Source organism: Rhinopithecus roxellana, chromosome 6 (assembly GCF_007565055.1).
Source record: "Rhinopithecus roxellana isolate Shanxi Qingling chromosome 6, ASM756505v1, whole genome shotgun sequence".
NCBI classification, from domain to species: domain Eukaryota; kingdom Metazoa; phylum Chordata; class Mammalia; order Primates; family Cercopithecidae; genus Rhinopithecus; species Rhinopithecus roxellana.
In genome coordinates this window covers 1842210-1966879 of record NC_044554.1, presented here as the reverse complement: position 1 = coordinate 1966879, position 124670 = coordinate 1842210, and the positions used below count along the sequence as shown (strand labels likewise).

At 42.6% G+C, this 124670-nt stretch overlaps 1 protein-coding gene, 1 non-coding gene and 2 pseudogenes across 3 annotated transcripts; 2 read left to right on the top strand and 2 right to left on the bottom strand.

The window, feature by feature from the left end:
• Positions 1 to 21790: 21790 nt before the first annotated feature.
• On the top strand, positions 21791 to 21894 carry LOC115898437. The gene has a single exon (XR_004058171.1). It is a non-coding gene; the product is annotated as a U6 spliceosomal RNA (small nuclear RNA).
• Positions 21895 to 27939: 6045 nt separating this feature from the next.
• On the bottom strand, positions 27940 to 102412 carry SEPTIN14 (septin 14). The gene is made up of 10 exons (XM_010380543.2): positions 102348 to 102412; positions 101607 to 101675; positions 87095 to 87215; positions 85431 to 85626; positions 83848 to 84034; positions 75923 to 76084; positions 58487 to 58583; positions 46108 to 46276; positions 40670 to 40802; positions 27940 to 28583 (listed from the first exon to the last, which is right to left on the bottom strand). The coding sequence occupies exons 2-10, from the start codon at positions 101658 to 101660 to the stop codon at positions 28404 to 28406; spliced, it is 1299 nt and encodes a 432-aa protein (XP_010378845.1). The 5' UTR covers positions 101661 to 101675; positions 102348 to 102412; the 3' UTR covers positions 27940 to 28403.
• On the bottom strand, positions 42382 to 45971 carry LOC104675889 (annotated as a pseudogene). Its single transcript, XR_004058030.1, has 2 exons — positions 45938 to 45971; positions 42382 to 44650 (listed from the first exon to the last, which is right to left on the bottom strand). The product of XR_004058030.1 is annotated as an ETS translocation variant 5 pseudogene (transcript).
• An 8280-nt stretch (positions 102413 to 110692) lies between the features above and the next one.
• Positions 110693 to 111345, top strand: LOC104675879 (annotated as a pseudogene).
• Positions 111346 to 124670: the final 13325 nt, after the last annotated feature.

Here is a 124670-nt window from a genome sequence, read left to right as displayed (position 1 = left end):
CCTGTAATCCCAGTGCTTTGAGAGGCCATTGTGGGAGGATCAGTTGAGGCCAGGAGTTACAAACGAGCCTGGGCAACGTAGCAAGAACCCATCTCTACAAAAAATGAAAATACAAAATTAGCCAGCCGTGGTGGCACACACTGTAGCCGTAGCTATTCAGGAGACTGAGGCATAAGGATCTAGCCCAGGAGTTCAAGGCTACATACAGTGAGCTATGATCACGCCACTACACTCCAGCCTAGGAGACAGAGAATGACCGTTTCTAAAAAAAAAAATAATGAAATTGTGTTTTGCGCTCTGTTCTCTGAAATCCTTCTGCTTTCCTGAGCATGTCAGCGTTCCACATGGATGAGCATGCAATTCATCTGAAATCACCATCCCACGTCTTCCTCAGCTCTGATGACCTTTGCTTCCACTCCCCTTAAGCTGCCACAGGAACGGCTCTTGTGATCCTTTTGGACAGCTAGATTTCTGAAATCTTAAGCTCCAGCATTCTTTCTACTTGCCCTCTGTGGCAGATTATATTTTCCAAGGTAGCTGCAACAAGTTCCCCCATCCCGTGTACTCTTCTTTGTTTCATTTTTAAATTTTATTTTATTTTTTATTTATTTATTTTTTGAGACTGGTATCTCACTGTGTCACCCAGGCTGGAGTGCAATGGTGTGATCTTGCCTCACTACAACCTCCGTCTCCCAGGTTCAAGTGATTCTCCTGCCTCAGCCTCCCAAGTAGGTGGGATTACAGGTACATGCCGTGCCACCACGCCCGGCTAATTTTTGTATTTTTAGTAGAGACAGGGTTTCGCTGTGTTGACCAGGCTGGTCTTGAACTCCTGACCTCGCGATCTGCCTGCCTTGTGGGATTACAGGCGTCAGCCACCGCATCTGGCCCCATTAGTATGATTTTTCAAATATTTATCCATGTTGTAGCATGTATCAGTAATTCATTTCTTTTTATTACTGAGTAGTGTTCCATTGTAGTGATATACTACAATTTGTTTAGCTATTTATCTGTTAATGAACATTTGGGTTTTTTCTAGTGTTGGGTAGTCACAAAGCTGCTATGAATATATTTTCGTTTCTCTTGGATAAAACTCCAAGATTGGGATTGCTGGGTCTTTTTTTGTGTGTGAGACAGAGTTTCGCTCTTGTTACCCAGGCTGGAGTGCAATGGCGTGATCTCGGCTCACTGCAACCTCTGCCTTCCTGATTCAAGCAATTCTCCTGCCTCAGCCTCTCTAGTAGCTGAGATTACAGGCATGCGCCACCATACGTGGCTAATTTCGTATTTTTAGTAGAGACGGGGTTTTACCATGTTGGTCAGGCTGGTTTCAAACTCCTGACCTCAGGTGATCTGCCTGCCTCAGCCTCCCAAAGTGCTGGGATTATAGGCATGAGCCACCGCGCCTGGCCTTGCTGGGTCTTATGGTGAGTATATATTTATAAGAAACTGCAGGCCCAGTGTGGTGGCTCACAGTTGTCATCTCAGCACTTCAGGAGGCCGATGTGAGAGGATCCCTTGAGGCCATGAGTTCAAGGTCAGCCTGGGCAACATAGCAAGACCCTGTTTCTACAAAAAATAAAAAATTAGCTGGGCATGATGGTGTTCATCTGTAGTCCCTAATACTCAGGAGGCTGAGGCAGGAGGATTGCTTAAGCCCAGGGGTTCTAGGCTGCAGTGAGCTGTGATTGCACTGCTGCACTCCAGCCTGGGTGACAGAGCAAGACCCTGTCTCAGACACACACACACACACACACACACACACACACAGAGCAGTTGTCTTTGCTCCCTTGTAGTTGGGCAGCAGATTCTTCCTCTGATTCATCTTGGGATGCTGTTGTCTCTGTCCCCTCATTTTATTTATTTATTTATTTATTTTATTTTATTTTTTGAGATGGAGTCTTGCTCTATCACCCAGGCTAGAGTGCAGAGGCATGATCTTGGCTCACTGCAAACTCCACTTCCGAGGTTCAAGCAATTCTCCTGCCTCAGCCTCTCGAGTAGCTGGGACCACAGCCATGTGCCACCTCACTTGGTGAATTTTTGTTTTTGTTTTTGTTTTTTTGACAGAGTCTCACTCTGTCACCCAGGCTGGAGTGCAATGGTGCGATCTCAGCTCACTGCAACCTCTGCCCCCTGGGTTCAAGCAATTCTCCTACCTCAGCCTCCCAAAGTGCTGGGATTACAGGCATCAGCCACCGCACCCGCCCTAGTCTGCTTCTTTGTCTATGCATTTAGTTCTCCCAAGAGATTCTCTTTCCCTCTCCCTCTCCCTTGCCTTTGTACCCTGCTAATCAGGTATATGTGATTTCCTGTCAGACCTGAACCTTGCAGAATTAAAGCCATAGAAAAGAATATGTTGACTCTACAGTGATTGAAGGGGGTAGGAGTAAAGCGTTTCTCAGAGGAAGCAGTCTTAGGAAATTTTGCCTCTGACCCGTTTTTGTGCCAGTCCCACCAGGAGAGAGAGTGAAGTCAGACAGTCTCCTTCTTTCCTGTTTTGTGTTTGAACATCAATGTTCATTTCCTCATTCTCTCTTTCTAGGCTCTTGCTCTTGCAGAATCCAACGGTCTTTCTTGAAGAAATGTGTAGTCAGAACTTTGTGCTGCATTTTTATCTTGGGAAGGAACAGAAGAGTGTGGTCTAGAAATCTAGCGCTGGAGACACGTGAGTCTGATTTGTCTTTTTTCGGTTTTGTTTTGTTTGTTTGCTGTCATTGTAATGTTTTTATGCATTGGACTGTTAAATGTTTGTCTATCTGCCAGCAGCTTACTCTTTTTTTTTTTGAGACAGAGTTGTGCTCTGTCACCCAGGCTGTAGTGCAGTGGCGCAATCTTGGCTTACTGCAACCTCTGCCTCCTGAGTTCAAGTGATTCTCCTGTCTCAGCCTCCTGAGTAGCTGGGATTACAGGTGCGGACCACCACACCTGATTAATTTTTGTATGTTTAGTAGAGAGAGGATTTCACCATGTTGGCCAGGCCGGTCTTGAACTCCCGACCTCAGGTCATCCATCCGCCTCGGCCTCCCAAAGTGCTGGGATTACAGGCGTGAGCCACCACACCCGGCCTGCAGTTTACTCCTCACCTGAATTTTAAAAATTGATGTCAACTATGTGGCACGCAGAAGATCTCAGCTTCCCAGAATAGCTGGTTATATTACATATCATTTCAACTTTTATTGTAGCTTTAAGGAGTACATGTGCAGGTTTGTTACATGGGTATACCACATGATGCTGAGGTTTGGGTTACGATTGATCCCCTCACCCAGGGTTTGAGCACAGTACCCAGTGGGTCGTTTCTTAGTCCTTGCCCTCCTTCCGCTGCCTTCTTGTAGTCCTCAGTATCTGGTTTTGTTGTTGTTGTTTCACAAAGTCTCACTCTGTCGCCCAGGCTGGAGCACAATGGTGTGATCTCAGCTCACTACAACCTCCGCCTCCCGGGTTCAAGCGATTCTCCTGCCTCAGCCTCCTGAGTAGCTGGGATTACAGGTGCCTGCCACCATGCTTCGCTAATTTTTGTATTTTTAGTAGAGATAGAGTTTCACCATGTTAAATGGTGAAACTCAACCTCCGCCTCCTGGGTTCAAGTGATTCTCCTGCCTCAGCCTCCTGAGTCGCTGGGATTACAAGCACCTGGCTAGTTTTTGTACTTCTAGTACAGATGGGGTTTCACCGTGTTGGCCTGGCTGGTCTCAAACTCCTGACCTCAGGTAATCCGCCCACCTCGGCCTCCCAAAGTGCTGGGATTACAGGCATGATCACCGCTCGTGGCCAAAGTACCTGGTTTTTCAAACATGGCCAGTAATTATTTGTCTGATCATCTCAACAAGACTGGAAGCCTCTTGAAGATGGCACCCATGCATTCCTCTCTCAGGTCTTGTGTCAGGGTCCCTGGGGACTGGCTTTGAGGTTCTGGTGCCCATCAGTCGTTCTCAGGAGCATTGCCCATTCTTAGTTCTGTTGTGTTGCCTCATGTACCTTCTTTTTTCTTTGAGATGGAGTTTCGTTCTTGTTGCCCAGGCTGGAGTGCAATGGTGCCATCTCGGCTCACTGCAAACTCCAATTCCCGGGTTCAACTGATTCTCCTGCTTCAGCCTCCTGAATAGCTGTGATTACAGGCATGCGCCACCATGCCCAGCTAATTTTGTATTTTTACTAGAGATGGGGTTTCTCCATGTTGGTCAGGCTGGTCTCAAACTCCCAACCTCAGGTGATCTGCCCTCCTCAGCCTCCCAAAGTTCTGGGATTACAGGCGTGAGCCACCACACTCGGCCTTCTCTTGCATCTTCTTAAAAAGTTCTTTAGCTTGTCCCACTTATCTCATTTTAGCTCCTTTTACACCATTTGTCTGTTTCTGGCTTCCTATTCACTCACTTATGTTTCATTCTCCATACTTAATGGAATTGCATTACAGTAAGTGCTGCTTCTCTGCTGATAGACCTGCTGACTTCAACGCCTTTACAGTGAGACTGCCTGGGCATGTAGTATGAATTAACTTGATTCCTGCTGGACCAAAGCCAAATGACTGGTTTCTTTTTACTTTTTCTTTTTATTTTTTATCTTTTCTTATAGAGACAGGGTTTCACCATGTTGGCTAGGCTGGTCTGTAATCACAGCATTTTGGGAGGCTGAGGCAGGCGGATCACTTGAGGACAGGCGTTTGAGACCAGCCTGGCCACCATGGTGAAACCCCATCTCTACTAAAATACGAAAATTAGCTGGGCGTGGTGGCATGTGCCTGTAATCCCAGCTACTCGGGAGGCTGAGGCAGGAGAATTGCTTAAACCTGGGAGGCAGAGATTGCAGTGAGTCAAGATTGCGCCACTACACTCCAGCCTGGGTGACAGAGTGAGACTCCTTAAAAAAAAAAAAAAAAAAAAAAAAAAAAAAGAATTATTAATAGACACTGAAATTTGCGTTTCATTTTTATTTATTATTATTACTTTTGAGACAGGCTCTCATTCTGTCACCCAGGCTGCAGTGCAATGTCATGGTTGTAGCTCACTGCAGCCTCAAACTCCTGTGCTCAAGCAATCCTTCTGCCTCAGCCTCCTGAGTAGCTAGGTCCATAGGTGTGTGTCATCACACCTGGCTAATTTTAAAAATACATTTGTAAGGCCGGGCGCGGTGGCTCAAGCCTGTAATCCCAGCACTTTGGGAGGCCGAGACGGGCGGATCACGAGGTCAGGAGATCGAGACCATCCTGGCTAACCCGGTGAAACCCTGTCTCTACTAAAAAATACAAAAAAAAATTAGCCAGGCGAGGTGGCGGGTGCCTGTAGTCCCAGCTACTCGGGAGGCTGAGGCAGGAGAATGGCGTAAACCCGGGAGGCGGAGCTTGCAGTGAGCTGAGATCCAGCCACTGCACTCCAGCCTGGGCGACAGAGCGAGACTCCGTCTCAAAAAAAAAAAAAAAAAAAGTTTGTAGAGATGGGGTCTTGCTATGTTGCCCAGATTGATGTTGAACTCCTGGCTTCAAGTAATCCTCCTGCCTCAGCCTCCCAAAGTGCTAGGATTAGCAGGCGTGAGCCACTGTAGCCAGCCTGAAATTTGAATTTCATTAATTTTTACATGTCAAAAAATACTATTCTTCTATTTGGTTTTTTTTCAACTGTTTAAAATGTAAAAATCAGCCAGCCATGGTAGCTCACACCTGTAGTCCCAGCCACTCAAGAGCCCAAGATGGAAGAATCACTTGAGCCCAGGAGTTTGAAGCTGCAGCGAGCTATGATGGCAACACTGCACTCCAGTCTGGGTGACAGAATGAGATCCTGTCCCAAAAAAAAAAAGTAAAATAAAATGTAAAAATTGTTCTTATTTGTGAGCCATACAAAACCAGGTGGCAGGGTGGATTTGGCCTACAAGCCATAGTTTGCTGACCCCTGACTTAAAAGACTTTTTTTTTCCAGGTCAACTTTAAATGGCATTATTCTGCCAACTGCATTAGTTAAAAATCAGTTGAACAGTGGGCTGGTCAGCTGCTTTGAGTCTGTTTTTAACCACAGTCTATTCTAAATATAGATTATTTACATCATCTGTGTAGCCTTGTATTTGACATATTAGTCTCTGATGGGAGGCTGGTCCAGGCAACGTTGAGGATCCCTTTCACCCTAATTCTAGTCCAAAGATTTTGTAACAAATAAATGCCAGGTATGGGGGCCTCATGCCTGTAATCCCACCGCTTTAGGAGATCTAGGTGGGAAGATTGCTTGAATCCAGGAGTTCAAGACCAGTCTGGGCACCATAGCAAGACCCCCATCTCTACAAAAAAATTTTTTTTTTTTAATTAGCCAGGCATAGTGGCACGTGCCTGTAGTCCCTGCTACTTGGGAGACTGAGGCAGGAGGATCGCTTGAGCCCAGGGATTGGAGGCTGCAGTGAGCCACGATCGTACCACTGCACTCCAGCCTGGGTGACAGAGTGAGAACTTGCCTCAAAAAAAAAAATTCTTTTTGAATCTCTGTCCTCTGCAGCTTCTGTAGCAGTGTGCCTCCCAAAGTTTCTTTCTGTACCTTCACCATTTTCCTTCTTCCCAGGCTCAAGTCAGGACGTAAAGGTGGTGGTCCTGCAGGCTCTGTCCTTAGCGCTCTTCTCTTCTCCCTCTCTCTGTTCTCCATGGACTTTATTTTTGTTATTTTTTATTTTCTTGAGACAGGGTCTCACTCTGTGGCCCCATGCTGGAGTGCAGTGGTGTGCTCTTGGCTCACTGCAATCTCCACCTCCCAGGTTCAAGTGATTCTCCTGCCTCAACCTCCCAAGTAGCTGGGCCTACTAGTGCACCCCACCCTGCCCGGCTAATTTTTGTATTTTTAGTAGAGATGGGATTTTGTCATGTTGGCCAGACTGGTCTTGAACTCCTGGCCTTAAGTGATCTTCCCGCCTCAGCCTCCCAGAGTGCTGGGATTACAGGCATGAGCCACTACGCCCAGCCTTTCCCTGGCCTTTAATCAGACCACGTCTTCAACTAGCACCTCTACATTGGCGACGTGTATGTTTAGCCCTTATATTTAGCTCTGACCTTTCTTCTGAGGCTTAAAGTCTTTTCCAGTACCTGAAGCCTAATGTCTAAACTCCTTAGCCTGGCCCTAGGACTCACTTAGTCTGAACTCCTGATGCACTGCCAGGCCCCTGGACCAAGCCATGGGATAGCTTCCAGCAGGTCATCTGCTTCCTCCTTCTTGTCTTTGCTCATGCTCCTCCCTCTGCCATCACAAGCCTCTCTCCTTGTCTCTACCTCCCTTCCTCTCCTCCCAGCACACACCAAATTGATACCCTGCCCTTTGACAAGCCACTCAAAGGGCCACTTAACCTGTCAGATTCAGCTGAAATACCTGTGCCTCCTTGAAGCCTTCTTTCTTTTCTTTTCCTTTAGTTAGAGTCAGGGTCTTGCTCTGTTGCCCATACTGGAGTACAGTGGCACAATCTCAGCTCACTGCAGCCTCCACCTCCCGTGTTCAAGTGATTCTCCTGCCTCAGCCTCCCAAGTAGCTGGGATTACAGGTGTGCACCACCATGCCCAACTAATTTTTTGTATTCTTATTTTTAGTAGATACTCAGTCTCTCTGTGTTCCCCAGGCTGGTCTCGAACTCCCGGCCTTCAGCGATCTTCCTGCCTTAGCCTCCCAAAGTGCTGGGATTAGAGGCATGAGCCACCATGCCCAGTGTGAAGCCCTGTTTCATAGATAAGGCTAAACATTTTTCCTATGTGCCCACAGAGTCTTATGCACACCTCCACTTTAATACTTGCTTTCTTTCTACAATTAGGTCAAAAATAATTGAATATTGGTTCAACATCATATATATATATTTATATTTATATTTATATTTGTTTATGTATTTACTTTTTTTTTTTTTTTTTTGGAGACAGTCTTGCTTTATCTAATAGGCTGGAGTGCAGTGGTGCGATCTTGGCTAACTGCAGCCTCTGCCTCCCAGGTTCCAGTGATTCTCCTGCCTCAGCCTCCTGGGTAGCTGGGATTATGGGTGCTCACCACCATGCCCAGCTAATTTTTTTTTTTTTAGTAGATTTCACCATGTTGTCCAGGCTGGTCTAAAACTCCTGACCTCAGGTGATCCACCAGCCTTGGCCTCCCAAAACACTGGGATTACAGGAGTGACCCACCACACCCAGCCTCAACATCAAATATATTTAAAAGTTGGTACCAGCCAGGCGCAATGGCTCACACCTGTAATCCCAGCACTTTGGGAGGCCGAGGTGGGCAGATCACCTGAGGTTAGGAGTTCAAGACCAGCCTGGGCAACATGGTGAAACCCCATCTCTAATAAAAAAATATGCAATTAGCCGGGTGTGGTGGCACTTGCCTGTAATCCCAGCTACTCAGGAGGCTGAGGCACGAAAATCACTTGAACCAGGGGGGTGGAGGTTGCCGTAAGCCAAGATCATGCCACTGCCCTCCAGCCTGGGCAACAGAGTAAGACTCCATCTAAAAAAAATAGTAATAATAAAACAGAAAGAAAGAAGAAATTGGTATAGTGTGGGAAGCAAAAAAAAAAAAAAAAAAAAGGAAAAAGAAATGATTAAATTAATGAATACACTCTTATGTGGCCTGCACTGACTTTGACACAAATTAGGCTGGCTTAGTAGGCAAGGTGGGATCTTTTCATAATTTTATTTGATGTCTAAAATACATTTATCTTTTTTTCTTGTAGGAGGAAAATTCTTCCAAGGATGGTCTCCCACTCAGAGCTGAGGAAGCTTTCCTACTCAGCAAATGCTGTATGTTTTGATGTTGACAGCATGGTCATCAGAGAAGAAGGAATCGGTGAGCTAGCCAAAATGTGTGGTGTAGAGGACGTGGTGTCAGAAATGTAGGGATAGCATTTATTCACTTTATGAAATGATAAAGAATTTCTTTTTTTTTTTTTTTTGAGACAGAGTCTCACTCTCTTGCCCAGACTAGAGTGCAATGGCACAGTCTTGGCTCACTGCAACCTCCACCTCCCGGGTTCAAGCGATTATCCTGCCTGAGCCTCCTGAGTAGCTAGGATTACAGGCGTGTACAACCACGCCCGGCTAATTTTTGTATTTTTAGTAGAGACGGAGTTTCACCATGTTGGTCAGGCTGGTCTCAAACTCCTGACCTCATGATCCACCCGCCTCGGCCTCCCAAAGTGCTGGGATTACAGGCGTGAGCCACCGCATCCAACCATGAAATGATAAAGACTTTCTAAAGAGTGGCTGTTTTGGATGAAGTGCTAGACCCTGGCTATGGAACATGAGTACTAGGCTTTTTCTTTCATTCCTTAGAGCTAAATTTGATATATTCATTCATTTATATAAATATTTATGGCAAACAAATATGGATAAGATATGTTCTTAGCTTGATCAGGGAAATGACAACCATCACTAACCAAAGAAGATGGCCTGGGAGGTGGGGTCCAAGTGTCCAGCGGCTTGTGTCATAGTTGAAAGTGTGGCCTTAGTGGTTCCCTGGAAAGGTTCAGAGCCTCTTGGTGGATCCTGGGTCAGAGCCCCTCCCTCCCTCCCTCCCTCCTGCCCTCCCGCCTCCCGTCCTGCAGCTGGGCACCACCCTCTGCAGCCCCAGTCCCCCAGTAATGCACCATGTCATTTTCTTTCCTTTTTTTTTTTTTTCAAGATAGAGTCTTGGTCTGTCACCAGGCTGGAGTGCAATGGTGCAATCTCGGCTTACTGCAACCTCCACCTCCTGGGTTCAAGCAATTCTCCTGTCTTGGCCTCCCAAGTAGCTGGAATTACAGGTGCGCGCCACCATGCCCGGCTAAATTTTGTATTTTTAGTAGAGATGGTGTTTCACCATGTTAGCCAGCCTGGTCTTGAACTCCTGACCTCGTGATCTGCCCGCCTCGGCCTCCCAAAGTGCTGGAATCACAGGCATGAGCCACCACACCTAGCCACCATTTTATTTTCCACTGCCTTTCATGGAAGAACGTTTAGCCTTTGGTCTCTTTCTTGATTTATGACAGCTCACGGCTTTCAAGAAAACTACCTATGAACAGACTGTGTAACTTTTTTTTTTTTTGAGGTGGAGTCTCTGTCATCCAGGCTGGGGTGCAGTGGCACGATCTTGGCTCACTGCAACCTCCACCTCCCAGGTTCCAGCAACTCTCCTGCCTCAGCCTCCCAAGTAGCTGGGATTACAGGTGTGCACCACCACACCTGGCTGACTTTAGCATTTTTTTAGTAGAGATGGGGTTTCGTCATGTTGTCCAGGCTGGTCTTGAACTCCTGGCTTCAGGTGATCTGCCCACCTCAGCTTCCCAAAGTTTTGGCATTATAGGCATGAGTCACTGCACCCAGCTTATTAATGTTATTTTCAAGCAAAACTTCAAAACTTTATTCCAGGGTCTTGCTCTCATAGCAGCAAAGCCTGTCTGTTGCACAGTGCGGCTCTTGGTAGAATCTTCCTTTTGGTGGATGTCGTGCAGACCCAGGGCAGTAAGGCATGTTAACCTCAAGGACAGCAGACACGGCGAGCCATGGGCAGGGCAGTGCCTTTCAAAGCTGCTCTCACAGAGCGCTTAACCCCAATCCAGCCCTCCAGGGAGCAGGTGCAGAGACTCATAGCAGAGCACCTGCCACACCTGAACCCCGGCATAAGGTAAGAGGAACCCCTGCTCCAGGTGTATTTCAGCACCAGTGTGGGAGGGGAGGGCAAGTCCTCCTGAGAGCGTCTAACTATTGCTTTAGAGCGCCCTCTGGGTGGTTTATTTATTTTCATTTTTTTACATTTTATTTATGTATGTATTTATTTATTTTTTGAGGCAGAGTCTCGCTCTGTCGCCCAGACTGGAGTGCAATTGTACGATCTCGGCTCACTGCAACTTCCGCCTCCCCAGTTCAAGTGATTCTCCTGCCTCAGCCTCCCGAGTAGTTGGGGTTTCAGGCACCCACCATGCCAGGCTAGTTTTTGTATTTTTAGTAGAGACAGGATTTCACCATGTTGGTTAGGCTGGTCTCGAACTCCTGACCTCAGGTGATCCGCCCGCCTTGGACTCCCAAACTGCTGGGATTCTCCTGCCTCAGCCTCAGGAGTAGCTGGGATTACAGGCACCTGCCACCACACCTGGCTAATTTTTGTATTTTTAGTAGAGATGGGTTTCACCATGTTGGCCAGGCTGGTCTCGAACTCTTCACCTCAAGTGATCTGCCTGCCTCAGCCTCCCACTGTGCTGGGATTACAGGTGTGAGCCACCGCACCCGGCCTATTATTATTTTTTTTTAGAGTCAGAGTCTCATTCTGTTGCCCAGGTTGGAGTATAGTGGTATAATCATGTCCCACTGCAGCCTTGAACTCCTGGGGTCTTGAACTCCTGGGGTCAGGTGGCCCTCCCACCTTAGCGTCGTTAGTAGTAAGGACTACAGGTGCATGCCATCATGCCCAGCTAATTAAAAGAAATTTGTGTGTGTGTGTGGGGGGGGGGGGGGGTCTTGCTTTGTCACCCAGTCTGAAGTCCAATGGCATGAACACAGCTCACTGCAGCATCAACTTTCTGGGCTCAAGGGATCCTCCTGCCTCCATTTCCTAAGTAGCTGGGACTACAGACATAGGCCACCATGTCTGATTTTTTTTTTTTATTTTTTTTTATAGACACAGGGTCTCACTATGTTGCCCAGGCTGGTCTTGAACTTGTGGGCTCAAGTGACCAATTTTCCCACCTCAGCCTCCCAAAGTGTTGGAATTATAGGTTTGAGCCACTATACCCAGCCTTTAAAAAATTTCTTATAGGCCGGGCACGGTGGCTCAAGCCTGTAATCCCAGCACTTTGGGAGGCCGAGACGGGCGGATCACGAGGTCAGGAGATCGAGACCATCCTGGCTAACACGGTGAAACCCCGTCTGTACTAAAAAAAAATACAAAAAACTAGCCGGGTGACGTGGCAGGCACCTGTAGTCCCAGCTACTCGGGAGGCTGAGGCAGGAGAATGGCATAAACCCAGGAGGCGGAGCTTGCAGTGAGCTGAGATCCGGCCACTGCACTCCAGCCTGGGCGGCAGAGCGAGACTCCGTCTCAAAAAAAAAAAAAAAAAAAAATTTCTTGTAGAGATGGGGTCTTGCTATGTTGCCCAGGCTGTTCTCAACCTACTGGCCTCAAGTGATTTTCTACCTTGGCTTCCCAAAGTGCTGAAATTAAAGGTGTGGCCTGTGTGGTTCTTTTGGCACTTATAGGTGGTCTTTCTGGCCAGTTGTGTGGTCCTGTCTGTTTCTGCCTTTCCTCTTTCTCCAGGGAAAACCTAAGCTTTCCTTGTTTGTCCTCATCTTGTGTTTTTCTGGGTCCATGGGCACAGTAGAATTCTGGAACGGTTTCCTAAAGCTGCCAAGCCCTACCCATTGATTTCTAAGTGCCTTTAGAAAAACACATGTAAGGCTGGGCATGGTGGCTCACGCCTGTAATCCCAGCACTTTTGGAGGCCGAGGCGGATGAATCACTAGGTCAGGAGTTTGAGACCAGCGTAACCAATACGATGAAACCCCGTCTCTACTAAAAATACAAAAACTAGGCTGGGCACGGTGGCTCACGCCTGTAATCCCAGCACTTTGGGAGGCCGAGACGAGTGGATCACCTGAGGTCAGGAGTTCGAGACCAGCCTGGCCAACATGGTGAAACCCAGTCTCTACTAAAAATACAAAAAAGTAGCTGGGCATGGTGGTGGGCGCCTGTAATCCCAGCTACCTGGGAGGCTGAGGGAGGAAAATCACTGGAACCTGGGAGGCAGAGGTTGCTGTGAGCTGAGATCACGCCAGTGTGCTCCAGCCTGGGTGACAGAGCGAGGCTGTCTTTTTTTTTTTTTTTTTTAGAACGGAGTCTCGCTCTATCGCCCAGACTGGAGTGCAGTGGCGCAATCTCGGCTCACTGCAAGCTCTGCCTCCTGGGTTCACACCGTTCTCCTGCCTCAGCCTCATGAGTAGCTGGGACTACAGGTGCCGCCACCACGCCTGGCTAATTTTTTTGTATTTTCAGTAGAGACGGGGTTTCACCATGTTAGCCAAGATGGTCTCAATCTCCTGACCTCATGATCCACCCACCTCAGCCTCCCAAAGTGCTGGGATTACAAGAGTGAGCCACGGCACCCAGCCAGGCCATTCATAAAGTGGTGCGTTAATTTGCCCACAGTCCACAGTTCCCATTGCAACCAACAGCAAAGCCAAACGCCAGCCGTGCCTGGATCTCCCTGCTTACCACATTCATCCTTATCTTACATACATTTCCTTCACTATGTTAGGACAAGAACACTTTTGACCTAATCAACGCACATGTTCTCGGTTCAAAGTAAAACACATAATAAATAAACCCCGCCAAGATGCTCACTTCCTTATGAGTCTGTGTGTTAAAAGCAATTTTCTTCCAATCTAACCCCTGTGAATGTTATACTTCTGTTTATTCTAAAACTCCCTAATTAGAGACTTCCCAGTATCTTGCAATTCCTCAACAAGTCACAGGGAGCCCAGGAATAAATTATTCAAAAATAATTAGCAAAAGGCTTTACCTTGTTTTATCATTTAGTTGGTGATCTTTTCCAATTTAATTAGTCTCACTGATATAGAAAACATTTTTAGAAGAGGCTTCTTTGGGTTAAGAACAAGACTTTTTCTAGCTGTTCTACAGAAGAAGGAGGAGGATGAGGAGGAGGAGGAAGAAGGAGGAGAAGGAGAAGAAAGAAAAAGAAAAACAAGGCCCATTTGAGGAGACTTTTAGCCATGAGTAGAATACAGCCAAGGAAAACTTTCTCTTTTATATAAGAAATATATTTTGGCCAGGCGCAGTGGCTCCTGCCTATAATCCTAGCTCTTTGGGAGGCCAAGGCGGGCAGATCACCTGAGGTCAGGAGTTCAAGACCAGCCTGGCCAACAAGGTGAAACCCTGTCTCTACGAAAAATACAAAAATTAGCTGGCGTGGTGGTGGGTGCCTGTAATCACAGCTACTTGGGAGGCTGAGGCAGAATTGCTTGAACCTGGGAGGTGGAGGTTGTGCCATTGCACTGCAGCCTGGGTGACACAGCAAGACTCCATCTCAAAAAAGAACAAAAGAAATACATTTCACGAAAGCACATTTAATGCAGACAAATTTTGAGCATCAGAGAAATTGGTCTGGATGAAGTCCAGAGACACAGCATTGCTTTGGTTACAAGAATGGTTTGGAATCCCAGCTCTACCGCTTTAATAACTGCCTGCACCTAGCAAGGTACTTAACCCCTCAGTATTTTCTCCATAAAATGGGGATGGCAGTAGTACAGTGGTCTATGCCTCAGAGGTTTTGAGGAGAATCAGTTACATAGTGGTGGGCACATAATTAGTCCTCAATAAATGCTGTAGCTATTATCTTCATTCTTGTCTCCATGGGTGAAAGAAAAATGCAACACTGGATCAAATTCTTCCAGCAGCTCGGGTGTGGTGGCTCACACCTCTAATCCCGGAACTCTGGGAGGCCGGGGGGGGGGGGGGGGGCAGATCACAAGGTCAGGAGTTCAAGACCAGCCTGGCCAGCATGGTGAAACCCTGTCTCTACTAAAAGTACAAAAATGAACTGGGCATGTTGATGGGCACCTGTAATCTCGCTACTCAGGAGGCTGAGGCCAGTGAATTGCTTGAATCTGGGAGGCACATGTTGCAGTGAGCTGAGATCACGCCACTGCATTCCAGCCTGGGCGATAGGGAGAGACCCCCATCTCAAGAAAAGCAAAACATATAAAAAAAATTTTTAATGTAGATTTTTGGGCTTTGTTTTATACATGATTCCCACCAGCAGAAAGACCTAAGAATGTGTACTTTTATCGAGCCCTCTAGTGACCTTTATGATCAGGCAAACCGAAGTAATAACATTGATTGGAGGGTTGGTGAGTGCATGTTTTCCAGGTTAAAATGATATTGGACATAGAGCAGCGGTTCTCAAATTTTAATGTGCTTAAGAATCACCAGGAAAGTTGTTAAAAATTAGATATCCAGAGATTTAGACATCCAGAGATTTAGATTCAGAGCTCTGGGAGACACTCAAAAATTTGCATTTTTAACCAGTTTCCTCTCTCCAGGGTAAATCATTCAGAGACACTTGTCTTCATCCATTCTGTGCTGCTATAACAGGTAATTTATAATGAACAGAAATTTATTTGGCTCTGGGTTCTGGAGGTTGATGAAGTCCAAGTAGAGGGGCTACATCTGGTGAGGGCCTTCTTGCTGTGTTGGACAATGGCAGAAAGTATCACATGGTGAGAGAGAGCAGAAAGGGGACTGAGCTCATCCTTCATAAAGAACCCACTCACATCATAATGAACCCACTCCCACAATAACGGCATTCATCCATTCCTGAAGGCAGAGTCTTCGTGACCCAATCACCTCTTAAAGGTCGCACCTGTCAACATTGTCACATTGGGGATTAAGTTTCCAACACATGAACTTTGGGGGATACATTCAAGCCATAGCTTTCTGCCCCTGACCACCCAAATTCATGTCCTGCTCATGTGCAAAATACATTTGTTCTATCCCAATAGCTCCAAAAGTCTTAACTTGTTTCAGGAGGACCAACTCAAAAGTTTAAAGTTAAATCTCATCTAAATCAGGTATGGGTGAGAACCAGGGCACGATTCATCCTGAGGCAAATCTTCCTCCAGCTGTGAGCATTTGAAATTAAAAAAAAAAAAGTGATGTGCTTCCAAAATACAATGGTAGGACAGATATAGGGATATAGGGTAGACGTTTTCTTTTCTTTCTTTTCTTTCTTTTTTTTTTTTTTTTTTGAGATGGAGTTTCGCTCTTGTTGCCCAGGCTGGAGTGCAATGGTGTGATCTCGGCTCACTGCAACCTCCACCTCCCAGGTTCAAGCGATTCTCCTGCCTCACCCTCCTGAGTACCTGGGTTACGGGTGTGAGCCACCATACCCAGCACACGTTTTCATTTCAAAAAGGAGAAATAGGCCAAAAGAAGTAACAGGCCCAAAGTAAGTCCAAACCCAACAAGGCGGACAAATTGAATCTTAAGACCCAGAATAATCTTTTATTTCCTGCACTGCTACCTGGACACATTGGGAGGGTTGAGTCCCCAAAGCGTAGAGCAGCCCTGCCTCTCTAGAGCTAGCACTATAGGGCTACTATACTGCTGTGGCCACTGGGCTCAGTTCACGCAGCAGCTGTCATGGGTTGAAGTATCATGCCTTCAGCTCTCCCAGGCTGGAGTTGCACATTATTCACTCTATAGTTCAGCAAGGTACAGTGGCTCATGCCTGTAATCCCAGCACTTTGGGAGGCCGAGGTGGACGGATCACCTGAGGTCAAGAGTTTGAGACCAGCCTGGCCAACATGGTGAAACCCCATCTCTACTAAAAATACAAAAATTAGCTGGGTGTGATGGCACACACCTGTAATCCCAGCTACTCAGGAGGCTGAGGCAGGAGAATCACTTGAACCCAGGAGGTGGAGGTTGCAGTGAGCCAAGATTGTGCCACTTCACTCCAGCCTGGGTGACCGAGCAAGACTCTGTCTCAAAAAACAAACAAACAAATACAAAAAACACTCTACAGTTCTTGGATCTCAGAGGTGGCCCCACTCTCACAGCTCCACTAGGCATTGCCCTGGTGGGGGGCTCTCTGCAATAGCTCCACCTCTGGGACAAACTTCTGCCTGGGACTTCCCGGCTGCTCAATACGTTTGAAATCTAGGTGGAGGCCACCATAGCCCCACAGCTTATATTCTGCACATATGCTGAGTTAGCACTGTGTGGAGGCCACTATGGTTTATAATCCTTTATCTTTTGGAGTGGTGGCTGGACCCACTTAAGCTATTGAAGTTGGTTGTATTCGTCCATTTTCATGCTGCTAATAAAGACATACCTGAGACTAGGTAATTTATAAAGGAAAGAGGTGGACACTCTGTTCAGCATGGCTGGGGAGGCCTCACAATCATGACGGAAGGCAGAGGAAAACCAAAGGCACATCTTACATGGCAGCAGGCAAGAAAGCGTGTACAGGGGAACTGACCTTTTATAAAACCATCAGATCTCATGAGACTTATTCACTACAGCATGGGAAAAACCCGCTCCCATGATTTGATTACCTCCTACTGGGTCCCTCCCACAACATGTGGGGATTATGGGAGCTGAAATTCAAGATGAGATTTGGGTGGGGACACAGCCAAACCATATTATTGATTTTTCTCCAGGATCCCCCATATAAGTCAGTGGATGCAGATGGATACTTGTCACAGAGGGCACCACTGAGGTCCAGACACTGAATACACTGAAGTCCCAGCTCCCACCCTGCCGGGATACTCTGTCCCACCTGCCAGGACCTCCCCTCAGCCACCTCCCTCTTCAGGAGGTACCCATATATTCAAGAGAGAGTTTTCATAATTTTCTTTTTTTCTTTTTCTTTTTTTTTTGACAGAGTCTTGCTCTGTCGCCCAGCCTGGAGTGCAGTGGCAAGATCTCAGCTCACTGCAACCTCCACCTCACGGGTTCAAGCGATTCTCATGCCTGAGTCTCCTTAGTAGCTGGGATTACAGGCACACACCACTATGCTCATTTTTTGTATTTTTAGTAGAGACAGGGTTTTGCCATGTTCTCCAGGCTGATCTTGAACTCCTGACCTCGAGTGATCTGCCTGCCTTGGCCTCCCAAAGTGCTGGGATTACAGGCGTGAGCCCAGCCAGTTTTCATAATTTTCTTTACTTCCACTGCGATGGAAGAACTGGTTTCAGAGAAAGCCATCCTGGAGAGGTGAGGTGGCCCCACCAGGAACAGGTTTCAATCAGGTGTTTCGGAGGCAGTGATGCGTGTGCACCCTGGTGAGAAGGAGCGTGGCATGAACATCAGGAGCCAGACTTCACCTGGGAGAAGGAGAGGCCACAGGTGGGGCTGAAGGAGCAGTTCTCACAAGCGATCCTGTGGGCACTGGGGCCACACCACGTACCTTGGTGCACGAGTGTCAATGTGGCTCGTGCAGAGTGGGGTAGAGGACTCAGGATATTAAAAGCATCAAGGAATCCAGGGGAGAGCCACCGCACCCAACTTTACTTTCACCCACAGGCTGATGCAGCCCAAGAAAATGTTACTCCACAACGACCTCAATTCTGCACAGAGAACCTGTTTGCCAGGCCCTTGCCACAGGCTGTAATCTCAAAACGGGGGCCGTCAAGGCTTGTTAGAATACCTGGGACTGAGAGGAAAATAATTTTTTTTTTGAGACAAGGTCTTGCTCTGTCACCCAGGCTGGAAAGTAGTGGTATGATCATAGCTCACTGCAGCCTCTATCTCCCAGGCTCAAGCCATCCTCCTACCTCAGCCCCAGAAATAGCCAGAACCACAGGTGCACACCACCATGCCCGGCTAAGAAAATAATTTAAACATTTTATTTATTTATTTATTTTGAGACAGAGTCCCACTCTGTCGCCCAGGCTGGAGTGCAGTGACACAATCTCGGCTCACTGCAACCCCGTCTCCTGGGTTCAAGCGATTCTCCTGCCTCAGCCTCCCAAGTAGCTAGGATTACAGGTATGCACCACCACGCCCAACTAATTTTTGTATTTTTAGTAGAGACAGGGTTTCACCATGTTGGCGAGGTTGGTCTCGAACTTCTGACCTCAGGTAATCCTGCCGCCTCAGCCTCCCAAAGTGCTAAGATTATAGGTGTGACCCAATGCACCCAGCCTAATTTAAACATTTTAAAATCTTGTTTTAATTTTGAAATAAAATCTCAATTTGGTTTTTAAAAAGCTCTGCCTGAGTGGTGATGACTCACATCTGTAACTTCAGTACTTTGGGAGGCTGAGGTGGGAGGAACCTCCCAGAGTTCAAGACCAGCCTGGCCAACATAGGGATACCCAGTATATCTAAAATAATAATAATATAATAATAATAATAATAATACAAAAATTATCCAGGTCTGGTGGCGGGCACCTGTGATCCCAGCTACTTTGGAGGCTGAGACAGAAGGATCACTTGAGCCTAGGAGGTCAGGGTTGCAGTGAGCTGAGACTGCACAACTGCACTCCAACCTGGGCAACAGAGTGAGACCCTGACTCAAAAAAAAAAAAAAAAAAATAGTGCTTGGTGCCACATGCCAGGAACCACAATGACAACAAGTCAGAAGGGTGTTGAGTCAGGGCCCACCAAGAGTTAGCAGGGAGTCTGACCCTGGGGACCCTGCCCTTTTCCAGAAGGTGGAGGTGCAGAGAAGCTCGAAAGGATCACGGCTTCTCACCCTAGCCCTCAACCCCCCTTACATCAGCAACTCTCAGCACAGCCAACTGGACAGCTCACACCAATAAATTAAACCTTCTTATTTCTTGTAAGGCACAGTGGCTCACGCCTGGAATCCCAGCACTTTGGGAGGCCGAAGTGAGAAGATCACTTGAGGCCAGAAGTTCAAGACCAGCATAGGCAACATAGTGAGACCCTGCCTCTACAGAAAATTAAGTGGAAGCTGTGGCATGTACCTGTGATCCCAGTTACTCGGGAGGCTGAAGCAGGAGGATCTCTTGAGCTCAGGAGGTTGAGGCTGCAGTGGACTACCACACAACTGTACTCCAGCCTTGAGGACAAAGCAAGACCTTGTCTCATAATAAAACAAAAGAAGCAAGCCAGCAGGTCTAATCCAGACTTAAGAGGAGGGTATCAGCCAGGCACAGTGACTCGTGCCTGTAATCCCAGCACTTTGGGAGGCCAAGGTTGGCAGATCATGTGAGATCAGGAGTTCAAGACCAGCCTGGCCAACATGGTAAAACCCTGTCTCTACTAAAAATACAAAAATTAGCTGGGTGTGGTGGCATGCACCTGTAATTCCAACTACTTGGGAGGCTGAGGCACAAGAATCACTTGAACTTGGGAGGTGGAGGTGGCAGAGAGCCAAGATCACGCCACTGCATTCCAGCCTGGACAACAGAGCAAGACTCCACCTCAAAAAAAAAGAAAAGGCCCTTCAAACTGAGCCATCTGCACAATGCCTGAATTTATGTTTGCACAGAAACATGGTTAGAAAAAGTATCCTAGTTATGCTGCAATGAAAAATGTCTACCTGTAACATTCACTATTTCTTGCAGACACCTATACCCTGTGGAAAGGGTGAAAAGCTCAGAAGATTCTATTGTCTATTTGATTTTATTTATTTATTTTTGAGGCAGGGTCTTGCTCTGTCATCCTGGTTGGAGTGCAGTGGCACAATCATAGCTCACTGCAGCCTCAAACTCTTGGGCTCAAGTAGTTCTGCATCAGCCTCCCAAGTAGCTAGGACTACAGATTTGCACCACCACACCTGACTATTTGTTTTTTTTTTTTTTTTTTTTTTTTTTTTTTTTTTTTTTTTTGGTAGAGATGGGGATCTCACTATGTTAGCCAGTCTGGTCTCAAACTCTTAGACTAGAGTGATCCTCCCACCTTTGCCTCCCAAACAGATGATGGGATTACAGGCCTGAGCCACCACGCCTGGCCATCTACCCTAAATGCTAGTTAACTGCTTTGATGGACTGGGCACAGTGGTTCATGCCTGTAATCCTAGCACTTTGGGAGGCTGAGTCGAGTGGATCACGAGGTCAGGAGTTTGAGAACAGCCTGGTTAACACAGTGACACCCCATCTCTACTAAAAATACAAAAAATTAGCTGGGTGTGGTGGGCACCTGTAATCCCAGCTACTTGGGAGGCTGAGGCAGGAGAATCGCTCGAACCTGGAAGGTTACAGTAAGCCAAGATCGCACCACTGCACTCCAACCCAGGTGACAGTGAGAGACTCCGTCTCAAAAGAAAAAAAAAACAAAAAACCAAAAAACTGCTTTGATGAAAACTAAAGAGTAAACTGTAAATAAAAATTGGCCTAATTTTTGTTTGTTTCTTTTTTGTTTTTGTTTCTGAGATCAAGTCTCACTCTGTTGCCCAGGCTGGAGTGCAGTGGCATGATCTCGGCTCACTGCAGCCTCTGCCTTTCAGGTTTAAGTGATTCTCATGCCTTAGCCTCCCAAGTAGCTGGGATTACAGATGCCTGCCACCACGCCAGGCTAATTTTTGTATTTTTAGTAGAGATAGACTTTCACCACATTGGCCAGGCTGGTCTCGAGCTCCCAACCCCAAGCAGTCCACCCGCCTCAGCCTCCTAAAGTGCTGGGATTATAGGTGTGAGCCACCATGCCCAGTCAAGATTAGGCCTAATTTTTAAAGTCACCTGAAGCATAGAAAATGTTTCTCCATTTATTAATCTACTTTTTATTTTTTTCTGAGACAGGGTCTCGCTCTGTCACCCAAGCTGGAGTGCAGTGGCATGATCATGAGTCACTGAAGCCTCGCTCTCTTGGGCTCAAGCAAGATCTTCCTGCCTCAGCCTTCCAAGGGCGGGGACTACATGCGTGCACCACCATACCCAGCTGATTTTTTAGTTCTTGTAGAGACAGGGGTCTCACTATGTTGCCCAGACTGGTTTTGAACTCTTGGGCTTGAGAGATCCTTCCACCTTGGCTTCCCCAAATGCTGGGATTACAGGCATGAGCCACCACACCTGGCCTCACATATTTTGAAGTCTAAAACACCAAAGATATTTTTAAGGAGCTGAACAAACCAGTAATTTTTAAAGAAAAAAGTAGTGGGAGTATCTAGTACAACCAAAACCAAGCATCAAAGTCAGCAGTTAAACATTCCAGGCTGGGCACAGTGGCTCATGCCTGTAATCTCAACACTTTGGGAGGCCCAGGCAGGAGGATTGCTTGAGCCCTGGAAAGCGGAGGTTGCAGTGAGCCACGAACATGCCACTGAATTTCAGCCTGGAAGACACAGTGAAGCCCTGTCTCAAAAATAAGTTAACTAATAAATAAATCCAGAACCAGTGCTCACTTCAGCAGCACATAAATTAAAATTGGCATGACATGGAGAAGATGAGCATGGTACCTGGGAAAGGACACACAAATTCATTAAGCATTTCATATTTTTAAAAAAACATTTCAGAACCAAGAAAATAAATGAATCAAAAGAAAAGGGAAGACCCTGGTGATTACTTTGATATTAGAAAAAATCAGCTGGGCGTGGTGGCTCATGCCTGTAATCCCAGCAATTTGGGACGCTGAGGTGGGTGGATCACTTTAGGTCAGGAGTTCGAGACCAGCCTGGCCAACATGGTGAAACTCCGTATCTACTAAGAGTACAAAAATTAGGCTGGGTGCGGCAGCTCATGCCTGTAATCCCAGCACTTTGGGAGGCCGAGGGGGGCGGATCATCTGAGGTGAGGAGTCCAAGACCAACCTGGCCAACATGGCACCACTGCACTCCAGCGTGGCAACAGAGTGAGACTCTGCCTCAATAATAATAATAATAATAATAAAACCAATTGCAGATAGACCATAGACCTAAATGTGAAAAGGTAAAAACAATAAATCTTTTAGAATTGCTCTGTTCATGTATGGCTATTGAGCACTTGAGATGTGCTATTAAGTGTAAAATTTGCACTGAATTTTAAGCACTTAGTAGGAAAAAAAACTAAAAATAATCTCAATTTTAACATTAAAATTTTGAAATAATAATTTGGATATACTGAGTTAAACATTACTAAAATTAGTTTTATCTGATTATTTTTGTTCTCTTAATGTGGATACTAGACAATTTTAAATTGTATATGTGGCTTCCTATTTTTATTGGACAGCACTAATCTAGAAGGTAATAGAGACATATACCTTCAGGACATCAAATTAGGAAAAGATCTGTTAAATTGTATTTCAAAAGCATGAATCAGGGCAGGCACAGTAGCTCACACCTGTAATCCCAGCACTTTGAGAGACTGAGGTGGGCAGATCACCTGAGGTCGGGAGTTCGAGATCAGCCTGATGAACATAGTGAAACCCCCTGTCTACTAAAAATACAAAATGAGCCAGGCGTGGAGGCACATGCCTGTAATCCCAGCTGCTCAGAAGGCTGAGGCAGGAGAATCGCTCAAACCCAGGAGACAGAGGTTGCAGTGAGCCGAGATCATGCCATTGCACTCCAGCCTGGGCAACAAGAGTGAAACTCCGTCTCAAAAAAAAAAAAAAAGCATGAATCATAAAGGAAAAGACTAATAGATTAATATCTGACCACACTGAAATTTTGCTGTCAAAAGACATAATTGAAAGACTAAAAAGCCACAGAGAGGAAAATACATTTGCAGCACCCACAACTCTGAAAGGACTTACATCAATAATATATAAACTCCAGCCAATTGATAAAGAAAAGACAACCCAGTAGAAACACAGGAAAACATTTGGAACAGATGCTTCACAGAAGAGAATCATTAAATGACCATTAAACACGAAAAAGTGTTCAGCCTCATTAATAAATCAGAAAATGCACATTAAAACCATAATGAGATACCACTACAAACCCACCAGAATTACTACAATTAAAAGAGTCGACAAGATTGTAGAGCAACAAGAATATATATTTATTCTTGCTTTTAGATGTCTCTCTCTCTAAATATAAATGTGCACCCAGAGACATCTAAAAACAATGGGCATGACAGCATTATTTGTAATAGCCCAGGCTGAAACAACCCAATGTCCATTCGCAGTTGAAGGACTAAATAAACTGTGGTGTATCACAGAAGGGCACAGTACACAGTAATGAAAAAAAAGAAACCACAGCTATATATAGCAGTGTAAATGAATCTCATAAGCATAATGTTGAGCAAAAGAAGCCCAACACAAAAGCATGCAAACTGCATAATTCCATTTATATAAGGTAAAAACAAAAACAAACCCAGCTAAGGGGATCTACAGTGTTAGAAGTCAGGATGGGGGTTCCCTTGAGGAGGAAAGAGAAGACAATGTTGGCCGGGTGCGGTGGCTCACGCCTGTAATCCCAGCACTTTGGGAGGCGGAGGCGGGTGGATCAAAAGATCAGGAGATTGAGACCAGCCTGAAACTCCGTCTCTACTAAAAATACAAAAAATTAGCCGGGCATGGTGGCAGGCGCCTGTAGTTCCAGCTACTCGGGAGGCTGACACAGGAGAATGGCTTGAACCAAGGAGGCGGAGCTTGCAGTGAGCCAAGATCATGCCACTGCACTCCAGCCTGGGTGACAAGTAAGACTCCGTCTCAAAAAAAAAAAAAAAAAGAAGACAATGTTTGGGAAGGGGTATGGGTATTCTGGGGTGCTGTTAATGTTCTATTTCTTGACTTGTGTGTTACAAATGTGTATTTTGGGCTGGGTGTGGTGGCTCACACCTGTAACCCCAGCATTTTGGGAGGCCAAGGCACGTGGATCACCTGAGGTTAGGAGTTCAAAACCGGCCTGGCCAACATGGTGAAACCCCATCTCTACTAAAAATACAAAAAATTAGCTGGGCATGGTGGCGGTGCCTGTAATCCCAGCTACTCAGGAGGCTGAGGCAGGAAAATCACTTGAACCCAGGGGGCAGAGGTTGCAGTGAGCTGAGATCATAGGACTGCACCCTAGCCTGGGTGCGAAACTCTGTCTTAAAAAAAAAAAAAAGTGTATTTTATGATGAATTTGTATGATCCATGCATTTTTGAGGACAGCACCTTTTTGTGATACACAATAAAAAGGTTTTTATTTTGTATTATTTCGAAATATTTTTAAAATTTAATATCTAAATATGCTATTTTAGATATTCAAAATTTCTTATGATGGCTTCACTTTTCCATCATAACATCTTTGTGATTAAATCAATTAATGTGATTAAATCAATCCATTTTTGTAGTTGGGTCGGTTCTGTGATTGAGTCTTTTTGTGCCCCAACAGTCTTTAAGAGTGCCAATAAGTATATATACGTGTAATTTTTAAAAATAATTGTATAATTTCAACTTTTATTTTAGATTTAGAGAGTCCATGTGCAGGTTTGTTACATGAGTATATCGCGTGATGCTGAGGTTGGAGGTATGAACGATCCCATCATCCAGATAGTGAGCATGGTACCCAATAGGTGGCTTTTCTGCCTTCCCCCTTTCTTCCCTCTACCCCCTCTAGTAGCACCCTATGTCTGCTGTCCCCATCTTTATGTCCATATGTACCCAAAGTATGTCCATATGTCCCACTTGTAAGTAAGAACATGTAGCATTTGGTTTTCTGTTTCTACGTTAATTTTCTTAGGATGATGGCCTCTAGCTATGTCCATGTTGCTGCAGAAGACATGATCTCATTCTTTTTTATGGCGTGTAGTATTTTGCAGTGTAAATGTACCACATTTTCTTCATCCAGTCCACCACTGATGGGCATCTAAGTTGACTCCATGTCTTTACTGGTGTGAATAGTGCTGGGATAAACATACAAGTGAATGTGCCTTTTTGGTAGAATGATTTATTTTCTTTTGGGTATATACCAAGTAATGAGATTGCTGGGTAAATGGTAGTCCTGGGCAGATTGCTTGAGGCCAGGAGTTTGTGACCAGCCTGGGCAAAATAGCAAAACCCCGTCTCTACTAAAAATACAAAGAAATTAGCTGGGCATGGTGGCACATACCTGTAGCCCCAGCTACTTGGGAGGCTGAGATAGGAGAATCACTTGAACCCAAGAGACAGAGGTTTCAGTGAGCTGAGATCACACCACTGCACTCCAGCCTGGGTGACAAAGCAGGACTCTGCCTCAAAAAACAACAACAAAAAAAGACAATGTGAGAATCTTGAATGCTCAGAGAGAAGAGCAACTCTCACAGACAAGGGATCCAGATAACATTAGCAGCTGATTTCTCAGCAGAAAACTTGGAAGGCCAGTAGGCAGTGGATTATATATTTAAAATAATGAAGAAACCTGTCAATTGAGAAATCTATAGCTGGAAAACTTGTCCTTCAAAAATAAGGGAGAAATTAAGACATTTCCAGCTTTTTTTTTTTTTTTTTGAAGCTGAAAAAATCCATTTATCTCTAAATTTGCGATACAAGAAGTGTTAAAAGTCCTTCAGGTTGAAATAAATGAACTCTAGGCATTAATGCTATAAGTAAATAAGCAAGCTATATGAATATATAAAGCTCTCTGGTAAAGGTAAATACATAAACAAACATAAAAACAGTATTATTGTAATTTTGGTTTGTAACTCCGCTTTTTATTTTCTATAGGATTTAAAAGAAAAATGCATAAAATGTAATTATAAATCTGTTAGGTGGTGTACAATGAATAAAGATATAATTTGTTACATCAATAACTAAAAGAGTAGAGCTATATAGCAGTAGAATTTTGGTATGTGATTGAAGTTAAGTTGAAATAAATTCAAATTAGAATGGTATAACTCTAGGATGTTATATGTAATTTTCATAGTAATCAAAAATGAAATATACATAGAATGTACACAAAAGGAAATGAGAATAGAAACAAAACTTGTCACTACAAAAAAAATCAACTAAAGATAAAAGAAGTAAATAATGGAGAAAACGACTGGCAAAAATCAGTAACTCTGACTTACTAAATTTTCCTTGCTACATAAATCTGGAAACTCTATTTCACATAAAACTGGAGCTGAAAGAGACAAATATTTACTTACAAAGTTAACAGTTATATAGAAAACAAACACTTTTTTAGAAAAAATTATGAAAACAGTAAAAATATGCCTTATAGTATCATATAATATCATATTTTATAGCTCTTGGAAAATAGAAAATAAAATGTCTGTTGGCAGGAATCCTTCTGTGCCCTCAAAAACCCTATGGATTATACCATTATTACCTAAAAAGTCTATTCTCAAATGCAGCAGAGTGATAATTTTTATAAGGTAGATACTATTTTTAAATAATTTAAATACTATTTTAATTTTTATAAGGTAGATACTATTTTTAAATATTTTTAAATATTGTTGATTTCAGTTTTAATAACATTGGGTTAAGATGAAAGAATGAGAAGATAAAGGTGCCTCAGCAATATAACTCACAAACATGTTCAGAAGCAGTAAGAAGTTACATTAATTATCTTTTGAAAGTCAATAATCTACATCTTTAATGTATGCATATAGCATAGCTAATGTACTATTGCTGGGTCCATTTATTCAACAAATAATTGCCGCTATGTGTCAGATATTGTTCTAGGCCTAGGAAAGGATACATAAGTGAACAAAGCAAAGATTCTGGTTCTTGTAGAGTTTCCATTAAAAGACCATTTAGTAAAAGTTTTCTTCCCCCAAATTATAAAATCTGTAAGATGATTTAACAACATGTATAAAAGTCATTGTGGGCCAGGCACGGTGGCTCATACCAGGTGTGGTGACTCATAGCGCTCTGTCATTCAGGCTGGAGTGCAGTGGCACAATCTCTGCTCACTGCAACCTCTGCCTCCCGGGTACAAGCGATTCTCCTGCCTCAGCTTTCTGAGTAGCAGGGACTACAGATGCACAACACCACGCCTGGCTAACTTTAGTAGAGATGGGGTTTCACCATGTTGGCTGGGCTGGTCTTAAACTCCTGACCTCAAGTGATCTGCCCACCTCCACCTCCCAAAGTGCTGGGATTACAGGTGTGAGCCACCTCACCTGGCCTTATTTTCTATAACTTTGATAACTTCAGCATATACTCCAAATCTGTAAGACATAATATGATCATTCAGATGCAACTCATGTCTTCTCACTGTGCTCTGACTTTCTCTAGCCTTTGAATTCTTTATTCTAATATCAGTTTTAAGTCTTGACACAAAAGCATGGGAGTTCTCATCAAAATCCAACTGTTTATCGTAAAAACTATCAAGAAATTATTGGTAGAATTTAAAAAGGAAAATAGGCCTATTAATTAGATTTGTATAACTTAATATTTTATGCCTGTGAGTCCCCAACAAAGCCTCCAGCTTCTATTTGGATATAAAATGTAAGTCACTACTGGATCCACAAGCAGGACTATGGTAAAGAAATTTCTCCACCTAACCAGCTCCTTTTACACGATGTTACATGTTTATTTTGTTTTTTCATTTTGGCAAATATTGATTGACTATCATCTTCGTGTTAGTCTGCGTCCTGAGTGCCAAGATACAGAATCTAAAAAGATGGACACAGGACCTGCCTTCTGGGAGTTCACATTTTTTTTTTTTTTTTTTTTTTTTTTTTGAGACAGAGTTTTGCTCTTGTCACCCAGGCTAGAGTCCAATGGTGAGTTCTTGGCTCACTGCAACCTCCACCTCCAAGGTTCAAGTGATTCTCCTGCCTCGGCCTCCCAAGTAGCTGGGATTACAGGTACCAGTCACCACGCCCAGATAATTTTTGTGTTTTTAGTAGAGACAGGGTTTCATCATTTTGGTCAGGCTGGTCTTGAACTCCTGACCTCGGGTGGTCCACCTGTGTCAGCCTCCTAAAGTGCTGGGATTATAGGCATGAGCCACCACGCCCTGCTAGGAGTTCACACTTTAGTTGGGGAAAATATACAATAAGCAAGCCAATTTTTAAAATGAGAATTTCAATCAGAGTTAAATGCTACAAAGACAATCTCACAGAAAGTTGAGATGTAGAATGATAAGGCTCTCAAACAGAATAGTAAGAGAAACTATTATTTCTTACGATGTTTGTCTTTCTTTGTATCCGTGCTCAGCTGAGTCTGCAGTGCTTCAGAGGCAGCTTTCATTTTATAAAAATCTATGATTTCTCCTTCCAGTTGTTTTTTCTCTTCCTCGAGCTTCCTTATCTCCTCCTGTTGAATCATTTTAAGATGCTCGAACTTGTCCTGCAGCTGTGAAACCAATGTGCAGTTGTGACACCAAAGTACAGTGTGGCTGAGCACCCAGAAGAACATGCTTTTTTCTGATCAAACAAACCCAAATCATCAGAGTAGAGCATGATCTTAAAAACAATCTCAAAAACTCAGGAGTAAACACTCAGATATGCAATTTTTCTTTTCTTTCTTTTTTCCTTTTTTGAGATGGAGTCTCACTCTGTTGCCCAGGCTGGAGTACCGTGGCACAATCTTGGCTCACTGCAACCTCCATTTCCTGGTTCCAGTGATTCTCCTGCCTCAGCCTCCCGAGAAGCTGGGACTACAGGCAGGCACCACCATGCCCGGCTAATTTTTGTACTTTTAGTAGAGACGGGGTTTCGCCATGTTGGCCAGGCTGATCTTGAGCTCCTGACCTCAGGTGATCCTCCTGCTTTGGCCTCCCAAACACTTTCTTTTTTTTTTTTTTTTTTTTTTTTTAATATGGAGACAAGGAGACGGGCAGATCACAAGATCAGGAGATCAAGACCATCCCGGCTAACACAGTGAAACCCCGTCTTTACTAAAATCTACAAAAAACTAGCCAGGCGAGGTGGCGGCGCCTGTACTCCCAGCTACTCGGGAGGCTGAGGCAGGAGAATGGCGTGAACTTGGGGGGCGGAGCTTGCAGTGAGCTGAGATCCGGCCACAGCACTCCAGCCTGGGTGACAGAGCGAGACTCCGTCTCAAAAAAAAAAAAAAAATAGAGAGAGACAAGGTCTCACTATGTCGCCCAGGCTGGTCTCAAACTCCTGAGCTCAAGTGATCCTCCCACCTCAGCTTCCCAAAGTGCTGGGACTGACTGAATGCAGTAGCTTATGCGTGTAATCTCAGCACTTTGGGAGGCCAAGGCAGAAGGATCGCTTGAGCCCAGGAGTTCAAGACCAGACTGGGCAATATAACACAATAGTAAACTTCAACAGGAAAGAACATCTGTAAAATTGAATATAGATCTTCTGAAATTATCCAGTCAGAGGACAAAAAATAAAAGAATAAAAAAGAGAAAAGAAGACTGGGCGTGGTGGCTCACACCTGTAATCCCAGCACTTTGGTAGGCCAAGGCAGGCAGATCACAAGGTCAGGAGTTCAAGACCAGCCTGGCCAACATAGTGAAACGCCATCTCTACTAAAAATACAAAAAGTAGCTGGGTGTGGTGGCACACACCTGTAGTCCCAGCTACTTGGGAGGCTGAGGCAGGAGAATCACTTGAACCCAGGAGGCAGAGGTTGCAGTGAGCCAAGACTATACCAATGCACTCCAGCCTGGGCAGCAGAGAGAGACTCCATCTCAAAAAAGAGACAGAGAGAGAGAGAGAGAAAAGAAAGCCAATGAGATACCATTAGGCAAACCACTGTCAGGTTATGGGAGTTTGAGAAGTAAAGTAGAGAAAGGAGAAGAAAGCTTATTTAAAGAAAGAATGGCTAAAAACTGCCTAAATCATGGGAAAGATTTAGACAACCAAATCCATGAAGCCTAAAGATTCCTAAAGAGGTTCAAACCAAATAGATACTCACAAAGTCACAATATTATCAAATAGTCAAAAGTCAAAGATTTTTTAAAATGTTGAAGTGGCAAGAGAAAAGTGGCGTGACATAGACAAGAGAATCTTCATGGCCGGGCGCGGTGGCTCAAGCCTGTAATCCCAGCACTTTGGGAGGCCGAGACGGGCGGATCACGAGGTTGGGAGATCGAGACCATCCTGGCTAACATGGTGAAACCCCGTCTCTACTAAAAAATACAAAAAACTAGCCAGGCGAGGTGGCGGGCGCCTGTAGTCCCAGCTACTCGGGAGGCTGAGGCAGGAGAATGGTGTGAACCCGGGAGGCAGAGCTTGCAGTGAGCTGAGATCCGGCCACTGCACTCCAGCCCGGGTGACAGAGCGAGACTCCGCCTCAAAAAAAAAAAAAAAAAAAGAGAGAGAGAATCTTCATTAGACTATCAGCAGATTTCTCAGAAGAAACTTGGCAGGTCAAGAGAGAATCAAATAATACATTCAAAGTGCTGAAAGAAAAAAACTGCCAGCAACTAATACTATGTCTGACAAAGCTATCCTTCGGAAAGAAAGAAGAAATAACATGTTTCCTCGACAAACAAAGCTGAGGGAATTCAGGACCACTAGGTCTACCTTAAAAGAAATGCTTAAGGGAGTTTTTCAAGTAAAAAAGAATGAAGTTGTACGCAGTGGTTCATGCCTGTAATCCCATTTTGGGAGGCCGAGGTGGGTGGATCGCCTGAGGTCAGGAGGTGAAGACCAGCCTGGCCAACATGGCAAAACCCCATCTCTACTAAAAATAGAAAAAATTAGCCAGGTGTGGTGGTGGCCGCTGAGATTGTGCCACTGCACTCCAGCCTGGGTGACAGGAGCCAAACTGCATCTCAAAAAAAAAAAAAAACTTGAGGCTTGGCCTCCTACTCTCCTCCCACCCCCCTTCTCTGGGCCCAAGTCACCTTGGCTGAGGAGGGGGCTGAGGAGGTGTGAGCCCCTGCCAGGAACCCCCTGCCCAGACCACGCACTCAGCCCACAGGCCCCTGATGCTTGCATCCAGAGAGGCCTCCCATGGCCTTGGCTTGTTCGTGTAGAGGAACGTGGAACCTCGCTCTGTGGCTGTGTTCCCTTGGTACTCTTTCCTCTTCCTGACCCCTCCCTGCAGCCACATGAGGCCCAGCAACCTGCCAGCCACTCAGTGGCCTCCAACCAGACAAAAGAACCTGCCGAGTTGGCAGCTGTTGCTCATGAGCATCCACCAGGTGGAACAGAGAGTGCTGACCCTGGGCGGCCAGGGAGCCACCTGCCCTGAAAGCCCAGGGCTTGGACCCCCATACACTTTGTGGGTAGTGGAACCTGATAAGGGCCCACCTCCCACCACAGACGAGGAGCCCTGGGCCCCTCAGGGGAGCCCCTGCTAGACAGTGAGACAGAGACTGACCATGATGATGCTTTCCTCTCTGTCATGTCTTCTGACATCCAGTTGCCTCTACCACCCAGAGGTGTCAGGCCCAGTCCCTCAGTGCCCTGCCCAAGGAACAGGACTCATCTGAGAAGGATGGACGCAGCCCCAACAAATGGGACAAGGATCACATCCAGTAGCCCATGAGTGGCAGTCATGATCTTCAGCAAGTGGCACCAGGCCCTGGTGGGGCCCACCAGTGTCACCCCAACCAGGACAACTGGACCATCAGCCGATCCTGGGTGAGTGGTGGAACACCCTGGGGCCCAATGAGAAGCAGAAGTACCATGACCTGGCCTCCCAGGTGAAGGTGGCCCACTTGCAACAAGAACCGAACGAAGTCCAGCTCGGAGGCCAAGCCCACAAGCCAGGGGCTAGCAGGAGGGTACAAGGGCTTGCAGGAGCAGAGCATGTCAGAGACAGGCACTGCCACTGCCCCTGGGGTGTCCTCTGGTGGTTGTATCCCAGACACTCCAGAGCTGGGATACCAAGGAGCAGCTTCTGTGGGGCAGAACGGCTGCACACAGGGAACCTGGCTCAGCCTGGCCTGAGTCTTCTCCCACAGTGGGGTACGCAGCCTGGACGGTGGGGAAGTGACCATCAGGCACTACAGGAACTGATGCAGGTGGTGTCTGGTGCTGCATCGGACTCTGGCCCAAAGCCTTATACCCAGTATGGAGCTCCAGGCCCCTTGGCAGCCCGTGGTGAGGGAGGTGCCTTGGTGGCCAGTGGGCAGCCCCGCTGCTGCCCACCTGAGCTTCTCATTCCCAGCATGTGGCCAGTGAGGACACAGCAAGTGACGAGGAGCACATGGTCATCCGTGAGGAGGAAGGGGTGATGATGTCATTGCTTACAATGGCTTCAGCATCACTGACATTGATCTCAAGTACAAGGAGCAGGTGACCGACAGTGAGAGTGCATACAGCTCTGGGGAGGACCCAGAGAGCAACAAGGGCTTTGGTGGGAAGGTGTTTGCACCTGTCATCTGTTCTTCCTTTATCCCCTGCCACCCCTTGCTGGACCCTGAGCCCCCAGGGTCCCCCGATTCACCTGCATCCTTGGCAAAGGCTATGGTCCCACCCCATCCTCCTCCTCCACGTACTCTGATGCTTCCTTCTCAACTTTGGCAGCCACCTCCTTCTCACTGGGCCCAGGAACGTTCAAGGCCCAGGAGTATGAGCAGGGCAGCAGAAAGGGCCCCCTACGGACCCCACCCCCTGGGTAGAGAAACCGTACAGGTAGAGAAACCAAGGACTGGCTCAGGGAGCCAGAGTCCGAGAAGGTGTGGTCCTCCTCACTGCGGGTGCTGGACCAGTGCGGGCCCTGGTCATGCAGCTCTCCCAGGATCACAGCTTCTTCCCGTCCCCCAGGCCACAGCCACCCTCCAGGCCCGCTATGCAGACATCTTCCCTTCCAAGGTTTGTGTGCAGAACATCCTGCCCACGCGGCAGGCTTCAGGCTACACCTGCCCCAGCACCAGCCTCTGGGACCTAGGCAGCGGCTCCTGGTGGCCCTGCACCCACCACCAGCATCCGTTTCACCTGCAGTTGAAGATCCGTGAGGTACCCAGAAGATCATGCAGCGGCCACTCCCACGGAGAAGCCCCCAGGGCTGAGGCTTCTCCCCCTGGACCGCCCCCAACTGGCACCATAGCTGCCTCTACCCAGACTCCCAGCCCCATGGGGGTCCTGACCCCACCTCACCCGGCTTGGATTTTGGCTCCGCCCAGGCCGTCCCACCACTGCTTCTGCCCCAGACAGCCTGGACAGCCTGGCTGAAAGGGGACTCCCCAGCTCTGCCCCCGACCCCCAGGTCCCTCACACAGCTACCACAGGTAGGTGGGGGACCCCGGAGAAGATCCCAGGACACACAGTACCCTCTGAGGACATGGACAGTATGTGGGGATAGCATAGGATGGTTATCTCCTCCCAGGTAAAGCCATTTCATCCTTTCTAGTTTAGGACAGAATGAGTCCTGCTCCTCTTTTATATATCCCCTACCCCTGCAGCTCCCTCCTGGTGCCGGGGGCAGCTGGGGGGCCGCAGGGGCAGTCTCCCTTCTCCAAGCCCCTGTACATAACCTGGAGTGTGTGACCTTCAAAGCTTTTCACTTAAGGCAACATAGCTCCTGCCAGGGCTGCAAGCTGGAGTGTGGTGCGGGCCTTGGGCCACAGAAAGTACCTGTGGAATAGGGGGAGTTCATGCACCCCTTTTTTCCCCAGAGGGGCTGGACTCAGGTTAGTTTGGGGGTGGGGGCTCCTGTACCTTGCCACAGACACCAGGAGGGTTTTCTCCCCACCCCTTCCTGCCCTTCCAACTTGGGTTGTACTTTCTAAGAAGGTGATTCCCCCTGCCCTTGCCCCCTTCCCCAGAACAGAACATGTTGATCGTGTGCAGTATTTATTACTGTGCCGAGAAGCCGCGATGACCAAGATTAAAGCTGTTTAACACCAAATAATAATAATAATAAAATAAAAACTTGACTTCACACTGGTTTGGCCTGATCTGTTGGGGCCTGGTGTAGAAACTCACCCCAAAACAATTACCTCCCACCATTATATAATGGTGGCCACAATTCCAAAATTGCATACTTTTGTAATTGATACACAAAATATAAAGAAAAAATTAGAGGCCAGGACCAGAGGCTCATGCCTGTAATCCCAGCACTTTGGGAGGCTGGGGCAGTGGATCACCTGAGGTCAGAAGTTGAAGACTAGCCTGGCCAACATGGTGAAATCCCATCTCTACTAAAAATACAAAAAGTAGCCAGGAATGATGTCGGGCGCCTGTAATCCCAGGTATTCAGGAGGCTGAGGCAGGAGAATACCTTGAACTGGGGAAGTGGAGGTTGCAGGGAGCTGAGACTTCGCCACTGCACTCCAGCCTGGGCAATAGAACAAGACTCGATCTCAAAAATTAAAAAAAAATTAGCCAGGCATGGCGGCACATGCCTGTAATCTCAGCTCTTTGGGAGGCTGAAGCAGGAGAACTGCTTGAACCAGGGAAGTGGAGGCTGCAGTGAGCCGAGATTGCACCATTGCACGCCAGTCTGGGCAACAAGAGCAAAACTCCATCTCAAAAAAAAAAAAAAAAAAAAAAAAAAAAATCAAAGCCTACCACTACAAAAACACCAACAAATCACAAAGGAAGACAGAAAGAGAGAAACAAAGGAACCACAAAACAGTCAGAAAACAATTACAAAATGATAATAGTAAGTCCTTACCTATAAAAATTAGTTTATGAGTAAATAGATTAAACCCACTAATCACAAGACACAAAGTAGCAGAATGAATAAAAAAACAATTCTCAATAATATGTGGCTTACAAGAGACTCACTTTTGCCTTAAGGACACACTTAGACTAAAAGTGAACGAATAGAAAAAGATGGCTGGGCGTGGTGGCTCCTGCCTGTAATCCCAGCACTTTGGGAGGCCAAGGCAAACGGATCACTTGAGGTCAGGAGTTCAAGACCAGTCTGGCCAACACAGTGAAACCTCATCTCTACTAAAAATACAAAAAAAAAAAAAAATTAGCCATGCATGATGGTGGGCACATTTAATCCCAGCTACTCAGGAGGCTGAGGCAGGAGAATCTCTTGAGTCCAGGAGGTGGAGGTTGCAGTGAGCCGAGATCGCGCCACTGTACTCCAGCCTAGGTGATAGAGCGAGACTCTGTCTCAAAAAAAAAAAAAAAAAAAAAAAAAAACCAAGGAAAAAGAAAAAGATATTCCACCCAAATTATAGGCAAAAGAGGACAGGGCAGGTATACTCATTGCAGACAATTAGACTTTTGGTCAAATTTTGTCATAAGAGACAAGATCACTATATAATAATAGATCAATTTATAAAGAGGTGTAACAATTGTCAAATACATGACAACATTGGAGCACCTAATATATAAATCAAATATTAACAGAAATGAAGGAAGAAACTTACAGCAATATAAGAACAGTAGGGGACTACTGTGTCCCACTTTCAGCACCAGATAATCCATCCAAACAGAAAGTAAGTAGGGAAACAGTAGATGTGAATAACTATAGACCCAATAGACCGAAGAGGCATAGATAGATTATTTTGCCAAACAGTAGAAGAATACATTCTTCTCAAGGGCACAGGAACATTCTCCAACACAGATCATATATTGGGCCACAAAATGACTCTTAACAAATTTTAAAAGTTTGAAATCATATTATGTATATTTTATCACAATAGTATAATATTAGAAATCAATAGCATAAAGATTTTATTACTGAAGCGCTATTCATAATAGCCAAAATTTGGAAGCAACCTGACTGTCCACCAACAGATGAGTGGATGAAACAAATGTCACATATACACAGTGGACTACCATTCAGTCATAAAAAGAATGAGATCCTGTCACTTGCAACAACATGGATGGAACTGGAGGACCTTATGTTAAGAGAAATCAGCCAGGCATAGAACAATAAACTTCACATGTTCTCACTTACTTGTGGGAGCTAAAAATTAAAATAATTGAACTCATTCGGGTGCAGTAGCTCACACCTGTCATCCCAGCATTTCAGGAGGCTGAGGCAGATGGATTACCTGAGGTCAGGATTTTGATACCAGCCTGGCCAACATTGTAAAACTCCATCTCTACTAAAAATACAAAAATTAGCTGCGTGTGGTGGCACATGCCTGTGATCCCAACCACTTGGGAAGTTGAGGCAGGAGAATCACTTGAACCCGGGAGGCAGATGTTGCAGTGAGCTGAGATCCCACAGCCGCACACCAGCCTGGGTGACACAGCAAGACTTCATCTCAAAAAAAAAAAAATTAAACTCATGGAGATAGAGAATGAAATAATGATTACCAGAGGCTGGGGAGGGTGGTAGGGGTGGGGAGAAGTGAGGATATTTATTGGTATAAAAATATGGTTAGAACGAATAAATAAGACCCAGTACTTGATAGCACAACAGGGTGACCATATGTAATAATAATTAATTGTACCTCTTACAATAACTGAGTATCATTGGATTTCTTGTAACACAAAGGACAAATGCTTGAAGTGATAGGTATCCCATTTACCCTGATGTGATTATTACACATTGCATGCCTGTATCAAAATATCTAATGTATCCCATAAATATGTATACCTACTATGTACCCACAGAAATTAGAAATTTAAAAATATACATATCTTGACACAAATAAAGATAAAAAGCAACATATCAACAGTTACGGGATACAGCAAAAGCAGTTTAAGAGTGAAGTTTATTGCAATAAATGCCTATATTAAGAAAAAAGAAATAGATCAAATAATGTAATTTCACACCTCAAGAGAAAAAGAAAAACAAACCAAATGCAAAGTCAGTAAAAGCAAGAAAACAGTAAAGATCACAGCAGAAATAAATAAGATATAGACTAGAGAAACAATAGAAAAAAATCAGTGAACTAAATCTGTTTTTTTAAAAGATAAATAAATGAACAACCCTTAGAAAAACTAAGAAAAAAAGAGAAAAAACTCAAACAAATAAATCAGAAATGAAAGGTGACACATTACCACTGATACCAAAGAAACACAAATGATCATGAGACTACCATGAAAAATTATAAGCCAACAAAATTTGATAACCTAAAAAAGAAATTGGATAACCTTGGTTATAGGAATAAATTCCTATAACCACACAATCTACAAAGATTGGATCATGAAGAAACTGAAAATCTGAAAAGACTACTAATAGGTAAGGAGATTCAATCAGTAACAAAAAATGCTACCAAAGAAAAGGCAGTACTAGGTGACTTTACTGGGGAAAGCTACAGAACATTTAAAATGGAAATAATAGGCCAGGTGCAGTGGCTCATGCCTGTAATCCCAGCAGTTTAGGAGGCTGAGGCGGGCAGATCACTTGAGCTCAGGAGTTCGAGACCAGCCTGGGCAACATAGTGTGACCCCCATCTCTACTAAAAGTACAAAAAAATAGCCAGGCATGGTGCTACATACCTGCAGTCCTAGCTATTCGAGAAGCTGAGGTGGGAGGATCACTTGAGCCTGAGAGCTGGAAGTTGCAATGAGCTGAGGTCGCGCCATTTCACTCCAGCCTTGGTGACACAGCGAGATCTTGTCTTAAATAGATAAATAAAATGGAAATAATACAAAAAAGTCTTCCCAAAAGAATGGAAGAGGAGAGTATGCTTCTTTTTTTCTTTTTGAGACAGAGTCTCGCTCTGTCTCCAAGGCTGGAGTGCAGTGCAGTGGTGTGATTTCGGCTCACTACAACCTTCACCTCCTAGGTTCAAGCAATTCTCCCGCCTCAGCCTCCTGAGTAGCTAGGATTACAGGCGTGCACCATCACGCCCGGCTAATTTTTGTATTTTCAGTAGAGACAGGGTTTCACCACGTTGTCCAGGCTGGTCTTGAACTCCTGACCTGAGGTGATCTGCCTGCCTCGGCCTCCCAAAGTACTGGGATTACAGGCATGAGCCACCTCGCCCGGCCAGGAGAATACACTTCTAAATGCATTTGAAGAAGACATTATTACTCTGATACTAGAGTCAGAAGAGGACACTATGAGAAAAAAAAAAAAATTATAGGCCAATATTTGTGATGAGCCAACTAGCAAATCCTCAACAAAATACTAACAAACTGAATTAGATCACACATTAAATACCAGATGGCCAAGTGGAATTTATTCTTAGAATGCAAGGATGATTCAAATACACAAATCAATAAATGTGACCACATGCAGAAAAACAAAATTAGATCTTATCTCAAACCATATGCAAATCTCAACTCAAAATGGATGAAAGACTTAACTGCTGTAAGATCTAAAGCTGTACAACTACTTTAAAAAATTAGGGATAAGTTCCTTAACTTGGGTCTTAATAATGATTTTTGGGATACAAACTCCAAAGCATAGACAACATAGGCAAAAATGGACAAATAAAATTATATCAAACTAAAAAGCTCCTGCACAGCCAAAAAAAACAATCGACAGAGTAAAGACTCAAACTATGAAATGTGAGAAAATATTTGCAAACTGTACATCTGATAAGGGGTTATCAGACATACAATAACCCCCAAATATACAATAGCCCCAAATATACAATAACTCAAACAATTCAATAGTATGAAAACAACCTCATTCCAAAAATGGGCAATGAACCCAAATTTTTTTTTTTTTGCGATGGAGTCTCACTCTGTTGCCCAGGCCAGAGTGCAGTGACATGATCTGGGCTCACTGTAATGTCCATCTCCTGGGTTCAAGTGATTCTCCTGCCTCAGCCTCCCGATTAACTGGGACTACAGGCGTATGCCACCACATCTGGCTAATTTTTGTATTTTTAATAGAGACGGGGTTTCACCATGTTGGTCAGGCTGGTCTGAAACTCCCGACCTCAGGTGATCCGCTCACCTCAGCCTCCCAAAGCGCTGGGATTACAGGCGTGAGCCACTGCACTTGGCTGAACCTGAACATTTTTTAAAGGAAGACATAAAAGGCAAATAGGGATACGAAAAAATACTCAACCTCATTAATCATCAGAGAAATGCCAATTTAAACCACAATTAGATGGCACTTCATATCTGTTAGATAAACAGAAAGATAAGTGTTTACAAGAATGATTTTATAGAAAGAAAGATAAGTGTTTACAAGAATTTTATAAAATGCTGATAAAAAAGTAAATCAGTACAACTATTATGAAAAATATGGGTATTCATTAAACAATTGAAAATAGAATAACCATATGGTTCAGCAACCCCACTAATAGTTACATACTCAAAGGAAAGAAAATCAGTATGTCAAAGAGATATCTACACTTTCATGTTTATTGCAGCATTAATTGACAATAATCAAGATATGTAATCAACCCTAAGAGAACACATAGTTGAAATATGGAAAAGAAACTAATCCCCAGAAAGAAAGAAAAAAGAAGCAGACGTACAGGAATAAGGTTCATAACTAAGGGCGGTGAAGTGGGAGAGAAAGAGAAAATTTAAATGGTTGCTTTTGGTTTCTGGTCACTTCCTAGTTTCAGTTTAAGTCTTCATGAGATCCAGCTATGTCTCTTGTCCTTGGATGCCATGACATACCCTTGTATACATCCAAACTTTTTCCTTTATGCCTAAGCTAATGGTTTTTTTTTGTTTTGTTTTGTTTGAGCCGGAGTCTCACTCTGTCGCCCAGGCTGGAGTGCAGCAGCGTGATCGCAGCTCACTGCAACCTCCACCTACTGGGTTCAAGCGATTCTCCTGCCTCAGCCTCCTGAGTAGCTGGAATTACAGGCATGCACCACCATGCCAGGCTAATTTTTATATTTTTAGTTGAGACAGGGTTTCGCTGCATTGGCCAGGCTGGTCTCGAACTGCTGACCTTACGGGATGCGCCCACCTTTGTCTCTCAAAGTGCTGGGATTATAGGTGTGAGCCACTGCACCCGGCGGAATTTTTGTTACTTACAATTCAACTGTCTTTGAGTGAAGCATCTGGCGTATAGCACCTAATTACCATTTTGCTCTTATGAAAAAGGAAGTTTATGTTCCAATTTACCTAATTAAACTAAATGTTCTTAAACTAAAGCCACCTACACTTGAGAGAAAGAAATCACGGTTTCAAAAATATGTCTTCACCAAAAACGTATTTGTGGCAAATAATTAAAACTATATTAATAGCCTTTTTTTCCATTATTAGAAATGGCATGGAATAACATAAATAAATAATTTACGTAATTTACCAACTTAAAATTTTCTCATTAATCAAGGCCAGCACTAGTCAATATTTGCTTATTTATAAAAGTGAAGACAATTTTCTAGTGTATTAATAGCATTAGACAGTATAAGACTCTTCTCAGAGTAAATAGCTTGGGTTTGTCACAAATTAAACTTTATGCATGAAAATTTAAATTATAAACAAAATAAATAATTTTTATAAAATTATCTTAAGGGTTATTTAAATGGAAAATTATCTAAATTCTCTAGAAAAATAAACTACAGACTATAATTTCATAAAGGCTATATTCAAATCTACATGGTAAAAAGCTACTTTTTGAAAAATAGCAAGTATCCTCCAAAAACATCAACTAAGCTCTTGAGATTAAAACCCCCAAATTAATAGGGCATCTAAAAATTAATGCAAATTATATCAAATGTCAGTACTGACCTCTTTTTCAGCTTCTTTAAATGTTGCTTCTTTCTCCTTGACTCGCTGCATAAATCTCTGTTTCAACTCTTCTTCTTCCCTCTGACATTGATCATAGAACTCTTGTCTTTTGGCTTCAAAGATTTCTTGAAAACTAAAGAGAAATGTTTTCTTAGTCTTATATTAAAATGAGGTAGGAGAATCGCTTGAACCCAGGAGACGGAGGTTGCAGTGAATCAAAATCGCACCACTGCACTCCAGCTTGGGAAACAGAGTAAGACTCCATCACAAAAAATAAAAAATAAAAAATAAAAAATGCTAGTATAAACATGTAAAAAATATGTATTGTATGTTACATCCTATATAAGGAAATTTACCAACATTCTCTCACGTTTAGCAGCACAAAATGGAAATTTCCATATCATAAGATGTAAAAACCAAAGCACAATACTTAAGATCAGAGTATATAGAGAGTATATGTAAAGAATACTAGAATTTTTCACTTATATGAGTGAATTCTTATCCCCACCACTTTCCAGCATATCATACTTCTTCACATCTTTTGACAATAAAATTCAGGGAAACCTCTAATGTATGAGACGATTTTCAAAAATCCTCTAAAACAAAACAAAAAGTCTTTCAAAATATCATTATTATTCATTTAAGATAGTTAAATTTTGGGTGTCTACAAAGAACAATGAATGATATAACTGGATTATATACACTACAGTGCCATACTTTTTTTTTTTTTTTTTTTTGGTAAACGAAGAGCAAACTTCTTTATTGTACACAGTACAGAATATAACGCAGCTTGGCAGGATGCATACGGCCCTGCGCAGGGGAAAGTATTTCAAATCAACTGGCAGGTTAAAGCCTTTCTGCACTGTAGACTTTCCACACTCTGGAAAAGAAGCAAACAAACAAACCCCAAAGAACCCCCGAAAAAACCAAAAACCATCCGGGAGGTGCATGAGTCCAATGGGAATGCAATGGTGATGCTGCTGTCCTACACCCGGTGACAGCACAGGCCACGTAAGTTACAGCAGGGGAGGGGTAGCTCAGGCTACAGAGGATTATTTTCATATTGCTAAGACAGCATAAATCCATTCAAAAAAAAAAAAATCCAAACCAGGGTAAGTAAAGAAAGGAAAACCAAATCTATACAGCATTTACAACAAATAAATCTCTAGCCAGCTGGCGGTAAAATATGCATCTATGTATAGACTATGTGTAGGTTAAGAAAGCTATAAATATGGTTTAGAAAGAGTCCTTTGATTAGAGTACAACGCTAATTAAGGCCCAAGCTTCAGGTTTACCACCTTTGTGGGCTAATTAGCTTCCAATAGAGGAGAATCTCACGTTTCCATAGCTATAAAGTGCACCCCTTACCCCTGTGAACCTCTTCACAAATGTGCTGTCGGTCATAAGGGGGACAGTTTGAGACTGTGGAGTGCTCCATTGATAGAAAAGCAGTTCAAACATGTGTCTCTCACTCACGGAGTCAGCACTGCCTCCTTCACATACGAGGAACAGTGTAGTCCTTCTTCATGTGCTAAATGTCATGGGGAGCACAGAATTCTACCAGCAGAGCAGGCAGCAAGGTACCACCAGTAACTTTTCCTCTACTTTGAGCTCAACTTTCACGTAGCTTTAGCTTGGTTGTTTAAAACTTTTCCAATATAATACAGCAATGAGAATAATTTCTTTTTTAAAAAAGGCAGGAATCTAGAATGCTAGCACTGTTGCTTACCTGTCAGTTACACACGTAAGTCTCAAACCCTACTGAATCATACAGGTAGGGTCTAAAGTCCAAGATTTAAAGAAAAAGGAAAACAAAACAAACTGATGAAATGGAAATTGTCATCAGTCATGCCCAGGGAAGAATCCCAAGGGTTCTCGCCAGGTGACCAGGTTTCCAAAGGACATGACACATGTTATATACATATGCTTTCCAGAGAGGGCATGTTAGTGAACATGGGGAACTATACACAGAGAATCTAAGCTTGTGTCCAGGCTGCCCTGCACACTTCAAAAATGTACAACTCAGGTGCAAATGTTCCATCAGGTTGTCTGGTGCAGAAAGCACAAAGCAGGCAACATGGCGGGCTTTCACATGGCCAAGGGGAAGCCTCAGCAAAGCCCCTCTCAAGCTGCAGTATCTTCATAAGTTGGCACGGCCCTGGCTAAAGGACACAGTGCACAGTTACCAAAAGGTTTTTGTTTTTTGTTTTTTTGCTTTAAATACCAAAACTACAAAAATCAGTTTATAAACTGTTTTTCCAAAACAACCACCAAAACAAAACAATCCCCCAAATCAAGGCAAAACAAAATACTGTCAAAAGTGTTAATCGCCCTTCTCCTAAAATAAAAGTCATCCACACTCAGCCATGTGATTGGGAAGAGAAAGGGTGCTTGCTCTACTTGGCGACCACATGGCTGATGGTTCCCAAGAGTAGCCATGGTTTATGATTTTGAGAACCACGGAGTGGGCTACAGCTGTTCTAACTGCCCCCCCTTTTTCTAGACAAGGGGTAATATTTCAGATTCAGCTAGAAGAGCTTTCCAATGTTTAAGATACATTTTTAACCCTTAATGGTTTGAGCCTCCCCAACTTAGCCTTCTTACTTTTCTATGGGTTTGTGATTTTTCGACAAATTGTGCAAATCAGAGCCCTTCTATGTAAAGGCATTTAGTAGTCCATGATCGATGCAGATTGTCACATACTGTGTCCCGTTTTGCGGGTACTAACCTGAACAAGATATTGCTTTGCATATATTGTCCATGGTAAGGAGACTCCATTTTGATCTCTTCCCAGAAACCTCATCAGAATCAGAGTTGAGGCACCAGCCTTTTGGTGGTTTTTTGCCCCTCCCTGTTCCCACTCCCCAGCCAATGTATCTGTCTTTAAGGGTGCCAATCCAGAGACGACTTGGGTTCTCCAGATAATACTCAAAGGGCAAGCTTTAGGAACAGTCAAAAACACAAACAAAACCACTGCCCTCCTTTGCCTGAATGGGAACTGCTAGCTCTAGGGTTTGGCCACTCTGCCACTCAGAAACTTAGTAAGCAAAGCCTTCGGCATAGGGGAGGCTGCTGCAGTGGTCCATGTCCAGGAGGTAAGCAGGGCTGTCTTCAAAGTGGGTCAGCGGCAGGGTGTCCTCCTCGCTGAGGTGGCACTCGGACTCTGCCTTCAGGAAAGGACGCTGATTATCCGGGAAAGCCATGGAGAAGAGGGCATCTGGGTCACAGACAAATTTGTAGACGTATCGCTCTCCAGCCGCCTTCTGCATGATGCCCTTTTCATAGTAATAGCGGAGAGAGCAGCTCAGCTTGTCATAGTTCATGGCTGGCCGGTTCTTCTGGATGCCCCAGCGCCGAGCAACCTCTTCCGGTTCTATCAGCTTGAACTCCATGCCTCGGCCTGTCCAGGCAATGAAGTGGGCATTGGCTGGGTCATCAAGAAGGGTGACCAGGAACTGCCACAGCTGAAGGGAACCTCGCCTCTGGTAAGGGGGCCCCTCTCGATACATGGTAGGCTCCTGTTTGACTTTGCCTTCCAGTCTCTCAGGCACAACACAAGTGTCGTCAAAGTATAATCGGGGATCTTTTTCATATGAAAAACCTTCATGGCTGCTGGAGAAATAACCCCCTCTCATGTAGGATGACTGACAGTTAGGCACTTCTGAATCGACGCAGTAATCCCGAGGCTCCTGCTTGATTCCCATTGGTGACTGGAACCCGTGTGCTGGGGGCCCTGGCATGCCCGGGACCCCATGTTCATAGAGTGGGTCATGGTATTCTTGTTTGAATCCCTGAGGGGGCGGGGGAGCTGCAGGGACAATATAGGCTCTGACATTTGCCGATGGTAACTGGGGCGATTATCTCCAGGAACTCCTGGCTGAGGAGGGAAGGGGTGGCAGGGTTCAGACAGTTGTCTCTGAAATCTCTGTTCTGATGGATACTGGTTTTCAGGCATCATCTTTGGCATCTGCAGGGGTTGATCTACAGTGCCATACTTTTGCAGCACAACTCCTATTCTTCTTCCTTTTTTTTTTTTTTTTTTTTTTTTGAGACGGAGTCTCGCTCTATCGCCCAGGCTGGAGTGCAGTGGCCGGATCTCAGCTCACTGCAAGCTCCGCCTCCCGGGTTTACGCCATTCTCCTGCCTCAGACTCCCGAGTAGCTGGGACTACAGGCGCCCGCCACCTCGCCCGGCTAGTTTTTTGTATTTTTAGTAGAGACGGGGTTTCACCGTGTTAGCCAGGATGGTCTGGATCTCCTGACCTCGTGATCCGCCCGTCTCGGCCTCCCAAAGTGCTGGGATTACAGGCTTGAGCCACCGCGCCCGGCATTTTTTTTTTTTTTTTTTTTTTTTTTTTTTTTTTTTTTTTTTTTTTGAGACAGTCTTGCTTTATTGCCCAGGCTGGAGTGCAGTGGCACGCTCTCAGCTCACTGCAACCTCCGCTGCCCAGGTTCAAGCGATTCTCCTGCCTCAGGCTCCCAAGTAGCTGGGATTACGAGTACCCACCAACACACTTGGCTAATTTTTTTTTGTATTTTTAGTAGGGACGGGGATTTACCGTGTTGGTCAGGCTGATCTTAAACTCCTGACGTCAGGTAATCCGCCTGTCTCGGTTTTCCAAAGTGCGGGAATTACAGGTGGGAGCCACCATACCCAGCTCTGTTCTTCTTCAAGTTAGAGCAATACACCTGCTCTCAAACTTTTCTCATTTAACTTCCAGGACACTGCACTACTGCTTTTCAGCTGGTTCCTCCATCAAACTCTTCCTGATATCTTTTGTCAAACTTTGCTAATATTTTTCCATTTTTTTCTATTCCTTTTTTTTTTTTTTTAGATGGAGTCTTGCTCAGTTGGCCAGGCTGGAGTGCAGTGAGGTGATCTCGACTCACTGCAACCTCTGCCTCCAGGGTTCAAGCAATTCTCCTGCCTCAGCTTCCCAAGTAGCTGGGATACAGGCGTGTGCCACCACGCCCGGCTACTTTTTGTATTTTTAGTAGAGATGGGGTTTCACCATATTGGCCAGGCTGCTCTCAAATTCCTGACCTCAGATGATCCACCCGCCTCAGCCTCCCAAAGTGCTGGGATTACAGGCGTGAGCCACCATGCTCGGCCTATCCTTTCTTTCATATAATATAGATACATTTCATATAAATACAAAAAATACAACAAAATACTGGGTTTCTTCTTCAATACACATTTCAGCATATACATATATTGAATACACATATTTCAACATAAAAATGAGATCTCGCATTATATTGTTCCTACTAACTATATCTTCATCAAAAGATGATAAAAACATCTAACATTCAGGATGTTTTCTTTAGGATGGTTCAAGATGGGAGAAGTATAATCATTCTTATACCCAAATTATTGTACCTTGTGTTTGTAGGGGACTCCTACTTGCTAGCGGTTGTGCTAGCAATATTTTTACTCACCTAACTGGCTGGTTGTCTGGGCCCACATCTGTAAAGCCCATTTTCTGCAGTTTTTGGTACCTATAACATTCATAGTGCTGAGTGTGGGTTTTTTCTTTTAGATTTTCCATATTGGTACAAAGAAGCATATCTCGGAGCTTCACGAAGTCACAGTGATTTTCATTTTCCACTAGTTAAAAAAAAAAATGAATCAACAACATTCAGTATCAATCCCTGACAATCAGTAAGTGTTCATGAATGAATACATGAACACAAAACACATTTAAAATAACATACAACTGAACAATTTGATTAATACCTATAATTCTTATAACCATGTAAGTGTAGTTGTACTATACATACCAGTCATAGGCAGATATTATTTACAGGTTAGCAAATTTGCTTTAAACTTATTACCTGAAGAATAAGCAGGAAATACTGAAATACTATTTTATATGCATATTTGCTATAAGTTTTTATTAACAATTACGTTAGTTATAAACTACCTCTGGGTATTTCGGAGTGCTAACAGAATATGTAATATAACATCACTAGTGTAAATAATTTTATCAGAGTAAATTCTGCTAGCAAAAAAGCCTTACAATTGTAAACACTTTTGTTATAAAATTACATTTATATATCATATTTAGGAGACACTGTTAGTCAATATTCAAAACCAATCAACAAATTCACATAGCTGTTTTAATGATACATACAGACTGACAGTAAAGACATGGAAAGATATTCCATGCAATTAGAAACTAAAAGAGAGAGCACGGAGAGCTATACTCCTATCACAGAAGATAGACTTTAAGTCAAAAACTGTAAAATGATATAAAGAAGGTCATCGTATCATGATGAAGAGGTCAGTTCATTTAAAAAATAACAATTGTAAATACATATGCACCCAATACCACAGCTTTTAAATATATAAGGCAAATATTAGTAGACCTGAGGGGGAGATAGACTGTATTACAATAATAGTAAGGGACTTACATACCCTACTTTCAGCAATGGACAGATTATCCAGACAGAATATCAGTAAGAAAATGTCAGATTTAAACTACAGTTTGGACCAAATAGGCCTAATGGACATATGTGGAATATTTCATCCAACAGCAAAGTAATACACATTTTTCTCAAACAAACACAAGACATTCTTCAGGATAGATTATATGTTAGGCCACAAAGTAAGTCTTAATATATTTTGAAAGAATGAAATAAAAATGTGAGTGCAGATGTCTTTTGACAGATCAATTTCATTCCACTAGGGTACACACCCAGAAGTGGTACTGCTGGATCATACGGTAATACTATTCTTAGATTTTGAGGAACCCTCATATTGTTTCCCAAAATGGCTGTACCAACTTCAATTCCCACCAATGATGTTTAAGAATTCCCTTTCCTCAGCCGGGCACGGTGGCTCACGCCTGTAATCCCAGCACTTTGGGAGGCCGAGGTGGGCAGATCATGAGGTCAGGAGATCAAGACCATCCTGGCTAACATGGTGAAACCCCATCTCTACTAAAAATGCAAAAAGTAAGCTGGGCAGGGTGGCGGGCACCTGTAGTCCCAGCTACTCGGGAGGCTGAGGCAGGAGAATGGCGTGATCCCGGGAGGTAGAGCTCGCAGTGAGCCAAGATCAGGCCACTGCACTCCAGCCTGGGCTACAGAGCGAGACTCCATCTCAAAAAAAAAAAAAAAAAAAAGAATTCCCTTTTCTCTTGGGAACATATATACACTGTTGGTGGGAATATAAATTAGTTCAGCCATTGTGAAAAGTAGTTTGATAATTTCTTTTTTTTTTTCTTTTTTCTTTTTATTTTTTTTTTGAAACAGAGTTTCGCTCCTCACCCAGGCTGTAGTGCAGCAGTGTGATCTCGGCTCACTGCAACCTCCACCTCCTGGGTTCAAGTGATTCTCTGGCCTCAGCCTCTCGAGTAGCTGGGATTACAGACATCCACCACCACGCCGAGCTAATTTTTGTATTTTTAGTAGAGACGGAGTTTCACCATGTTGACCAGGAATGGTTTCGAACTCCTGACCTCAGGTGATCCACCCTCCTTAGCCTCCCAAAGTGCTGGGATTACAGGCGTGAGCCACCGCGCCCGGCCTGACAATTTCTTAAAGAAGTTAAAACAAAACTACCATTTGACCCAGCAATCCCATTATCAGGTTTATACCCAAAGGAATATATATTGTTCTATCATAAAGACACAGGCACGTGTATGTTCATCGCAGCACTATTCACAATAACAAAGACACAGAATCAATATAAATGCCCATCAGTGGTAGACTGGATAGAAAAAATGTACATATACACTATGGAATACTGCACAGCCTTAAAAAAAAAGAACAAGATCGTGTCCTTTGCAGAAACATGAATGGAGCTGAAGCCATTATCCTAAGCCATGTAATGCAGGAACAGAAAACCAAATACCACACACTCTCATTTGTAAGTAGGAGATAAATATTGAGAACACATGGACACAAAGAGGGAACAACAGATGCTGGAGCCTCCTTGAGGGTGGAGGGTGGGAGGAGAGTGAGGACAGAAAAGCTACTATGCTTACTTTTTTCTTTTTTTTTCTTTTCTTTTCTTTTTGTTAGTATATGTGCTGCTGAAAAAAGCGAGTACTTTTTTTTTTTTTTTTTTTGAGATGGAGTCTTGCTCTGTTGCCGAGGCTGGAGTGCAATGGCGTGATCTCGGCTCACTGCAACCTCCGCCTCCTGGGTTCAAGTGATTTCCTGCTTCAGCCTCTCAACTAGCTGGGATTACAGGAGCGCGCCACCAAAGCCTGCAAATTTTTGTTATTTTTTAGTAGAGATGGGGTTTCACCATGTTGGTCGGGCTAGTCTTGAACTCCTGACCTCAGATGATCCACTTGCCTCGGCCTGCCAAAGTGCTGGGATTACAGACTCGAGCCACTGTGTCTGGCCAGTACTATGCTTACTATCTGTGTGATGAAATAATCTGTACACCAAACCCCCATGACGTGCAATTTACCTACATGACAAATTTGCACACATACCCCTGAACCTAGAATAAAAATTTTTTAAAAAAAGAATTCTCTCTTCTCCATATGCTTGCCAGTACAGGTGATGGTTTGTCTTTTTGATAATAGTCATTCTAACAGACATGAGATGACACTTTATCACGTTTAATTCGCATTTTCCTGATGATTAGAGATGCTATTTTTTTTTTTTTCATGTTTCTTTTGGCCATTTGTATTTCTTCTTTTGAGAAGAGCCTGTTCAGGTCCTTTGCCCATTTTCCCTTGTGTTATTTGTTTTCTTGCTATTGAGTTGTTAGAGTAATAGCAAAAATATTATATATTTAGGACATTAGCCGCTTGTCAGATGTATAAGTTGAAAATATTTTTTCCAATCTCCAGGTTGTATCTTCCTGCTATTAATTGTTTCTTTTGGTTTTGTTGCTGGTGTTTTTGAATTTTTTTGTTTTTTGAGGCGGAGTCTTACTCTGTCACCCAGGCTAGAGTTCAATGGCGCGATCTTGGCTCACTGCAACCTCCACCTCCCGGGTTCAAGCGATTCTCCTGCCTCAGCCTCCCTCCCAAGTAGCTGGGATTACTGGCACCCACCACCATGCCCAGCTAATTTTTGTATTTTTAGTATAGACGGGGTTTCACCATGTTGGTCAGGCTGGTCTGAAACTCCTGACCTCAGGTGGTTCACCTGTCTCAGCCTCCCAAAGTGCTGGGATTACAGGTGTGAGTCACTGCACCTGAGCAGCTTTTGTTGTAAATCCGCTCTCCTGTGGCAGAAGTGCACAGGCCAGGGATCATGAAAACCCTCGAGTCAAACCTGGGTATCAGGCTTGGAGTTGGTTTTACTATGGACACATTCAATCAGCCCAAAGCTGTGGTAACAGTGATGGCACAGCTTGACCTTTCCCTTCTGCCTTTTCCTTGTACAGACTGAGTTCTCTTCTTGGATGGAAGACACCTTTTGACTCTTGCAGTTTGAAGATTCTTATGTTTATTTTCTTCTTCTTCCTCTTCCACTATCATTTCTTCTACTTGTATCACCTTTTATGTTTCAGCAGATTTCAGGGGTGTTTGAATAGCTTCTGCAGTTAGTTTGTTTATTTCAGTGATATCCAGGTCAGATATTGCTGCCTCTTCCAAGCCCTGTTTGTTTCTTCCAAGGGAGAAGTAGTCGAGCCATTCATCTTTGCACAGTGCCTTGGGGAACCGCAGGATCTGGATGTTGTAGAGTTTATCCACCTCCTTGAAGAGGTTCTGCCTTTCTGACTCAATTGACTTGATTCGTATTTCTACTTCACGGTCGAAGTCTTTAAGAAAGGAGGCGAGCTTCCACCTCCCTAAGGAGTTGGTCTTGGCCACCCAACTACTGCCCTTCCTAGGAGCCATGGTGTTCGGTGGAGGCTGCAGGGAGTGACAGAGATGAGGCAGGAAGGCAAACTCTCCTCCAATTTTAAATCCAGTTTTACAGTTCTTTGTTTTTTTTCCTTTTCTTTTTTTTTTTTCGAGACGGATTCTTGCTCTGTTGCCCAGGCTGGAGTGTAGTGGTGTGATCTCGGCTCACTGCAACCTCCGCCTCCCAGCTTCAAGTGATTCTCCTGCCTCAGCCTCCCAGGTAGCTGGGACTACAGGCACGCACCACCACGCCTGGCTAATTTTTCTTTTCTTTTTTTTTTTTTTTTTTTTTGAGACGGAGTCTGGCTCTGTCGCCCAGGCTGGAGTGCGGTGGCCAGATCTCAGCTCACTGCAAGCTCCGCCTCCCAGGTTCACGCCATTCTCCTGCCTCCGCCTCCCAAGTAGCTGGGACTACAGGCGCCCGCCTTGTCGCCCGGCTAGTTTTTTGTATTCTTTAGTAGAGATGGGGTTTCACCGTATTAGCCAGGATGGTCTCGATCTCCTGACCTTGTGATCCGCCCGTCTCGGCCTCCCAAAGTGCTGGGATTACAGGCTTGAGCCACCACGCCCGGCCAATTTTTCTATTTTTTTAGTAGAGAAGGGGTTTCGTCATGTTGTCCAGGCTGGTCTTGAACTCCTGACTTCAGGTGATCTGCCCGCCTCAGCCTCCTAATGTGCTGGGATTACAGGTGTGAGCCACTGCACCCAGCATTTTTTTTTTTTTTTTTTTTTTTTTTGAGACAGAGTCTCGCTCTGTCGCCCAGGCTGGAGTGCAGTGGTGTGATCTCGGCTGACTGCAACATCTGCCTACCAGGTTCAAGTGATTCTCCTGCGTCAGCCCCCTGAGTAGCTGGGATTACAGGCGCCCGCCACCACACATGGCTAAGTTTTTGTATTTTTAGTAGAGATGGAGTTTTGCCACGTGGGCCAGGCTGGTCTCAAGCTCCTAGCCTCAAGGGATCCACCCGCCTCAGCCTCCCAAAGTGCTGGGATTACAGGCATGAGTCACCGCGCCTGGCCAAGTTTTACAGTTCTTAGTGTGCAGATATTTTACTTCCTTGGTTAGATTTATTCCTAAGCATTTTATTTTTCAGCTTTATTCACAATAGCCAAGATATGGCAGCAATTTAATCTAAATGCCCACCAACAAGGTATACAATAAAATACTAAAGATTTTTAAAATATTTTTAAAAATACTCAGGATTTTAAAAAGAATGAAATCCTGTCATGTGTAAAACATGAATGAAACCATAGGACATTATGCTAAGAGAAATAAACCAGGCACAGAAGGACAAATACTGCGTAGTCTCACTTACGTGTGGTAACTAAAAATATCAATCTCACAGAGATAGAGAGTAGACAGGTGGTGAGTGGAGGAAAGTTGGGAGGCTGAGGGATGGGGAAATGAAAAATATTGATCAAATGGTACAAAGTTGTAGTTAGACTGGAGGAATAAGCTTCAGTGATCTATGGCACTGCATGGTGACTACAGTTAATAATAAGATACTGTATATTTCAAAATTGCTAAAATGGGGAGTGGGGTGGAGCAAGGTAGCTGAATAGAACCCCTCATCAATCATCCCCCTACATAAACACCAAATTGAACAATTATCCATGCAAGAAAGCACCTTCATAAGAATGAAAAATCAGGTGAGCAATCACAGTATCTGCTTTTAACATTATATCAAGAAAAGAGGCACTGAAGATTGTAGTAAAGAGAGTCTTGCATAGCCTATACCATCTGACATTCATCCCCCAGCAGCACCATACTGAACAGAGAGAGAATCTGTGTGCTTTGGGGAGGGAGAGTGAAGTGATTATGGGACTTTGCATTGGAACTCAGTGACTGCCCTGTCACAGTGGAACACAACACAGGGCAGAATTCTGCTAGTGCCCACAAAGGCAGCATTTTTTTTTTTTTTTTTTTTTTTTTTAGATGGAGTCTCACTCTTTCAACCAGGCTGGAGAGCAGTGACGCGATCTCGGCTCACTGCACCCTCCACTTCCCAGATTCAAGTGATTCTCCTGTCTCAGTCTCCCGAGTAGCTGGGACTACAGCTGCACACCACCATGCCCAGCTAATTTTTGTATTTTTAGTTGGGACAGGGTTTCACCATATTGGTCAGGCTGGTCTTGAACTTCTGACCTCAGGTGATCCATTTGCCTCGGCCTCCCAAAGTGCTGGGACTACAGGTGTGAGCCACCACTCCCGGCCAAAGGGAGCATTTAACCTAGCTCCCACTAAAGAGGAATCCCCCATGCCAGAGACAGATAGGAACTTCAGTTCCAGCTACCTCTACCACTAGTTAATTAAAGTGCCCTGGGGTCCTGAATAAATTTGAAAGGCAGTCAGGCCACAAGGTCTGCAGTCCTTAGGCAAATCCAGGTACTGAGCTTGCTCAGAGCCAGTAGAATGGGAATGCGCGTGACCCAGCGAGACACCAGTTTTGGTGGCCAAGAAGTGCTTGTATCACACCTCCCCCAACTCCAGGCAGTGCAGCTCAAAGAGAGACTCCTTCCACTTGTGGGAAAGAGAAGGAAGATTAGAAGAGAACTGTGTCTTACAACTTGAGTAGCAGCTCAGCCACAGGAAAACACACCACTAAACTGATTCCTGAAACCCCCAATTCCAGGCCCTACTTCCTGGACATTTCTAGACCCACTTTGGGACAAAAGGGAACTTGCTTCACTGAAGAGATGGACCCAGCTTGGCAGGACTCACCACCTGCTGACTAAAGAGCCCTTGGGCCTTAAACGTCAGTAGTAGCAAGGCAGTAGTTGCCATGGGCCTTCGACAGGACCCAGTAATTTGCTGGCTTCATATGTGACCCAGTACAGTTCCAGCTGTGGTGGCCACAGAAGTGACTATGTCACCCTTCCCTCAACTCCAAGCAATCTAGCATAGGGAGACTCCTTCTGTTTGGGAGAAAGTGAGAAAAGAGTTTGAGAGATTCTGCCTAATAATCCAGGGAATTCTCCCAGATATTATCCAAGACCACTGAGGCAGTATGAGTCTGCAAGAGTCACAGTGTTACTGGGCTTAGGGTACTCCCTAGTAAATTCCCTTTGAATACTTAGAAAACCTTCTCAAGAAGAACAGGCACAATTGAGCCCAGACTGCAAAGACTACAATAAATATCTAACTCTTCAATGCCCAGACATAGATGAACATTGACAAGCATCAAGACCATCCCAGAAAACATGACCTCACCAAATGAACCAAATAAGCCACTAATGACCAATCCCAATCATATATCTCAGGACAGAGATATGTAACCTTTCAGAGAACTCAAAATAGCTGTTTTAAAAGAGCTCAATGAAATTCAAGACAACACAGAGAAGAAATTCACAATTCTATTAGCATTATTATATGCCAAGAGTGAACAATCTGAAAAAGAAATAAAAACTAATCCAATTTACGATAGCTATAAAATACCTAGAAATAAACATAGCCAAAGAAATGAAAAATCTCTACAATGAAAACTATAAAATAATGATGCAAGAAATTGAAAAGGACATAAAACAATGGAAACATAGTTCATGTTCATAGATTGGAAGAATCAATAATAATGTTAAAATGTTCATACTACCCAAAGAAATCTACAGATTCAATGCAATCCCTATCAAAACACCAATGACATTCTTCATAGAAAAAGAAAAAACAATTCTAAGATGTATATGAAGCAAAAAAAATACTTAAAGCAATTCTGGGCAAAAATAACAACACTGGAGGAATCACACTACCTGACTTCAAAATATACTACAAAGTTATAATAAGTGAAACTGCATGGAATCCATGTAAAAACAGACACATAGACCAATGGAACAGAATACAGAACCTAGAAATAAATCCACACAGCCACAGAGAACTCATTTTCTTTTTTTTTTTTTTTTTTTTTTTTAGGCGGAGTCTCGCTGTCTCCCAGGCTGGAGTCCAGTGACCAGATCTCGGCTCACTGCAAGCTCCGCCTCCCGGGTTTACGCCATTCTCCTGCCTCAGCCTCCCGAGTAGCTGGGACTACAGGCGCCCGCCACCACGCCCGGCTAGTTTTTTTTGTATTTTTTAGTAGAGACGGGGTTTCACCGTGTTAGCCAGGATGGTCTCGATCTCCTGACCTCGTGATCCGCCCGTCTCGGCCTCCCAAAGTGCTGGGATTACAGGCTTGAGCCACCGCGCCCGGCTGAGAACTCATTTTCAACCAAGGTGCCAAGCACATACATTGAGGAAAGGATAAGTGCTTCAATAAATGGTGTTAGGAAAACTGGATATCCATTTTCAGAAGAAAGAAACTAGACTTTCATCTCTCACCACATATAAAAATCAAATCAAAATGGATTAAACACTTAAACCTAAGACCTCAAACTATGAAATGACTGCAAAAAGCATTGGGGAAACTCTTTAAGACATTTAGTGAGTAATACCTCACAAGCACAGGCAATCAAAGCAAAAATAGAAAAATGGGATCACCTCAAGTTAAAAAGCTTCTGCAAAACAAAGGAAATCATCAACAAAGTGAAGAGACCACCTACACAATGAGAAAATATTTGCAAACTATTTATCTAACAAGAGATTAATAACCAGAATATACTTAAGAAGCTCAAACAACTCAATAGGAAAAAATCTAATAATTTAATTTAAAATGGGCAAAAGATCTGAATAGACATTTCTCCAAAGAAGACCTACATATATCTTTTGTCTTATTGATAATAACTGTTTTAACATGTGTGAAGTAACTGCTCATTGTGGGGTTTTTTTAAACGCCAAATAAGCAAATGAAAAGGTTTTCAGCATCAATGATTACCAGAGAAAGGCAAATAAAAACTACAATGAGATATCATCTCACTCCAGTTAAAAAAGCTTTTATCCAAAAGACAAGCAGTAACAAATGCTGGTGAGGATATGGAGAAAAAGGAATCCTTGTACACTGTTGGTAGGAATATCAATCAGTGCAGTCTCTGTGGAAAACAGTATGGAGTTTCCTCAAAAAACTAAAAGTAGAACTACCATATGATCCAGCAATCTCACTAGTAGGTGTATACCCAGAAGAAAGGAAAGTAGTATATCAAAGAGATAGCTCCACTCCCATGTTTCTTACAGCACTGTTCACAATAGCCAAGATTTGAAAGCAACCTAAGTATCCATCATCAGATGAATGAATAAAGTAAATGTGGTACATATACATGATGGAGTACTATTCAGTCACAAAAAATAATGAGATCCTGTCATTTGCAACAACATGGATGGAACCTAGGACATTGTGTTAAGTGAAATAAGCAAGACACAGGAAGACAAACTTCACATGTTTTCACTCATTTGTGAAGCTAAAAATTAAAACAATTGAACCCATGGGGGTAAAGAGTGGAATATTGATTACCAGAAGCTAGGAAAGGATTGGGAGGGAGAGAAGTAGGGATGGTTGATGGGTACAAATATATAAATAGAATGAATAAGATCTAGTATTTGACAGCATGAAAGGGTGACTACAGTCAACAATAATTTACTGTACATTTTAGAATAACTAAAAGAGTGTAATTGGATTGTTTGTGACACAAAGAAAGGATAAATGCTTGAGTTGATGGGTACTCTACTTACCCTGATGTTATTACTGCACATTGAATGCCAGTATCAAGTATCTCACGCACCCTATAAATACACCTACTAGGTCTCCATAAAAATTAAAAATTAAAAAACACAGGCCTGGTACAGTGGCTCATGCCTGTAATCCTAGCATTTTGGGAGGCTGCAGCGGGCAGATCACCTGAGGTCAGGAGCAAGAGACTAGCCTGACCAACAAGTCAAAACCCTGTCTCTACTAAAAATAAAAAAAAAAATTACCCAGGCATGGTGGCATGTGCCTGTAATCCCAGCTACTTGGGAGGCCGAGGAAGGAGAATTGCTTGAACCCAGAAGGCAGAGGTTGTAGTGAGCTGAGATCACACCATTGCACTCCAGCCTGGGTAACAAGAGCTAAACTCCATCTCAAAAAAATTAATTAATTAATTAATTAAAAACACAATAAGCTTTTACTTCACCCATGCTAAAATGGCTATTATCAATAAGACAACAAGTGCTGGTGAGGACATGGAAAAAAGAGAACCCTTGTGCACTGTTTGTGGCAATGTAAATTAGGATAGCCATTATGAAAAACAGTATGGAGTTTCTTCAAAAAATTAAAAATAAAGCAACTACCATATGATCCAGCCATCTCACTACTGGATATATTACCTCCCAAAAATGAAGTCAGTATGTCAGAGAGATACCTACACTACCATTATTCACAAGATCCAAGATATGGAAGCAATCTAAGTGTCCATGAATAGATGCATGAAGAAAAAACTGTGGCATACATGTGCAATGGAATACTATTCAGCCTTAAAAATCAGGAAATCCTATCATTTGCAGCAACATGGATGGAACTGGATGACTTTACACTAAGTGAGTGTGCCAAGCACAGAAAGACAAATAGTAAATGATCTCACTAATAGTAAAAGTTAAACTTGTAGAAACAGAGAGTAGAATGGTAGTTATGTGAGTTAGGTAGAGGGTATGGTAGGAGAGATGTTGGTCAAAGGATACAAAATTTTAGTTAGATAAGAACAAGTTAAAGAGATCTATTGTACAACATAATGACTATGTTAATAACAATATTTTATATTCTTGAAAATTACTAAGATAGATGTTAAGTTTTCATCACAAAAATAATTGAGATAACACATGTTAATTATATCAATTTAGCCATTCCACAATGTATATGTATTTCAAAACATCATGTTGTACATAAGTACATACAATTTTATTTGTCAATTAAGATTAATTAATTAATGAAAAATAATTTGTATGGGTCTCCTGTGTTTATCAGGTCCAGAAGATTGACCACAATATATGGTTTATTGTGATTAATACTGTGACCAAATTTTATACATCAACATATAGTATAGATATATACTTCATAACATATACTAGTATGTAATACAACATAATATAATAAATATTAAAACATTAAGTTTTAAGTATGTTTAACAAATTTTAAAATTTCTAATATGTCAATTTTAAAAAAACATCATTTGGGGCTGGGCATGCCTGTAATCCCAGCACTTTGGGAGGCCAAGGCAGGTGGATCACCTGAGATCAGGAGTTCGAGATCAGCCTGGCTAACATGGTGAAACCCCGTCTCTATTAAAAATACAAAATTCAGCTGGGTGTGGTGGTGAGCGAATGTAATCCCAGCTACTCGGAAGGCAGAGGCAGGAGACTAGCTGGAACCCGGGAGGTGGAGGTTGCAGTGAGCCAAGATCGTACCACTGCACTCCAGCCTGGGCAACAAGAGTGAAACTCTGTCTCAAAAAACAAACAAACAAACAAACAAACAAAAAACATCATTTGGAAACCAGCACAAGTAGAAATCTTCCATTCCCCAATAATTAGTGCCACAAGTATATGAACAAGACAATAAATCACTGCTTACTACACTATTCTAACTTAGTATGATGCTAAATAATAATATAAATGTCAAAGGTATAATCTTTAGCCAAAGGTAAATTGTACTTTCTTGTTTTAAAAGGCTTATCACTCTTATTTCTAGTGACCAGTTTAAAATGGTTTCTACATTAGGTAGTAATGAATTTATGTAACATGTCTACACACTAGTATTTTTGCTTCCATTTTGTTTAAAGTGCTTTCCAGCATTCTCAATGTCATGATTGACACAGAGACAGATAATATGTACATGGTGCATTGGGAGCACTGGATAAACAAAGAGGTTCTTCCCAGACTCTGCAGATTTTGGCTTAAAGCAGCATTCAGCAAACTTCTATGAGAATGAATCATGGTCAAAGTAAGCATTAGTTTAAATAAAACAGAGTTTGTGTTCCTCATTAGTAACCGCTAACTTACAGATTACAAGAGTTACCAACTCAAGTTAAAATGTTACTTTGAGACTGCGAGTGATACACATATATTTAACTTAATCATTCCAAAGCCTGCCCTCTTTCATTTTTACCTTGCAAAACTCCCCAAGGGTAGTGACGGCCTCTGACCATCCTTTTTCCAACTTTCACTTCATCCATACTCCCCACCACAGCAAAGGGTAACAGCGCCTAAAGAACAAGAATGACATGAATTGAATTCTCTAGCACCAATAGAGCTTACTCTATTACTCTCACTCCTGTTATAAAAATGACAGGCCGGGTGCAGTGGCTCACGCCTGTAATCCCAGCACTTTGGGAGGCCAAGGCAGGTGGATCACGAGGTCAGAAGATCGAGACCATCCTGGCTAACACAGTGAAACTCCGTCTCTACTAAAAATACAAAAAATTAGCCAGGCGTGGTGGTGGGCGCTATAGTCCCAGCTACTCGGGAGGCTGAGGCAGGAGAATGGTGTGAACCCGGGAGGTGGAGCTTGCAGTGAGCTGAGATCACGCCACTGCACTCCAGCCTGGGCAACAGAGCAAGACTCCATCTCAAAAAAAAAAAAAAAAGACAGAGATGAAGATATTGTAATAAATTTAATTAGACAGGGATCTACCCTGCATCTCATTTTAAGACTTGACAGTATGCACTAATCGGTTTCTGTCAGCATCAGTCTCAGGCTGTGCACACAATTGGAAACTGTCTACTGAGCAGAGCCTAAAGCAAGGTATCCTGCTATGGGAAACACAGAGAAAAAAGACTTTTAGTAGACATCATTTTTCTCACATTTTGGGAGGACGAAGTGGGCAGATCACCTGAGGTCAGGAGTTTGAGACCAGCCTTACCAACATGGTGAAATCCCATCTCTACTAAAAATACAGAAATTAGCTGGGCATGGTGGCAGGCACATGTAATCCCAGCTACTTGGGAGGCTGAGGCAGGAGAATTGCTTGAATCCAGGAGGCGGAGGTTGCAGTGAACTGAGATTGTGCCATTGCACTTCGGCCTGAGCAACAAGAGTGAGACTCCATCTTAAAAAAAAAAGAAAATTGTCATCTTTCAAATGTAAGCTAATATTTCAGGTATTTACTAGCATAAAATATTTACACAAATAGAGTTTAGTCGTCTTTACTACTGCCCTCCAAAACCGGAGACAATACAGCATTCCACATCCAACCCTCATCTACCTGTTTTTGAGGCTAAGTCCTTGGCAAGTTCATTTGAGAGTTGGAGGCTCCCTTTTACCACTCAAGACCTACATGTGAAATAGGGGCCCTGCCTTGGATGCAGCAAACAGAGAATATGAAGGCCCTGACCATCCTTGCCTAGTTCATGAGGCAGTGGTTCATTGTGTGGGGAAGTAATCCAAAGAACCTCAGACTGCTGCTCCTCCTCAGTTACCAGTGGGTGCCTGAAACTTCAGGAGAGGGGATAACATGCCATTGTCTCCACCCACAATTCCAGAACCTGCTTCAGAGATTTTGCCTTGGAGGAGAAACAGGCCATGAAACAGAGAAAACCCATCCAAAAATTTATATGCAATCCCAAGGGACCTGAATAGCCAAAAAAATATTGAAAAGAAAGACCAAAGTTAGAGGTCTCACACTTCTAGAATTCAGAACATATTACAAAGCTATAGTAATCAAAATAGTTTGGAAGTAGCATAAAGACAGACATGTAGACCAATGGAATCAAATACAGAGTACAGAGTTAATACTTCCTAACCTATTCTTCCGTTGATGGACATTTGGGTTGCTTCCATCTCTCAGCTACTGTGGATAGTAATACAATTTATATGGCTTTACAAATATCTAAGTAAGACTCTGCTTTCAATTCTTTGAGATATATACCCAGAAAGAGGATTGTTAGATCGTATCATAATTTTATTTTCAGTTTTGGACAAACCACCTCTATTAGTCTGTTTTCATGCTACTGATAAAGATATACCCGAGACTGGGAAGAAAAAGAGGTTTAATTGGACTTACAGTTCCACATGGCAGGGGAGGCCTTAGAAGCATGGTGGGAGGTGAAAGGCACTTTTTACATGGCAGCAGCAAAAGAAAATTAGGAAGAAGCAAAAGCAGAAACCCCTGATAAACACATCAGATCTTGTGAGACTTATTCACTATCACAAGAATAGCATGGGAAAGACCAGCCCCCGTAATTCAATTACCTTCCCCTGGGTCCCTCCCAAATCTTGTGGAAATTCTGGGAGATACAATTCAAGCTGAGATTTGGGTGGAGACACAGCCAAACCATATCACCACCATACTGTTTTTCATAGTGGTTCTAGATGAGAAAAATGACAAAACTCTATTGAAAAAATCAGGGACTATCTAAATAAATGGAGAGACATTCCAGGTACATGGATAGGAAGACTCAATATTGTCAAGATGTCAATTTTCCATAACTTAACCTATGGATTCACCACAATCCCAATCAAAATTTTACCAAATTATTTTGTGACTAGTAACAAACTAATTCCAAAATTTTTATGAAAAGGCAAAAAAAAAAAAAAGAAAAACAAAACAAAACAAAACAAAAAAAAAACTAGAATAGCCAACACAATATTGAGGAAGAACAAAGTTGGAAGATATACTATTCAACCTCAGGATTTACTACAAAGCCATAATAATCAAAACAGCATGGCATGGGCAAAATAATAGATAAACAGATCAATAGAACAGAGTAGAGAGCCCAGAAATATGCCTACACAAATATAGTTAACTGATATTTGACAAAGAAGCAATGGGAATTCAAGGTGGACAAGATAATTCTTTTCAACAAATGGTGCTGGAATGAATACTCACATGCAAAAATAAGAATCTATAAACAGACCTTACATACTTCACAAAATTAACTCCAATTGGATCATAGACCTAAATGTAAAGCATAAAATGATAAAATTCCTAGAAGATAATGTAGAGTCCTATTAGGGAAGGACAGTCAGGCTGGTGGGAGCAGGGGAAACCAAAAAAAAAAAAAAAAGAAGAAGAAGAAGAAACAGATAAGCTACACAGCCCTCCTGCACAAATAACTCACAATCTTCCTGTGCCTAGCTATCAGCAGACCCTCAGCTGATACAAAAAATTGCAAGTTAGCTCACTGCCACTGATAGCAGCAGGAGGCAGACAAATGCCTAAGCAGGTAGGGGCAAGTCCCCAGGGAAACACCACCTCTAATCCAAGGACACTTTAAAACCTGAAAGCCAAGCTACAAGTCAAATCCACAGACCGGACTGAGAAGCTGTCGTCCTGCTTGGTGCTCTTTTTTTTTTTTTTTTTTGAGACGGAGTCTCGCTCTGTGGCCCGGGCTGGAGTGCAGTGGCCGTATCTCAGCTCACTGCAAGCTCCGCCTCCCGGGTTTACACCATTCTCCTGCCTCAGCCTCCCGAGTAGCTGGGACTACAGGTGCCCACCACCTCGCCTGGCTAGTTTTTTGTATTTTTTTTAGTAGAGACGGGGTTTCACCATGTTAGCCAGGATCTCCTGACCTCATGATCTGCCCGTCTCGGCCTCCCAAAGTGCTGGGATTACAGGCCTGAGCCACCGCGCCCAGCCAATTGTTTTTTTTTTTTTACATTGTTGTGCCCACCTTTGGGTCATGCCTTTGTTTTAACTTTTCTGCATATTCACAAACCAATCAGCATGCACTCCCCTATTCTGAGCCCATATAAGCCCTGGGCTTAGCTATACAAGGAGAGAAACCACCCCCAGGTCCCCTCTCCACTGAGAGCTGTTCCATCACTCAATAAAATTTTTCTCTGCCTTCCTCATCCTTCAATTGTCAGGGTATCCTCATTCTTCTTGGATGTGGGAAAAGAGCTCGTGAACCCCCGATCTCAGGTAGAAGCTATAACACAGGCAGGCTGGGGCATGCTGGTCCAGCCGCAGGCCCAGCCACTGTGCAAGTCAGACTGGGCCAAGTGTATTGGAAGCCGCCTGTGTGGCAGGTAGCGTGCCCAAGCAAGGCCTAGGTAGGGGTGCCACTGGCTGGAGGTCCCTGGCAAGCAAGATGACTAAGAAGAATCCTGCTTCACAACCTTGGCATTATCAGCACTACACAAAGCCCTCGTCAGCCTCTACAGCCTAAGAACTAGCCTATAAAATCTCGAGCAATCCTTTGTTTGTAGTCAGCTTCTTTCTTGCAAGCTGCCCTTTGCCCCCCCAGCAATGTATTTTCCTACTTTCTTTAATAAATCTACCTTCCCTACCTACAACAAGGTAATTTTTTTTTTTTTTTTTTTTTTTTTTTTTTGAGAGAGAGTTTCACCCTGTCACCCAGGCTGGAGTGCAGTGGTGCAATCCTGGCTCACTGCAACCTCTGCCTCAATAAGGTAAATTCTTTTATGCCTGCGCCACCAGTCCAGATAGTCATCATTCCCCCACAACAGATAACATAAAAGGAAATGCAGGTGACTTTGGGTTTAGCAATGACTTCATCGATATAACACTGAAAACATCATCGATGAATGGAAAGAATTGATGAGTTGAACTTCATTAAAACTAAAACTTCTGCTAGCAAAAGATACTGCTACAGATAACAAGATAAGCCACAGACTGAGAGAAAATCTTTGCAAAACACACACTTGATAAAGGACTGATGTTCAAAATATACAAAGAACTCTTAAAACCCAACAACAAGAAAATGAACAATTCAACTAAAAATGAGCACAAGATCCAAATAGCCACCTCAACAAAAAAGATATTCAGTTAAGAAATTAGCATGTAAAAAAGAAGATCAACATCATACATCCTAAAGGAATTGCAAATTAGAAGAAAAATACATGATACTACACAATTACTAAATTTCCACCCACTAAATCTAAAATAAAAGTTAGAAATTTTTTTTAGGCCGAGCACAGTGGCTCACATCTGTAATTCCAGCACTTTGGAAGGCTGAGGTGGGCAGATCACCTGAGGTCAGGAGTTCAAGACCAGCTTGGCCAACATGGTGAAATCCCATCTCTACTAAAAATACAAAAAAATTAGCCAGGCATGGTGGTGTGCACCTGTAATCCCAGATACCTGGGAGGCTGAGGCAGGAGAATTGCTTGAACCCGGGAGGTGGAGGTTGCAGTGAGCCAAGATCACGCCACTGCACTACAGCCTGGGTAACAAGAATGAGACTCCATTTCAAAAAAAAAAAATTAAATTAAATTTCCAAAATCCAAAACACTGACAACACCAAATCCTGGCAAAGATACAGAGCAGCAGGAACTATCACTCATTGCCTGTGGGAATGCAAAATGGCATAGCCACATTGTAAGACTGTTTGGCAGTTTCTTTCAAAACTAAATGTACTTTTACCACATGATCCAGAAGTGCACTCATCAGTATTTATCCAAATAAGTTGAAAACTTGTGTCCGTACAAAAGCCTGCACACAAATGTTTATAGCAACTTTGTTCATAATTGCTAAACTTGAAAGCATCCAAGATGTCCTTCAATAGGTGAGTGGATAAACAATCTGTGGCATACCTAAACATGAAATATTATTCAGTGATAACAAGAAATCAGCTATCAAGCAACAAAAAAAGACACAGAGAAAACTCAAATACATATTTCTAAGTGGATGAAGCCAATCCGAAAGTTTTACATGAACTATGATTCCAACTATATGATATTCCCAAAATTAAAAATTATGGAGAGTAAAAAGATCAATAGTAGCCAAGGGTAAAGGGAAGAGAAGGAGACAGAAATGAATAGGTCAAGTACAGGTGATATTTAGGGCAGTGAAACTATGGTGAATGTTACTGTAGATAGAGGTCACTAGACATTTGTTCAAACCCATACAATGTTCAACACAAACAGTGAAGACTTGTCAGATATGAACTTTACAACTTACCAATATTGCCTCATCAAGTGTAACAAATGTACCACACTTCAGGCAGGATGTTAATAATAGAAGAAAATCAAGGGAGGGCCTTAAGATCTCTGTTCTTTCCGCTCAATTTTTCTACAAATGTAAAACCACTCAAAAAACAAATAAAAGTATTTTACATTTAAAAAGAAGGATGGGGCCGGTCGTGTGGCTCACACCTGTAATCCCAGCACTTTGGGAGGCGGAGGCGGGTGGATCATTTGAGGTCAGGAGTTTGAGACCAGCTTGGCCAATGTGGTGAGACCCCGTCTCTACTAAAAATACAAAAATTAGCCAGGCGTGGTGGCGGGTGCCTGTAATCCCAGCTATTCAGGAAGGTGAGGTAGGAGAATTGCTTGAACCCTGGAGGCAGAGGTTGCAGTGACCCGAGATCATGCCACTGTACTCCAGCCTGGGCGAGAAAGTGAGGCTCCATTTCACAAAAAAAAAAAAAAGAAGGATGGAAGTTGGGATGAAATAAAATTATAAGGTGATTCCAATAAAGGCTAAATTGTAATCCAACTAGTTTGCAAGACAGAAACAATAATAAGAAAACTGGGAGGAGGCATCCTGGGGTTGCAACAAATGTCAAACACTGACCTCAGAAATCATTCCTTAAAAGGAGACAATTTGATAGAATTCATTTAGAGAACAATATCTTTAACAGGGCAGTGCTGCAAACAATTGAGCAATCAGCTGGCAATGAGTGGAGCTTATCAGCTGGGTATGATCATGTGAAAAGAGAGAGGGCAACCAAAACCACTTCATTCAGTGCAGCTATGGGCCTGCCTAAAACTGCATCTTAAGGAGGAGCAACATCAGAAGCTTAACATTGTAGAAGGAGAAACAGACTTTACTCAAACAATTCTGCCAGTTACTGAACAAATACATAACAATAACAAGCTCTAGGGGAGGAGATAGAACTGGCATCCCAAGTTGTTACAATGCAGTATCCAAAATACCCCATTTGTAACAAAATGTTACACAGAATGTATAAAATAAAATATGTCCCTAAAAAAGAAAGAAAAAAAGTGGTCAACAGAAACTGGCTGTGAGACTGCTCAGATGTTGGATTTATCAAAAAAATATTTTATTTCCAATAGTCATTACAATTATGTCCATAGATCTAAGAGACACCATGATTAAAGAATTAAAGGAGAGTGACACCTGCAAGATAAGAGACTAGAAGATCCCAGTTCTTATCCCCCGAGAAAATGCTAATTTGGCAAGCATCTATGGACAAAAGTGCCACTGTGGGAGCTTTGGGATCCAGATAGCAGATTATGATATTCTAGTACATCTGAAGACCAAGGAAAGCCCCTTTAAGAAGGCAGGCTCCGTGTTAGCCAGGATGGTCTCGATCTCCTGACCTCGTGATCCGCCCGTCTCGGCCTCCCAAAGTGCTGGGATTACAGGCTTGAGCCTGGGCGACAGACCGAGACTCCGTCTCAAAAAAAAAAAAAATAAATAAATAAATAAATAAATAAATAAATAAATAAATAAATTTTTTAAAAAAAGAAGGCAGGCTCACACCTTAGTAGCAAATACACTAAGTCCAGACTCAGCAGACCTATAAGCATCCGCATTTCTCTGTGGACTTGGCTCCAACCCCACATGCCTGAAGCACTGAAGCTCCTTGTCCAAAGTCCTTCCATGAGCTTCACCCACATACAGACTGCAGAACCCAGAGAAGACCAGGACCCGATCCATCCCACATGACCATGGTCCCTAAGGTAGTTACGCTAGTTGGGAGCCTAACATGAGAGTGTCTTTACCTAATAAAACCAGTGTGTAAAGACAAGAAGACAAGACTGCTCCTTTAAATAAGCAAAGACCAATGCAAGACTATGAAGATTACAAAGAATCAAACATGACCCCACAAAAAAAAGAGAAAAAATATCTCTAATATAGAGCCATTAACTGGCCCTAAAATAATGAAGATCCACGTGCTACTTGAAAAAAAATCAAAATAATCGTGCTAGTTTGCTTTGACAGACAGAGTCTCGCTGTGTCGCCCAGGCTGAAGTACAGTGGTGTGATCTCAGCTCACTGCAACCTTCACTTCCCAGGTTCAAGTGATTCTCCTGCCTCAGCCTTCAAGTAGCTGGGATTACAGGCGTGCACCACCACACCCAGCTAGTTTTTGTATTTTTAGTAGAGACAGGGCCTCACCATGTTGGCCAGGCTAGCCTCAAACTCCTGACCTCAGGTGATCCACCCACTTCGGCCTCCCAAAGTGCTGGGATGACAGGTGTGAGCCACCACACCCGGCAAAAATTCAAAATAATTGTCTAAAAAAAAAAAGCTAAATAAGCTTCAAGCAAACACAGATAAACAACAAAATGAAATCAGGAAAACAATACATGAACAAAATTAGAAGTTCAATAAAGAAATGAAAAACACACAAATATTCTGACTCTAAAAAGTAAAATAATTGCACTGAGAATTTTAGTGGACAACTTCAACACAAGACTCAATCAAGCAGAAGAAAGAATGAGTGAACTCTAAAACAAATTATTTGAAATTATCATTAGATGAACAAAAACAAAAAGAATGGAAAAAGTGAAGAGAGCCTATGGAACAAATGGAAAATCATCAAGCAAACCAATGTATGCATTATAGAAATCGCGGAAGAAGAAAAGAGAGAAAGAAACAGAAATAGTATTTAGAGAAACAATGTCTGAAAACTTTTCACATCTAGGTAGAGAAATTAACATCCACATTCATGAAGCCCAAATATTCAAAACCCAAATAGGTAAACACCAAGACAAATTATAATTAAATTGTCAAATGTCAAAGATAGAATTTGGGGATTTGGAGGGTTTTTTAAATGATTCTCTCTCCTTTAATTATTCACATCCCTCTGTGAATGAGAAATAAATACGTATTTGAGAAATAAAATTGTATATATTTCAGGTGTACAGCTTGTTTTAATATGTATATACATGGTGAAAAAATTGCCACAATTAAGTTATTTATCATATTTATTACCTCAAATAATTATTATTTTCTTTGCTTTTTTGGGGGATGAGAACATGTAGATCTACTCTTTTACCAAATTTCAAGTATACAATGTTGTATTGTTAACTATATTCACACTGCCGTACATTAGATTTTCAGAACTTACTCATTTTGAAAACTGAATCTTTGTATACCCTGACCTATATCACAAAGAGAATTTTGAAAGCAGCAAGAGAAAAATATCTTGTCCCATATAAGGGAGCCTGCGTAAGACTATCAATGGATATCTCAACAGAAATCTTGCGGGTCAAGAAACAGTGGGACGACTCAATGTACTGGAAGAGAAAGACCAAAAGGAATACTTTACCCCCAAAAAGCTGTCCTTTAAGAATAAAGGATGGGCTGGGCGCGGCGGCTAACGCCTGTAATCCCAGCACTCTGGGAGGCTGAGACAGGCAGATCACCTGAGGTCAGGAGTTCAAGACCAGCCTGGCCAATATGGCAAAACCCCATCTCTACTAAAAATACAAAAATTAGCCAATGTGATGGAGGGTGCCTGTAATCCCAGCTACTCAGGAGGCTGAGGCAGGAGAATTGCTTGAACCCAGGAGGTAGAGGTTGCAATGAACCGAGGCCATGCCATTGCACTCCAGCCTGGACAACAGGAGCAAAACACTGTCTCAAAAAAAAAAAAAAAAAAAAAAAAAGAATAAAGAACAGTGCTCCCATCTGATCGTTTCAGCTGTGGCCTGGCACTCTTCTGAGAGCCCAGCCCCCAGGTACTTGCAATCAGCCCTGACACTGCTGTCACTTTAACACTCTGCAGTTGCCTGAGCATTCTTCTTGCCCCTGCCTAAGTCTTCTGCCAGTTGTGTGGGGGCCAGCCTGCCCCTCTCTATCACAGCCAGCACCTGAACTCTGGGTACCTGAGGACACATATGCCAGCCTGTTTCTGATCCAGTCCCTCCAGTACTTATGCATGCCATCCAGAGCACCATATAGGGATCTGAGAATCAAGAAAATGGCTAGCCCAGTCCACCATTGGCACCTGATCACTCCCTCTGGAGACTAGGGCTGTGCTGACCCAGCCGGCCGACACTACAACAGCTGAAACCCACCCTCCTGTGCTGAAAGGTGAAGCTGCTTCCCCTATGTACACAAAGTAGCAGCGTTCCTGCATGAGAGAACAGGCAAGCCACAGGGCTGTCTGTATTGGGCTGAGGGAAGAGGTCCTACCCTGAGGTTGCTCCTGTGAAGAGCCACAAGACGGGCATTTTCAATGGCTCTTGGCTACATTATGACCTGGAGATAGATGACAGTGTCTGTCTGAACTAAGAGTCATGAGGTCTGGGACAGGGGTAGGATAGGGAAACAGATCATGTTCCTACCTACATAGGAGGCAGAGCTGGTACAGCTCCTCCCCCCCACAGAGACCTGTGAGCACTTCACCAGGAGCTACCCCAGCCACCCCTGTAAAGGCTACTGTTCATGTTCATCATTGAGATGTTGGTGGGTAAGCTTTATGGTCCAGCTCTGCCCAGCTTTGTCTTCCCTTCTGGGCTGAACAGGCAACTCAGAGTCTAGGCATTACATACACCAGCCTATCACCTGAAACAACAGAGAGGAAATCACAGTAAACAAAGATCAAACACACACCATCTGATTCTGCCATAGCTGGCTCTTACTCATAAGTGCCACTTACTGGCATGGAGGTTAAATGGCACAAACCAATAAAAAGTCTACTGACAGAAGGGCACAGGGCTAAAAAAAACAAAGCCAGGCCAGGCGTGGTAGCTCACACCTGTAATCCCAGCACTTTGGGAGGCCAAGGCGGGTGGATCACAAGGTCAGGAGATCAAGACCATCCTGGCTAACACGGTGAAACCCCATCTCTACTAAAAAAAATACAAAAAATTAGCCGGGCGTGGTGGCGGGTGCCTGTAGTCCCAGCTACTTGGGAGGCTGAGGCAGGAGAATGGCGTGAACCTGGGAGGCAGAGCTTGCAGTGAGCCGAGATTGCACCACTGCACTCTAGTCTGGGCGACAGAGTGAAACTCTGTCTCAAAAAAAAAAAAAAAGAAAAAGAAACAAAGCCAAAGCCCCCTACCCAATAGACACTATAGTTATACCCACAAGGGGGGAAAGCCCCATCTAAATTAAAGTAAATTCAAAAATAAAAAGTGACAGCTTTCCCAGATGAGAAGAAACCATCATAAGAACTTTGGCATCATGAAGAAAAAAAAAAAAGTAGAATGTTTTGACACTACCAAAGGACGCACTAGCTCTCTAGCAATGGATCCTAACCAATCAAAATGAAAATTCTGAAATGAAAGATAATGAATTCAAAATATGAATTATAAAGAAGCTCAATGAGATCCAAGAGAAAGTGGAAAATCAACACAAAGATACCAGAACAATGCAGAATGTGAATGAAGTACAAATATCTTTAAATAAAAACAATGGAATTTCTGGAAATGAAAAACACACTGAAGGGTTGGGTTACAGATGAAAGCTTTAACAATAGGCTAGACTAAGCAGACAGAAAATAGGATCCCAGTGCCTTCTGGTGTGTAAACTTTCTTCTGAGAAGTCTGCTGTTAGTCTAATGTGATTTCCTTTATAGGTAATTTGAAAATTCTCTCTTGCTTCTTTCAGAGTATTTTCCTTCAAGTTGACTTTGGATAGTCTGGTAAAGTTCATCTTGCAAAATATTTCCAGGTATTCTTTGAGCTTGTTGCATTTGGATATGTACCCCTCTAGCAAGGCCAAGAGAATTTTCCTGATTATTCCCTCAAATATGTTTCCAATCTTTTTACCTTTTCCTCTTCTCTCTCAGGAATGCCTACAAGTCATAAGTTTGGTTGCTTTACATAATTTCCTATTTCTTGAACTCTTGATTATTTAAATTTTCTTTATTTTTTTGTCTGTGTTAGTTCAAAAAACCTGTTTTGTTTTTTGAAAAGATAAGAAAATTAAAATAGTGCTAGGCCAGGCATGGTGGCTGACGCCTGTAATCCTAGCACTTTCAGAGGCCAAGACAGATGGACTGCCTGAGCTCAGGAGTTCAAGACCAGCCTGGGCAAGATGGTGAAATCCCGTCTCTACTAAAATACAAGAAGTCAGCTGTGCATGGTGGCAGGTGCCTGTAATCTCAGCTACTTGGGAGGCTGAGGTCTGAGAATTGCTTGAACCTGGGAGGCAGAGGTTGCAGTGAGCCAAGATCATGACACTGCACCCCAGCCTGGACAACAAAGCAAAACTCTGTCAAAAAAAAAAAAAAGAAAGAAAGAAAGAAAGAAAGAAAAGAAAAGAATAAAAAAGAAAAGAAAGAGAAAATTGATATGGTGCTAGCTAGATTAACCAAGAAAAAAGAAGATTCAAGTAAGCACAAGCACAATCAGAAGTGATAAAAGTGACATTACAACTGATACCACAGAAAATAAAAGATCATCAGAGACTAATATGAATATCTCTATGCATACAAACTAGAAAACCTAGATAAAATGGTTAAATTCGTCCCTCCCTGCTCAGATGTGGCTCAAGCTGGAGACGCAGAGAGCCGAAGATGCCACAGACCTTCAACCCGGAGCAACTTGGAGGCAGTGAATAATAGCTCTTCAAGTCTGCAATAAAAAATGGCCTCTTCCAGAGAATTGTTTGAACCCAGGAGGCGGAGGTTACAGTGAGCCGAGATAGTGCCACTGTGCTCCAGTTTGGCCGACAGAATGGGACTCCATCTCAAAAAAAAAAACAAAAAAAAAAAAGGCCTCTTCATAGCTTAAATTACAAAAGTAAACTAAAAGACGTACACGTTTTTGGCCGGGTGTGGTGGCTCACACCTGTAATCCCAGCACTTTGGGAGGCCGAGGCAGGTGGATCACAAGGACAGGAGATCGTGACCATCCTGGCTAACATGGTGAAACCCCGTCTCTACTGAAAATACAAAAAATTAGCCGGGCCCATAGTGGCAGGCGCCTGTAGTCCCAGCTACTCGGGAGGCTGAGGCAGGAGAATAGCATGAACCTGGGAGGCGGAGCTTGCAGTGAGCGAAGATCGTGCCACTGCACTCCAGCCTGGGCAACAGAGCGAGACTCCGTCTCAGAAAAAAAAAAAGACTTACATGTTTTTTAATTACCCTACTCATTCCTTACATGTAGGCTCAATCTTTTCAGTATTTGTTTTACTGGTTCAGCAAAAACCAGGAAAAACAACTTTGTGGTAATCAGAATGTTATCCAACTGTATATTGTTTTTTGGGTTTTGTGTGTGTGTGTGTTTTGTTTTGTTTTTGAGATGGTGTCTTGTCTGTCGCCCAGGCTGGAGTGCAGTGGCATGATCCCAGCTCACTGCAAGCTCCCTCTCCCGGGTTCACACTATTCTTCTGCCTCAGCCTCAGGAATAGCTGGGACTGGAGGCACCCGCCACCATGCCTGGCTAATTTTTTGTATTTTTAGTAGAGACAGAGTTTCACCATGTTGGCCAGGATGGTTTTGACCTCCTGACCTTGTGATCCACCTGCCTCGGCCTCCCAAAGTGCTGGGATTACAGGTGTCAGCAACCACGCCTGGCCCCAACTGTATATTGTTTACCTTATTGTAAATACTGGTGAACTGTGGTCAATAATAGTTTTACATTCCTTTAAAAAAAAAGAAAGAAAGAAAGAAAGAAAAGAAAATGGGTAAATTCCTGGAAACATACAACCTCCTAAGACTAAACCAGGAAAAAATAGATCTCCTAAATAGACCAGTAACAAGTAATGAAACTGACTCAGTAATAAAATAATTTCAAACAAAGAAAAACAAGAACAGATAGGTTTACAGCCAAATTTTGCCAGAAGTACAACAAAGAGCTGGTACCAATCTTACTGAAACTATTCCAAAAATTTATGGAATTTTTGGATTGGAAGAATCAATATCATTACAAAGACCACACTAACTAAAGCAATCTACAGATTCAACACAATTCCTATCAAATTACCAATATCATTTTTTCACAGAATTAGAAAAAACGATCCTAAATATCACATGGAACCAAAAAAGCATCCAAATAGCCAAAGTACTCATAAGCAAAAAGAACTAAGCCAGAGGCATCATGTGTCTGATTTCAAATTATACTATGATGCTAAACTCAATAAAAGAGCATAGCATTGGTACAAAAACAGACAGATAGATTAATGGAATGGAATAGAGGGTCCATTGCTAGGAAAGATACAGCTAAAAAAAGGGAGAAAAAAAATTGTGAAAGAAAGGAGAATAAAGAACGAGTAATAAAACCACATGCCTACAACAAAGTGATCTTCAAAAAAGTTGGCAAAAATAAACAATGAGGAAAGGGCATTCTATTCAATAAATGGTGCTGGGAAAATTGACTACCCATTGGCAAAAGAATGAAACTGAATTCCCACCTCTCATCATATACAAACTTTAACTCAAGATGCATTAATGACTTAAATGAAATACCAGAAGCTATAAAAATTCTAGAAGAAAATTTAGGAAAAACTCTTCTAGATATTGGCCTAGGCAAATAATTCATAACTTAGACCTGAAAAGCAAATGCAGCAAAACCAAATATACACAAATGGGACTTAAACAGCACAGCAAAAGAAATAATCAACAGAGTAAACAGACAACCTACATAATAGGAACAAAATATTTGCAAACTTTGCATCTGACAAAGGACTAATATACAGAATCTACAAAGAACACAAACAACTCAACAACAGCAAAGAATAAACAACCCCATTAAAAAGACCGCAAAGGATATGAACAGACGTTTCTCAAAAGAAGATATACAAATGCCACCAAACATATGAAAAATTGCTCAACATCACCAATCATCAGAGAAATGCAAATTAAAACCACAATAAAGGCCGGGCGCAGTGGCTTACACCTGTAATCCCAGCACTTTGGGAGGCCAAGGCGGGTGGATCACCTGAGGTCAGGAGTTTGAGACCACATTGACCAATATGGTTAAACCCCATCTCTACTAAAAATACAAAAATTAGCTGGGCATGGTGGCAGGCACCTGTAATCCCAGCTACTCAGGAAGCTGAGGCAGGAGAATCTCTTGAACCCAGGAGGCAGAGGTTGCAGTGAGCCAAGATCACGCCACTGAACTCCAACCTGAGTGACGGAGCGAGACTCCATCTCAAAAAAACACAATCACACACACACACAATAAGATTATCATCTTACAGCCAGGCGTGGTGGGTAACGCCTGTAATCCTAGCACTTTGGGAGGCTGAGGTGGGTGGATCACCTGAGGTCGGGAATTCGAGACCAGACTGACCTACATGGAGGAACCCCATCTCTACTAAAAATACAAAATTAGCTGGGCTTGGTGGCGCATACCTGTAATCCCAGCTTCTTGGGAAGCTGAGGCAGGAGAATTGCCTGAATCTGGGAGGCGGAGGTTGCAGTGAGCCGAGATCCTGCCATTGCACTCCAGCCTGGGCAACAAGAGCAAAACTCCGTCTCAAAAAAAAAAAAAAAAAAAAAAAAAAGATATCGTCTTACATAGAATGGCTCTTACTACAAACACAACAGATGTTGGTGCGGATGCAGAGAATAATGAATACTTATACACTGTTGGTGGGACCGTAACAACCTCTATGAAAAACAATATAGGGATTTCTCATAGCACTAAAAATAGTGCTACCATTCAACTCAGTGATTATACTACTGGGCATCTACCTGAAAGAAAAGAAATAATTATATAAAAAAGTCACTTTCACTCAATGTGTATTATATTCCTACTCATAATAGTAAAGTCATGGAATTAACCTGAATGTCCATTAACAGTGGACTGGATTTTTTTAAATGTAGTATATATACACCCTGGAATACTATGAAGCCAAAAAAAAAGAAATCATGCTCTGTGCAGTAACATGGATGAAGCTAGGGGCTGTTATCCTAAGTGAAATCACTCAGAAATAGAAAATCAAATACCACATGTTCTCATAAGCAGGAGCTAAACAATGAGTACACAAGGACATAAAGATGGAAACAATAGATAGTGGGACTCCAAAAGGTAGAGATTGGGAAGAGGCTGATGGTCAAAAATTATCTACTGGTAGTGAGATGTGATCACGCCACTGCACACTAGCTGGGGCAACAGAGCAAGACCATGTCTCAAAAAAAAAAAAATGATCTGTTGGGTGCAATGTTTACTATCTCAGGATAGTTACACTAGAAGCCAGACCTCACCATTATGCAATGTATCTATTTGACAAATATGCACTTACACCCTCTGAATCTAAAATAAAAAACAAAGGAAGTTTATAGTAGTAAACACCTACATCTCTTAAAAAAAGATCTCGCTTGTGCATGGTGGCTCATGCCTGTAATCCCAGCACTTTGGGAGGCTGAGGCAGGCAGATTGCCCAAGGTCGGGAGTTTGAGACCAACCTGGCTAACATGGTGAAACCCCATCTCTACAAAAAATACAAAAAAATTAGCCAGGTGTGGTGGCCCACGCCTGTAGTCCCAGCTAGTCGGGAGGCTGAGGGAGGAGAATCACTTGAACCTGGTAGGCGGAGGTTGCAGTGAACTGAGATTGCACCACTGCACTCCAGCCTGAGCGACAGAGGGAGACTCTGTCTCAAAATAAAAAAAAGATTTCAAATAAACAACCTAACTTTACACCCCCCCCCCCAAAAAAAAAGCAGAAGGAAAGAAATAACAAAGATTAGAGCATAAATAAATGAAATAGAGAATAAAACAAATTTTAATCGGCCAGGCACAGTGGCTCACACCTGTAATCTCAGCAGATCACTTGAGGCAAGGAATTGGAGACCAGCCTGGCCAACATGGTGAAACCCTGTCTATACTAAATACATAAAAATTAGCCAGTCATGGTGGCACACTCCTGTAATCCCAGCTACTCAGGAGGCTGAGGCAGGAGAATCGCTTGAACCCAGGAGATGGAGGTTACAGCGAGCTGAGATCATGCCACTGGGCAACAGAGTGAGACTCTTGTCTCAAAAAAGAAAACAACAACAACAAAAAGTAATCAATGAAGCTAAGAGTTGATTTGGGGAAAAAAAAAAATCAAAATCAAAGCCCTTACCTAGACTAAGAACAAAAAGAGAGACTATGTTAATAAAATAAGAAATGAAAAAGAAGACATTACAACTTATTACAAAGGTTTATTTCTTACAGAAATAAACAGAATTATACTGGACTATTATGAACAATTATACAGCAACCAATTTGACAACTTAGAAGAAATGGTGAAATGACTAGAAACATATAACCTACCAAGACTGAATGGAGAATAAATAGAGAGCTTAAAGAGACCAATAACAAATAGAGAAACTAAAGAAGTCATTTTTCAAAACTCCAAAATATAGCCTAGGACCAGATTACTTCATGGGTAAATTCTACCAAACTTTCAAAGAAATTTTAATATAAAACAACCTCTAATTCTTTGAAAAAATAGAAAAAAGAGGTAACACCTTCAGAGTCATCTTATGAGGCAGCATCCCCTTGATATCAAAGCAAGAAAATATACTTCCAAGAAGAAAATTATAGGCCAATATCCTTGAGGAACACAGTGTTTGAATTAAATCTAAATAAATCTGCTTACAAAGAATCAATTCTCACCAGAAGCTTTTCAAAATAAAAAAAAATTTAAAACTTCTCACACTGGATTCTGGATAAACACTCATTTATAGCCTCTTTGTCAGATATTGTTACTGAAACTTACATTAATTGAGGAGTTTGCTTGAGCAGCAGTTTCTTCATCTGCTGGGAGCTGATATATCTGGATGCCACTGCTAATCAATTCGCTCATTATCTTACTCTTAAACATCCGTAAATCATTTTTAGAAATTGTGTCTGCTTTGGCAATCAGTGGTATAATGTTCACCTATTAAGAAAGAAGACAAACAAAATCTCAGCATCAAGGATTCATCGTTCATCCTATAGTTTTTATAGTAAAGCTTCACAATCTCTGACAACAAATTGTATAACTAGGTAATCACTGGCTATACTTACCTTTCTTAAAAATTATTTTCCAAAATTATCAATACTTTTGAAGATTCATCTTTTATCCAAATTCAGGTTGAAAATCTCAATCTTGTTTCTCTTCTAAAAATCCCTTTCACCTCTACACATATGGAGTTAGTAAAATATAAATAGTAGGACAATGTAAATTATTTAATTTATTTTCAATTTTACTTCTTATTAAGCTGAGTGATAAAAGACAAATTGAAAGAACTTTCATCAAAATTGTGGAAGGGATTTTGTCTTTCTACTTTTTACATCACTTTTTCCATCAATCAATCTTAATTAATGTCCCATTTTCACACACTCTTGTCCCACCTAGATGTGTTTGCAGATAGATTTGCTTTTGTTTTTCAAAGACCACATAAAAAGAATATAGATATTTTTGGTTACCATATTCTTTTTTTTTTTTTTTTGAGATGGAGTCTTGCTCTGTCGCCCAGGCTGGAGTACAATGGTGCAATCTAGGCTCACTGCAACCTCTGCCTCCCGGGTTCAATCAAGTCTCCTGCCTCAGCCTCCTGAGTAGTTAGGATTATAGGCGCACACCATCACGCCTGACCGATTTTTGTATTTTTAGTAGAGACAGGGCTTCACCATGTTGGCCAGGCTGATCTCGAACTCCTGACCTCAGGTGACACACTCACCTAAGCCTCCCAAAGTACTGGGATTACAGGTGTGAGCCACCACACGTGGCCTGGTTACCATATTCTAAAGGCCGTGTGTGTGTGTGTGTGTGTGTGTGTATAAGAACACCTTGCAAACAAATACGTTCATTTTTCTTTTGTAAAAAGACGTTATTTTCACATTGGAAGTTAAATATTTGCATATTTGAGGTTGAATTTTTACCTACAAAGTTTTTTCCTAGTGCTTCAATATGATCATTCCTGTCTTTTGCATTTGCACTTAAATAACTAAACTTTTTAGGAAATAACAATATACAAAATTATAAAATGTTTTATCACTTTTAAAATATCTTATTAAATTATAGCTCCACAAAATCAATATCTGTAATATAGTAGAAATACATGAATATAAATTTTAGGCAGACTGCTTTTGTTTTAGATTGCTCAAAGCACATTTTTTTAAGAAACCCATGGACAGGTTGGGCATCGTGGCTCATGCCTGTAATCCCAGCACTTTGGGAGGCCAAGGCTGGCAGATCACCTGGGGCCGGGAGTTCAAGACCAACCTAACCAACATGGAGAAACCCCGTCTGTACTAAAAATACAAAATTAGCTGGGCATGGTGGCTCATGTCTGTAATCCCAGCTACTCGAGAGGCTGAGGCAGGAGAATCACTTGAACCCAGGAGGCAGAGGTTGCAGTGAGCCAAGATCGCACCGTTGCACTCCAGCCTGGGCAACAAGAGCAAAACTCCCTCTCAACAACAACAACAACAACAAAAGTGTGTATTCCTGACTATTGAATGTACTAATAATTAAAAACTTGAAGCAGCTCTTAATTTAACTAGAAATCTAACTTATTTCAACTACTTAATGACATCTGAGATTAAGTACAAAGTCTCTTTTCAGTTTGAACAATACATAGTAAAAGTGGAGACTCCTCGGATAAAGGGAACCCAACTTAGAACTTTTTCTTTCTTCAACTAAATAAAGTTGAAGACAGCATGTTTTGTTAGGGCTGAGTGCAGAAAAGAATCTGATAATATAACAATTTCCGTTATATGTATATTGGCCTTCTATTTTTAAAAAAGAGGATATATTTTTAACTTTTTTTTTTTTTTTTTTGAGAGAGAGAGAGGGGCCCTGTCTGCAATGCGGTGGCATGATCACGGCTCACTGCAGCCTCAACCTCCCGGGCTGAAGCGATCCTCCCACCTCAGCCTCCTGAGAACTAGAACTACAGGCACATGCTGCCATGCCTGGCTATTTTTTTGTATTTTTTGTAGAGACAAGGTCTCACTATGTTGTTCAAGCTGGTCTTGAACTTCCAGGCTCAGGCAATCCTGCCTCCTCAGCCTCCCAAAGTGCTGGGATTACAGGGGTGAGCCACCATGTCTGGCCCTTCTAAATTTTTTATGAAAAATAATTTTAGACTTATGGAACAGTTGCATGAATATTACAGAGAAAGAAATTGAGGCATCATAATTTTCCCAAAGCCACACAGTGAGCAAGTAATAGGATCAGGTTTGTGAAAGCAGGTAGCTTGAACCCACTGCCCATGCTTTTTTTTTTTTTTTTTTTTTTAATTTTATTTTGAGATGGAGTTTCAGTCTTGTTGCCCAGGTTGGAGTGCAATCGCGCCATCCCGGCTCACTGCAGCCTCTGCCTGAGGGTTCAAGCAGTTATCCTGCCTCAGCCTCCCAAGTAGCTGGGATTACAGGCATGTGTCACCACGCCCAGCTAATTTTGTATTTTTTAGTAGAGACGGGGTTTCACCATGTTGGTCAGGCTGTTCTCAAACTCCTGACCTCAGGTGATCTGCCCGCCTCGGCCTCCCAAAGTGTTGGAATTACAGGCATGAGGCATGGCTCCTGGTCCACTCCATGCTTTTAATCACAGGAAGCGCTAGACATTCTTTCCAAGGTCACAGACACCTAGCAAGTGATAAAGCAAATATTCAAAAGCTGCTTCCACTGACGAGTCCTGTGACCCTTATATATACAAAAATTAAAATTCCTTCTGTACAGATAAATCTACATTGCATGTTCTGGGTTTCATAAACATTCAATGGACTGATTTTCTGTACAATAAAACTAAACTACAAAAAACTGCTGAATAATTAGAAAAATTAATCAAATGAACAGAGTCTCATATCGATTTTGAGATTTTGCTGAAGCCATGGGGCTTAAGCAGCCTATTGAAAGGAAGTCCTCATGTGTCCCAGGTGTTTGCTGGAAAGAATTATGCTTTTCTTAGCTGTTTCTATATAACAAGCAGTAGCTGCCTGCAGGCTCTTATATTCTGAATCCTCTGATACAATCTGTAACCAGGATCACAAAAGCTTTCTGTTTCACACCGTCGGTGGTACTAGTCAAACATCAGTGGGATTATTTTATAGTATCATATAGTACATTTTATTTTAAAAATACAGGCATCCCCCTTTTTCCACAGTTTCTCTTTCTTCCTTCTTTTCCTTTCCTTCTTCTTTTTTCCTTCCTTCCTTCCTTTTCTTCCTTCCCTCCCTCCCTCTCTCCCTTCCTTCCTTCCTTCCTTTCTCTCTCTCTCCTTCTCTCTCTCTCTCTCTTTTCTTTCAACAGGGACTTGCTCTATTGCCCAGGCTGGAATTGCAGTGACATGATCTTGGCTCACAGCAGCCTCGAACTCCTGGGCTCCAGTGATCCCACAGGTCCAAACCACCATGCCTGGCTAATTTTTGTATTTTTTTGTAGAGATGGGGTCTCACTACATTGCCCAGGCTGGTCTTGAACTCCTGAGCTCAAGTGATCCTCCTGCCTTTGCCTCCCAAAGTGCTGAGATTACAGGCATGAGCCACAGAGCCCAGCCCAGTTGCGCTTTCCACAATTTCCCATAATCAACAGCAGTCCAAAAATATTAAATGAAAAATTCTAGAAATACACAATGTACAAGTTTTAAATTGCATGCCATTCTAAATACTGTGACGGAATGTCATGTTGACCCACTCCATCTCACCCTGGATATGAATTATCTCACTGTTCACCTCATTTTATCTCAATGTGTGGGCATTGTATTATCTCACATTGTCATAAGAAGAATGAACACAGTATAATAAGATATTCTGAGGCCAGGCACGGTGGCTCACACTTGTAATCCCAGCACTCTGGGAGGCCGAGGCGGGTGGATCACCTGAGGTCAGGAGTTTGAGACCAGCCTGCCCAACATGGTGAAACCTCATCTCTACTAAAAGTACAAAAAATTAGCCGGGCGTGGTAGCAGGCGCCTGTAATCCTAGCTACTCAGGAGGCTGAGGCAGGAGAATCGCTTGAACCCAAGAGGCAGAGGTTGCAATGAGCTGAGATCGCGTCACTACACTCCAGTCTGGGCAACAAGAGCAAAACTCTGTCTCGGGGGTGGGGGGGGAAGGATATTTTGAGAGACACAGACAACATTCACATAACTTTTAGTACAGTGTATTGTTATAATTGTTCTATTTTATTATTTGTAACTATTGTTAACTCCAGTCTGCATCTAAGAAACTAACAATAGTAACTAATAATAAAAGAGAACTGCATCTCATTTATAAATAAAACTTTACCATAGGTATGTACGCATAGAAAAAAACATAGTATATATTGGGCTCTGTACCATGCATGCTTTCAGGCATCTACTGGGGATCTTGGAATTTACCCCCAAGGGTACTACTCTATAGGCAAATGGCCATGATCTGGGAGGTAAGTCAAGGTTGAAATCTATCAAAAGTGAATTGTCTCCCCCAGCAACCAAAAAATTTATATGTTGATGCCCTAACCCCCAGGACCTCAGAATGTGACCTCAACTGAGATAAAGCCTTCAAAGAGGTGATTAAAAAGTGAGACTGGGTCGGGGATGATGGCTTACTCCTGTAATCCCAGCACTTTGGGAGGTCGAGGTGGGCAGATCACCTGAGATTAGGAGTTCAAGACCATCCTGGCCAACACGATGAAACCTCGTCTCTATTAAAAATACAAAAATTAGCTGGGTGTGGTGGTACACGTCTGTAATCCCAGCTACTCAGGAGGCTGAGGCAGGAGAATCACTTGAACCTGGGAGATGGAGGTTGCAGTGAGCCAAGATCACGCCATTGCACTCCAGCCTGGGCAAAAAAAAAAAAAAAAAAAAAAAAAAAAAAAAAAAAAGTGAGACTGTTACAGTGGGCCCAATCCAAACTGACTGGCACCCTTGTAAGAAGATAAAATGTGAGGCCGGGCACAGTGGCTCACGCCTGTAATCCCAACACTTTGGGAGGCCGAGGTGGGCAGATCACCTGAGGTCAGGAGTTCAAGACCAGCCTGGCCAACATGGGGAACCCCATCTCTGCTAAAAATACAAAAAATTGGCCGGGTGCGGTGGCTCACACCTGTAATCCCACCACTTTGGGAGGCCTAGGCGGGTGGATTTACGAGGTCAGGAGATTGAGACCATCCTGGCTAACACAGTGAAACCCTGTCTCCACTAAAAATACAAAAAATTAGCCGGGCGTGGTGGCAGGCGCCTGTAGTCCCAGCTACTTGGGAGGCTGAGGCAGGACAATGGCGTGAACCCAGGAGACAGAGCTTGCAGTGAGCCGAGATGGCACCACTGCACTCCAGCCTGGGTAACAGTGTGAGACTCTGTCTTAAAAAAAAGAAAAAAAAAAAGATTAACTGGATGTGGTGGTGGGCACCTGTAATTCAACTACTCAGGAGGCTAAGATAGGAGAACTGCTTGAACCCAGGAGGCGGAGGTTATAGTGAGCTGAGATCACGCCACTATACTCCAGCCTGGGCAATAAAAGCTAAACTTCGTCCAAAAAAAAAAGATAAAATGTGTACACCCAGGAGACACCAGGAGAAACACCATGTGAGAACACAGAGATAAGGTGGTCATCTGCCAGACAAGGACAGAGATTTCAGAAGAAAGCACATCTTCTGACACGTTGATCTTGGACTTCCATCCTCCAAGACTGTGGGAAAATACATTTTCATTGTTTAAACTACCCAGTCTATGGCATTTTGCTATCCCAGCCCTAACACTCTAATGCAAATGCCTTAAATATTAACAGAAAAAAATAATTATGATATATATTATAAAATAACAGGTACAGTCATGCACCACATAATGGCATTTCAGTTAATGATGGGCCACATATATGATGGTGATCCTGCAATATTATAATACTATACCTTTGCTTTTTGTTGTTGTTGTTGTTGTTATTTACTATTTATTCATTTATTTATACATGTATTTATTTATTTGTTTATTTACTGAGTCTTGCTCTGTCACCCAGGCTGGAGTGCAGTGGCTTAATCTCAGCTCACTGCGATCTCCGCCTCCCTGGTTCAAGCGATTCTCCCGCCTCGGCCTCCCGAGTAGCTGGGATTACAGGCCCCTGCTACAACACCCAATTAATTTTTTGTATTTTTAGTAGAGACAGGGTTTCGTCATGTTGGCCAGGCTGGTCTTGAACTCCTGACCTCAGGTAATCCGCCCACCTCAGCCTCCCAAAGTGCTGGCATTACAGGCGTGAGCCTCTGTGCCCAGCTATTTATAGATCTATTTATTTAATTTCTGGATTCAGGGGATATATGTGCAGGTTTGTTACTTAGATATATTGAATATTAGTGAGGTTTTGACCTCTAGTGTGCCCATCACCCAAATAGTGAGCATTGTACCCAATAGGTAATTTTTCAAATCTCAACCTCCTCCCACCCTTCCTCCTTATAAAGGGCCCAGTGTCTATTATTTGTCCAATACTGTACTCTTTTTATGTTTAGATACACAGACAAGGCCAGGCATGGTGGTTCGCACTTTGGGAGGCTGAGGCAGGCAGATCACTTGAGGTCAGGAGTTCAAGACCAGCTTGGCCAACATGGCAAGACTCCGTCTCTATTAAAAATACAAAAATTAGGCTGGGCACAGTGGCTCACGCCTGTAATCCCAGCGTTTTGAGATGCTGAGGTGGGTGGATCACCGGAGGTCGGGAGTTTGAGACCAGCTTGACCAACATGGAGAAACCCCGTCTCTACTAAAAATGCAAAATTAGCTGGGCATGGTGGCGCATGCCTGTAATTTCAGCTACTTGGGAGGCTGAGGCAGGAGAATCGCTTGAACCCAGGAGGTGGAGGTTGCAGTGAGCCCAGATCACACCATTGCACTCCAGCCTGGGTGACAAGAATGAAACTCCATCAAAAAAAAAAAAAAAAAAATTAGCCAGGCATGGTGGCACAGGCCTGTCAGGCCTGTAGTCCCAGCTACTTGGGAGGCTGAGGCCGGAGAATCACTTGAACCCGGGAGGCGGAGGTTGCAGTGAGCCGAGATCGTGCCACTCCACTCCAGCCTTGGAGAGAGTAAGACTCCGTCTCAAAATAAAATGAAATAAAATAGATACACAGATACTTACCATTGTATTATAATTCTACAGTATTCCATACAGTACCATGCTGTCCAGGTTTGTAGCCTAGGAGCAGTAAGCCATACCATCAAAGACTATCGTCTAGGTGTGTAGTAGGCTAGATCATCTAGGCATGTGTAGGTACACTCTATGATGTTTGCATAATGATGAAATCACCTAAAGATAGGTAACTACACTTGCATGCGTGTGCCTTCAAGATGTGTTATTATCTCGAAATTAATATTACATCGTGAAAGGTTGGGACCAGGAACAATGACTCACGCCTATAATCCCAACACTCTGGGAGGGGGAGGTGGGTAGATCACTTAAGCCAGAAGTTCAGGTTCAGCCTGAGCAACATAGTGAAACCCCGTCTCTACAAAAAATACAAAAATTAGCCGATCTTGGTAGCACATTCCTGTAGTCCCAGTTACTCGGATGGCTAAGGTGGGAAGATTGCTTGAGTCCAGGAGGTTGAGGCTGCAGTGAGCTATGATGACACCACTGCACTCTAGCCTGAGTGACAAAGCAAGACCCTGTCTCAAATACAAAAAAAAAAAAAAAGAAAGAAAAAGAAAAAGAAAAGAAAGCTTGGTGGATTTACCAAACATACCTTACTGTCAAGGTTCTTCATTGTTAATAGATCAAGAGACTTCAGGGAATGTCCTGTAGGTGAAATGAAGTAAAGACACACATGGATGCGAGAATCATGGTACTCAAACAAGGAACGTTTAATCTTCAGTTCTTCTTGAAGATAGGCCTCAAATTGGGCATCTATGTAGTCAACTATTGGTTGGTAGCTAAAAAAAAATTTATACATTTAGCATAACAGACTTATAAAATCTAAAGCCTGCTTTTTGACGACTTAATGAACAGTTAACATGTATGTAAGCAGTTTGCTATAGTGATTAAAAAAAGTTCATAACATGTCCATACAAAGATATTAATTCCAAACCAATAATTAGGTTCATGCTTTACTCTATGATTATGTAAAATGTAAATATAGAGGAAAGCTGGGTGCATCTGACAGGGGACTAGTATCCAGAATATAAAAAGAATGCAAGCAACTAAACAGCAGTAACAAGAAGAACAAATAATCCCATTAAAAAAGTGGGCAAAGGACATGAATAGACATTTTTCAGAACACCAAAATACAAAGTAAAACCACAATGAGATATCATCTTACCTCAGTCAGAATGGCTATTGTTAAAAAGATAAAAAATGGCTGGGCACGGTGGCCCACGCCTATAATCCCAGCACTTTGGGAGGCCAAGGCAGGTGGATCATGAGGTTAGGAGTTCAAGATCATCCTGGCTAACATGGTGAAACCTCGTCTCTGCTAAAAATACAAAAATTATCCAGGCCTGGTGGCGGGCGCCTGTAGTCCCAGGTACTTGGGAAGCTGAGGCAGGACAATGGTGAGGACCCAGGAGACTGAGCTTGCAGTGAGCCGATATTGTGTTACTGCACTCTAGCCTGGGCGACAGAGCAAGACTCTGTCTCAAAAAAAAAAGATAAAAAATAACAGGCCAGGTGGAATGGCTCATGTCTGTAATCCCAGCACTTTGGAAGGCCAAGGTAGGAGGATCACTTGAGGCCAGGAGTTTGACACCAGCCTGGGCAACATAGCAAGACCCCATCTATACAAACAATTTTTGAAATTAACCAGGCATGGTGGCATGTGCCTGTAGTCCCAGTTACTCAAGAGGCTGAGGTGGAAGGACCACTTGAGCCTGGGAGGTCGAAGCTGCAGTGAGCTGAGCTTGTGCCACTGCACTCCAGCCTGGGTGATGGAATGAAAAACTGTCTCAAAAAATAATAATAATAATTAATAAATAATATAATTTGGCAAGGATACAGAGAAATGGGAACCCTTAGACACTGTTGGTGGGAATATAAATTAGTACAAACTCTATGGAAAATTTGTACAAATAAAGTGAAATAAAGAAATAAGGAAATAAGCTAAAACTAATAGAAGCTGTATTTAAAATTTTTTGCTATAACTGGTTAAATAAAAATCTTGTAAGAAAATCAATTACATACAAAAATATTAATCTTGTAAGAAAAGAACATTACTTAGGAAAACAATAAAATCTGGACGAAAGGGTATTACTTACACAAATTAGTCTATGGCAAAGGAAGTCGAATTCTTTGAAATAAGAAAATCTTTTTTAATTTAAATAAGACAACACTAACCTGGCTTCTTTGTCTATTTGATCACCATACCCCACTGTCTCCACAACAGTCAATTTCAATTGAACATTGCTTTCCTGAAGTTCATATGTCTGTATTTGAAGTCCAACATTTGAGTAAAAATGTGAGGATTTGTTATCTTTCAAGTTAGTATTAAACAATGTGTCAATCAGTGTTGATTTTCCAATTCCAGTTTCCCCTGTAATAGGCATAGATTCACTGTCATAGGGGCATAAAGGGGCTAAGAAGAAGCAACACTTTGAATTCTTACAGTAGTTTTTAAAATCTTAGAACGTTGAACTCATAGAAATAGAGAGTAGAATACCGGTTACCAGAGGCTGCGGGAGCAGGGAGAAAGGAAAGGTGGAGTTGTTGGTCAAAGGGTGCAAAGTTTCTTTTTTTTTTTTTTAACTTTTATTTTAGGTTCGGGGGTACACGTGCAGATTTGTTATATAGGTAAGCTCATGTCACGAGCGTTTGTTGTACAGATTATTTCATCACCCAGGTACTAAGCTTGGTACCCCATTGTTATTTTATCTGATCCTCTCCCTCCTCCAAACCTCCACCCTTAAGTAGACACTAGTGTCTATTATTCCCCTTTTTGTGTCCACGTGTTCTCATCATTTCGCTCCCACTTATAAGTGAGAACATGGCACATATTCTCAGCCATAAAAAATAAAGAGATATGTCCTTTGCAGGAGCATGGATGGAGCTGGAGGCCATCATCCTTAGCATACCAACAGAGCTCATTGCAGCACTATTCACAGTAGCAAAGACATGGAATCAACTCAAATGCCCATCAATGATAGACTGGATAAAGAAAATGTGGTACATATACACCGTGGAATACTACACAGCCATGAAAAAGAATGAGATCATGTCCTTTGCAGGAACATGGATGGAGCTAGAGGCCATCATCTTTAGCAAACTAACAGTTTCAAACAGAGAGGAGAAAGAAGTTTTGAGATCTACTGGACAGCAGAGTGACTATAGTCAATGTATTGTATATTTCAAAATAATCAAGAGAGTTAATTTCAAATGTCTCATCATAAAAAAAGATAGGTAAACCGGGTAATAGATAAGTTAATTCACTTGATTGAATCATTCCACATTGTAAACATTTATCAAAACCTCACATTGTATCCATACATGTAAATAACTATGATTTTTCAATTAAGAATAACATTAATTTTAAAAATAAATAAAGGGTTTCAAATACTTCAAAGACTGGGATGGCCTTGAAAGTATACATGCTAGCCCTGGTTCTCTCACTCATTAACATAATGGAGAAAGAAAGCACACACTAAGCTACATCAGACTTTTAAGAGCACAGGAATGTCCCAATTTTTAACAATCATTACAGGTCCAGTGTGGTGTTTATGCCTGTAATCCCGGCACTTTGGGAAGCTGAGGTGGGTGGATTGCTTGAGCCCAGGCAGCTGAGGCTACAGTGAGCCACAATCACACCACTGCACTCCAGCCTGGGCAACAGAGTGAGAACCTGTCTCAAAAAATAAAAGGATTACATAATATGGCTAAGATGAGAATCACTGTAAACATGAAGATATATTTGAATTAAAAGCATCAATGTTACACTGCTTAAGATAAGTTGAAGTGAACATTGGGAAAAATGAAGGAATAGTTCAAATGAGGTGTCTGACACTTACCCACACAGAGAATATTAAAAGTGAATCCTTGTCGGATAGATCTGTTCACCAACTGATTGGGCAAACATTCAAAACCAAAATGTCCAATCGTAGTTAAACAACGAATATTATTTTCTTTTTGCTTAAATAAAACAAAAATTTAGAGTTTTGTGTTAGAATAGAAAATGAAGTCATTTGAAAGGAAAATTATTATAGTACACCAAAGAAGTTAGAATTGATTATCATTTGATTATCATACCTCAGACAAGATGCAAACATATTAAGTAAATTTGTGAATACAGAAGTCTGTGTTCAAACACATAGATTTGGCTATTATTTTTATAAATAAAGTGAATCTATCTCTCAGCACACTCAAAGAGGCTCTGTTTCTAAATTTTAAAAGAAATAGGGGACAGGTACAGTGGCTCATGCCTGTAATCCCAGCACTTTGGGAGGCCAAGGCAGGAGGATCACGAGGTCAGGAGTTCAAGACCAGCCCGGCCAACATTGTGAAACCCAATCTCTACTAAAAATACAAAATTAGGCAGGCATGGTGGTACATGCTTGTAATCCCAGCTACTCGGGAGGCTGAGGCAGGAGAATCACTTGAACCCGAGAGGCGGAGGTTGCAGTGAGGCAAGAGCACACCACTGCACTCCAGCCTGGGTGAAAGAGTGAAACTCTGTCTCAATAAACAAACAAACAAACAAATAAATAAATAAATAAATAAATAAAATAGGGAATTAAGGAAATACTACAAGAAACTCTAATGTATTACTCTAATATAATAAATTCTTTCTTCCATAAGAAAAAAGAAAAAAACTTTAACATCCTTCATTCTGCTGCAGCGTGTTAATATAGTGAGAAAATCCCACACGTTAATCCAGATGCTTCTCAACTTATGATGAGGCTATGTCCCAAGAAACCCCTCCTAAATTGAACACATTGTAAGTCAAAACACCATTTAATACACGTAACAAAGCTGAACGTTATAGCTCAGCCTTGTCTGCCTTAAACACGCTCAGAACACTTACATTAGCCTACAATTGGGCAAAATCAATTAACGCAAAGCTTATGTTATAATAAAGTATTGAATATCTCATGTAATGTATTAAATAAAGTGAAAAACGGCACTATCATAGAGTCAACAATTTAAGTTGAATGATTGTAAGCTGGAGATCCTCTACATATGTGAGGAAACCAAAATCAATTTGAAATTTTTAAAAAATCAAATGATGTATACTTCAAATTTGTTATATACCCTCTGAGGACTCGTGTTATATCAAAGAAATCTACTACTAATAACCCCATTCCAGAAAATTAGAAATCCATCAGTATTATACACAAAGTTACCAACCGATCTTTTTTTTTTTTTTTTTTTTTTTTTTTTTTGAGACGAAGTCTCACCCTGTCGCCTGGGCTGGAGTGCAGTGGCCGGATCTCAGCTCACTCCAAGCTCCGCCTCCCGGGTTCACGCCATTCTCCTGCCTCAGCCTCCCGAGTAGCTGGGACTACAGGCGCCCGCCATCTCGCCCGGCTAGTTTTTTATTTTATTTTATTTTTTAGTAGAGACGGGGTTTCACTGGGTTAGCCAGGATGGTCTCGATTTCCTGACCTCGTGATCCGCCCATCTCGGCCTCCCAAAGTGCTGGGATTACAGGCTTAAACCACCGCGCCCAGCCCAATCGATCATTTTTAAAGGTTAAAAGATAATTCACTTTTTATTTCTAAGCACTTTTATTTTAAAAATGGGAATTATACAACCCCCTGCACACCTAAAAACACATTAAATACCACTTTGCAATGACAGCTCAGCATACTTCACAGTTCTTAACACTATTTTATGAGGAATACAAAATGCCTTTTTATCTAAATTAACAAGCTTTAAAATATTTTAGTACATGTGAGAATAAAGGAATTATAAATCAGTAGGAAAGATGTTAAGGTAGAAGCATCAACAATTAGCTCAGTAGATATTGTCTACATTTATTTTGTACCTTTATAAAACAAGAATATGCTAACCGGCCTGGGAGGCAGAGGTTGCAGTAAGCTGAGATCTCGACTCACTGCAACCTCCATCACCCGGGCTCAAGCAATTCTCCAGCCTCCCGAAAAGCTGGGACTATAAGCATGTGTGACCATGCCCAGCCAATCTTTGTATTTTTTGTAGAGAAGGGGTTTCACCATGTTGGCCAGGCTGGTCTTGAACTCCTGACCTTAGGGGATCCACCTGCCTGGGCCTTCCAAAGTGCTGGGATTACAGGTGTGATCCACTGCACCTGGCTAATTTTTGTATTTTTGGTAGAGACGAGGTCACACCATGTTGCTCGGGTTGGTCTTGAACTCCTGAGCTCAAACAATCCTCCTGCCTTAGCCTCCAAAGGGCTGGGATTACAGGTGTGAGCCACTGGGCCCAATCTACTAACAGAGATTTTAAAACAGCTGTTATAAACGTGCAGAGACATAAAGGAAAGTGTGCATACACAATGAGTAAAAAGACAAAAATCCCAGGAGAAAAACAAAAATTATAAAATTAAGATAAAAGCAGAAAGCATGGCCGGGCGCATTGGCTCATGCCTGAAATCCCAGCATTTTGAGAGGCCGAGGCAAGTGCATCACTTGAGGTTAGGAGTTCGAGACCAGCCTGGCCAACATAGTGAAACCCTGTCTCTACTAAATATACAAAAATGAGCTGGGCATGGTGGTGGGAGCCTGTAATCCCAACTACTCGGGAGGCTGAGGCAGGCGAATCCCTTGAGCCAGGGAGGCAGAGGTTGCAGTGAACTGAAATTGGACCACTGCACTCCAGCCTGGGCGACAGAGGGAGATTACATCTCAAAAATAAATAAATAAAAGCAGAAAGCAAAGAAACAGGAAATAGGTCTTATAGAAAATTAAATAAGCAAAACTTTGCTGTTTTGAAAAGATTGATAAGATTGATAAACACCTAGCTGGACTAATAAAAACACCCAAAACAGCCGGGCACAGTGGCTCCCGCCTGTAATCCCAGCACTTTGGGAGGCCGAGGTAGGGAGATCGCCTGAGGTCAGGAGTTCAAGACCAGCCTGACCAACATAGAAAAACCCCCTCTCTACTAAAAATACAAAAATTAGCTGGGCATGGTGGCATGAGCCAATAATACCAGCTACTTGGGAGGCTGAGGTGGGAGAATCGCTTGAACCCAGGAGGCAGAGGTTGCGGTGAGCCAAGATCACACCACTGTACTCCAGTCTGGGCAACAGAGCAAGACTCCATCTCAAAAAAACAAAAATCAAACAAAAAAACACCCAAAACACAAATTGCTCATAGCAGAAACGAGAGAACATTACTATAGACCACACAGATAACAAAATTATAATAGACTACTATAAACAGATTTATGAACACATTTTGCCAATAAATTTGAAATAACTCTTTTGCCAACAAACTTGAAAGTAAATAAATTCCATTGGAAAAAAACAAATTATAAAAATGACACAATGGGAAATAGGAAATCTAAAGAGTCATATATCTATTGAAGAAATTATAGTCAAAAACCTTTCCACAAAGAAATCTTCAGGCCCTGGCCGGGCGCAGTAGCTCAAGCCTGTAATTCCAGCACTTTGGGAGGCCGAGGCGGGCGGCTCACGAGGTCAGGAGATCGAGACCATCCTGGCTAACACAGTGAAATCCCGTCTCTACTGAAAATACAAAAAAATTAGCCAAGCGTGGTGGCGGGCGCCTGTAGTCCCAGCTACTCAGGAGGCTGAGGCAGGAGAACGACGTGAACCCGGGAGGTGGAGCTTGCAGTGAGCTGAGATCGCGCCACTGCACTCCAGCCTGGGTGACAGAGCAAGACTCTGTCTCAAAAAAAAAAAAAAAGAAACTAGGCCCTGCTAGTTTCACTATTGAATTCTATCAACAAGCAGTTAAAGAAAAATTCACACAAACTCTCTACAAAACAGAAGAGGGGTGAATTTTTTCCAATGTATTTTATGAAACCAGATATAATGGCAATATAAACACCTGACAACCCAGGCGCAGTGGCTCACGCCTGTATCCTAGCACTTTGCGAGGTCGAGGCGTGTGGATCACCTGAGGTCAGGAGTTCGAGACCAGCCTGACAAACATGGTGAAACCCCCATCTCTACTAAATACAAAAAATTAGCCAGGCATGGTGGCACGTGCCTGTAATCCCGGCTACTTGGGAGGCTAAGGCAGGAGAATCCCTTGAACCCAGGAGGCAGAGGTTGCAGTGAGCCGAGATTACACCATGCACTCCAGCCTGGGCGACAGAGTGAGACTCCATCTCAGAAAAACAAACGAAGAAAACACACCTGGCAAAGATATCACAAAAAGAGAAAATTATACATTAATTTCTGTCATGTGCATAACTGCAAAAATTCTTTTTTACTACCATAATTAAATTTAATTTTAATTGTACAACTAGTGAGTGTGCAAATAAATTTTTCTTAACAACTGAAATATTGAAATGAAAGATAATATTCCATTTGACTATTCCCCACATCCTATCTCCTTCCTCTTTTCCCTATTTTTATGATTTTTATGATTTTAGACATTAAAAAATACTTTTATATACACAAATATAGAGGTATTAAATTTTAAAAACACATACATGGCCGGGTACAGTGGCTCACACCTGTAATCCCAGCAATTTGGGAGGCCGAGGTAGGCAGATCACCAGAGGTCAGGAGTTCAAGACCAGCCTGGCCAGTGTGGTGAAACCTGGTCTCTACTAAAAGTACAAAAAAAAATTAGCCAGGCATGGTGGCAGAGGCCTGTAACCCCAGGTACTTGGGAGGCTAAGACAGGAGAATTGCTTGAATCCAGGAAGCAGAGGTTGCAGTGAGCCAAGATCGCGCCATTGCACGCCAGCCTGGGCTACAAGAGTGAAACTCTGCAACTTGCTTTTTTCTACTAAAATTCTATATATGTTACTTAGCTAGCTTTATTGAGGAATAATTTATATATAATAAAATCACCAACTTTATGTGCACCATTTGATGAATTTTAATGAATGTGTATAGTAATGTAATCACCATCATGATCACCATATAGAACATTTCTGACATCCCTAAAGCTTTCCCTCTTATCCCTATTCAGTCAATTCATAACCCTCATCCCTCAGTCCTGGCAACCTCTCATCTGTTTTCAGTTGCTATAGTTTTACTTCTTCTAGAATTTCATTCAGAAGAAATCATACTGCACGGAGTTTTTTTTTTTTTTGTTTAATCTTAACAAAACATTACCGAATCAATTCACTTGTATATAAAAAAGATTATATATTAAAACAATTGACATTTATTCTAGAAACACAAGGTTAGTTCAGCACTCAAAAATCCATAAATGATAAACTATAAAATATTGATACAAGAAATTGAAGAGGCTACAAAAAAATGAAAAGATATTCCATGTTTATGGACTGAAAGAATCAATATCGTTAAAATGTTCATACCACTGAAAGCGATCTACATATCTAACTCAATGCCTATCAAAATACCAGTGACATTCTCCACAGAAATAGAAAAAAATAGGCCGGGAGCAGGGGCTCATGTCTGTAATCCCAGCACTTTGGGAGGCCAAGGCAGGCAGATCACGAGGTCAGGAAATCGAGATCATCCTGGCTAATATGATGAAACCCCTTCTCTACTAAAAATACAAAAAAATTAGCTGGGCATGGTGGCAGGTGCCTTTAGTCCCAGCTACTCGGGAGGCTGAGGCAGGAGAATGGAGAATGGTGTGAGCCTGGGAGGCAGAGCCTGCAGTGAGCCGAGATCGTGCCACTGCACACCAGACTTGGCAACAGAGCGAGACTCTGTCTCAAAAAAAAAAAAAAGAAAGAAAGAAACAGAAAAAATAATCCTAAAATTTACATGTACCCACAAAGGACACAGAATATTCAAAGCAATGCCGAGTATTCTGGGTACACTGAAGGAATCACATTACTTGACTTCAAATTATAATACAGAACTACAGTAACCAAAACAGCATGGTACTGTCATGAAAACAGACATATAGACAAATGGAACAGAATACAGAACCCAGAAATAAATTCAGACATGTACAGTGAACTCACTTTTGACAAAGGTGCCAAGAGTATACAGTGGGGAAAGAAGAATCTCTTCAATAAATGGTTCTGGGAAAATTGGATATCCATATGTAAAATAAAGAAAACAGACTCCTATCTCTCATCATATATAAAAATCAAATAAAAATGGATTAAAGATATAAATCTAAGTCGTGAAACTATGAACCTACTAAAAGAAAACATTGGGGAAACTCTCCAGGACATTGACCTGGACAGATACTTCTTGGATAATGCCCTACAAGCACAGGAAACCAAAGCAAAAATGGACAAATGGGATCATATCAAATTAAAAAGCTTCTGCACAGCAAAGAAAGTGATTAACAAAGTGAGGAGACAACCCACTGAATGGGAGAAAATATTTGCAAACTATCCACCTGATAGGGGATTCATAACCAGATTATGTAAGAAGCTCAAATAGCTCAATAGGAAAAAATCTGATAATCCAATTTAAAAACTGGCAAGTGATTGGAACAGACATGTCTCAAAAGAAGACATACAAATGGCAAACAGGTATATAAAAAGGTACTCAACATCATTGACCATCAGAGAAATTCCAATCAAACCTAAAATGATATATCATCTCACCTGAGTTAAAGTGGTTTTTACCCAAAAGACAGGCAATAACAAATGCTGGCAAGAATGTAGAAAAAAGAGAATCCTCTTACACTGTTGATGGGAATGTGAATTAGTATGGAGAACAGTATGGAGGTACCTCAAAAAACTAAACATAGAACTACTGTATGATCCAGCAATCCCCTGCTAGGTATATACCCAAAAGAAAGAAATTAGTACACCGAGGAGATATCTACACTCCCATGTTTGTTGCAGCACTATTCACAATAGCCAAGATTTGGAAGCAAGCTAAGTGTCCATCAACAGATGAATAGACAAAGAAAATGTGGTACATATACACAATGGAATACTATTCAGCCATCAAAAAGAATGAGATCTTGTCATTTCCAATAACATGGATGGAACCTAACAATATGTTAAGTGAAATAAGCAAGTCACGGAAAGACAGACTTCACATGTTCTCACTTATTTGTGGGAGCTAAAAATTAAAACAATTGAACTCATGGAGATAGAGAGTGGAAGGATGGTTATCAGAGGCTAAGAACGGTAGTGAGGGTGGTGAGGGGATTGTTAATGGGTACAAGGATATAGTTAGATAGAATGAATAAGGTCCAGTATTTGATAGCACAACAGGGTGACTATAGTCAACGATAAATTGTACATTTTAGAAGAATGAAGAGTACAATTGAAATGTTTCTAACACAAAGAAATGAAAAATACTTAAGGTAGTGGATACCCCATTTATCCTGATATGATTATTACACATTATGTGCCTATAACAAAATACCTCATGTGCCCCATAAATATATAGACCTGCTATGTACCCATAAAAATTAAAAATTAAGGGCTGAGCATGGTGGCTCATGCCTGTAATCCCAGAACTTTGGGAAGCTGAGGCTGGAAGATCGCTTGAGCTCAGGAATTCGAGACCAGTCTGGGCAACATAGTGAAACCCTGTCTCTACTGAAACTAAAAATTTAAAAAATAGCTGGGTGTGGTAGTACATGCTCATTGTCCCAGCTACTCCGGAGGCTGAGGCAGGAGGATCACTTAAGCCCAGGAGTTAGAGCTTGTGGTGAGCTATAATTGTGCCACTGCACTGCAGCCTGGGTAACAGAGTAAAACCCTGTCTCAAAAAAAATTAAAAATTAAAAAAATCAATAAACATTTCACCATATTAATAGTATAAAGTAAAATCGCCATATGACTGAATAAATGAAAAATATTATATTTGATGAATTGAATACCCATTTGTGATTTTTAAAGTCTATTAGTAAAATACGAATTAAAGAGAACTTCCTCAATCTGATAAAAACTATATTAAAAAAACTTTAAATCTAACATCATACTTCATAGTAAACATCTGAGTGCTTTCCTCACAAGACTGAAAATAAAGCAGAGATGTCAGCTCTTGTCATTTTTATACATTTTACTGGAGGTTCTTACCAGTCAATAAGGCAAACAAAAAGCATAAATATTCAAAAGAGTTTGTTATTTTATATTGAAAAAAGGTAGAAAATATACAAGAATCTACAGAGCATCTGCCAGAATTACTAAGAGAATATATCAAAATTAAAAGCTATAAAGTCAATATACAAAAATCAGTTATATTCATTTCTAGTTTCTGCTCAGAGATGCAGAAAGCAGAAAAAAGACATCACTACTAACACTACAGGAATAAAATAATGGACTAAGGCAAGATCACAACTTTTTTTTTAACTCATCCTAGTACTGATGTTTCAGGTCAAAAAATTGTTCCAGAATTGAAGGAGAGACAGAAACCCACAGGAAAAGACAAGATGGGAACATTAACTTTTCTAGGCAAGAAAGCCACAGATATGAGAAGAGTTCTAAAGCAAGGACCTAATTGCTAGAATATGCTTTGGCAGACAAGTAAAAACTTTGAGCCATAAACAGGAATCATCTGTAGCTGCTTTTTTCTTTCTTTCTTTTGTTCTTTTCCTTTTTTTTTTTTTTTTTTTTTTGAGACACAGTCTCGCTCTGTTGCTCAGACTAGAGTGCAGTGGCGCAATCTCAGCTCCCTGCAACATCCACCTCCCCAGGTTCAAGCGATTCTCCTGACTCAGCCTCCTGAGTAACTGGGATTATAGCCGTGCCACCACACCTGGCTAATTTTTGTATTTTTAGTAGAGATGGGTTTCACTGTGTTGGCCAGGTTGGTCTTGAACTCCTCACCTTGTGATCCTCCGCGTCGGCCTCCCAAAGTGCTGGGATTACAGGTGTGAGCCACTGCACCCAGCCCTGTAGCTGTTTTTTGTTTGTTTGTTTTCTGGTTTGGTTTTTATTTGTCCTTATTTGGAAATCTGTCATTCTAAGTAGAGAATAAAGAGTATATTAATTATATTTTTTAATTTATTAAGGTTTGATTTAATGTATGTATTTAATTTTTATTTGTAATTTCAACTTTTAGATTCAGAGAGTACATGTGCAGGTTTGTTATGCGGGGATATTGAATGTGCTGAGGTTTGAGGGTGTGAATGATCCCATCACCCAGGTACTAAGCATAGTACTCAACAGGTAGATTTTCTGCCCCTACCACTCCCCCGCCACCCTGTAGTAGTCCTCAGTGTCCATTGTTGCCATCTATGGCATGAGTCTCATACTCGTATGTTTATGAGTACCCAATGTTTACCCCCACTTGTAAATGAGAACATGTGGTATTTGGTTTTCTGTTTCTGTATTAATTCACTTAGGATAATGGCCTCCAGCAGCACCCATGTTGCTGCAAAGGACGCATTTCATTTTTTATGGCTGCAGAGTATTCCACGGTGTATATGTACCACACTTTTTTTTTTTTTTTTTTTTGAGACAGAATCTCGCTCTGTCACCCAGGCTGGAGCGCAGTGGTGCGATCTCGGCTCACTGCAATCTCCACCTCCCAAGTTCAAGCAATTATCCTGCCTCAGCCTCCTGAGTAGCTGGGATCACAGTTGCCCACCACCACGCCCAGCTAATTTTTTGTATTTTTAGTAGAGACAGGGTTTCACCATGTTGGTCAGCCTGCTCTCAAACTCCTGACCTCAGACTATCCATCAGTCTCAGCCTCCCAAAGTGCTGGGATTTCAGGTGTGAACCACTGCACCCAGCCATGTACCACATTTTTAATCCAATCTACCATTGATGGACACCTAGGTTGATTCAATGTCTCAGCTATTGTGAATAGAGCTGAGATGAAAACAAGTACAGGCTGGGTGCGGTGGCTCACACCCCTAATCCCAACACTTTAGGAGGCCGAGGCAGGCAGATCACTTGAGGTCAGGAGTTTGAGACCGGCTTGGCCAACATGGTGAAACCCTGTCTCTAGTAAAAATACAAACATTAGCTGGGCGTGGTGGTGCATGTCTATCATCTCAGCTACTGAAGAGGCTGAGGTACGAGAATTGGTTGAAACTGGGAGGTGAAGGTTGCAGTAAGCCAAGATTGCACCACTGCACTCCCGCCTGGGTGACAGAGTGAGACTCTGTCTCAAATTTTTAAAAAAGAAAACAGGACGGGTGCAGTGGTTCACACCTGTAATCCCAGCACTTTGAGAGACTGAGGCAGGCGGATCACCTGAGGTTGGGAGTTTGAGACCAGCCTGACCAACATAGTGAAACCCTGTCTCTAATAAAAATACAAAATTAGCCAGGTGCGGTGGCACATGCCTGTAATCCCAGCTACTTGGGAGGCTGAGGCAGGAGAATCGCTTGAACCCAGGAGGCAGAGGCTGCAGTGAGCCAAGATTGAGCCACTGCACTCCAGCCTGGGCAACAAGAGCAAAAACTCTATCTCAAAAAAGAGAAAAGAGAAGAGAAGAGAAGAGAAGAAGTGTGCATGTGTCTTTTTTGTAGAACAAAAAATAATCTGTAGCTCCTCAAAAACTTTTTCTCCTTGAACCCAACTAGACATTCAGTAAAAAATTGATAGAACTCTGAAAAAAAAAATCTCTCTCAAGTTACAGAACTGGGACATGCAACAGCAGCAATGCTGGCAAGAAGCTCTAATCAGAACTTTCTCCTCTACAGAATAAAAAAGCCTTCCTCTATGGGTGAAGAGCCAAGAAGCACTCTCTTAGGGTGCTGGTGAAAGCACATTGCTTCTGAAAGTAGGGAACATAAAAAAAGCTTGAAGCCCTAGAAGATGTACAGAAATTCACAATGGATTCAGAACCATGTCAGAAGAAGAGAAAGAGAAAGTCATACCCCCGGGGCCCAGAGGCGGAGTACTTGCCTAAGACTGGCAATCAAATAAAAAAGTATTCTCACGTACCTTCATCACCAGGCTAACTGCTATCAAGATACATATTCTCTGCAAGAGATATTGCAAGAGACATACTCATTCTGAGGCATAGCACCAAAGGAAGACTTAAGGTTGAGGGTGAAATCATCATCAGAAAAACATCCTCTGGCAAACCAACCCCTACCCTCAACACAAGGTATCACCAGAGACATTCAAAGCCCATAGGGTAGACCAGGCGCGGTGGCTCATGCCTGTAATCCCAGCACTTTGGGGGGCCGAGGAGGGCAGATCACCTGAGGTTGAGAGTTTGAGACCAGGCTGATCAACATGGAGAAACCCCATCTCTACTAAAAATACAAAATCAGCCGAGCATGGTGGTGCATGCCTATAATCCCAGCTACTCAGGAGGCTGAGGCAGGAGAATCGCTTGAACCCAGGAGGCAGAGGTTGCAGTGAGCCAAGATCGTGCCACTGCACTCTAGCCTGGGCAACAAGAGTGAAACTCCATCCAAAAAAAAAAAAAAGCCCATAGGATAGTAAGAATCACACTATAGCAACATCAAATCTCAAGCCCAGCTTTACTCAGAGAAACACAAACCTCTGTACTAAAGGCCTAGTAAAAGAAAAGGCATGTCAGCTGCAGACATAAAATCTACTTATCTCAGTTTCTATGGTTCTACATAAGATGTCCACTTTTCAGCCCCCAGAATTAACCGGGGGTGGTGGTGGGCTCCTATAATCCTAGCTATTTGGGAGGCTGAGGCAAGAGAATCACTTGAACCCGGGAGGAGGAGGTTGCAGTGAGCAGAGATTGTGCCATTGCACTCTAGCCGGGGCAACAAGAGCGAAACTCCGTCTCAAAAAAAAAAAAAAAAAAATTACTGTCAAGACGAATGTCAAGGACATTTTCCCCTATGTTCTCTCCTCAGAGTTTTATGACTTCAGGTCCTACTTTTTGGTCTTTTATCTATTTTGAGTTGGTTTTTTGGTATAGTGTAAGATAATGGTCCAATATCATTCTTTTGCCTATAGAAATTCAGTTTTCCTGGAACCATTTAGTGAAGAGATGATTTTTTCCTCAGTATGTCCTCTTGGTGCCCTTTTGAAAAATTAGCTAACCATGAATGTTTGGATTTATTTCTGGGAGCTCTATTGTGTTTCACTGGTCTATGTTTCTGTTTCTATGATGGTGCCATACTATATTGATTACTATAGCTTTGTAATATAATTTTAAATCACGATGTGTGATGCTCTGTGTTCATTGCAGCATTATTTACAATAGCTAAGATATGGAAACTTAAGTTCTATTATGATCCTAGTCACTCTTTTTTCAACGCCTCCCTTCACTTCTTGTATCCCTCTCTCCCTTCCTCCCTCTCCTTCTCTTATTCTTCGTTTCCAATATAAATGGAACTACCATATGATCCAGCAATCCCACTACTTGGTATATACCCAAAGGAAAAAATATCAGTATATAGAAGAGATCTGTGCATCCCTTTGTTTATTGAACCAGTATTCACCACAGCAAAAATATGGAATCAACCTAAATGTCCATCAATAGATATATGGATTTAAAAAGTTGTATATATACACATTTAAATACTATTTGGGGCCAGGTGTGGTGGCTAACACTTGTAGTCTCAGCACTTTGGGAGGCTGAGGCAGGTCACCTGAGGTCAGGAGTTTGAAACCAACCTGGCCAACAGGGTGAAACCCCATCTCTACTAAAACTACAAAATTATCCAGGCATGGGGGTGCATGCCTGTAATCCCAGCTACTTGGGAGGCCGAGGCAGGAGAATTGCTTTAACCTGGGAGGCGGAGGTTGCAGTGAGCTGAGATCATGCCATTGCACTCCAGCCTGGGCAACAAGAGTGAAACTCCATCTCAAAAAAAAAAAAAAAAAAAAAAGAATTTGGCCACATAAAAAAAAGGAAATCCTATCATTTGCATTAACATGGATTGAACTAGAGGTCATTATGTTAAGTGAAGTAAGTCAGACACAGAAAGACAAATATGTCACTCATATGCGTCAGCTTAAAAAGTTGATCTCATGGAAGTAGAGTAGAATGATAGCTACCAGAGGCTGGGAAGGGTGTGTGAGTAGTGGGGGGATGAACAGAGGTTGGCTGGTGGGTTCAAACATTCAGTTAGGCAGAAAAAATAAGTTCTAATGTTCTATAGCAGAGTAGGGAGACTATAGTTTGTAACAATGTATTATATAAATAGCTAAAAGAAGGGACTTGAAATGTTCCCAAAACATAGAAATAATAAATATTCGAGGTAATAGATACATGAAGTACCCTGATTTGATTATTATATATTCTATGCATATAACAAAATATTGCCTATACCCCATCAATATGTATTAATATTACATATCATTTAATTTTTAAAAAAACGGAGCCTTGGAGAGGTGATTAGGTCATACAGTTCCACCCACATGAATAGGACTACTGCATTTATAACAGAAGTTTGAGCGACACTGTTTGCTTCTCCTGCCGTGTGAGGACACAGCTAGAAGCCATTTTTGAAGCAGAGAGTAAGCCCTCACCTAACACCAAACCAGCTGGTCCTTTGATCTTGGACTTCCCATCCTCTAGAACTGTGAGCAATGCATTTCTATTGTTTATAAATTACCAAGTCTAAGGTATTTTGTTATAGCTGCCCAAACAGACTAAGATACTTGCTAAAGGATTTGTTGCTAGTTTTTGTATATCAGATTAATGTTTGACTAATTGGCTTTTGGGATCTCTTCTAATTCTAAAATTTTATGTTTTAGTGTCATGTGAACAAAGGAGTATTAACCATGATTTGATACACAACACAGCCCAAAGATAAAATGGAATGAGCATAGGCCAATGGTTCAGTCTCTGAGAAATTCCTCTCAGAGGATGGTTGTTTATGAAAAGCAATGACAGGCCGGGCGCAGTGGCCTGTAATCCCAATACTTTGGGCGACTGAGGTGGGTAGATCACCTGAGATCAGGAGTTCGAGACCAGGCTGGCCAACATGGTGAAACCCTGTCTCTACTAAAAAAATACAAAAGTTAGCCGGGCATGAAGGCGGGTGCCTGTAATCCCAGCTACTTGGGAGGCTGAAGCGGGAGAATCGCTTAAACCCAGAAGGCAGAGGTTGCAGTGAGCTGAGATTGCACCACTGCACTCCAGCCTAAGCAACAGAGCCAGACTCCATCTAAAAAGAAAAAAAACTTGCTCTAACCTCACACTCAGTAAAGCAATCAGCAAGCAGTCATCCAACCATTTGCTAAAATAACTTAATTAAAAAATTATTTATTGTCAGTATATACATTCTGCAAATATATCCATCAAAACAGCACTGTTCTTCTCACTTATTGGGAGATTCAGAAGTTTTACTTTGAATTTCTTTGGTGTTAAATAGAAATAGTCTTTTGCACTGCTAATAAGGTCATCGGACTCAAAAAACATGTATCAATTATCTAAATCACCATTGATATTTAACTCCAATTAGTATAAAAGCTAATTCATGCCCAAACATAACAAACAAGACTTTATCATCTATGCCTACATCAGTTTACCAAGTCAATATTTTTAAGCTATATAATCTTATTGAAGTACAAAATGTAGAGTTATATTTGAAAGATATACTTAACTGTATCTCCATCAGCAGGTATTTGTGTGGGCATACGCATTGTTCTTTCCGCCATGCTACACTAAAAGAGCTGGAAATTTAAAAAAAATTTTTTTTTAAATTACTTACAAAGGCTATATTCTTACGACATAATTTAGATCAATTAGGGGGCATAATATAGGTATTTTCGAAGCTTCAGTTTTTAGTTCACACTATTAATCTGTTTTAAACTGTGGCTGTCTTGCTAGATGGGCTTGTATATGATGAATAGTATGTAATATTCAACTTATAATGTAGAGTAATACATTTGACCGTAAGCATACAAAAAGCATCTTAAAGTTAAATTCCCTTTGGAAATCAAGAGGATAAAAGCACTCTTCTTCTTTAAATGATTCTATGGTCATAAGAAAGGAAAGTAGAAAATTTTGCTTTAAAAAATGGTTAATAAAAAAAAAAGCAAGACATTAATAAGCACTTAACTTTCCAGAGTAGCATACCAGAGGAGGCTTGAGCATTTGAATTTACCCATTGAAGGAGAATTGTGAAAGCAGACCTTAAAACCTCTAAACAAGTCCTTTAGACACTGAACTAAAATAATGATAATTCTCATTTATGAAGCATCTATTATGCACCTAGCATTGTGCTAAGGGTTTATGTGCTTTATTTACCTCTGTTAGTCCTCATAGTAGATCTGAGATACATGTATTTTCATTGCCATATGCCAGGTGAAAAAATTCAGACTCAGAAAGATTAAGTAACTTACTTTCCCAGGGATTCAGCTGTGTAGCAGACACAGGTCCGAACTGATTCCAAGCTGGTGTCCTTTCTACTGTCCCCAGTTGTGGACCAAATAAACATTCACTGTGTTTGTAACAGTTGGGAACAGGGAGGAGAAGTACAAGAGAGCATGCTGTGCTCATCTCCAAGCAGAACTGCCTGAGAAGGCCATACTACCCTACTTTTGAACACAGCACAAAGATACTAAGAATACGAGGCATGTTTCAAAAGGAAATAGTATATATTTGTAAAGCAAGTATTTGAAATATTTGAGAAGCAAACAGAATCAAAGAATGGTTCTGTGCCATAATCTCTTCACTTGCTCTATCCTGAGGATTATTGCACTTTAGTATACAAATGTATATCATTTTCCCTAAAATTAAACAATGTTTTCTGATATGGATAGAGTTCTGTTTTGTGGCATAGTTTAGTCCAGTATGTATGACTTTTTTTTTAATTTATTTATCAGAAACTTAATGGTGGACATTGCAGTAATTTCCAGCCTTTTTTGTTTTTTTTTTTTTTGAGATGGAGTCTCACTCTGTCGACAGGCTGGAGTGCAGTGGTGCCATCTCGGCTCACTGCAAGATCTGCCTCCAGGGTTCACACCATTCTCCTGCCTCAGCCTCCCTAGTAGCTATGACTACAGGCGCCTACCACCACACCTGGCTAATTTTTTGTATTTTTAATAGAGACGAGGTTTCACCATGCTAGCCAGTATGGTCTTGATCTCCTGACCTCGTGATCCACCCACCTCAGCCTCCCAAAGTGCTGGGATTACAGGCATGAGCCACCATGCCCGGCCAGTAATTTCTAGCTTTTAATGGAAATCAGCAACAAACATTGTTGATTTAAGTCAACAATGTTTGGCCAGACACAGTGGCTAACACCTATAATCCCAGCACTTTGGGAGGCCAAGGCAGGAGGATCACTTGAGGCCAAGAGTTTGAGACCAGACTGGCCAACATGGCAAAATCCCATCTCTACTAAAAATACAAAACTTAGCCGGGCATAGTGGTGCAGGCCTGTAATCCCAGCTACTCAGGAGGCTGAGGCACAAGAATTGCTTGAACCCAGAAGGCGGAGGTTGCAGTGAGTCAAGATCCCGCCACTGCATTCCAGCCTGGGTGACAGAACAAGACTCTGACTCAAAAAATAAATAAATAAATAATAATGTTTATTTAAATGAACAATAAATATTGTTTTTGAAATACTGTAGTAATTTGAAGTAAATTACTACAAATTCAATTAATTTGAAGTAAATTACTACATTATACAGAGTATCTCTGTATAATGACTGAATTTTTGGCAATTCTGCCAAAAATTATTTGAGAACTAGAGACGCAACTTATCTTGTATTTAAAAGCCTAATTAAGTGTCTTAAACAAATAGGGGTTTATTTCTTTCACATAAGTCTAGAGCAGAAGTTCTCAAAGTATGATCAGCGGGCACTGAGGATTCCTGAGACTCTTTGCGGGGACCCATGGGTTCAATTTTTTCTAATAATACGAGGGCTTTTTGTTTTTGTTTTGAGATAGAGCCTCACTCTGTCACCAAAGCTAGAATCCAGTGGCGCAGTCGCAACTCACTGCAGCCTCAACCTCCCAAGCTCAAGCGATCCTCCCTACCTCAGCCTCCCAAATAGCTGGGATTACAGGCATCTACCATCACACCCTGCTAATTTTTGCATTTTTTTGTAGAGATGGGGTTTTGCCATGTTGCCCAGACTGATCTCGAACTCCTGAACTCAAAGTAATTCTTCTGCCTGGCCTCCCAAAGTGCTGGGATTACAGGTGTGAGTAGTATGGCCACTGCACTTAGCCCATACTAGGATTTAATTTGCCTTTCCACTGTGTTGATATTTACACTGATGGTTCAAAAGCAATGGTGGTTAAAACTACTGCTACCTTCGGCTGGGCACAGTGGCTTACACCTGTAATCCCAACACTTTGGGAGGCCAAGGTGGGTGTATCACCTGAGGTCAGCAGTTCAAGACCAGCCTGGCCAACATGGTGAAACCATGTCTTACTAAAAATACAAAAAATGGCTGGGTGTGGTGGTGGGCACCTGTAATCTCAGCTATTCGGGAGGCTGAGGCAGGAGAATTGCTTGAGCCCAGGAGGCAGAGGTTGCAGTGAGCAGGGATCACACCACTGCATTCCAGCCTGGGCAACAAGAGTGAGACACCGTCTCAAAACAAAACAAAAAAACCTGCTACCTTCATCAAAAAAATGGCTCCAAATTGTATTATTAGTTATTGCACTATTCACCTCACATATTCACAACAACAAAAACCAATGAATACCCATAAAGCATTTATATTGTATAGAAGTATGATGGTTGTCTTGAGGAAAACAAGTTCTGTGATTGATCGAGTTTTGAGAAATAGGAACTCCTTTTTTCATGGAATATTATTAATTTCAAGTGCAATTGACAAACACTGATGATTTAAGCTTGGGGATTTCTAAGACAGATTCTTGAAAATGAATGAAGCATAGTTTGTAACATTAAGTAAAATAACTAAGCCAGGCGAGGTGGATTGTGCAATCCCAGCACTTTGGGAGTCTGAAGCAGGAGAACTGCTTGAGCCCAGGAGTCTGAAACTAGCCTGGTCAGCATAGCGAGACCCGGTCTCTATAGAAGAAAAATTTAAAAATTAGTCAGGCATGGTGGTGCGTGCCTGTAGTCCCAGCTACTCGGGAGGCTGAGACAGAAAGATAGATGGAGCGCCAGAGTTTGAGGCTGCAGTGAGCTATGATTATGCCATTGCACTCCAGCCAGGGCAACAGAGTAAGATCCTGTCTAAAGAAACAAACAAACAAAAAATAATGAATGAAAAGAAAAGATTAGAAAACTAACTGAAAATGTACTTTCTAAACGATAAAATTTACATTTTTGTAAATTTTGTAATAATGAGCTTTACAGCTAAAATTGGAGTTTTTGGAGAAATTCTATCAACCATCATGATGTTGACAGTTTCCCAACGTTTAAAAACTTTTCTAAAAACATTGGTGGCGATATTAATAACGCAAACGTTTGATTTTTTTTTTTTTTTTTTTAGACAGAGTCTCGCTCTGTCACCCAGACTGGAGTGTAGTGGCACAATCTCAGCTCACTGCAACCTCTGCCTCCCGGGTTCAAGCGATTCTCCTGCCTCAGCCTCCAGAGTAGCTGGGATTACAGGCGCACACCACCATGCCTGGCTACATTTTGTATTTTTAGTAGAGATAGGGTTTTGCCATGTTGGTCAGGCTGTTCTCAAACTCCTGATAGGTGATCCACCTGCGTCAGCCTCCCAAAATGCTCGGATTACAGGCGTGAGCCATCGCGCCCAGCATCTATGTTTAATTTTTCAAGAAAACACAAACACAGCAGCCACACCATGTTACTACATTCCCACCGGTCATGCACAAGGTGCCAACTTCTCCATGCCTTTACCAGCACATGTTACTGTGGTTTTGGATAGCAGCCATCCTAATGGGTATGTGAACCAAAAATATCTGAGACAGGTCTCAATCAATTTAGAAAGTTTAGGCCGGGCACGGTGGCTCATGCCTGTAATCCCAGTGCTTTGGGAGGTTGAGGTGGGTGGATTGCCTGAGGTCAGGATTCGAGACCAGCCTAGCTAACATGGTGAAACCTCATCTCTACTAAAAATACAAAAATTAGCCGGGCATGGTGGCAGGTGCCTATAATCCCAGCTACTCAGGAGGCTGGGGCAGGAGAATTGCTGGAACCCAGGAGATGGAGGTTGCAGTGAGCCAAGATCGCGCCCACTACACTCCAGTCTGGGTGACAGAGCAAGACTCCATCTCCAAAACAAAAGAAAGTTTATTTTGCCAAAGTTAAGGACACTCCTGTGACACAGCATCAGGAGGTCCTGATGACATGTGCCCAAAGTGGTCAGGGGTACAGTTTGCTTTTATACACTAGGGAGACATACATCAATCAATATGTGTAAGATTTACATTGGTTTGGCTGAGCGCGGTGGCTCATGCCTGTAATCTCAGGACTTTGGGAAGCCGAGGCGGTGGATCACGAGGTCAGGAGAACGAGACCATCCTGGCTAACACGGTGAAACCCTGTCTCTACTAAAAATACAAAAACAAAAATTAGCCGGGCGAGGTGGCGGGTGCCTGTGGTCCCAGCAACTCAGGAAGTTGAGGCAGGAGAATGGCGTGAACCTGGGAGGCGGAGCTTGCAGTGAGCTGAGATGGTGCCACTGCACTCCAGCCTGAGCGACAGAGCAAGACTCCGTCTCAAAAAAAAAAAAAAGAAAAAAAAACATTTATATTGGTTTGATCTGGAAGGGTGAGACAACTTGAAGTGGTGGGGGGAGGGGAGGTTCAAAGTCTTAAGTAGATTTTTAAATGTTCGGATTGGCATTTGGTTGAAAGAGTTGTTATCGATAGAAAGGAATGTCTGGGTTACAATAAAGGGCTCTAGAGACCAAGGTTTTATTATGCAGATGAAGCCTCAAAGTAGCAGGCTTCAGAGAGAACAGATTGTAAATGTTTCTTATCAGACTTAAAGTCTGTGTTGATGTTAATGCTGGTCAGTTTTTCCTAAATTCCAAAAGGGAAGAGGGTGTAATGAGGCATGTCTGACCTGAACTAGTTTCTCAGGTTAACCTTGGAATGTCCTTGGCTAAGAGGAGGGGTCCGTTCAGATGGTTGGGAAGACTTAGAATTCTTTTTTTGGTTTACAGGTGTGAAGTCCTATATCACTGTGGTTTTTTGTTTGTTTGTTTGCTTGTTTTGAGACAGGGTCTCACTCTGTCACCCAGACTGGAGTGCAGTGACATGATCTCTACCTCCCAGATTCAAGTGATTCTCCCACCTCAGCCTCCCAGATAGCTGGAACTACAGGCATGAGCCACCACACCCAGCTAATTTTTGTATTTTTATTTTTTATTATTTTATTTATTTTATTTTTTTGGATGGAGTCTCACTCTGTCACCCAGGCTGGAGTGCAGTGGTGCAATCTTGGCTCATTGCAACGTCTGCCTCCCAGGTTCAAATGATTCTCCTGCCTCAGCCTCCTAGGTAGCTGGGACTCCAGACATGCACCACCACGCCCAACTAATTGTTGTGTTTTCTTAGTAGAGATGGGGTTTCACCATGTTGGCCAGGGTGGTCTTGAACTCTTGACTTCAGGTGATCCACCCACCTTGGCCTCCTAAAGTGCTGGGATTACAGGCATGAGCCACCCTGCCCAGCCAATTTTTGTATTTTTAGTAGAGAAGGGGTTTCACCATGTTGGCCAGGCTGGTCTTGAGCTCCTGACCTCAGGTGATCGCCCTGACTGCTAGGATTCCAGGTGTGAGCCACTGCACCTGACCCCTATAAAAGTTTTGAAAAAAGGAGAAAAATTTCAGGACCTGGTGCTGGTGAAAAATTCTTAGACTTGACAACAAAGACAATACATAAAAGAAAAAACTGGTAAATTAAATATCATCAAAATTTAAAAATTAAAATTAAAAAATTAAAAATGTTTGCACTGTGAAAATTCTGTGTAAAGGATAAAAAGCCTGCAGACTGAGGGAAAATATTTTCACACCACACATTTAACACTGAATTTGAATCTAAAATACATAAAGACTTTTTTAAAACTCAAAAGCAGTCTGAAGTATAGGATACTGTGTGGGCTACAGTGCTAGGGACCTGGCCACACCATTGAGTCCAGCTGGTGTTACATCACTGCAGCCGTCCAGGAGGACATGAGGGGGATGTCAGTGGGGTTTCAGGAATGTGGAGATGCAGGAGCTTTTGGGCCCCAGGGCAGGATGCAGTCCGGCAGGTGCTTGCTCTGAAAATGGTGTTCTTGGAGGTTGGACGCAGTGGCCCACGCCTGTAATCCCAGCACTTTGGGAGGACAAGGCGGGTGGATCACTTGAGGTCAGGAGCTCAAGACCAGCCTGTCCAACATGGTGAAACTCTGTCTTTACTAAAAAAAAAAAAAAAAAAAAAAAATACAAACTTAGCCAGGCATGGTAGCAGAAGTCTGTAATCCCAGCTACTCAAGAGGCTCAGGCAGGAGGATCACTTAAACCAAGTAGGTGGAGATTGCAGTGAGCCGAGATTCTACCACTACACTTCAGCCTGGGTGACAGAGTGAGACTCTGTCTCAAAAAAACAAACAAACAAAAAACACTGTTCAGTAGTTTTGGGTTTTTTTGGGGAGCACTGGGGAGTTTGAGACAAGTCTTACTGGGATTATAGGCACAGGCCACCATGCCCAGCTAATTTTTATATTTTTAGTAGTGACAGGGGATCTCATCATGTTGGCCAGGCTGGTTTCAAATTCCTGGGCTAAGGAATCCTCCCACCTTGGCCTCCCATAATGCTGAAATTACAGGCATGAGCCACCGCACGTGGCCTCTGTTTAGTACTTTTAGTTAACATGCAGTTACTATATAACCCAGAAATTACATTCCTAGCTATCTATTTAATGTAAACGAAAGCATATGTCTACAAAAAGACTTACGGCCGGGCGCGGTGGCTCAAGCCTGTAATCCCAGCACTTTGGGAGGCCGAGACGGGCGGATCACAAGGTCAGAGATCGAGACCATCCTGGCTAACACGCTGAAACCCCGTATCTACTAAAAAATACAAAAAAAAAAACTAGCCGGGTGAGGTGGCGGCCACCTGTAGTACCAGCTACTCGGGAGGCTGAGGCAGGAGAATGGCGTAAACCCGGGAGGCGGAGCTTGCAGTGAGCTGAGATCCGGCCACTGCACTCCAGCCTGGGCAACAGAGGGAGACTCCGTCTCAAAAAAAAAAAAAAAAAAAAAAAAAGACTTACATAAGAATGTTAATAGCACCTTTATCAAAATAACCTAAAACTATAAACAACATGTCCAACAAGAGGGCGATAAACAATCTGTGGGGTATTTATTCAAAGAAGACTAGTTAGCAATGGACGAGTTTGTTTATATATGAAACAGAGTGGATGAATCTCAAAGTCAAGATACTGAGTAGAAAAAGCCAGACACAAAATTATCTGTACTATTTGATTTCATTCATGTGAAACTTCAGAAAAGGCAAAGCTATTTCAGGGCAAGAGGAATTTGAACAGTGTTTGCCATTAAGATGAGAAGGCTGACTTGAAGGGCCTGAAGAAACTTTCTGGATTTAAATGTTGGTAAAATCTCATTAAAATCCCTGCATTTTCCTGTGTACATTATATGTTGATTTTAAAAATAATGTTACACAAAGATAAAGCATAAGTTGCCTAACACATTACTTCTCAGAAACCCAACAGTGCTTTTTGTAATCTTTTCCTTTTTCTTTTTCTTTTTTTGAGATGGAGTTTCACTCTTTTTGCCCAGACTGGAGTGCAGTGGCCTGATCTCGGCTCACTGCAACCTCCACCTCCCGGGTTCAAGCAGTTCTCCTGCCTTAACCTCTCAGGTAGCTGAGATTACAGGCATGTGCCACTATGCCCGGCTAATTCTGTATTTTTAGTAGAGATGGGGTTGGTGAAACCCCAGGCTGGTCTCGAACTCCTGACCTCAGGTGATCTGCCCACCCCAGCCTCCCAAAGTGCTGGATTACAGGCGTGAGCCACTGCACCCAGCCTAAGTCTGTTTCTTTTCTTCCCTTTTCTTCCTTTTTTGAGACAGGGTCTCGCTCTGTCACCCAGGCTACAGTGCAATGGCATGATCATGGCTCACACTGCAGCCTCAACCTCCCAGGCTCAAGCAATCCTCCCAACTTAGCCTCCCAAGTAGCTGGGACTACAGGTGCACACCACCATGCCTGGCTAATTTTTGTATTTTCTATAGAGATGAGGGTGTCACTACATTGCCCAGGCTGGTCTCAAACTCCTGGTCTCAAGCAGTCCTCCCACCTCAGCCTCCCAAAATGCTGGGATGACAGGTTTGAACCACTGCACCTGGCCTGTTTGCCTTTTGAGGAATGGCCACACTGTTTTTCAGAGCAGCCACAACCCCCACCAGCAATGTATGTGTTCCAGTTTCACCACCTTGCCAAAACTTATATTCTGTTTTTGGTTTTTCAGTAGCCATCCTAGTAAGTATAAAGTGGTAACTTTGCATCTTATTTCCTGTTTGTATATTTTCTTTAGAAAAATGTCTATTCAAGTCCTTCATTCATTTTAGTTATTTTTCCTTTTTGCTGTTGAGTTGTAGGAGTTATTTATGTATTTTGGATATCATACCTTTATCACATATACAATTTGAAAATATTTTCACCCATTCTGTAAGTTGTCTTTTCACTTTTTTGATATTCTTGATATTGTCCTTCGATATGCCACTGCCACACAGTTTTGATTACTGTAGCTTTGTAGAAAGCTTTGAAACTGGGGAGTGCTGCCGACACCCCGGTGGAGAAGCTGAGGTCAACATCAGATTTGAAATATTTAAAGTGGATACAAAAATATTTCAGCAATGCAGACAATTAAGTGTGTTGTTGTGGGCGATGGTGCTGTTAGTAAAACATGTCTCCTGATATCCTACACAACAAATAAATTTCCATCAGAATATGTACCAACTGTTTTTGACAATTATGCAGTCAGTTATGATTGGTGGAGAACCATATACTCTTGGGCTTTTTGATACTGCAGGGCAAGAGGATTATGACAGATTACTACTACTGAGTTATCCACAGACAGATGTATTTCTAGTCTGTTTTTCAGTGGTCTCTCCACCTTCATTTGAAAATGTGAAAGAAAAGTGGGTACCTGAGATAACTCACCACTGTCCAAAGCCTCCTTTCTTGCTTGCTGGGACCCAAACTAATCTCAGAGATGACCCCTCTATTATTGAGAACCTTTCCAAGAACAAACAGAAGCCTATCACTCCAGAGACTGCTGAAAAACTGGCCCATGACCCGAAGGCTGTAAGGTATGTGGAGTGTTCCGCACTCACACAGAAAGGCCTAAAGAATGTCTTTGACAAAGCAATATTGGCTGCCCTGGAGCCTCCAGAATTGAAGAAGAGCTACAGATGTGTGCTGCTATGAACATCTCTCCAGAGCCCTTTCTGCACAGCTGGTGTCAGCATCATACTAAAAGCAGTGTTTAAATCAAACTAAAGATTAAAAATTAAAATTCATTTTTGGAATAATGACAAATGCCGTGCACCTACCCACATGCACTCACTCATGTGAGACAAGGCCCATAGGCATGGCCCTTCCCCCTCCCAGGACTAGTTAATTTTGAGTAACTGTGTATTGTCAGAAAAGTGATTAGTACTAGTTTTTGCTTTGTTTCAAAAAATTTTTTTTGTTGTTGTTTAAAAGCAAGGCATGGGCTGAGCACAGTGGCTTACGCCTGTAATGCCAGCACTTTGGGAGGCTGAAGTGGGCAGATCATGAGGTTAGGAGGTCGAGACCATCCTGGCTAACACGGTGAAACCCTGTCTCTAGTAAAAATACAAAAAATTAGCTGGGCATGGTGGCACGTGCCTGTAGTCCCAGCTAATTGGGAGGCTGAGGTAGGAGACTCACTTGAACCCGGGAGGGGGAGGTTGTAGTGAGCCGAGGTTGCACCATTGCACTCCACCCTGGGTGACAGGGCAAGACTATTTCACAAAAAAAAAAAAAAAAAAAAAAGCAAGGCATGCTTGTGGATGACTTTGTAATAAACTAACTGCAATTGTTGAAGCTGCTCCCTGTTTCCACTCTGGAGAGTAATCTGGGACATCTTAGTGTTGTTTTTTTTCTCCTCTTCTTTGTGGGGAGTGTGTGTGGGGTTTGTTTTTCAGTACTGTTTTTTTAATTCATTAACCAGTGGATAGCCCTTAAAGGGAGGAGGACAGAATGATTCCACATTCCACTTCCTAGATCTAGTTGAGAAACCATGCTCCTCATCTGGTGCTCTTAGGAAGGAGTATAGTAAATGCCTCATTTAGCAACATGCTCCTTTTTGAAAGTTGCCTTTTCTCTCCACCCTCGAGTAGGTTCAGTATTGGATGAAACTCATGAAAGTGGGTGGAGCCTGTCTTGCCCCTTCTCTTTTCTAGGATGCACTGTAGGTGACGTGACTTTCAAGGACATTTGTTTGCCATTTGCTGATTTTTTGGGGAAGTTAATTTCTAACTTCTTTCACTGGTAAATGAAGAAAAGTACTGCACCTTTGAAATACACCAAATGAATCAAATGAATTGAGTTTGTAATGAAAAACTTTTTCCCTGTCAGTCATTGTCTTATATGTTTAGCATAGATTTGCAACTCAGTAGTATATGGTGTTCCTAGAATGCAGCTGAAGAACTGGTATGCAGAGGAAATATGAGGGGTGGGTGGTGCTATAAGACAGACATCTGTAGAATGATTCACATCCTCTCAAGTTAGAAGTATGGAGGTCTGCTTCATTAAAAAGTTGGAGGTAGGGTGGGGATGTGGAGAACACTTAACAACATGGGGACCAGTCAGGGGAATCCCCTTATTTCTGTTTTGCATATGAGGAACCCTAAAGCAGCCAGGTAAGGCTCTCTAGTTTAATAAAAATCATGCAGACTTTTTTTTTTTTTTTTTGACACGGAGTCTCGCACTATCACCCAGGCTGGAATGCAGTGGCCTGATCTCGGTTCACTGCAAGCTCCACCTCCTGGGTTCACACTATTCTCCTGCCTCAGCCTTCTGAGTAGCTGGGACTACAGGTGCCCGCCACCACACCCGGCTAATTTTTTGTATTTTTAGTAGAGAAGCGGTTTCACTGTGTTAACCAGGATGGTCTCGATCTCCTGACCTCGTGATCTGCCCACCTTGGCCTCCCAAAGTGCTGGGATTACAGGCGTGAGCCACCAAGCCCGGTCTTTTTTTTTTTTTTTTCTTCTTTTTTTTGAGACGGAGTTTCGCTCTTGTTGCCCAGGCTGGAGTGCAATGGCTCTCAGCTCACCGCAACCTCTGCCTCCTGGGTTCAAGCAATTCTCCTGCCTTATTCTCCCGAGTAGCTGGGATTACAGGTATGTGCCACCACACCTGGTTAATTTTGTATTTTTAGTAGAGATGGGGTTTCTCCATGTTGGTCAGGATGGTCTCAAACTCCTGACCTCAGGTGATCCACCCGCATCGGCCTCCCAAACTGCTGGGATTACAGGTGTGAGCCACCATGCCCAGCCAGAAAGAGTCTTATGAAGACTCTTCATAAGTGTTAACAGGGATTTTATTAGTTTGTTTTGGTTGCAGTTTCTAATTTTTAAAAACATTGAAGTAATCTTTTCCACCTTCCCAATCCTAATTCTTATAGATTCATTACTGTTGAACTAATGCTTTCTCGTGTCTCAATTCTTTGTATATACATTGTTTTCAGGTGTATTAAACAAAAACCCTTTAAAAAAGAAAAAAAAGCAAGCTTTGGAATTGGGAAGTGTGATTCCTCTGACTTTGTAATTCTTTACAAGCTTTTAGCTATTTGGAGCCCTTTATAATTATTCCATATGGATGTAGGCATTGTCTTACTTATTTCTCATAAAAGGCTGTTGGGATATTGACTGGAATTATGTTGACTCTACAGATCACTTTGAGTAATCTTGACATGTTAACAATACTGAGTCTTCCTACCCATGACCAGATGTCTTTCTGTTTAGCTCTTCTTTAATTTATTTTAGCCACACTGTGTTCTTTTTAGTGTATAAGCCATTCACCTCAAATTTATCCTATGTATTTTGTTTTATTTTGTTTTTTATTTTTATTTTTTTGTGATAGAGTCTCACTCTGTCTCCCAGGCTGGAGTGCAGTGGCACAATCTTAGCTCACTGCAACCTCTGCCTTCCAGGTTCAGGCGATTCTCCTGCCTCACCCTCTCAAGTAGCTGGGACTACAAGCGCGCGCCACCATCCCCGGCTAATTTTTGTATTTTTAGTGGAGATGGGGTTTCACTATTTTGGCCAGGCTGGTCTTGAACTCCTGACCTCAGGTGATCCGCCTGCTTCGGCCTCGCAAAGTGCTGGGATTACAGGGGTGAGCCACTGCTCCCTGCCTGTATTTTACTTTTTAGATGTTATTGCAAATGGAATTACTTTCTTAACTTTTTTGTTTATTTATTTCAATTGTATGGAAACATAATGGATTTTTGTGCATATGTCAATCTTGCATCCTGCAACTTTGCTGAATTCATTTATTAGCTCTAGTAGCATTTTCATGGATTCTTTTGGATTTGCTATATATTTGGGGTATGTATTCTCATCTGCAAATAAATATAGTTTGACTACTTCCTCTCCAATTTTGATACTTTTCATTTTTTTAATTGTCTAATTGTTCTTGTTGAAACTTCTAGTAGAATATTGAATAGCAGTAGTAAAACAGGGCATTAAAAACCTTCCAACAAAGTCAAGTCCATGAAAAATGGCTTCACTGGTGAATTCTACCAAACATTTCAAAAAGAATTAACAGCAATCCTTCTCACACTCTTCCAAAAGGGAAAGAGGAAAAAACAATTCCTAACTCATTCTGTGAGGTCAGTATTATCCAAATATTAAAGCCAAATAAAAACATCATAACAGGCTGGGCATGGTGGCTCAAACCTGTAATCCCAGCACTTTGAGAGGCTGAGGTGGGAGGATTGCTCGAGCCCAGGAGTTTGACCAGTCTGGGCAACACAGTGAGACTGCATCTCTACAAAAAATAAAAAATTAGCTCGGTGTGGTGATATATGCCTGTAGACCCAGCTATTCAGGAGGCTGAGATGGGAGAATAGCTTGAGCCCAGGAGGTTGAAGCTTCAGTTGGCCATGATCGTGCCACTGCGCTCCAGCCTGGGTGACAGAGCAAGACCCTGTCCTCTGCTACCAAAAAAAATAGTGTTTTGTTTTTAATTGTTTTAATGTTTTAATTGCATATGTTGGCAAATTTTTCAGTTTTCTTATGCTTATTGATATCTGGCATCACTCCATTGTGATCATAAAAAATACTTTATATAATTCAATATTTTAAAAATGTATTGTGTGTTTTATGACACAACATATGGTCTATTTTGAAGAATGTCACCCTTTCCCCCAAATGTTTATTTTTGTTTCTTTTTTTCTTTGGTTTTGAGAGACTAAGTCTCACTCTGTCGCCCAGGCTGAAGTGCAGTGGTGCAGTCTCAGCTCACTGCAACCTCTGCCTCCTGGGTTCAAGTGATTCTCCTCCCAAGTAGCTTGGATTACAGGCGCATGCTGCCACACTAATTTTTGTGTATGTTTTAGTAAATTCAGGGTTTCTCCATCTTGGCCAGGCTGGTCTCGAACACCTGACCTTGTGATCCACCCGCCTCGGCCTCCCAAAGTGCTGGGATTACAGACGTGAGCCACTGCATCCAACCTTTTATGTTTTTGAGACAGTCTCACTCTGTTGCCCAGGCTGGAGTGCAATGGCTCAATCTCGGCTCACTGCAACCTCCCCCTCCCAGGTTCAAGCAATTCTCCTGCCTCAGCCTCCTGAGTAACTGGGACTACAGGCGCATATCACCACACCCGGCTAATTTTTTTATTTTTGTAAAGATAAGGGTTTCACTATACGTTGACCAGGCTGGTCTTGAACTCATGACCTCAGGTGATCCGCTCACCTCAGCCTCCCAAAGTGTTGAGATTACAGGTGTGAGCCACTGACCCCAGCTTCAATATCTATTTGGCAGTGGCCAGGCCGGAACCTGTCACTCCCAAGCCCGAGAATGCTCACTGACTCTTCCCTGTGCACAGAAGCAAACCCTGGCTCTTGGATATGGTGCTCTGGGCCTGACACCTCAGCTCTCTTGTGATGCCCCTGCTCCCTGTCAGTCACCCTCCCAGGATCACCTGCCATGCTCTTTGGTCATTTGCAAGGTCCTCTATGATAAGTTTACCTCTCCCTCTATCTCCCAAACAGAACACTTACCTTTGCTTGTTGAAATCCCAGCCAAATAGAGCACAGGCATAGATTGGAGGTCCTTCTTTCCAGGAAAACTTTCCTAACTCCTGTTAATTCATATTTAGTCTTCTTTCTTTTTTTCTCTTTTTTTGGAGACAGGGTCTCACTCTGACACCTGGGCTGGAATGCAATGACGCGATCTCGGCTCACTGCACTCTCCGCCTCCCAGGTTCAAGTGATTCTCCCGCCTCAGCCTCCCAAGTAGCTGGGATTACAGGCACGTGCTGCCATGCCCTACTTTTGTATTTTTAGTAGAGTTGGGGTTTCGGCACATTGGCCAGGCTGGTCTCAACTCCTGACCTCAAGTGATACACCCACCTCGTCCTTCGAAAGTGCTGGGATTACAGGTGTGAGCCACCGCACCTGGCCCAGTCTTCCTTCTTCCTGCTGCAATGAAACTTGATTTATGCTGATGCACCACCCTCAAGGCTCACAGAGCTGCACCTGGGTGTGTGTATACTGCACGATGTGGAAAGGCAGGGGCCCACAAGAGAATGGTCACCCTTTACACACCCCATACACATTGACACATAAATGCAAACAGCACACCACTGATGATGCACATTCCCCCAATGCACCACACAACCATACACCCCACACACATACTCACATGCTTAGTTCACATGCTCCTCTCCAGACAGACCATACACACCATCAGTCACACATCCACCCTGCCACACACACAAACACATGCATGTGCACATGCACACACCACAGAGGACACTTACCATACAGCTACTCACACCACGTGCACGTGCAAACAGACAAATCACACATCACTGTGGGCATGGGTTGCCTCAATACACTACACAATCACACTCACTATCCCCCAAATACAGACAGACAGACACACACACACACAGAGAGCACATGTTTGTCATACACAGACCACTAGTGACACACACAAACACACCCACCCTGCTGAGAGCGGATGTCCCAACACACTCACACACACGCGTACAGAGTGGGCTCTGGGTACTTCCTCAGCCTTGGCCTTCCAAACCCACAAAGGTTGTCTTTGCATCCTATGTCCTCCAACCCAGGTTCTGTCCTGGGCATGGCTCCTCAGGCCACTTTAGCCCGTCTCACCTCCAAACCCCAAATTCTGGCCTAAGCCATGTCCCACTAAGCTCAGGCAACTGGATTAGACTGCACTCACAAAGTCAGTCTAGGAGCTAAATTTCCAGATGGCAGTCTGTTTTGCTGAGTAAGATATTCGTGGTTGCCAAAACTAAAACTTTTCCTCACAATAGGTAGTGATGCCCTCCTTCTCTGCCCTCCTTCTCCACCCTCCTCCTTAGCAATGAGCAGCAGCTCATCAAAAGCCACCGGGCATGGTGGCTTACACCTGTAATCCCAGCACTTTAAGAGCCCAAGGCAGGAGGATCACTTGAGGCTAGGAGTTTGAGACCAGCCTGGGCAACATAGCAAGACTCCATCTCTACAAAAAATTTAAAAATTAACCAGGCATGGTGCATGCCTCTAGCTACTCAGGAGGCTGAAGAGGGAGGATTGTTTGAGCCAAGGAAGTCAAGGCGGCAGTGAGCTATGATGACACCACTGCACTTCAGCCTGGGCGACAGAAGGAGATCCTGTCTCAAAAAAATAAAAATAAAAAACAAAAAACAGTCATTTTTTTGTGGGAGACTGAACAGTTTCCGGTCACACACCACATGAGTCCTAAGATGATGTACGAGGGGAGCCAAGAATCTCCTTCCAACATATCCCACAATGAGTCTCCCCCTCCATGTCATTTATCCTGGTGGATTCTTTGGCAAGGAATAAGAACAATGAACTTCAAGTTACTTGAGTGAGCAAAATCCCATGGAAGTTGAAATATAATTCACTTTGTCTTTCATTAAAAAGTATCATGTCAATTTGTGTGTGTGTGTGTGTGTGTGTGACTTTTTTGAAGCTGAAATTTTCTCTCGTTGCCCAGGCTAGAGTGCAGTAGCGCAGTCTCAGCTCACTGCAACATCTGCCTCCCAGGTTCAAGCAACTCTTGTGCCTCAACCTCCCGAGTAGCTGGGATTACAGGCACCTGCCACCACACCAAGGTAATTTTTGTATTTTTAGTAGGGATGAGGTTTCACCATGTTGGCCAGGCTGGTCTTGAACTCCTCACTGCAGGTGATCTGCCCACCTTGGCCTCCCAAAGTGCTAGGATTACAGGCATGAGCAACCATGCCCAGGTGTATCATGTCAATTTTGCAGGAAGCCTGAAGAAAATTGATTCAGAAAAGGGGCACAAGGACAGATATAAACAGGCAGTTGACATACTCTAGACTAGCTCTGTCCAGTAGAAACATAAGGTGAACCACGCACGTAATTTAAAATTTTCTGATAGCCACATAAAAAAGTGAGAATCAGCAGGTGGAATTTATTTTGAAAATTGCGGGGCTAAAGCAACTCCATCTTGGAAACCAATCCGCCATTGGTTTCTGATTATCCCCTGTTCCAGAAAGACCTGTAAGTTTCCAGTTTATCTGTTATTCCTTGTGTAAGAGCAGGTGCTTTCTGTAAGTCCTGCTGTTGGGTCAAACAACCCTGATGCTATCACACTTTAATTGTCCATCCCATCCCTTCTGAATCACCCTTTCCCTATGGTATACAAAGCCCTGGGTCAAGAGGGTGATGATGCTGGGATCCACCATCTTGTCTCACCACTGCCCAAAACACAGACATGGCTCTGTTCATAAGTCCCTATTAAATGTTTCTTTCTAAGAAATTGGATTTGTCTGCTTTCCTTCCTGCCTTCCTTTCTTCCTTCCTTCCCCTTCCCTCCCTTTTTTCTTGTTCTCTTTCTTTTTCCTGACAGGGTCTCACTCCATCTCCCAGGCTGAGTGCATGGTGCAGTGCACTGCAGCCTCAACCTCCCAAGTTCAAGCGATCCTCCTACCTCAGCCTGCCAAGTAGCTGAGACTACAGGCATGCCCCACCAAGCCTGGCCAATTTTTAAAATTTTTTGTAGAGATGGGATCTTGCTATGTTTCCCAGGCTCGTCTCAAACTCCTGTGCTCAAGCGATTCACCCTTCTCGGCCTCCCAAAGTGCTGTCATTATGAGCATGAATCACCACGCCCAGCCAAAATGACTGTTTTGAAAATAGTTTCATGGTTGGGCCCAGGGACACAGTTTAATTATAAGGATCTTCCAGGTGATTCTATTAATACTTTGACTTCTCCAGTTTGAAGTGAGCCTCAGAGGGTTACTTTGTTTAACCATCCTTTGGAGGTTCTAACCCTTCACGGAAGACCTTTTGGAACATCATCACAGATGGAGACGGGAAACTTCTGGACATTTTTGACTGCTGAGTGTGAACTTGAAAAGAATAGAAATCTTAGAAATTCTCAAATGTTTCTAAAATCATTTTTTGCAAAGATCACATTTAGGAGACCCTTTCTTTCACCAAGGACAGCTGAGTCCCTGGCTGGTCCTTTTCAAAAAGGAACTCTCTTGAAATGTGTTCCTCAAAATGTTCTAGCTGCCACTTTATTTAATGTCCTTCTGTTCTTCCACACTGTGATTTCCTGTGCTCCTGTCTTAACTGACTCAACATGTTACTGCAGTAGCGCAGTCTCGGCTCACTGCAACCTCCGCCTCCTGGGTTCAAGCGATTCTCCTGCCTCAACTTCCAGAGTAGCTGGGACTACAAGCACCCGCCACCACACCCAGCTAATTTTTGTATTTTTAATAGAGACGGGGTTTCACCATGTTGACCAGGCTGGTCTCGAATTCCTGACCTCAGGTGATCCACCCACCTCGGCCTCCAAAAGTGCTGGGATTACCGGTATGAGCCACCACACCTGGCAGCAACTCAATCTTTTAAGATTCTCACCATCGCAGCTTCTGTATGCCAGTTAATGATGCCAAATTGTAACTATTTACTAATGAGTTATTCGTTCTTGTTTGGGGTTTTTGTTTTTAAAATATTTGGGACACTATATCCTGGACCTTTGTAAGTGCACTTTAAAAAATTCATTTCTGGCCGGGCGCGGTGGCTCATGCCTGTAATCCCAGCACTTTGGGAGGCCGAGTGGGTGGATCACGAGGACAGGAGTTGGAGACCGAGATGGTGAAACCCCGTCTCTACTAAAAATAAAAAATCAGCCAGGCGCGGTGGTAGGCGCCTGTAATCCCAGTTACTCCAGAGGCTTAGGCAGGAGAATCGCTTGAACCTGGGAGGCGGAGGTTGCAGTGAGCTGAAATCACACTACTGCACTCTAGCCTGGGCCACAGAGCAAGACTCCGTCTCAAAAATGAAAAAAATTCATTACTTTCACAATCACTCACCAAGACTGATTATACTATTTCCAGTTCTGCAGAGGACATCAATTAACAAGGCACAGCCCATGCCTCGAACTTTAAAGGAAGGAAAGAGACTCTAGGATTTCAGATTGCAAAGCAAGTTTTAACTCAATTTTACAGCTCCCTACCGCCATCCTGTGGGCACATTTATAATCTTCATAGGTGCTCCATTTATTTTGGCTCCTACCCTGGCATGAGACGTCTGAATTAAAAGGCTAATATCCAGAATCTACAAGGAACTCAAACAAATTAGCAAGAATAACACAAACAATCCCATCAAAAATGGGCTAACGACATGAATAGTCTATTCGCAAAAGAAGATATGCAAATGGCCAATAAACGTGTGAAAAAATGCTCAGCATCACTAATGATCAGGGAAATGCAAATCAAAACCACAATGTGATACCACCTAACTCCTGCAACAATGGTCATAATAAAAAAGAGAAAATAGATGTTGGCATGGATGCGGTGGGCAGGGAACACTTCTACACTGCTGGTGGGAATGTAAACTAGTACAGCTGCTATGGGAAACGGTGCACAGATTGCTTAAAGAACTAAAAGCAGAACTACCATTTGATCCAGCAATCCCACTACTGGATATCTACCCAGAAGAAATATTTGGGCTGTTTCCATAGTTTTGCAATTGCGAATTGTGCTGCTATAAACATGTGTGCAAGTATCTTTTTTGTATTATGTTTATAGCAGCACAATTCGCAATTGCAAAACTATGGAAACAGCCCAAATATCCATCAATCAATGAGTGGATAAAGAAATTGTGGTGGCTGGGCATGGTAGCTCGTGCCTGTAATCCTAGTACTTTGGGAGGCTGAGGCGGGCAGATCATCCGAGGTCAGGAATTCGAAACCAGCCTGGCCAACATGGCAAAAAACCATCTCTACTAAAAATACAAAAATTAGCTGGGTGTGGTGGTGTGTGCCTGTAATCACAGCTACTTGAGAGGCTGAGGCAGGAGAATGTCTTGAACCCAGAAGGCAGAGGTTACAGAGAGCAGAGATTGCACCACTGCACTCCAGCCTGTGTGACAGAGCAAGACTCCGTTTCAAAAAAAAAAGGAAATGTGGTATGTATATACCATTGAATACTATTCAGCCATACAAAGGAATGAAATAATGGCATTCACAGCAACCTGGATGGAATTGGAGACTATTACTCTAAGTGAAGTAACTCAGGAATGGAAAAACCAAACATCGTATATTCTCACTCATAAATGGGAGCTAAGCTATGAGGATGCAAAGGCATAAGAACGATACAGTGGACTTTTGGACTCAAGGGAAAGGGTGAAAGGGGGGTGAAGGATAAAAGACTACAAATTGGGTACAGTGTATACTGCTTGGGTGATGGGTGCACCAAAATCTCACTAAAGAACTTACTCATGTAACCAAACACCACCTGTTCCCCCAAATCCTATGGAAATAAAAAATAAAGTAAAATAAAATAAAAACTCAATTTACCAAGGCAAAAAAAGGCTGAGTCTCCACCTCGTTATTTTTTAAAATCAGGAGTCACCGTGGTGTTTTAAAAAAAAAGACCAAAGGCCGGGCACGGTGGCTCAAGCCTGTAATCCCAGCACTTTGGGAGGCCGAGACGGGCAGATCACGAGGTCAGGAGATCAAGACCATCCTGGCTAACACAGTGAAACCCCGTCTCTACTAAAAAATACAAAAAATTAGCCGGGCGACGTGGCGGGCACCTGTAGTCCCAGCTACTCGGGAGGCTGAGGCAGGAGAATGGCGTAAACCCAGGAGGCGGAGCTTGCAGTGAGCTGAGATCCAGCCACCGCACTCCAGCCTGGGCCGCAGAGCGAGACTCCGTCTCAAAAAAAAAAAAAAAAAAAAAAGACCAAGGCTAGCTCAGTGAGATGCAGCAGAAGCAAGAGAGATTAAGAGCACAGGAAGGACTTGACCGGCTATGGCTGGAGAGGGAGGGGCTCACGTGGAAAACAGGCCCAGGAATGTGGGCAGCCTCTAGAGAAATATGGTTTGGATCTGTGTCCCCGCAAAAATCTCATGTCGAATTGTAACCCCAAGTGTTGGAGATGGGTTTGGTGGGAGGTGATTGGATCATAGGGGTGGTTTCTAATGATTTAGCACCATGTATCTAGTACCATCTTGTGATAGAGTTCTCCTCAGACCACTTGTTTAAAAGTGTGTCCCAGCAAAAGCTGTGGGGGCCTTGCTTGTCCCCCAACCATGCTTAGCAAAAAAAAAAAAAAAAGCATCTTACATGCTCCTGCCATGTAAGATGTGCTTGCTTCCCCTTCACCTTCTACCACGATTGTAAGTTTCCTGAGGCCTCCCCAGCCTTGCTTCCTGTATGGCCTGTGCAATTATGAACCATGAGCCTCTTTTCTTCATAAATTACCTAGTCTCGGGTAGTTCTTTTTTTTTTCTTTTCAATAGAGATGGGGGTTTCACCATGTTGGTCAGGCTGGTCTCGAACTCCTGACCTCAAGTGATCTATCTGCCTCGGCCTCCCAAAGTTCTAGGATTACAGGCATGAGCCACCACGCCCAGCCTAAGGTAGTTGTTTATAGCAGTATGAGAACAAACTAATACAAGGAGCAAAGATCAGTTATTGGTGGCAGGCAGCAAGGAAAGACTTTAGTCCTACTATGGCAAGGAACTCAATTCTGTCAACAATCCGAATAAGACTGGAAGTAGTTTCGTGCCCAGGGCCTCCAGCATGGAACACTGCCCTGCTGACATTTAATTTGGTCCTTGCAAGACTCGAAACTAAAGACTCAACTGAATGACACCATACCTGAAATTTTGACTTACAGAACTACTAGAGTGTTAATTGTAACCTGCAAGGAACCTGCCAAACCATCCACTCACTTTAGATCCCACCCACAAGCTGAATGCAGGCCAGAGAGTATCACGATAATTTTGTGAGGGAGCAACAATCAGAAAACTTAGAAAACTTGAAGTGGAATATAGTCGTCCTTCTGTATCCATGGAGGATTGTTTCCAGGACATCCTTGGATACCAAAATCCTGATATAAAATGGCATCATATTTGCATATAACCTATGCACATCCTCCTATACGCCTTAAATCTTCTCTAGATTATTCATAACACCTAACACAATGTAAAAGCTATATAATATATAGCATGTATCCAGTTGGTATACTGCATTGTTTAGGGAATAATCAAAAGAAAAAAAGTCTGTAAATGTTCAGTATATATACAACCACCCATTTTTTTTCCAAATATTTTTGCTCTATGGCTGGTTGAATCCACAGATGCAGAACTCACAAGTACACAGGGCAGACTAGATTTCTTACACCTGAATTTCCTACAAAGATTAAAACTGAAAACAAGGATCCAACTAAAGTACATTTGTTTGGCTCTTAATGAGTCAACATATGCCACCAATACTGTTCAATTTTTGTTCGTTTATTTAGGAGTCAGTTCAAATTTCAAAGTAACTGAAGAATTTGCTTTTATAAATAGTTTGTGTATAATAGAACAACTTCAGGAAGTAATATTTTTATTTTTTAATTAATTATTTATTTTTTGAGGCAAAGTCTCGCTTTGTCACCCAGACTAGAGTCCTGCCTCAGTCCCCCAGGTAGCTGGGACTACAGGCTCACACCACCACGCCTGGCTAATTTTTGTATTTTTTTTGTAGAGATGGGGTTTTGCCATGTTGGCCAGGCTGGTCTTGAACTCCTGAGCTCAAGCAATTTGCCCACCTTAGCCTCCCAAAGTGCTAGGATTACGGGTGTGGGCCACCACACCTGGTCAGGCAAGAATATTTTTAAAGAAGTTAAGAAAACCCTAATGTAGTATTAGGTTGGTACAAAAGTAATTGTGGTTTTTGCCATTACTTTTAATGCCAAAAACTACAATTGCTTTTATATCAACCTTATATAACCTTATCTTAGTCAGTTTGCAGAAAACAGACCAAGTAATTTATACAGGAAAGAAGTTCATTTTGGCTCATGGTTGTGGAAACTGGGAAGTCCAAGAGCATGGCGACAGCTTCTGGTGAGGGCTTTTATACTGTATCATAACTTGGCAAAAATGTGAAGGGAAACTGAGCATGCATGCAGAAGAGACTGCAAGAATAAGCTAAGCTCACTTTTATAACAACCTGCTCTCATAAGAACTACTTCACTCCTAAGAAAACT

Bases quoted from the DNA above. Each gene is read 5' to 3' on its own strand.
- SEPTIN14 (XM_010380543.2), bottom strand. From the start codon at position 101,660: ATGGCGGAAAGAACAATGCGTATGCCCACACAAATACCTGCTGATGGA. The intron at 84,035-85,430 runs GTTAGTGTTGTC...ATTTTTTTTTAG, and splicing joins CAAATAGACAAAGAAGCCAG to CTACCAACCAATAGTTGACT. The intron at 40,803-46,107 runs GTGAGTAAAAAT...ATTTCTCTTTAG, and splicing joins CCAGACAACCAGCCAGTTAG to TTTTCAAGAAATCTTTGAAG.